Source organism: Eptesicus fuscus, chromosome 16 (assembly GCF_027574615.1).
Source record: "Eptesicus fuscus isolate TK198812 chromosome 16, DD_ASM_mEF_20220401, whole genome shotgun sequence".
NCBI classification, from domain to species: domain Eukaryota; kingdom Metazoa; phylum Chordata; class Mammalia; order Chiroptera; family Vespertilionidae; genus Eptesicus; species Eptesicus fuscus.
The window spans coordinates 11189122-11301136 of record NC_072488.1 but is presented as its reverse complement, the minus strand read 5'-3'; the positions used below and the strand labels follow the sequence as shown (position 1 = coordinate 11301136).

General features: G+C 45.9%; 5 protein-coding genes across 10 annotated transcripts; 3 read left to right on the top strand and 2 right to left on the bottom strand.

Moving 5' to 3' along the window:
• The first annotated feature begins 9491 nt into the window (after positions 1-9491).
• Positions 9492-18905, top strand: ADGRF3 (adhesion G protein-coupled receptor F3). The gene is made up of 14 exons (XM_054728037.1): positions 9492-9578; positions 10515-10575; positions 10967-11107; positions 11547-11720; positions 12202-12203; positions 12329-12575; positions 13353-13562; positions 14333-14476; positions 14641-14837; positions 15252-15431; positions 16318-17700; positions 18118-18159; positions 18247-18309; positions 18846-18905. Exons 1-14 carry the CDS (start codon positions 9492-9494, stop codon positions 18903-18905), a joined length of 2991 nt encoding a protein of 996 aa, XP_054584012.1.
• A 4387-nt stretch (positions 18906-23292) lies between these two features.
• On the bottom strand, positions 23293-49447 carry HADHB (hydroxyacyl-CoA dehydrogenase trifunctional multienzyme complex subunit beta). 6 transcript variants are annotated; one of them, XM_054728140.1, is made up of 17 exons: positions 49365-49417; positions 46671-46765; positions 43291-43362; positions 43137-43181; positions 40274-40373; positions 38543-38587; positions 36596-36695; positions 33411-33498; positions 32862-33049; positions 32360-32540; positions 31624-31745; positions 29468-29547; positions 29342-29389; positions 28330-28417; positions 27909-27983; positions 27173-27337; positions 23293-23845 (listed from the first exon to the last, which is right to left on the bottom strand). In XM_054728140.1, exons 3-17 carry the CDS (start codon positions 43352-43354, stop codon positions 23810-23812), a joined length of 1425 nt encoding a protein of 474 aa, XP_054584115.1. In that variant the 5' UTR covers positions 43355-43362; positions 46671-46765; positions 49365-49417; the 3' UTR covers positions 23293-23809. The 6 variants fall into 6 exon arrangements, with proteins under 6 accessions (XP_054584115.1, XP_008160569.1, XP_054584114.1 ...); XM_008162347.3 differs by lacking the exon at positions 46671-46765 and having other exon boundaries at positions 49365-49447; XM_054728139.1 differs by lacking the exons at positions 46671-46765; positions 49365-49417 and adding an exon at positions 48820-48871.
• Positions 49448-49710: 263 nt separating this feature from the next.
• HADHA (hydroxyacyl-CoA dehydrogenase trifunctional multienzyme complex subunit alpha) lies at positions 49711-79399 on the top strand. Its single transcript, XM_054728021.1, has 20 exons — positions 49711-49844; positions 57025-57066; positions 57160-57230; positions 58722-58855; positions 61096-61234; positions 62367-62486; positions 63354-63456; positions 64081-64203; positions 64663-64781; positions 66778-66834; positions 68535-68644; positions 69075-69209; positions 71556-71727; positions 74344-74430; positions 75859-75999; positions 76421-76489; positions 77193-77388; positions 78059-78173; positions 78692-78837; positions 78925-79399. Exons 1-20 carry the CDS (start codon positions 49775-49777, stop codon positions 79065-79067), a joined length of 2292 nt encoding a protein of 763 aa, XP_054583996.1. The 5' UTR covers positions 49711-49774; the 3' UTR covers positions 79068-79399.
• Positions 79400-82203: 2804 nt separating this feature from the next.
• On the bottom strand, positions 82204-96184 carry GAREM2 (GRB2 associated regulator of MAPK1 subtype 2). The gene is made up of 6 exons (XM_054728292.1): positions 96073-96184; positions 92651-92791; positions 87381-87511; positions 85395-86426; positions 84027-84196; positions 82204-83251 (listed from the first exon to the last, which is right to left on the bottom strand). The coding sequence occupies exons 1-6, from the start codon at positions 96182-96184 to the stop codon at positions 82204-82206; spliced, it is 2634 nt and encodes an 877-aa protein (XP_054584267.1).
• Positions 96185-96187: 3 nt separating this feature from the next.
• Positions 96188-97255, top strand: LOC129151910 (basic salivary proline-rich protein 2-like). The gene has a single exon (XM_054728518.1). The coding sequence runs from the start codon at positions 96188-96190 to the stop codon at positions 97253-97255; it is 1068 nt and encodes a 355-aa protein (XP_054584493.1).
• Positions 97256-112015: the final 14760 nt, after the last annotated feature.

Sequence of the window (112015 nt, the reverse complement as noted above, 5' to 3'; positions counted from 1 at the left end):
AGCGGCATTGCATTTTTCTGAAGACTTCAGGGAAGAATCCATCTCCTTGCCTTTTCCAGCTTCTGCATTCCTTGGCTCATGGTCCCTTCCTCCATCTTCAAAGCCCATCACTCCAATCTCTGTTGTAGATCTCCTTTTTTTGTCTCTCATTCCTGTCTCCCTTTTATAAGAACCTTGTGATTATATTGGGCCCACTAAGATAATCCAGGATAATCTCCCATCTCAAACCCTTAATTAAACATCAGTGTTCACAACAGGGAGAAAAAAGATTGAAAAACCAAACAAAGTCGTGGTGGGGGGTGTCTATGGGAAAATACCAAAAAGCCTAAAATTTGTGTCATTTGAGCCCAAGAAAGAGAAGAGAAGGAATACGTTGCAGGAAAAATATTTGAAAAAATAATGGCTGAAATGCTCAAATTTGAGGGAAAACATAAACCTGTAGAAAAAGCTCAGTGAATCCAAAACAAGATGAGTCTAAAGAATGCCCAGCTTAGACACATCATAACTGCTAAAGATAACAATTTAAAAAAAAAACAATCTTGAAAGCAGCCAAGGAGAAATAATACATTCTTTACAGGAAGGAAATGAATCAAATGACTGTGGGTTTTGCATCAGAAACCAGGAAAGCCAGACACATGTGCCGGAGTGAATCTCAGATTTTCTTTTTCAGACCTGGGCTCTGGATGGTCAAATTACCATCCCTGCCTTCCCACCCAGGACTGGACTTATCAAGACTGATCTCACCCTAGCCAGTTTGGCTCAGTGGATAGAACGTCAGCCTGTGGGCTGAAGGGTCCTGGGTTCAATTCCAGTCAAGGGCACATCAGTGTTTCTCCCCCTCCCTTCTACTCTCTCTAAAATTCAATGGGAAAATATCCTTGGGTGAGGATTAACAATAATAATAACAAAATAAGACTGATCTTACCTGAGAAAGAAACATAGAAGAAGAGAAAAAGGAGCCAGAAACCTAGAAGAGAAACCAAGGGGTGTGGCCATGGAATTCTCTCAGGAGGAGTGGGAATGCCTGGACCCTGCTCAGAGAACCTTGTCCAGAGACATGATGTTGGAGAATTACAGGAACCTTCTCTCCTTGGGTAACTTCCTTCCAGAAATTGCAGGGATTCATCATCTTGCACTCATGGTCACCCTTCATTACTGTATTCTTGACCGTTTCATTGCACCTGCACATGTATGGACAGAGTGAATTCATTCATTCATTCTCCTCTTGATGGTCATTTCCAGAACCATGCTTTTGATGCCTCATAAGAGCATTTTTATACATGTTTCATGGAATATGTATGTAGCACTCTCTTAGGTATATGCCTACAAGGATAGAAATCCAAGGATATTAAATTTGATAAATTTCAGGGGAGATCCTATATAATAAAAGACTAATATGCTAAGTGTCCGGTTGACCAGTCGGCCGTTCACCCAATCAAAGTGTAATATGCTAATGATATGCTAAGGCCTCTCAACTGCTCACTATGACATGCACTGACCACCAGGGGGAAGACTCTCCAACCGGTAGGTTAGCTTGCTGCTGGGGTCCGGTCTCGATCGGGACTGAGCGAGACAGGCCGGACACGCCCTGGAGCCCTCCTGGGGTCCCTCCCCAGCTGGCCAACCTACCGCATCCCTCCCCAGCCCCAATCCATGCACTGTGGGGTCCCTTGGCCTGGCCTGTGCTCTCTCACAATCTGGGACCCCTTGGGGGATGTCGGAAAGCCGGTTTCAGCCTGATCCCGCAGGCCAGGCCTAGGGACCCCACTGGTGCATGAATTCATGCACCCGGCCTCTAGTATTATAATAAAGTTAGACCTATATTCCTTTAAAGAAAAGAAAAGAAACCGTGAATGCCAGAAGGAAGTGAAACAAGTTTTGCAAGGTACTACAAAGGCCATCTAATTTAACTCCTTCATTTTATTGACATGAAACTGAAGTCTAGAAAGATGAAGTGATTATCTTGAATCACATGAGGCCCTTAAATCCCGTATCTTAAATAATGACCACTTTTTGGATAAAAAGCATACACCTATGGATGAGGACAGTGGGGGGAGGGGGGGCGGGTTAAGGGCAGAGGGGGGGTAGGAACCTGGTGGAGGGGAGCTATGGGGGGAAAAAAAGAGGAACAATTGTAATAATCTGAACAATAAATATTAAATTTAAAAAAATAATTAGCATATTATGCTTTTATTATTATAGATATGCAATTATTTTGACACCATTTGTTGGAAACATTTTTCTTTCTGTAATGAATTGCCTTTGCACCTTTGTTCAAAATAAATCAAATATATATTTCTAAACTCTAAAAAAATAAAAATAAAAATAATGACCATTTTTCCACCATCACAGCTTCCTTGGCTTTTCTGAGCATGTGTCAACACACATTCCTTTAGCTGCAAATAACAGAAACATGGTCTCACTCTCTCAAGCAAAAAGGGAAATGATGAAAAGAAGTTGGGCTCTCTGATGGAATTCAAGATCAGGAGGTGCGAATGAGCATCAGGAATAAAATAAAGTTAAAACAGGGGACTCCATGTTTGTTTCTGTTTCTGTCTGCACTTTAGCTTCACTTTTCCTTTGAGCTCAGACCATTTCTCCATCCTCATGACAGAAAACCAATAGCTGCTGAGTTTTACATGTTGCGGGTCCAACTTCAGGCTCTCACTAGGTCCCAGTTACAAAATTGCTGCAGTCAGGGGGGCTGGGTAACCTGTATAAAATGATTTCCACGGTAAACTGTAATTATGGGTAAAGGACAGTTTCTAGGAAGTGAGTCAGAAAATAAGTGGGGGGGGGGGGTGGGGGGGGGGGGAAGAAAGTAAGTGGAACATAAGCAGGAAGAGCAGGTTTCCAGTACACATACCTACTGGTTTTTGCCCTTGACACAGACTTTTGTAGGGCTCTAACAAGGTGTTCAGAAATATTTTCTAGCCCTGACCGGTTTGGCTCAGTGGATAGAGCGTCGGCCTGCGGACTGAAGGGTCCCAGGTTCGATTCCAATCAAGGGCATGTACCTTGGTTGCGGGCACATCCCCAGTGGGAGGTGTGCAGGAGGCAGCTGATGGATGTTTCTCTCTCATCGATGTTTCTAACACTCTATCCCTCTCCCTTCCTCTCTGTAAAAAATCAATAAAATATATTTAAAAAATATATATTTTCTAAAGTATACCTATTTATATATTTTGTCATTAGTTAAATGATGTTTTTTCCGCTTGCTCACTAGAATATTAAGTTTTGTTGTAATCACCACTGCATGGTGTTAGCTAGGAATGCTTATTCCTTTTTCTTTTCCCCCTTCCACAGAGGGGAGGGAACTTCTACTCCCCAGAGCAATAGAGTCTTTATTCCCTCCCCCTTTTCCCCAAGCAAAATGTGACTTATCTGACGGGGAAGACAAGGAGAATGAGCTCTGGGTGCTCCCTCTTTCGAAGGGGCCAATCCTCCAGGCTCATTGTCAGCTCCCCCTTCCCCGAGAGGGAGGCCTGGAGATGGCCCGCTGTGTCAGTGTCTGGGTAAGTAAATTCCCTTCAGGGTGGAATGACTGGGAGGTGCATCTGGCTCAGATTGAAACCACCATCTCCTACCCAGCTTTCCAGTAATGACGCTGATTTTGATCTCCAGCTGGCTGACTCCAGCTTTTCCATTAGTTACCCTTTCTCGAACCTGAACCTGTAGTTCTTTGCTCATAGAGGGGGAAAAAAAATAATTCTTCTTTCATGGAGTAATATTACCATTTTGTAGTCTTTTGTGATTTGTATAAGATATCTCACATTCTTCATACTCAAAGCAGTCATCTTGTCCTATATATTTTCAGGATTTCATTTCATGCTTAGCTAAGCCACCTTACACCTCCAAAATTATAAAAAAATTTTAATAGATGGGTCTACATAGATAGGGGATGTTGCTTAACAGATACTCAAGCTTATTAAGATTTTGATAGCCTGAATTATACATTGAAATCAGATAGGCCCCTGGTTTAGAGGATTTGAAATTGTTTTACCTAGAAGAAAAAATTCTGTTCTAATGTCCTGGTCTTCCCCACATCTTGTAGGACTCAAAGATAGCATCAGAAATTCCATGAGTTTCTTCAACTTCTCTAAGCTGTGCTTTGGGGCAAATACTTGAACATAAATGCTGAGTCAGGGTTTTCTGTACTATTCTGGACAGCAAGTATGGGGTCTCATTCTAGGACCCAGAGTTAGATGCTGAAGTCATATGCGATCAGAAATTCTTACTACTCTATCTGAATCATTTTATACCACTTCTTTAAGTTTTTGGTGGGGTTTTTCTTGAGAGTAGATTTATTAAAACGGACAATAAAACAAGGAAGAGCTTAGGCTAGAAGAAGCAACAGAAGTGCTGAGGTGGGGCTGCTTCGGTTCACTGAAAGGTCAGAGAAAAGGAGGCCCTAGAGACAGGTGCATGGGTTTAGCTGCCGCTGCCCACCGCTCCTCTGGTTGCAAGTCTGGTGGGAACCCTGAGTTGAGGAGCTGCACGGAGCGAAGAAAGGCGCGTGCATGCTTTTGAGAGGCTGAGCACTTTAAATTTTTGATGTCATAAGCGTCGTTTTCTATGAAGAGATACATAGCACCTGGCTTTACGTTGAAGTGCCTCTTGTTGTCACATGTTTCACAGATCACGCATTTCATGGCATCAAACAATTTCTTTTTCTCTTTTTTGCATCAAACAATTTTAAACACGTACTTTCTATATTAGAACTTTCTGTCTCCCCCAGTGACTAGCTCATTAGCTGTTACTGTAATTGGGTAAACAGCTGTGTACTTTCTGTTCCTCTGCACACTGTCAAAATACCATATTTCATAACTGTCATGATCGCTGTGCCCAAATCATATTTTGACAAACGCACCAAGGTACATTCAGTCGTGGGGTCAGTAGTGTGTGTTAAGTGACACGTGTGTGAGAGTTCTCTCTCCTAGCTTCCTGACTCCTTTTTTTAAAAAATTAATCTTTATTGTTGAGATTATTACAGATGTCCCTCTATTTTCCCCCTATAGCTCCCCTCCATCCAGTTCCCACCCCACCCCAGGCTCTCGCCACCCTATTGTCTGTGTCCATAGGTAATGTATACATGCATATAATACCTTTAATCTCTTCCCACACACCCCCACACCCGTTTCCCTCTGAGAATCGTCAGTCTGTTCCATTTCCCTCCTTTTTAAATGAGGTTTTATTTATTAATTTTCACAAATACAATATGATCTTTTACCTATTGCTCATATCCTTGTAACTTTGCTGAACTTTAATTCGTACTAATAGTTTTTTGAGTGGATTCCTTGGGATGTTCTAAATATAAGATCATGTTATCTGTGATTAAAGATAATTTTACTTTTATTTTCCAATCTGGATGCCTTTTAGTTCTTTTTCTTGCTTAATGGATCCAGCTACACCCTTCAATACAATATCTCTATGGCCTTTGGTTCCTTGTAGATCTCAGCTGTGTTCCAAATGGTCCATTTGCTGAAGTAAGGACTTCTAGATAAGTAAGGTATTCATGAGGTGACTTTCCATAAAGCTTTTTTGAAGTACTGCCTTCCTTGAGAATCAGATTCTATCTTATATAATTTTTTAATCCATTTTGTAGCCAGAATTTTCTATTCTATATTTAAATTGCTCTATCTTAATTCCCTCCATCTAGATTCCTTAGACTCAAAGTCAGAAGACCTGGTCTTCAGTCTTTTAGTCCTGCCATTTACTAGCTGTGTGATATTTGATCAGTTTCCCCTCTTGACTACTTTTCCTTTTCTGTAAAGTGTGAGTTGAAGTAGATGATATCTCAGCTAAGGTCCCGTCCCACTCTAACAATCTATCATTTCATATTCTAATAACTTAATGGCCATAAATAAGTTAGGATTCATATGGGATAAAGGTCTAAGCAACTTTTACTAGTTAGTAACCTGTTAATAGTTTACATAGTAAAGGAAGTTTTAAGATAACTTGTTCAGATACAGATAAGAGAAGCCTGGATTGCAAACCTTTGTTATCAAAGACCCAGCTGACATGGCCTGAGGATCAAAGCAGAGAAGAATAGAAAGGGGACTTTCTTTGACCAGGGTGCAACTCAGAGCTCAGAGAAGCTGTCAGCAGAGGGAAAAAAATTATTGGTTTCCAAATATCATTCTATATGTAGAGAGACAAAGGTCAGTAGCCTTACGGTTGACCGTGGACTTGGGAGTAGTTAGGTGGCAGCAATAAGTAGCTGTTTGTCTGAACCCCACCCTAGGCCTAAGCCCTGATTCATCCCTGTGGGTACTTCCTGACCACCGGTGACACCTGGGCATAATTGAAGGACTCTGAACTTGGTCGGTATGAGAAAGAAGTTGAGACTAAAATCTGATATTTTTATTAAGATTTTCCCCATTATGGAACACAAAATTGAAAAATACAGAAAAGTAGAAAAAGATAAATCCTACCATTTCATTACAACCACTGTTAATGTCTTGATGGGTTTCATTCATTTAATACAAATATTACTTAAGGCCTCTTACAGCTACTTCCCCCAATGTTCTCTTTTTGGAAATTCCATATTTACTTAACCTATCCCTTTGAAATGGAGATAACTCATTTGCTTCCACAAACAACTCTGCCTTGAACATCCTTATCCACATTTTTGTGCTTATGTGCAAGTACATTTTTGTCAACACTGAATATAATCAATATCTTGTCTTTTGATAATTGGAAGCTGACAATATTTTCTTATTATTTGCATTTTTATATCTTTTTTATAATATACTAGAGGCCCGTTGCACGATATTCTTGCAAGAATAGGCCTTCCTTCCTGGCTTCACTCCTGGCCGTCCAGGAGCCAGCAAGTCCCCTCTCCCGGCCCGCCCAGGATCGGCAAGTCCTCGCTTCTGTCTGGAGCACCGCTCCTGTAGCTTCCTCCGCCGTCCCCCCTCCACCTCATAGCAGGCGTCCTGCCCCTCCCGGCTGCTCTGCATCTGCATATGCAAATTAACCTGCCATCTTTGTTGGGTTAATTTGTATACTCACTCTGATTGGCTGTGGGCGTAGCAGAGGTTTGGTCAGTTTACATGTTTGTCTGTTATTAGGTAAGATTATTTTTTAAAATATATTTTACTGATTTTTTACAGAGAGGAAAGGGAGAGGGATAGAGAGCTAGAAACATCGATGAGAGAGAAACATTGACCAGCTGCCTCCTGCACACCCCCTACCAGGGATGTGCCTGCAACCAAGGTACATGCCCTTGACCGGAATCGAACCCGGGACCCTTCAGTCCGTAGGCCGACGCTCTATCCACTGAGCCAAACCGGTTTCGGCTAGGTAAGATTTTTATTGATTTCAGAGAGGAAGGGAGAGGGAGAAGTGATAGAAACATCAATGATGATAGAGAATCATTAATTGGCTGCCTCCTACACGCCCCTTACTGGGGATCAATCCCCAACCCGGACATATGCCCTTGACTGGAATCGAATCTGGGACCTTTTAGTCCACAGGCCAATGCTCTATCCACTGAGCCAAACTGGCTAGGGTTACATTTTTGTATCTTAAGTTGGATGTTTTATATGTTTATCAAACTATTTATATTTCTTTTTCAGTAAACTGACTTCCTATTTTTTACTTATTTCCTGTCTTTCTGTGGTGTAAAATAAAAATTACACACCAGGAAGACAGAAGATTAGCCCTTTCAAATGAAACAAGAGAAAAACAAATGAGACTACATCAAACTAAAAAGTTTTTGCACAGCAAAGGAAACCATGAACAAAACAAAAAGACAACCTACTGAATGGGAGAAGATATTCACCAATGATACATCTAATAAGAGGTTAATATCTAAAATATATAAAGAATTTATACAACTTAACACCAAAACAAACAATCCAGTTAAGAAGTGGGCAGAGGAACTGAATAGACACATCTCTGAAGAGGACATATAAATGGCCAACAGACATATTAAAACATTCTCAACATCACTAATCATCAGAGAACTGTAAATTAAAACCACAATGAAATAGTGCCTCATACCTGTCAAAATGCCTACCTTCAATAAATCAACAAACAAGTGTTGGTGAGGATGTGGAGAAAAGGGAGCCCTCATGCACTGTTGGTGGGATTACAAATCGGTAGAGCTACTGACGTAAACATTATAGAGGTTCCTCAAAAACTTAAAAAATAGAACTACCTTATGACTCAGCAATTTCACTTCTGGGTATTTATCAGAAGAATTCCAAAACACTAATTCAAAAAGATATATACATCCCTTTGTTCATCGCAGCATTATTTACAATAGCCAAGATATGGAAGCAACCTAAGTGTCCATCAGTGAACGATTGGGTAAAGAAGAAGTGGTACATATAGTCAAAGGAATATTACTCGGCTATGAAAAAGAATGAAATCTTACCATTGTAACAACATGGATGGACCTAGAGGATTGTTGTGGTAAGTAAAATAAGTCAGACAGAGAAAGACAAATACCATATGATTTATCTTATATGTGGAATCTAAAGAACAAAGTAAACAAACAAAACAGAAACAGACCCATAGATACAGAGAACAGGTTGCCAGGTGGGCTGAGAGGTAGCGGGGCTGGGTAAAAAAGGTGAAGGGATTAAGAAGTACAAATTGGCAATTAAAAGCTAGACACATGGGTGTAAAGTACAGCGTAAGGAATATAGTGTACTATGTATGGTGCCAGGTGTGTACTAAACTTATCAGGGAGATCACTTTGTAAGTTATATAAATGCCTAACCACTCTGCTGTACACCTGAAACTAATATACTATTGAATGTCAACTGTAATTGAAAAATAATAAAATAAGATTCGCCCTTATGTAATCATTATGCTAGAAATCTGATGTCTTTTGCCTTTTCTACCTTACCATCCTTTTCATCCCAAATTGAAATCTTGTTAGACAGTCTAATTTATTTCCATTCTGGCTTCTGGGTTTTGTGTCTTGTTTAGAAAAGGCTTCTTCACCTCAAAATCATTTTGTGAAATTACTTGATACTTTTTCCTAACATTTTTCCAGATTTTTGTTACACTTCAGTTTCTAGTCTATCTGGAAATGATTTGAGGATAACAATCAGCTCTAACGTTTGTCTTTTCTAACCTTGACTCTGTGCTCAATGATCCAGCTTCCTGGGAGTTTCAGAACAACCCAGATTTCCCAGATCCTTGGAGACATGACCGAACTTGACCGATAGATACACTGCTGGTTGTGATCTAGGACCCCTAAGTCCTCTCCTGCTCACCGAGTCCTTGGCCCAGACCCCAGGGGGAATCTGGACAGACTCCTCTCATGGGGGGATGGGGGCTCCAGGTGGCCCCACAGTGACCTGGGCACCCATTTGTCTCAGTCACGGGCCGTAGCACTTCCTCTGCACCGTCAGCCCTGGCTCCCTTCCACTCTTCCCTCCCTTCCCATCTGCGCACTGTCCGGCCAGCTCTTCTCGGAGGGAATTTGCATCATGCAGCAGAGGGAGGGCTCCTGAGGACTGCTTCCCTGAGCCATGGTCTGTTCGGCTGCCCCCGTGCTACTCCTGGCCATGACTCTCCCCCTGGTGGGGCGGCCACCCGTGGCCCGAGCATCCCAACCTGTGAGTAAGACTGGGGTAAGGACCCTGGGGAAGTCTGCAGAGGCAACAGTGGGGACCCCTGGTGTGAGAGGCAGTGAGGTGGGGGCTGAAATGATAGGTGGAGGGGAAAGGGCTGGAGATCTGGCTGGTTATCAGGTCTCCGGGACTTCCGTCTTACACTCTGGGGTGTGGGGATAGCTTTGTTTCTTTATTTGAGTCCCTGTGAACTCCGGCGATGCCTGCCCACTTTGGATAAAGGCTGTTCCAGTCAAGCTTACAATTTTGAAAACGAAAAGAAAAACTTTCCAGATTTGGGACCCGCTGGCATGGAGGACAGGAGAGAATCGGGGAAAGATGGCCGAGTCTAGATTCCTACTTTTTCATCTTTGTTTGCTCTCAGGTGGCTGTCTCTGTCTCTGTCTCTGTCTCCTTGTCTCTATCCATATCTGCTTTTAGGTAGATATCCACATACATATAAAACTTTGAGCAAAGCAGGAGTTGGTGAGGAGTAATTTACAGGAACCAGAGACTGAGGGAAGATGCTGCCTCTGCTCACCCCCGTGGCAATTCCTGTGGAGGGAATGGAAGCCCAAGCCTCTGGGCCCAGCCAGCTCTCCCAGCCCTCCCCCTGCAGCCCAGACCCAGCCATTTCCATTAGCCTAGAGGCCCAGGGGCAGGTAAACTCAGGAAGAAATTAAGCAAAGCATGTTGACGCTCTGGGGTGTGCCTGGTTCCTGGGTTCCGGCCCTGGCAGGTCCCTGGGGCTGCATCCCTGGTACCTCCTGCCAGCAGCCTGCTTTCTCCTCCCAATGTTCCACTTAATTCCAGGAAAAAGAAGCGGACCTCCAGAGGGACTGTATCCTGCCAGGCTGGCCCCTGAGCCGCTTGGAGAAGAAAGTGTCCCTCCGAGAGGTGTCAGCCTCTCCTAGGAAGTCTCCCCTCTTTGCTCTGTCCTAGGGACCCAGTCAGGCCAGAGGGGAATCTGGGCAGCAGCTGGACCAAGCCAGCGGAGCAGGTGGTGAGTGGATAGAGGAGAAGGAGGAGGAGAGGGAGCAGGGAATGAGGCGAGAGAGGCCTGGAAGAGGCCATGAAGGGTCGGCACGTGGGGTCAAAGGGAGAGGACTGGGTCTGAGCTGGCCAGGTAGGTCCCTATGCTGCCTCTCTGTCTGTGAGGCCTGGAGAAAATCATTCATCTTTAAATGGGGGTTGTTGGGAGGGTGACATAAAACAGATGTTTCATAGCTAGATGAGGCGGTAATACCCCCGAGTCCCGACTGTGCCTAGACGGGCTGTGGGAGGTGTGATCTGCTCCGGGTTCTTGGCAGAGACCAGCTCAGTGTGGGGTGCCAAGGGGAGCGGGCCCATGGCCTTGCTGCCTCTCCTCTCCAGCGGCCCCCCTTCTCCTGCAGAATCAGTCCTGCTCTCGGTCTATGTCCAGCTGGTGTTTTCGGATGGGAGCTGGCCAGCAGCACTCTCCAGGCCCCTGCCTCTGCCCCCTGCCTCCGCTTCCCCTTCCCCGAGAACGCTCACTGGCCTCAGCCTCACGACAGGTAGGGGCAGTTCACCGCCTCACGCCTCTCACTGCCTCCACTGCACGGGCAGGGGCTCAGAGTGAAGGGAAGATGGGTGCCCAGCCCTCCCGCAGCCAGCTGGCCTGGATGCTCCCTATTTCCTGGAGGGTCTGCACGGCCCGACGTCTCCCCCACCTCCCACCAGACAGACCCTGCCCCTCCTGCTCCATCTTCTGAATGGGGGGCCCAAGGCACAGACAGTGGTGGGCCTGGACTTCGCCACCCCACCCCTGATGCTTTGAAACCTGGCTGAGGAGGCAGTCCCAGATGGGCGGGTGTGGCTGAGGGGCCTGTGACTTGGGGATTATTCTGGATATCCAGCCCCAGAGCCTCTCAGGCATCAGGCAGTTGTGGATCCTGTCGAGCTGGCTTCCCCAGACAGCCTGCCCCCTTCCCCTCCCCCTTCCCTCTGTTGCAGAGTGTAATGTCAAGCCGGATGGGTTTACCTATTGTGCCTGCCTGTCTGGATACCAGTGGAATGCCAGCATCTGCTCCCGTCACCAGCTTTGCCAGCCCGCCTACAACCACCGGCCCTGTGGCTGTCTGGTCTTCAGCCCTCCTGCAGCTGGGTACTGCCAGGTGCTGCCACCTGGTGAGGAGAGTTGAGAACTTGAAAAGCAATGGGCCCAAGTGAAAGAAACTTGCTCTGTGTTTTTTCCTCTCTGACTCTGCATTTCTGCCAGCGGGCCCAAGCCCAGTGGCCCCTCCGGGTGGGAGAAGGCTCCAGCCATCACAGCAGATCAGAGGCCTGAGCTTGGGTCCTGAGTAGTGAGGCTCATGAACAGCAGGGCTCTGGAGACAAACCATTAAGGAAGAGGGGAAGTCACAGGCCAAGAAGGTTCCCTGTTTGGTTCCCAAAGACAGATGGGGTCTTCCAGGCAGCAGCCACACTCCTCCAGGAACAAAGCAAAATAAAAAATGCTAGGTGGGGAGGGAGTGAGGAGGGATGGGCTTCAGAAGATGGAGAAGCCAGGGGGTCAGGGGATAGGAAGAGCTTAACCAAAGAACATAGATGTATATATGCATCACCCTTGGACATAGACAATAGTATGGGGAAGGCCGGGGCGAGGCAGGGGTTGGGTGGAGGCGGGCAAAAAGGGAGAAAATAGGAGACATCTGTAATACTGTCAACACAACCAATAAAACGATGGAGAAGCGTTACAGCTTAGCTGCACGTAAGCCCGCAAGTTCCCGCCACAGACCCCTGTCTCCTGCCTCCCTGCAGTCCCGGGCAGCCTGAGCCTGAACACCTGGCTGCAGATGCCTGGCCACACGCTGAACCTGACCCTCCTCACGAGCCAGGAGACCACCAACCTGAGCTGGTTCCTGCGGCGGCACACAGGGAGCCCCAGACCCATCCCTCTGCGGCCAGGGCCACAGGTGTCCCTGACGTCTAGCCAGGGCCAGGCTGTCCTCAGCATCCGCAACGTCTCCCATGAGTGGGAAGGTAGCAGCCTGTTCTTCCCTCCTCCTCCTCTCTCTTCCCCTCCACCTCCTCCTCCCTCTCTCCTCCTCCTCCTCCTCTCTCTTCCCCTCCACCTCCTCCTCCCTCTCCCCTCCTCCCTTCTTCTCTTTCCTCCTCCTCTCTCTTCCCCTCCACCTCCTCCTCCCTCTCCCCTCCTCCCTTCTTCTCTTCCCTCCTCCTCCTCTCTCTTCCCCTCCACCTCCTCCTCACTCTCTCCTCCTCCCTTCTTCTCTCTCCTCCTCCTCTTTTCCCTTTCCATCTTTCCATGTATTCATTCTGGGACATAACGGCGAAGAGGCCTGTTGACATGGACATTTATAAAGGAATAAATAGGGTCTCAGTTTTAACTGAGAACAGGTGCGTGCTTTTCTTCCAGCTGTTGAAATGGCAGGGATGGGGCAGGAAGGGCATGTACTGGAGGGAGGGAGGGAGGGAGGGAGGTGCACTTTAGAATTCTTGGCAACCAGCTCATCAAAAGGGTCAGGGGCCTCTTCTCCAGACTTCTTCCCTCCTAGGAATCCCTTTGCCGGCAGGGGTCTTCCTTGCTGACGTTAGCAGAAGCTAGACCAAGATGGTCACCCTAGGTTGTGGCTTGGGAAGCAGCAGAGCTTCTGTGGTGCAGGTGGGGGCCGGAGGAGCCCGGAGCCACAGTACGTGTGTGTGTGTGTGTGTGTGTGTGTGTGTGTGTGTGTGTGTGTGTTGTGTGTGTGTGTGTGTGTGTGTGTGTGTGTGTGAGTGTGTGTGTTTGTCTGTCTGCAGGTGAGTACGTGTGCTGCTTCGAGGCCCAGGGATTCCGGTGGGAGCTGTACCAGGTGGCGCGGGTGCCCCTGCAGGCGACAGATGTGGCTCGGCTTCCAGACCAGCTCTCCATCTCCTGTGCCACCACCCCGGGCTTCCAGCTGAGCTGCTGCATCCCCTACACACCCCTGGGCTACATGGCTTCCTGGAGCCCTGCAGAGGGCAGCGAAGGTACGAAAGGCCCCGGCTGTCGGGGGCAGGGGAGAGGGCAGCTGGTCTCCGCAGGCAGCTGGCTCTCCACCTCAGCAGCAGCAGAGGCTGCAGTTCCACCTGGGAGTTCTGGGTCCAAGTCCAACACTGTGTTTGCCGATAGAGCGGTGATTTTCAACCTTTTCCATCCCATGGCACATAAACCAGTCCCTAAAATTTTATGGCACACCAAAAAATACATGGTATACTTTGCCGGTCTGATTTTTAAAAATAGGTATAATTTTTATTCATTCACACCCGGTGGCTATTGTGTTGGTGGTTGTCATTTTTTTTATTTGACAATCTAAGAGAAAAGAGGTCAGTGCCCCTGGTTAAATAGTCAGGTTTTGCATGTTTTCAAGTCCCCGCGGCACACCCGTTGAGAATCTCTGCTGTAGAGCAACGCCAGTTCTATCAACACTACAGTAACCACCACTGCGAAATGCCCTTTTCCACACAATCTCCTTACACGCTCGCAGTACCCTCTGTGAGGTTCACCTGATGACAGTGCATTTGACAGACGAGGAAACTATGGCTTCAAGTCCCCGGGCGAGTTAGAGATCCCCAGAGTGTCCGTCACCAAAATCCGAGCTCTGTCTTGGGTAATTGGGTGCCCTGGTACTACGCTGCTCTTCCCCGGCTGAATCTACTTCTGAAATCGCTTAGAAAGGCCGAAACGACACACCTGGGCCTGCTGGGTTCTGGGTCTGTTCCTGGCCTGTGACTGCTCCCTTCTCTTGTCTCTCCCTCAGCCTCCTTATTCAGCACACCAGGTGACCGGTGCCTTGTGCTGGCCACTCAGCACTGCCCTGCAGCTGACATCACATACACTTGTGACCTGCAGAGCCCAGGACTGACGCCCCTCAGGGTCCCCGTCTCTGTCACCATCATCCAGGGTATGTGGGGCTTAAGGTCCAGCTGGCCGACCTCTCACCTCCTTGCCCTGGGAGCGGCCCCTTGGCATTTCGGGGCCGGGTTCCAGAGCCTGCATGGGTCTCTGCCCAAGGAGAGCCTTGGGCGAGGCTGCGGTTGCTGAGCTCTCCCTGATAACATTCTTCAGATGGAGACACTACCTGCCCCGAGGACTCCGCCGTTGTTGCCTGGAATGTCACCAAGGCTGGCCATGTGGCCCAGGCCCCCTGTCCCGTGAACAGGACGGGCATGGTGAAGAGGACTTGTGGGCCTGATGGGGCCTGGGGGCCCATCCACAGCAGCTGCACAGACTCAAGGCTCCTGACCTTGCTTCGGAGAGCCCAGGTAAAGCTTCCCTCCCTGCTGCCCACATGCCACAGCCTCCGTGAACCCCCGCTTCCTCACTCAGGACCCAGCTCTAGAATCCCTCCTCCTGAGGCCCAGCCCAGAGGTTGCTCAGCTTCTCTGAACTGGATCCCTAGCAGAGCCAGGAAGTAGGTGCGGGGGCTTAGAGTGGCCAGGACTCTCATGGAGGGAGTGTGCCATTCTCAGACCTTAATCTATGGTTTAAGGTTTGAGACCTAAGGGTCCATCCCACTAACATTGGTGTCAGCCCCTTCCACGTGGCTTACTCCGCTCTCTGCTTCCTGATCCCCTGGGAAGGGGTGTGGCTACCGGGAGGAAGGACTGGCTGGGGGAGGAAGTGTCCCCTTTCTCCTGAGGACTGCCACCCCTCCCCTGCTGTCCTGTCTGGATCAGCTGCTGTGGGCAGGCCAGGGCTGGCCTGCTGAAGAGGTGCCACAGAGCCTGGCACAGCTGCTGGAGCAGACAGAGGTGGTGAGCTCACCCTCTGACTTGTTGGCACTGCTGGGCACCATGACATTGCTGGCCAAGGTGGTGGCAGACACCGGAACTCCGCTTCACCGCAGTGCCCTGGAGGTAAGCTCTCTGAGCCACAGCAGGAGCCAGCTGGGTGGAGGAGGTAGAAGCTCTTCGTTGTTGGCACTCTGTCCCGCTGACATCACCGTGGGCTGTCACACGACAGGCCTTGCTAGAGTACAAGTGTCTGCTCCTGGGGTCCATCTCTCCTCTTTGGACGCCAGTCTCTAAGGCCATGGGATGTGGAGAAGGTTTGATGTTGGGAGCACCTGGGAGGTGGGGAGAGGGTAGGAAGGGATGTGTAGACATGAGTCCAGAGGCGTACATTCCATTCACATGCAGACATGTGGATGTGATGTGAATCCCCCGTACACACATACGTGCACACACAAGTACCTACATGAAGAAACTAACACAGTTGGCTTTGCTGGACTCCCCTACGCCAGCTCGCAATATAGGCATCAATTGGTGACCCGTAGGCCACAGACAAAAGAATAACTAAGAGTTATGACACTATACACTCTTCATGTCTGGGAATATGTGTCACATGTTGGTATACAGACATGCACATGGCTCTGATTCAGAACATTATGCCTCTACCACATTCCTAGCTTACAGACCGGTAGGGGTCAAGAAATTGAAGAGGGGCCCCCTTAGGGCCTTGGTGACCCCAAGGGATGGAGGGGGAAGAAGGGTTGTCAGACGGAGGGATAGAATGTGCTTCAGGAGACCACAATGTTGAAGATGACCCAGTGGTTAGCTCAACAGCCCCCCCTTCTTCCTGTACAGAACCTCCCTCATAGGCCTGTCTTCTCCCCTTTCTCTCCAACCTTGGGTCTTGCAGTGAACAAGGAACTGTAGGTTTGGGGGTCTGTAGTTCCCGGTGCCCCGGCTCAGTGCTGTGGGTGCTATCAGCTAGGCCTCATCTCTCTGTTGGGTGCCACAGGCTCTCCTGAAAACCACAGACAAGGTCCTAGACATGGACACCAGTTCTCTGTGGACCCCGACCCAGGCCCAGAAGCCCTCGGCGGCCTCAGATCTCCTGCTGGCGGTGGAGACCCTGGCACACAGCCTGTGCCCACAGGATCACCCCTTCTCCTTCAGCTTGCCCAATGTGCAGCTGCAGACCCAGCTCCTCACGCCCACACTTCCTGCTGACTACAGAGTCTCCTTCTCCACTCAGCCCCCACTGCGGGCACAGATTCCCAGACGCTCTCTGGCCCCACTGGCTACTAGCAATAGTAACTTCACGATTACTAGCCTGGTGCTGCGAAAACTGGACCACCTCCTACCCTCAAACTATGGACAAGAGCTGGGGGGCTCCATCTACGCCACTCCTGGTCTGGTCCTCTCCATCTCCATCATGGCAGGTGGCCAGGCCTTCAACCAGGGAGAAGTCATCATGGACTTTGGGGACAGAGATGACCCCTTTCACTGCGTCTTCTGGGATCACCATCTTTTCCAGGGCAACGGGGGCTGGTCAGGTGAAGGGTGCCAGGTGCAGGCAGCCAATGCCAGCGCCACCACTCAGTGCCTCTGTCGGCATCTCACCGCCTTCTCCATCCTCATGTCCCGACACACTGTTCCAGGAAACCCCACCCTGGAGCTGCTGAGTCAGGTGGGCTTGGGGGCCTCCATTCTGGCGCTGCTTGTGTGCCTGGGCGTGTACAGGCTGGTGTGGAGAGCCGTGGTACGGAACAAAGTTGCCTACTTGCGCCACGCAGCCCTGCTCAACGTGGTGCTCTGCCTGCTGGCCGCGGACACCTGCTTCCTGGGAGCCCCCCTGCTTCCTCCGGGGCCCCGAAGCCCACTCTGCCTGGCTGCTGCCTTCCTCTGCCATTTCCTCTACCTGGCCACCTTTTTCTGGATGCTGGCTCAGGCCCTGATGTTGGCCCACCAGTTGCTTTTTGTCTTCCATCAGCTGTCCAAGCGCCGAGTCCTCTCCCTGATGGTGGTTCTCGGCTACCTTTGCCCGATGGGGTTTGCAGGCGCTGCCCTGGGCCTCTATCTACCCCGAGGGCAATACCTGGGGGAGGGGGCATGCTGGTTGGATGGGAAGGGAGGGGCGCTCTACACCTTCGTGGGGCCGGTGCTGGTCATCGTGGGCCTGAACGGGCTGGTACTAGCCATGGCCATGCTGAAGCTGTTGAGACCTTCGCTGTCAGAGGGACCCCAGGTGGAGAAGCGCCAAGCCCTTCTGGGGGTGATCAAAGCCCTGCTCGTTCTCACACCCATCTTCGGCCTCACCTGGGGGCTGGGCCTGGCCACTCTGCTCGAGGAAGTCTCCATCGTCCCTCACTACATCTTCACGATTCTCAACACCTCCCAGGTGGGTGGCTGTGCTGGCTGCCGTTTGAGATGCTCTAAGCCACTGCCACTCCCTTCTCAAGGTGGCATCCTGACGGGGCAGAAGAAACAGCTGGGAGTTTTAGAAGGCGGAGGTTTGGATCCCAGCTCCTCCTAGCTGGATAACTTTGGACAAACCTCTCGGGGCTTCGGTTTTCTCATCTGTAAAATAATACCTGGTTTTGCCAGAGAAGTCGGGGATTGTCAGCACCCCGTCCTCTTTGCACCGTGCGCAGTAAGGAAAGCACGGGAAGGTCCTTACACCAGTGATGCTGATGTACAAAACCCGGGGCCGGGCCTCAGCACCGAAATAGACAGGAGGAGGGAGGGGCACGAAGAGGAGAGGAACGGGTAGATTCCTTCCTCCTCGACGCCCTCACCCCCATATCCCTCTTTACAGGGTGTCTTCATTTTGCTGTTTGGTTGCCTGATGGACAAGAAAGTGAGTCTGCCCACCGAATCCCCGCCTGACTCACATCCGGAGGCAGGGACTTTGGCTGCCATAACCAGGCATTTCTCTCTCGTGCAGGTACAAGAGGCTTTACTCAAACGCTTCGGCCGTGCCCACCCCCCCAACTCCACCATCTCCCTGGTGAGTTGCTGCCTTCAAATCCTTAGTTCTCTCCCCCCCACCTCCCTCCAACCCCCCCCCCCCACCCACACACACACACACCACCACCACCACCGCCCCGGAGAGCAGGTCAGAAGCAGGTGTTCTGCAGCCTTCCTAGAGGAGATGGGCACAGCCAGGAGCTGAGAGATCGGGTTGTTTTCTAGAATGAGCATTGTTCCGGGTTCAAGCTCTCCACAAGGCAGATAGCAGCCTGTCAGAAAGTCAGGTTCTTGGGTCCCTGATTACAACCTGGACGCCTGGTGACTCTCTTGTCCCTGGTTTCTCCAGCTGGAAATCTGCCTCCCGTCACTATGAGAAGGGGAAAGCTAGGATCGGTACGCGTGGGCATTAGTGTAGCTGAGAGCGAAGTTCCTAGGATTACCGTGGTCCCGGCGGGAGGGCGGGTGAGGATGTGAGGAGGGTGGTGAGGATGTGAAAATGGACACAACCTTGTTAAAGGAGAGTCAACAATCATAATTATCGCCCTGCAATTGGGCCTTTTCACCCCTTCCTAGGCCACAAATGAAAGCCACATCCTGGAGCCCAGCAAAGGGAGAAGTGAAAATGCCAGGTGAGGATGAGGTGTTCTTGGGAATGGAGTGAGCGGCTTCCTGGCAAAGCTCTGGACAGAAAGCCCCCCTACACCTGCTCCAGCCCAAAGGGTGGAGAACAGACTTGGCCAGGGTAGACATTTCTAGATGAGCTAGGAAGGTGAAGGCCGTAGAGCAGAAATTGTAGCATCTACTATTGCTTTCCCAGAAAGCTGCAGGGAGTTTGACCACCAACAACCCTTGCCTCAGTTCACCCTGAAGATTCCTTTTCACACTATCAAATGTTTAATTATCCTGAAAAATCCTTGTTTTCAAGGAATTGCCATTGGTGAGCTTGGTGTCTAGAAGGGAGGGAAATCTGCAAAGGTGGAGCAAGGTCTCCTCCCACCAGCCCCTGGCGACAGGGCACTATCTCGTGGGGGAAGGCAAGAGCTTTGAGAGACCACACACAGAACCCGTGTTCCGCCAAGGGAGCGCAGGGTGTGTCCTTGAATCCACCAGGATGGGCCTTGGCCCAATGCCCTACGCCCTTCCCCACTCCCAGAATTCAGCCCTCCCAAAAGACAGGCTATGCTTCCATTAGTCACACTCATTTCTCTTGCACTCATCTGTCCCCACCCCTACACTGCCTAAGCAAGAATAGCAAGAAAAACTAGTTGAAGCTATCAAATGAACAAAGCTGCCTTTGCTGTAAAAATAATAAAGATGTCAAAGTTCAAAATAATTGCAAGTAAAACTGTCTCAACCCATTTTTAACTAGTCAACTGTTTATGTTACAGATATTGTTGATAAAAATGGTTTGAACTAGTCAGTGATGTCTGATTATTTCTTCTCTACAGTTATGAAGAAAAGATGACTTAACTGACAGGAACTCTCATCTTCCAAACATTAGAGGTGAAGGGCAGAATTTGGTTTGCTTATTTTCAAAGTTTAGGAAAAGTGAAGGTTAATGAGACCTCCTTCTTTAACTTTCAAAAATATGAATATAAAATTAAGTTTCGTAGACATATGCATGTGTACAAAAAGTCACTGATATGAGCATATTTGTAAGAAAGCACCAGAAATTTTAAAGTCGAGAGAAAGGTATCCTGGACAGCCACAGATTACGAAGACAAGATTGAAACACATTTAAAAGTGGCAGGATCAAGCTAAGACTAGACATAGAGAAGAAAGATTTCAGAAAAGCCTCTGGCAGACACCAAGACATCAAGCTGAATTAATTTATGGAATTCACAAGCGGTAATGACAGGATTCGGAAAAAATGTTAAACTAAGTAAAATGAAAAAATGTTGATAAATGAATGTGTAAATTACAAATTTCATGAATATTTTTATAAAATGGAATAGGGACATTTTCTGTTGAAATAAAAATGAATATCACATGCTGTTGAACACATTTTTTAATAAACATTATTTGTGTGAATTTTTTTGCATGTGTGAATGTTTTGTGTACAAACTGGCCTAAGTAGATTTGATTCTTCTTCCAATAGAAGATACCAACTCACCAGGGCAGTTGCGGTGTTTCTATGCCTCCGTCTTGTTTCAGCCCCCAGGGAGGCAGGCAGCCACTGAAACAGTGAAGACCTTGCCCTGCTGGTTTCCCGGGTAACACGTCTCAATGTCACTATCACTTCATTAGTGTTTACAGTCTTGATTTTTTTTTTAAATAATTCAAATATTACACTTTAAAAGCAGCAGAGACTCCTTTTCTGAGTATGCTTTGTAGAAATGTTTTCATTTTCCTTCTCAAACGATTGCACATACTCAATATATGCTTTGCTGTAAAGTGTAAAAACACTTTAGAATCCATAAAAGAAATTACATGAAGCCTTTGTTCACTTGGCTTGCTCAAAAAAAAAAAAAAAGACTGAAAAGAAGGCTCCAGAAGTAACTATAAGATTTAGCAGCAATTCCATTTCTAGAAAGTTATCTTCTTAGAATAAATGTCTATTCAAATTCCTTGCCCATTTTAAGAGTTGTTTTTCAGGTTGTTAAATTGTAGGTTTTCTTTATATATTCTGGATATTAATCCCTTATTGAATATATGATTTGCAAATATTTTCTCCTATTCCAAAGGTTGCCTTTTTACTCCATCCTTTGATGCAATTTTTAATTTATCTATTTTCTTCCTTTCTTTCCTGTTTTTGGTGTCATATCCAACAATTCTGATGTCATGTAGCTTTTCCCATTTTCTTTTAAGAGTTTTTTATAAGTTTAACTCTTACATTTAAGTCTTTGATCCATTTTGAGCTAATTTTTGGATATGGTGAAAGTTAGGAGTCCAACTTCATTCTTTTGCAGGTGGCTATACAATTTCCCCAACATGACTTCCTGACAACTGTTCTTACCTCGTTAGTTTTTACAGTCTTGTCACAAAATAATTTGACCATACATGTGAGGCTTTTTAAAAAACAACAACTATTAACTAACTCCAGATTTATTCAGATTTCATCAGCTTTTCCATTAATGTCCTTTTTCTAGTTCAGAATACAGCCCAAGACACTTTACATTTAGTTGGCATGTCTCCTTAGCCCCCTGTTGTGTGACCGGTTCTCAGCCTTCTTACTTTTCATGACCTTGGGTCATTCTGAGTAAGGTCAAGATGTTTTCTCATGATTCAACTGGGTTAGAGGTATTTGGAGAGAATACCACTGAGGTGAAGCGGCCCCTTGATTGCATCATACCAGGAGGTATGTGACAGCCATGTGACGGCGATATTAACCCGGGCACTTGGTTAAGCTGGTGCTTGCCATGTTTCTCCACTGTGGGGTAACTTGTTTTCCTTTTCACACTCTAGTCACTGGAATTGAGTGACTGAGTCCAGCCCACATTCAAGTGGGGAGGAACATGCTCCCTACTTGAGCATGGTGTCTACATATATTATTTGGAATTCTTTACGAATTAATCCTAGAAATGTACTTAGTTTTGCTTGTTTTTGAAACTTTCCTGTCCATGAACATTATTTACAATATTTTGCTATTAAAGAGCAATGCTGCTATCTCCTGCTACTAGTCATGTGCAAAGCTCTGTAGGAAATATACCTAAGAGTAGAAATGCTGGGTTATAGGCCGTGTGTTATATTCAAATATACAAGTCAGTGCCACACTGTTTTCCCAAGTGTTGTATCGATTTGCATTCTCACCAGCAGTGTATAAAAGTTCCTATTGTTCCACATCCTCACCAACACTTGGTATTCTTGGTCTTACTCATTTATGCCGGTCTGGTAGGCATAAAATGATATCTTATTATGATCTTAATTTGGTTTTACTAAATTACCAATGAGCATCTTTTCATGTTTATTCTCCATTTATACATTTTCTAAAAAATACCTGTTAATATCTTTTGCCATTTTTTACCGAGTTCTCTTTCTTCTTATTGATTGTAAGAATTCTTTCTAGTGCTTGCTTCACTAAAATTGGAGCAATAGAGATGAGCATGGCCCCTGAGCAAGGATGGCATACATTCATGAAGCGTCCCATAAAATAAATAAATTCTCTATATATCCTGTATCCTTTGTAAGCTACATCTCTATCATATATGATATGTACATATGATAGAGATGTATCTTTCATAAGATACATCCTTCATAAGATACATCATTATCTTTGCCCCACTTCTGGCTTGTCTTTCTATTCTATCATATAAAATACAAAAGTTTTCATTTTGACATTTATAGCTCTTTTATGGTAGCACTTAAATGTCTTAAGAAATCCTCCAGGGGTGGGGTGGGAAGGCCGAGGGGGTCAATGGGGAAAATTGACTAATACTTTTAAGATAAATTTTAAAAATAAAAGAGGTCAAATTGTTTTAAACAGGAAAAAAAAAATCCCAATCTAAGGTCATAATGTTATTTTCTTCTAAATTTTAATAGATTTTTTATAGTTATTTATAGTTGATTTTTGCAATATGTATGTAAATATAAAGGTTTTCAGTAATAAAATTTCACATTATGTTGAAATTACCAATGAAATCATGGAGGGGATGCTGGAACTCTCAAATGCTCTTTTAAGAGGGATTGCCAGTGACTTTCATAGACCTTAGCAACATTCACATAAAGGTTGCAATTTAGACTTTTGCTCCTTCAAAGCACTAGTATACATGTTATTTAGTGTAGTTTGGTTGTCAAAAAACTGAAAGGATTTTTAGGATGTTGATCAAAAATTTAAAATTTCTTTACACTTCATTTAAATCCTGGCAAACAGAAGCATCTCTTAATAGTGAAATAAATTTACTTCAATTCAGCATTGGAGGGGAGGGGTATTATTCTAAAGTAGAATCCTCTTTATGTTCCTAACAGCCTCCTGATTGACTAAAATAGAAGTTACAAATGAGGAATCAAAGGCAAAAATCTGCCCTTAAGCCAAAAAAACAACAACAACAACTTTTTTCTCAATAAAAAATAAGGCAAACAGTTCTCCAATACCTCCCCACTTTATTAAGGTTAACATACATAATATTTAAAGTACCTAAACATTTACTGTAAGTTTCAGTCATGTTTATATTCTGAATTATCTTTCCATAATTAAGTCAATATAGGCACATTGGTAATTTATAGAAAACACTTAGCTTTAGGAATAGGAATGAGTATAATTTGCAAATGTTACAAAAATGATTCCAGATCTCAACTAAACTCTTTTCCAAATTACCACTTGTTTAGTCTTTAATGAAAACACGGCCCAAAAACAAATGCTTACATATATCCCGTGTGAGAGTCTGGTGATTAAGAAATCCCTGAAGGAGTATAAGCCGTATTATTGGAAAGCTCAGAGCACTGGCAAGGCTTAATTGCAAAGCACTTAACAGAAGGCCACAAATTGTGTTTTCCTAAGAGGAGCTAGGAACTATAGGTGTCATTTAGTAATGCATTGAAATGGCATTGCCTCTTGTTGAGTGTTGCACAAAAACTCCAGGTCGCTGCTTCTTGATCTATTATTTTGGATAAGTTTCCACTATCATAGCATGGCCCTGTGAAGGAAGAATAAGTTCAGTTAGAGAAATGAACAATACATCCAGCCAGTACAGAGGCAGCAGAGAACAACGGGAAGAGTACAGGCGTTGGAGTTTGAGGTTGGCTCTGCCATTCAAATGCTGGGTGTCTAGTATAGTCTAATGCCTAGTAGATACTCTGTAAGTGATTGCCATTAAAATGAGAAGCCACAGGGGTCTTTTTTAGCTGTATAAAAATAAACATAATACAACTAGAAGCCTGGTGCATGAAATTCATGCATGGGTAGGGTCCCTAGGCCTGGCCAGCGATCAGGGCCAATCAGGGCCTTCCTTCCCTCAGCTGCTGGCTGTTGGACAGGGCCTTCCTTCATTCTATGCTGCCCCTGGTGGTCAGCGCACATTATAGTGGGCGGTCGAACTCCTGGTCGGTCCAACTCCCAAGGGGATAATTTGCATACCCTTTATTATATAGGATGAATGCCAACAACAGTACATTTCTAGATTAGAAAACTGAGGCTTTGAAAGGTTAAGTTGCTCAACTAGTCTACGATACTGTCCAGCTAGCATGGTCCAGTGGTTGATTGTCAACCTATGAACCAGGAGGTCAGGGTTTGATTCCCGGTCATGGCATATGCCCAGGCTGTGGGCTCGATCCCCAGTGGGGGTGTGTGCAGGAGGCAGCCAATCAATGATTCTCTCTCATCATTGATGTTTCTATCTCTCTCTCTTCCTCTCTGAAATAAAAAAATATATTTTTTTAAAAAATAAATAAACCTATAACAATATTAAATAACAGGGCCAGGATTTGAAACCAGTTCTAGATGGATCCAAAGCCAAAGACTCCTTTTCCCTATCCTACTCAGGTGAAGAGCCCACAAAGGTAAGAAGGTAGAAAATCCCTTCTCCAGCACTATGCATGGTGCTGTGCACTAGTTACCTCCCTAGTTGAAACCATGCATAGAAACTTATACTTTCACGAGTCTAAATCCTATCTGATAATCACAACTAGTCTATTTTTTACACTGGGATCAAACCATTTAATAGCCTACCTACTGCTGGACTACTTGGTTCAATCCCCATCAATATTAAGAAACTCTTGTTTCTAAGCTGCACACTGTGTGGGTACAAAGCTTTGCTACATGATGCCTGTCCTTAATTTATTAACACACTATAATTCAAACCAAACCAAGTACCTTGACAGGCCACCAGAAAAAAAGCAAGGGACAAGGAAACAAAAAGGAACGGGGAGGGAAAGATTTGACTAGTTGGATTAGCCTTGTTGGGCTCATGATAAGGCAGAAATTTCCTTCTCCAGCTTTATTTAAAACTAGAGGCCCAGTGCACGATTGAATCATGCACGTGTAGGGTCCCCTACGCGCTTTCGCTTTTCGCGGTGGAGCTGGGTGCCTGTCCGCTGGTGCACCAGGCCTTTCAGAAGCCTCCAGCTCAGCGGAGGCTTCTGAAAGGCCTGGTGCCGGAGCAGACAGGCACCCAGCTCCCCCACTTTTGATGGTCCGCGGCCACTGTGGGACTCCCGCCCCCTGCGCCTCTCAACGGCCGCTGAGGGGGGGCTGCTGCGGACACCTGGCTACCCTGCCGTTGAGAGGCGCACCTGGGTGTCTGCGGCAGGCCCCCTCAGCGGCCTCGGATCTGGCCATTGAGAGGCACAGGGGGTGGGACAGCAGGGTAGCCCCCCTCAGTGGCAGCGGATCTGTGCCTCTCAATGGCCGGATAGGCCACCCCCGAGTCCCGCCCCCCAGCCTCCCGCCGCCCAATCGCGGGCGTAGCGGAGTGATGGTAATTTACATGTTACTCTATTATTAGATAGGATGCGTTGGTTTCATGTTCCCCATCTTTCAGATTGCTCTAAACCAGTGGTTCTTGACTGGAGGCGTTTTGCTCCTTACCCTCCCCAGAGGACATTTAGCAATGTCTGGAGATGTTTCTGGTTGTCCCAACTGTGTGTGCCTATATGGGGCGGGGGGTGTTGCTACTGGTATCTAGTGGGTAGAGACCATGCGAAACATCCTACAACACATAGCATACTTCCCACAACAAAGAATTATCTGGCCCAAAATGTTTCTACGTACTGCTGAAGCCGAAACCCTGCTCTAGATTCACAATGACGGATTCCTCCTCTGGTCGAATCATGCTTCTCTTACTCATTTGCTCTGGATGAAACAATGCCGAATTTAGTCTAGTTTCTAAGTCATCTTTCTCCTTATTATACTGTAAACTTCTAGAGGGTTTGTTCATCCACAAAAGCATATAGTATTGTGTTATTCATACTCTATGAGTGAGATAAAAGGTTAGGGGACAAATACTGAAAACCAAAGGACATTAACCTACTTGACCATGCACTACACACAGTGCTGTGCACTAGCTATCTTCTTCGTTTAAGCCTGGAACAGAAAGATAAGAGGGAGGGCTCGCTCCTAACCGACTATGGCTTTCTGTAAAAAAGCTACACAGATTATAAAACGCTTTTGATCATAAAGTCTAAAATGTTCCAACCTATAAATAACTGACCCCTTGATTCTTCAAAGTCTCGGAGGGAAAGCCATAAATAAAGGCTTGTAAATGTAAAACGTTTATACTTTTATATATCTTATTTCTTCATCTTGATCAGCTACAGGAAGTTTCTATAATCTGAAGGAAAAGCAAATCTGTTTTGATCATGTTTAAAAAAAAAAAGATTATAGGCAGCCTTCCTTTTGGATTTTATTCCCAGAGCGAAATGGTATAGCAGATAGGAAGTTGCCTCTGTACTACAAGTAAAGCAGATAGAAAAAACCTGTAGAATAATATCATTTCCCCCAGCTAAACAGCATTGTTATCCAGAAGTAAATTAATTCTCCAATTAAGGTATTGTTCAGTTCTCAAGAAAGATAGTTTACCTTTGGAGAAGTTTTATAGATAAGTCTCATATAGAGAAATGACTAGATAAATAAAATTTTATTATTAAAGAAGAAAACATATCAAAGTGTGAATAATGAATGTCTGATGAGGGAATGATAGGTGATCTAATTTTTTCGATATATGTTCTATATTTTCCATAATTATCATAATGAGCACATACTACTTTTATACACAAAAAAATGTAGACATTACTTTAGGGGGAAAATAGCTTCGATTTAAATAGCATCTTCTTTCCAAGGTACTGTCAGAATTAAAGCTGTATCCCCTCCCTGCAAAAACAGCTTGCTTTTTTTCTGGTGGCCTGTCATCAGAAACATTGTTCTAAGAATGTTTCTAAATAAACTCAATCAAACAGTCTTAGATGAGCTTGTTTGGTTTTCAAGAAAAGGACTTTCTAGAAGCTCCTGTCAGGCTGCTGTGATATACCTGTCCTCCAGCTGCACACGCAGCCACCAAACCAAACTGGCCTCCTTCCTTCCGTAATCTGTTGGCAGCTGCCATGACCAACCGACAGCCAGTGGCTCCAAATGGGTGTCCCAGGGACAGTGATCCACCCCAGTTATTAAACTTCTCCAAGGGAGGCGTTCCAACCTGGTCATATAAAAAGACACAAATATAATAAAAATGAGTTTACTTAAGATAAGCATTAGGCCAAACCCTTAGTAATAAGAAGCAACAGAACTAGAGAGAAATAACTAACAAGATGCATCACAAATTATTTTACTGCAAAAGAAAAACTCTAGGTCAATTCTGAAAGCCAAGGGTACATTTCTTTTTATTTATTTTTTTGATGGGATGTCTTCATAGATTTCATCTCAGTACCCCCAAATTTATGTATTTCATTTCTTTTTTCATCTAACATCAGAATGGGAAGAATAAAAAACAACCTAAAATTTTGCTTTTTATTTTTTCTAAAGAATTTCCAGGAATATTTTGCAGCTAAGAAACATTATTTAATAAAGCACTAAATTCTTCATAGGAGAAGCTTTCCACTTCATACTCTTACTGTCAGGTAACTAAGCTCTGAATATTAAAGTGCTTTGGAAATTCAAGCATATTTTTATTTATTTTTTAAGCATATTTTTATTTTTTATTTTTAAAATATTATTGTTGAAAGTATTACATATGTCCCCTTCAAGCATATTTTTAATCAGAAACTTACCTTAGTTTTTCTACCCATGTAGTTTTGTGCAAACCAATCAGAATCCATGGCTTTAAAATTAGCCAAAATCTGACCCTAGAAGGGAAAAGAATTCAATAGGACCTTGTTATTAATGTCTCTAGAGGCTTTCTTTTATGCATGAGTTATCTAACTTTAAAGCTGAGCAAATTTTTAAATCAGTTTTCACTGAAAATGTCCTAAAGAAAAAATCTGGTACTTTTGAAGGTACTTTAAGGGATAGCCTCAAAAGGTAGGTCTTTCTGTACATGTGGCCCTGGATTCTCTCCCCTTGCACCTCTGCCAGCAGTGTAAGTTGGTACTGCAGAGATAAAGCTCCACTTCATTTTATTCATATTATAAACCACGCCACGCTCTCTCCCACAATGACCATTTTATTATTACAGTTCTTTAAATGACTTACTGAGAAAGCTTCATGAAATTCAAAAGCATCAATATCCTTCAGTGTTAATCCTGCCTTTTCTAGAACTTTTGGAGTAGCATATGTTGGTCTGAAAAGAAAAAATAAGAAGTATGTTAAAACTTTAACTTTCCACCTAAGAGCTCCTTCATAGTCCCCAAACTGAGTTTTACATAGGTATGAGAATGTCTCCACTGGTCCATGAATTCTACTGTACAAATATTAATTAAGTGCTGGGGCTATAACAGTGTACTGAATAGACATGCCTCTACCCCATGCAGTTTATATTCCAGTCAGGGAAATGGATAATAAACAAACAATGAAAGAGAAAGAAGAACTAATAATGTGAAGAGCTAGAACAGAGTTCAAAAGGCAAAGCATAGGAAAGGGCATGGCTAGTTTGAAGGACATAATGGAGGCCAATTAGGTAGAGTCTTGTGAGGGAGGGGGTATTCTAAAATGAGGAGGCTTTTCATAAAAGGCTCTTTTGAAGATTGTACAGCACAGTATGTAGCAATATGAAAAAAATACTTATATATATAACAATATATATAGGTGTGTATGTATATATATATATGAAGAAATTATAGGAACAAGTGGAAAAGAATTCAAAACTATAAAGTGATATACCAACATTGCTTCTTGGCTTCTTAAGATCAAGTATAAAATGATATACCAATATAGAGGATTATTATTGTTTTTTAAAATCCAAAACACAGTAGGGGAGGGGGGGTTAGAGAGCAATCAAAGGACTTGTATGCAATCATATTAGCATAACTGATGGACACAGACACTGGGGCAGTGGGGGCTTGCCCGGGGTGGGAATGGCTGCGGGGGGCGGGGGAGTAATTGGGAAAAAAGGAAACATATGTAAAACTTTAGACAATAAAAAAAAAAATCCAACACACAAACCAATTATGAACTCAGCACTTAACATAGTTTAAAATCTGTGTAATAAATATGGGTAATCAAATACTTTTGATTATAGTCCAAAGATTTATACACTGCCACCTACCCAAGTAAAAGTTGATCTTTTGGATCTTGAGACACGTACACAAAATCCCTAGGTAAAAAATAGAGAGGTTAGCTCCAGTAATAACATGAAGAAACCAGAGGTAATTTATTTAAACATTTACTTTACCTCAAATACGCCTTTGGCTTATAACCCATGGCCAGAGCTTTCTCCTCTGCCATAATCAGCATTGCAGATGCACCATCAGTCTAAAATGTTAATCAGAACAATAATGTTAAATTCTTCAGCCTGTCTGGAGGTCTTTCTATAGCTTCTTCTATGTCCTTTTCTGAATCTACCAACTAATTATAGTTATATGGTGATTCTATATAAAAAAACCTTTTATTTTTATTCATCATTAAATCACAATTCAAATACCCACATTACAGTGTTTGACCCATTTTTGGAAGATGTTCAAAAAGTACCATAATTACCAAAGTAGGCAAAGAAAATAGGTATAAATATATACATATTTAGAAAAATGTATTCATAATAAACTTAAACCAAAAATTTTTGCTTTTGACACAGAATATGAGAAATTTTATGCATTAAAACAATCTCTGATTTACTTATTTATTTTCTGGACTGTTTCTAAGCTGCTTCCTGCCTGTAGCTTCTAGGTGATATTCTTCTACTAATAGTTTCCAAAACAAGCAAATCAATAGGAGAACAAAAACAGGCAGGCTGAGAACATCAGAACCACGGTCTTCTCTCAATGAACACACCCCATATGCTTTTTCCCAACTGCTAATTGAGAAGTTGAGGAACAAAGAGTAACCACTGAAAAAAGCCCTTTACCATGACTTCAAAAGAGCTAAAGAACAAAAACACCAAAATTCCAGAGAGAAAAAAAACTACTCTGTAGAGTTTGCGAAATAAAAACAATTTCTACCACATTCTACCATCTGTCTATATATATATATATAAAAGTCTAAGCGATCGTTTAACCAGTAGCTATGACATGCATGGACCACCAGGGGGCAGATGCTCAACGCACAGGCATGGAAACATGGAACAGACTGATGAATCTCAGAGAAAAGGGGGGAGTGGGAAGGGTGGGAAGAGATTAACTGAAGATCATACTAGAGGCCCGGTGCACACATTCATGCACCAGTGGGGTCCCTCAGCCTGGCCTGTGGGGATAGGGTCAAAACTGGCTCTCGGACTTCCCCGAGAGGTCATGGATTGTGAGAGGGCGCAGGCCAGGCCAAGGGACCCCACCAGTGCATGAATGCGTGCACTGGGTCTGTAGTATTGTTATAACTCTGAAGAGACTATGTAGGCAACATCAATAGGGTAGCCACAGAGTCTGGAAATATAGTTTACTATACATATATAGTTTTTGGACATTACATTAACAATATGTTCAATGCACCATTGGGCAAAATTATAATAAATGTATTACATTAACACATTTCCAGAAGCCATCTATGATGTATTATCTCTGATGAATTGTGTTTCTGATTTTCAATAAAGAGACCAGCACACTCCAGAAGTAATCAAGGGGAATCAGATCTGGCAAGAGTGTAGCCCATGCCACACGGCCCTGTCATATCCAATTTGATTTTGGAAATGACCACCTCACCAGCCCTTCACCACTCAGGCTTAACGGGGTGGTGCACCATCCTGTTGGAACTACCCTAGTACCCTTTCCCTAGACCACGCACGTCAAACTCACAGCCCGTAGGCCACATGTGGCCCACAACAAATGTTTTTGCAGCCCAGCCAATATAATGGTATGTAAGAAACGTTTTAATAAAAATCTCGTATCTTAATTTTTACAATCACCTGATCTTTTATCTCCAGTGCCTAGCATAGGCAATCAACACTTTCTGACTGGTTAAGTGTTTGAAGAGAACAGCTTTTTGTATCAGTATGGTGGCCCGATCAGATGACTTCTAAGGCCTAAAAAATTCTGATTCCATTTTAACACAATCTTTTTAATGAATATCTTTTAAGCCTCTATTACTCATACAAGCAGATAGGCCTACTTTCGGCTTTTCTATTGAGAGCACACAAATATAAGCCCTGGCTGGGTAACTCTTGGTTGGATTATCATCCCAATGTGCCACGTTCGATTCCCGGTCAGGACACATATAGGACTCAACCGATGAATGCATAAATGGGTGGAACAACGAATCGATTGTTTGGAGATGATTTCTCTCTCTCCAAAAAGAGAGAGAGAGAGAGAGAGAGAGAGAGAGAGAGAGAGAGAGAGAGAGAGAGAGATACACAAACATAAAAGTCACTGGCAAACACATAAAACACATAGAGCACTCATTTACCAGGAAAGAGGAGTTTGCAGCTGTCACTGTGCCATAGGGCTTGACGAACGCAGGTTTTAGTTTGGCCATCTGCTCCAGGGAGGAAGGTCGAATGCCATTATCTTTGGTAACTGTATCTTTTCCTATAAAAACATAAACTTTTTAACTCTAAGAAACTACAAGCATTAATATCTTCTCTAGAGGAAAATGCTTTAAAAAATTACAAGAACAAATGAAATGCAAACCATACCAATTCACTAAAAAGAAAGCCTTTTACTAGTATAGTTATCAAGATATCAAATTTTAAACTAAATTCTTCAGATATTTGGGGAAAAAGTCTAAATAATTTAACAAAAAGAGACACTCTATTTTCTTAAGATATTCATTCACATTTGGCTATTATGTACAGAAATCATATAAACCAAGAATTTCAAAAATAGGTATGTACATAAGCACTAAAATATATCAGGAAGATGTCGAAGGAAACGCTTATAAAAACTTCTCTTTAAAACATTTACCTACTCTGAAACATAAATTAAAACTTGAGTCCCTGCTTATGCATAGAAGGGTGAGTATTTTGGAAACAGAACCAAAACACTGAAAAGTCACTTGGGTTTTTGGAGTTTTAAAGCAATTCAGACCGCCCTAACAAGTATCTCGAAGCAATCCCCTTTACATGGAGTTTTAGGAGCCGTTCACACCACCCTAACAAGTATAATGAAGCAGTCCCTTTACAAAGTACAGCAAATTGTTTTACCTGGTACTTTGAAGGGTACAACATCAGAAAGGAGTCCTTCATCCTGTGCCTTCTTGGCCAGCCTATGCGAGCGCAGTGCATACTCATCCTGTTCCAGCCGAGAAACAGCAAAGGAAGCAGCCAGTCGGTCTGCAGAGTGGCCCATGGTCTCACTGGTGGAGAACTCGGCCACCGCAGGGAGCTGGGAGAGGAGACACACAGACTCAGGTACACTGTTAACAGGTGTTATTCCACACGGATGGTTATTTGGGAAAGTTAAAATCTTTCAATCAAGACAAAGACAAAAGAAGCTCTATGGTTTCAGAGATCTCTAAAGAGAGCTTACAAATTCAAATTCAAATTTTCCGACCACTATCTTTTCCCCCCACCTTAACCAAACAGTTAACCAGGCCCTGTAACTATTAGAGCATAACTGGAGCCAGGCTGTCATACCTAATTCTAAATCTCTGCAGTGGGATGCTTTGGAAACACAAGTCTTCATGTAAAAGTTCGAAAGTCTTACCTCAGGTGTTAGGAAATTCAATCTGAATTTAGAGATTAAAGATAGTCGTTGACCCAGAGTCTTGGCTTTATTGAGATCAAGCATCATTTTCCTCATTTTCCTTGAATGACGAATAGGGACGTCGGACATTAACTCTACACCACCTGCCACAATCACATCAGACTGGCCAGAAGCAATCAAACCAACACCTACAGGGCACAGGGCAATGTACATGAACATATTTTGCAGAAATTAACAGGCCACTGATAATTTAAGCTTCCAGATTTAAAAGTTGTATGACAGTTAACAGCATTGTACAACATCTGTAATTGAGGTTTTTATCTTTTCAGGGGGATTAAGATGATTTTTTAAAAAAATATTTGTATTGATTTTAGAGAGGAAGGGAGAGGGAGAGAGAGACAGAAATATCGATGAGAGAGTAACATTGATCGACTGCCTCCCACACACCCCCCACCGGGAAATCAAGCCTGCAACCCAGGCATGTGCCCAATGATCAAATAAAAGACAAACCCGAATTACCATGTACCTTCTTCTTTCAGAAAAACATACCTGTGGTCATGGCTTGATTGGCAGAGATGCAAGCCATGGTGACAGTGTGAGCAGGAGTCTTGTCAGAGAAGCCAGCTCCAAGGGCAGCCTTCAGAAAACAGTGAGTGAAATCATGTTACAGGTAAGTGACATTTTGAGTGTTACTTCTCTGTATGGTGAATCGGGAAAGGGTTTGAGTTTAATGTTCTACACAGTAATATTTAAAATAAAATTAAGCCCATCACAGAAATGTTTTACTCATTTTTCATCTAGCTATTAATTGACCATCACTCTGCAAAATTCTTGGTAGTTAATTTCTAGTATGATGTACAAACCTACATCTCACCCAATTTCTTAGCAACGCTTTGCTCAGAGCCCTTAAAGATATCAATACATAATTTGATTTCAATGTATTTACATTTTCAAATAAACAAAGGAAACCTGTTAAAAACATATATCATATGTATCATTGGGTGGGCTCCTCAAACACGAAAATAAGTTCTAAAGAACTGACCACTCATAAACAGTTCTCACTACATCCCTGCCCATTTTACACTCGTCTCCGCTCACTGTCAGCCAGTCCCACTCACTGACTGATACTTCAGACGGCACTCTGTAGATTCAATGCAAACTCAAATGGAAAAACTTGCCAACTATGCAGGAGTTCAAGTCAATTAAAGGAACTCTGAAAAACTGCCTTAGCCACAGTGAGCCTCTGACAAATAAGAGTAGACCAGTTAATAACTGGAAAAGAGAAAACTGGCCAGGATGATGACACAATAGGTGCTTGAAAAGCAATTTGAGAGACCTTACGAAAAACTGAGACCCTCTGTGAATTTCGAAAAAATGGCCTCTGTTATGATGGCACAGTAAAGTTAAACATGAAATGGACACATCTATTATTTTATCATACTATTTATTGGGGATATTAGGCTGCCAATAAACCAACCAATCCACTGTTTATGTAAAGAATTAATGCATACGTACAACAATAAAGTACTTATTTTTATAATTAAAGTTTCATTATAAAAATAACACTCTCAACTCCCCCCGCTCTTCCTACCACCATTTACTATGAAATTCTCGTTTCCATTCAGGAAATTCATTTTTAGTGGTCTTTTTCTGAAACTATTTAACGATCATCAGAATCCAAGCTCTCCTATAATTTGGTAAAATAAACATGTTTTCAAAGTCTAGATTAAAGAGGTTCAATGTTACCTTCCTTTATATTTACACTAGCTGTACAGTATTTACCATAATCTATCAAAACATAAATATGCTACAGTAGTATACATGCAACATGATCTTATTCTGGTCTTTCCAGACAGGCCTGATACTAAGTGCCCAACCTACTTTGCTGGAAACTACTCCCTGCCAACTGCACATCAACCTTGCCATGTAAACCAATCCAAAATGAAGAGAGGCAACTCTTCAGGGGGCAGGGGAGAACGCCCTAGTGGGGCAAGTGTAAAGGGCACTCAGGTCATAACAGCCAATGCTCACGAGGTCCTTCCTAGCATGTGTAATACCCTTGGCCCCAGCTGCCTCTCCGGACAGAAGGAGCTGTAAATAGAAGTGGTTGCTGGTGAGCCTTGTCCACATGCTTCTTCTATTTAAAGTTTACATAGCTCTGACAGCACGCTTAGGCTCTAGAATAGTACACTAAGGAGAAAGGGGAAAGGTGCCTCCTAGTTACGTTGGAGAGCTTCAGTAAAGTCAGGCTCATGTGAACTCAGCACAGAAGCTTTTTAGGATTTCATATTAATTTTGTTAATACAGACAACAGGTCCTAAAGAAATTTCTCTAGCTTGAAGTTATGTTAGCTGTTAGGTTACATATCTCCCCATCTCAATCTTTCCCTGCATCCACGGCAAAGGTTACCCACAGTGCAATGCAACTGTTGTCAGTATAGGGCAGCGAAAGGGAATCTACCTCATGTTAATCAATAGCTGAGATCTGCATATGGATATAAACTCTCCAGAAAAATTTTCAAGGAAAAACATTACGGCTTTAGAGTTAGGACAGAATAGGAATATACAGAAATGGGAACAGTTTTAATATTTATTTTTTAAGTGCTCTTATAGGAGTCACCTTGTTTTTTCAGAATATAAAAGTTGAAATTATGAATAGCTTGTACTAATGAAATTATCATATTCAATACATTTAAAAATGTGAAGGCTGGGAAAAACATAAAAACCAGAGGAGGGGGACAAAACAACACCTCTTAACCTCTTCCTGTTCTTACTTCTTTCCTGACAACAAACAGTTGATTTTTGTGGGCTGCAGTAACGCCAGGCCCTCCATAGTTACAGCTTTACTGACAGGTGAAAAGGCGAGACAGAACAAATACTGCAGTCCTGCCCATTTCCCCTCTCTGGGCTGACAGTGATGGAGTAATCGGCCTTACAACTATACTGAACACAACAGCATAGCAGACAGAGCCTAGAAATAAAGAAAATGGTTAGCACACTGAAATGTGCTTTGGAGCCAATGTTACCCAAATAAGCACTGTCAAATTAGGGAGCTCAAAGACCTGTTAAGACATGTCACACAAATTCCATTATCTTGGTTACTCAATAAACATGGAATCATGCCAACTAGGGTAAAAGCAAACTCCTATGAAATAGGTGTTTTTTTTTAAACACTCCTACGTATCATCTAGTCAATGGAAAAAAGAATGAATAAGCAAGGCTACCTCTAACAAAAACCATGTTATCAGATAAGTTATTTGCAAAATGTTAAAATTTTAAGTTAATTAGAAGCTATGCTCTAACATTATTAAAACTCACATCAGCCACACTCTGCCATAGTATATATTCCCAAACCAGCTCAAATGATTTGATTTTTGTATAGTATAAATACATATTAGTAGACCACAGTGTATATCATTTGATTTATACAATAACTAGAGGCCTGATGCATGAAATTCATGCAAGGGGCTTGGTCCTTGCAGCTGCGGCAGCCCCGGCTTCATCCGGAAGATCATTCAGCTGTCCAGTCTAATTAGCATATTATGCTATTATTATTATAGATTCTTTTGAATATTAAATAACATTCATTATTCAAGTTATAAAATCACATTATAAGTCAAATATAACTTTACTTAATGGACTTGAATAGCTTTTAAAGAGTAAATTTTATTAGTTGAAATGCAAATTGACTCTCGTATCAATCTCTTTAAACAACATAAAGTTTGTTTTACTCACCTCTCTAGCCACATTGCTTGTTTTCACTTCCTGTATAACTGTGCCAAAGATGATGTAATCAACAACTTCCTTTGGGACATTGGTCTGATGCAATAAACTCCTGAGAGCAGAATCAGTCCGAAGCAAAGAAATAGTTAACACATCAAGGTAGAGTGATAGATCACTTAAAACACTGCACTGTTTTCAAAAGATTAACCTTGAATTTAAAAGGGCAGAAACTGTATCTTTTCCTTAATTTGACAAGCATGTGGCTGGCACCTTATCAAAGAAGAAATGAATGAAAGAGCGATTTAAAAAGTCAACATGTGATGCTCAACTGGCAATGAGAAGTTATACAAAGAGAATAAAAAATAATATGGAATAAAACAAAACAGATCAGTAAACATAGTAATGTTGGGAACCAAGTTTTCAGTCAAAAGAGACAAATATAAAATAAAAAAGAAGTAAAATCCAGGTATGTTAAATTTAAATTTGAAATATCAATATAAATGCAGGATTTAAATAATATATAATAATATAGTTCTTTCAATTTTATTGTGTATTTGACATGTTTTAAAATAAAAAGTTGAAGAAAAGCTTACAAATTCCAGCCTGGGACCATAATAGAAATAGGAAAATAAGCTGGAAAAGATCATTTGATCATTTAAAGAAAAGATCATTTTTACTTTTGGTATGTTGAGCCTGAGGTAGCAAAGAAAGGTCAAATTTAGAGATTTGTGAGTCCTCTACATAAAAGAATAAAGATTAAAGAGATGAGATATTTAAGAAAAAACATGTATGCAGAGACATGCAAAGCTCTAAGGACTGAAATTTGCAAAACACTTTTAAAAAGAGAGAGAAAGAATTCTAGATTTAAAAAAAAAAAATAGAGAAGTATCTGTCAGGAGATGGAAAGGAAATCCAAGACATAATATTAAGACGTCAAAGAAAAACAATGTCAAGTGGTAGTGTCAAATGCTGTCCTATATAATTAGAGAGTAATATGCTAATTATCCGTTATGCCATGAAGCATGACCGTGTAACGACTGAATCACGGATCTGCAGGAGGGTGGGGCAGCAAAGTACAAGTGGGCAGCAGAGAGCTACAGGAGGGGGCAGGGGAGCAAGCAAGCGGGAGGCAGAGAGCTACAGGAGGGGGCAGGGCAGCAAGCTATGGGGGGCGGGGGAGCTACAGGAGGGCTGCAGCGACCTATTGGCGCATGGATTCATGCACAGGGCTACTAGTAGAATATAAAGAGAGTGATGCCTCAGAGAAGATTGGTGCATTTCATGATCACAAAGTCATTAGTATTAAGAGAAGTTTCCAAAGTATAATTACTGTAGATTAATGGGAATGGAAATGATTATTATGAGATTAAGGAGAATAAATGGAATAGTAGGAAAAGAGAAATAACTGTTGCTTTCATTCATTCATTTTTTTTAAATATACTTTTATTGATTTCAGAGGGGAAGAAAGAGGGAGAGAAACATCAGTGAGAGGGAACCATTGGTCAGCTGCCTCTTGCATGCCCTACACTGAGGATCAAGCCTGCAACCTGGGCATGTGCCCTGATCAAGAACTGACCCCTGAATTCCTGGTATATAGGTTGATGCTCAACCATTGAGCCACACTGACTGGGCATTTTCATTCATCTGAAAGTCTGGCAGGAAGAAAAGAATCAGAACAGATGGGAAGAAAGGTCAAAAGAAGGGTGGCTGGCTGAAGACCCAAAGGCAAAGCATCAATGGAAAATGAATGAGATAATGCCTTACATCCATCAGCTGCTTGAATTTGTGCAGCACATATGGCTAAAATCAAGAATAAATGAATCTTGTAAAAGCTAGTAAGTGTTTTCTATTATGACCACATGAAAGTCAATATATCCTAGATAAGGAAATTCTCTTAAACATGCTATTTCAAGTGTGAAAACTGGAGAAAGGTGTTTTAATGAAACTGCATTTACTTACGAAAGTGCTGCTCTAGCCAAATCATGTGGCATCAGGTCTTTATATCTGGGGAAAGACAATAAATAATTTAAACCCAAAACCTAGACTTTTACTAATTTATTTTTCATTTTACTTGAAATATCTAAAGAGATTTTCTAACATATGCCACTGCAGATGCATTTAACTTTATTATCTTAGGCAGTCCATGATTTCTAATGAAGAAATAGTGTGATTTTTACTACGTGTCATCCTTAAATATTTGGCAAGCCTTAACTCAGACTGAGCTGGCTAAGAATCTAACAAAATTTCACCCAATATTTTATTGTTTAGCATAACATATGTTAAATATTATTTAAATCCATCTTTTGAGTTCTCCTTTTTAAAAATATAGTATTGATTGGTTGATTGATGCCTAAAGGGACATGAAGGATATATTAGGGCATTTTAAGAAACTTTTTATTTTGAAGTAATTTGAGATTTACAAAAGAAATGGAAAAATAGAACAGAGGTCCTGTATACCCTTTACTCCTCTTCTCCTAATATCCTAAATATATAACCATGAAGCTCTTGTCAAAACTAAAAAATTAACATTGGCACGATACAGTCACTAAGCTACTAACTTTATCTGGATCTCACTAGCACCTTTTTACTGCTCTGTCCCAGAATCTAATCCGTGCATTTTTTTTTCATGCCTCCTTAGTTTCCTCCAATCTATGACAGTTTCTCAATTTTTCCTTATCTTTCATGACATTGACACTTGAAGATTAGGGTTATGGATTTGGGGAAAGAATATCACCGAGGTAATGTGCTCTTCTTATTGCTTCATATCAGGGTGTACATACCATCAATATGACTTATTAACATTGATGTTAACTTGATCACTTGGCTAAAGTGGTCTTTGCCAGTTTCCGGGCTGGTCTAGGGCATTCTGGTTCTATATTCTTGGGGTTGTGCTATGCTGAGGTTTGGACCAGCCCATCGACTCCAATTCTGATAATTTCCAAGAGGCCAAAGCAGTGGATTAAAGGCCCTTCAGAATGCCCGTGGTCCCACATCCTCAGTACTCAAATTTCTGAAGAGGCACAGAAACAATGTACTAATCTCCAGACAGGAAAGGATATCTCTGCTAGAAGCAAGCTATCTGGACCCTAGGTTTTCATAGGGCTAGTTCAATCTAACAATACACTAGGCTTGTTCATGAGAAAGGATGAAAAACAAATTTGCCATATTTTTTCACCAGTGGCTTGACTTATTCTGTATTAATTTATGCAAATGTTATCCCTATATTAAGTAGTCCACTAACAACAATATTACCTACTGGGTTACATTTACAAAGACCACATTTTAAAATACATATTTTTTATTGACTTCAGAGAGGAAGGGAGAGGGAAAGAGGGAGAAACATTGAGGAGAGAATCACTGTTCAGCTGCCTCCTGCATGCCCCACACTGGGGATTGAGCCAACAACCCGGGCATATGCCCTGACTGGGAATTGAACCATGACCTCCTGGTCGACATAGGTTGACACTCAACCACAGAGCCACACTGGCTGGGCAAAGACCACTTTTAAGGAATACATAAACTATGTGGAGTGATAGATGTGTTAATTAACTTGATTGTGGTAATCATTTCACAATGTATATTAAATTATCTCATTGTATACTTTTTTAAAAATCACAACCTAAATTGATACCATTTTTATGTGTCAATAAAGATGGGGGTAGGGGTGACATACAATCATTTCATACTTACGAAGTGCCTGACAGCAAAAATGGAATGCGAACACCATCCACCACCACGATATTTCTCACATTGGGTTTTGCCAAGGTTTTCTTCGAACTAGTCTGAACAGCTTTAAAACAAAGTTCAAAGAACTATTAGTTAATATACTTGAAGTCAGATGACTTTTTACATTTTTAAAGATAGACATTCTAAGAAGAAGTACATCATTCAATGTCATTCACTAAACTGTGTGTGTGTGTGTGTGTGTGTGTGTGTGTGTGTAAAGGCTAAGAAACTAACATTACAATATATTTAAGGTAAATAATATAATTTTTATAATATAAATCCAAATATTTAAGGTAAATACAGAGATTATACCTAATGGTGAGGGTATTTATGCCATTAATAAACTTGTTTCTTTTTATCAAGTGTTTGACAATCTATTACCTGACAGCAACCAATGTGACACATAAGCCTGTCCTTAATATTAGAGGTCAAAATAAATGATGTTGTTTCTCTTTACATATCTTAATATTCTTGCTTTTCTATGTAGAAACAAAGGCCACTTGGTTGACGACTATGGTCACTCTGCAAAAACCTAAATGCTTCCTGATTCTATTTGACTCCAATTGTCTAATTATTTTCTATCATCAAAACAGTAACCTTCCTCTAATTTTTTAATTAAAAAATAAAACATGATTATATGCTTGAGGTAAAAAAAAAGAATAAAAGTGAACCATACTAAAATATGGAAAGTAAAACCTCTTTATGCCCTCCTCCACCATATTATTTCCTTCCCAGAAGTAAATACTATTAACTTGGTGTATATTCTTTCAAACTTTTGTCCTTTTAATTCATATACATGTACACACTTGTGTATTATGTATATTTTTTCTGACTTAATATAACTTGACAATCTTTTTGTGTTGATCTAAAGCTATCTCATTCTTTTGTTGTTATATTGAAATTCACCTGCTATCATCATTTCATTATTAGAGATAGAGAAAATTTCTAAATTACTGGGAATAAAATGTTAGCAATCACCTTAACACACCCATTAATATCACAGAGAACTATTTATGATAAATATGTACAACCAAATTGAAGGAAATAGTAGTCAAAACTAAGAGTCGCAAGAAAATGGGGTAAAGATTCTCCTGACAGCTCTAATGGAGATGTGTTGGTAAGGGAGATAAAGGCAACAGGGAGATGAGTGAGGAGACTATAGGAAACTCAAGCACAGGGTACTAAGGCCAGGATAAAAGCAATACCAATGTGAATGGAAAGGAAGGGGTCAATACAAGAGATTTTATAAAGGAAGTTATCTTAATGACCAATCAGATAAAGAAAGAAAAGAAAACAGGATTGTAAACCTTAGAGACTGAGAAAACCTAGCTATTCTAGACAGAGTAAGAACTAGTTCTGGAAGAAAGATGATTTCATGTTTAAACATGCTACCTTTAAGGTGACGGAGAGACATCCAAGTGGCTATGTCCATTTGACAGGTAGCTAGAGATGCAAAACTAAAGCTTGAAGAAAAGTGAGGTGTAGATGGGATAGCCATGAGATATTTGCAGTGTAGAACACAGAAGCAAGGCAGAGGCATATTTTGAAGTGCCTGCTCACCCAATGCCTTCTCTAAAGGGTGCTGTCTTGCTTACAGTCCCTGCCAGGGATAGCCATGCACACCATGTCCCTAAGTCCAAAGCCAAAGTTGATTAGATTCAGGATGGGTAACGGGCCCATCCACAGAGTAGTCAGCCAGTAACCCATGTCATCTACCTATAAGTGATAAGCTGTGCCAGTCAGGTTCTTTCTCTTAGGAATCTAAGCAAAAAAGCATAGAGAGAAATGCCAATTAGTTGAAGCGGAAAGGATGCCATGAGGAAGAAGCAGGCTCTTTGCTGCCCCATAACTGCAGCTTACAGTTTACCAGTCTGTTCAAAAGCTGATGATGGACTTCAGCAACTGCATTCAAACTTGAATGAAACATTAGCCCTGTTTTTCCGTTCACGTATTGAACAAGCAGTCACTAACTTAAAGACATGCTGGGGAATGTTAGATATCAGCTAAAATAACGGGACTCAGTCAGACTGACAAAAGTAAAATTATTGTTTTTTTTGGACAATGAAACTAAAGCACAAGGAAGTAAAGTGACCAGTTCAAGGCCACACTGCCAGAAAGAGGTAGAACTGAAAGAGAGTAGAGGTCTCTTGAATTCTGGTAAGGAGCTTTTTCTATTAAGCTATCATCCAAGTAGAAATACCATACTAAAACCAAAATCAGAAGTCATAGGTTGATACAGAACCTGGCAAGGAGAATAATAGTATGAATCTGTCAGGATGTTTTTTAGCATTGGGTTTACCAAGGGTCTAAATGACCATGTTTAATCAACAAATTTTCTTACTTCTTCATTTGATATTGACCAAACAATCTTCTTTTATTAACTAGTTTCCCAGTTACCCCTATTCCAAGAATGGTTCCTCTTGCATATGGGACAAGAAGATATCCACTAATAGAGAAGCCTGTCACTAATTGCAGATTTAAAATGTTAGCTTTTAGCTCTACAACAGTCTCAAGGGTGTTAGCTAATCATCTCTAGGACGGACAGCCAGTAGGTGAATAAACTGACCAGCAAGGTTCATGGAATCTCCATGACTCCATTAGGCTCGAACCCTAGAAAGCCTCCTGTCAACAACCTTGAGCCCAACCCTACACCATGTAATAGCATTATTGATTGGCCTTACATTATCTGAATTGAAAGGCAATGGTGATAGTCATGTTGCTCATAAAAGAGGGAAATCTAGGAAATTAATTTTGGTTTTTATTAAGAATTCACAAATCACGAATCTAATATTTAAATCAGAAATGTTTATTTTACAAATTACTATACCTGGGGCAGCTCGTAGCTGGGAGGAGGAGCTCAAAGGTCTTAGAGCTGGAAGACAAAATATAGTGTTAACAAAAAGCAATACAATCCGATGTCTGTGTAAGATGCTTATAAATCCAAATCTAATGCTAAAAAAGAAACAACAAATTAAACTTACAAAATCTGAGGGCCCATGTTGAACTGGGAAGGTTTTTAAAAGTGTAAGTCAAGATGGAAGTCATTTTGAAATCTGAAAAAAAGGACAAAAATATATCCAGGGTTATTTGTATCTGAATAAAACATCCCTAGAAGTAGAAATAAGATGTTAAAATAAAGGATGGCTGGAAGGAAGGAAACTGAGTAACTAGGGGATCAGGTGTAAGAAAGACTTGCCATCGTATACTTCTCAATTTTGAAACATGTTTTAACCTAAAAAAAGAAAAGAATAAACTAGCAAGTTTTGCCTATGAAGGCTGTGGGAGCCAGCCTCTAAGAGAGCATGCCCCATAAAACAATCTCCACATTTTATAATTCAACCCTTGTACAGTCACCTCCCACCCAGTGCCACAATTGGTCTGTGTAAACAAAAGAATATGTCAGAGGGGATGGTATGCCACTTCTGAGATTAGGCTATAGGAAATACTGCAGCTTCAGTCTCGGTCACTCTCTCAGATCACTGGCTTGGGGGAAGCCAGCTGGCATGTCTCCCCTTGCACCAGCCCCATGAAGAGGCTCACGTGGTGAGGAACTGCTGCCTCCTGCCAACAGCCATGTGAGTGCGCTTGGAAGTGGATCCTCTAGCACAGGCAAGCTTTCAGGTGACAACAGCCTTGGCCACCATGCTGACTACAACCTCATGAGAAGCTCTACATTAGAACAATGCAGTTAGCTTTCTACCAGAAACTGAATGAGATGATACTTTTTTTTGTTTGTTTTAAGCTGCTAAATTATGGGGTAATTTGTACCCCATAATTACCCCAAATATAATCCTATCTAATAAAATGGTAATATGCAAATTAACCATCACTCCATCACAAAATATGGTGGCACCCAGTCCTCTCAGCCCTGCCAGAGTCCCCCAGTCCTGGGTGGGAGGAGAGTGGGTTGAGAGCGGGCAGCGTGAGCAGCTTGGTGGAATGCTTGCTTCGTCGCCGCGGTGACGAGGCAAGCATTCCTCGCCCAGCCGCAGATGGGCCTCTGGGCACGGAGAGCCTCTGGGTAGCGGGCGCGGAGCGGCCAGGCCCTGCAGAGAGCTACTGGCCCACGGATTCGTGCGCAGGGCTACTAGTAGATAACATAAAAGCCTTGTTTAACTTCCCTTGGTTAGACTAAAAAGAGGATACCCTATGGCTTCAAAAAAGAAAAAATATATATTTTTCCAAATATGTGGGTTGGAAAGAGATGAAGGAATCCAAGCTGTAGGCTCATCAGCCTAGGGATGGATATTCAAGGGACTCTGGCCAGGGAGATACGAATTGGCACCACTGTTTCCAGGAGCTACATATGATGCCACATGAGTCCGATACACAAATTTCCTTAAATAAAGTTCATCATGAAAAAAATTCATAAAAAGTCAAGAACATGTCGATAAAGAAAAAGGGGGACTTGGCACTAATAGATATCAAAACTTTCTGTAAAACACCAGTAATCCAGCAGTGCAATTCTGGCACAGGAATAAATAAAACGAGTCAACAGAATAGGATGTAGCAAGTTCAAAAGCATACTCATGTGCATAAGAATTTAGTTTCTAATAGGGATAACATTTCAATAAGTGGAAGATGAATTATTCAATATATTTGTTGGGGAAATGGCTAACCATTTGGGAAAAAATTTAGATCCATAAATCACACCTTAAGTATAAATAAATTCCAGATGGACTAATCTAAATATCTATCTACTTTAAACTACAAAAGTGCTCAAAGCTATTAGAGAATATTCTTTATTATCTTAGATGGGGAAAGGCTTCCAACATACAGCATAAAACCCAGAAACCATCATAGAGAAGACTAAACTACTGGATCGATTAGATACACATTTACAATATCTACACAGCAAGACACTAAAAGTTCAAAGCAGAACAACAGATTCAGAGAAAATATTTGTAACATGTAAAACACACAAGGGTTAATACTCATATTCATAATGAATTTTATAAGTTATAGGAGAAACACTCAAAATAAAATCTCTGATTTTTCACCCCAATATCCACTTCACCCCATTATACTAGTATAGTTGCCATATGTGGTTTACATGGGATTGAATCCAGCCCAACTCCAGGGTTTAAACCAATCAGAATAATTTAATTATCTTTGCCAAGGTCGCTGGTTCAGGTAATGAAGGTCTAAAACAATCCTGCATGTTCTATATATCTCTCTCTCTGTCCCTTGCTCTCTGAAATCAATAAAAATTTTAAAAATATGTTAAAACAACCCTGCATGATTGCCTTGATCACTGGTATTGATTTAGGAATAGTTAACCCGACATTCAAATCTTCCACCTGGAAACTGGAACACAAATCTTTCCTTCTGAGGCATCCAGCTATAGCAGTAAGAAAACATGAAAAAAAGCTATCCTAAGGACAGAAGTGACCACAAAAGAAAACAGAGCCAAGAATCTCAGAAAAAGAAACTAGGGCGCTGACGGCGTCATATCTGAAACTCACCCTCCCACTGTGTCAATAAATTCCCTTTAATAAGTCAGTTTGAATAGAATTTACTCTTATTTACATGTGAAAACTCCTTCCTGATATATGACCAAAAGGAAAATGAGCAACTCACAGAAGAAATAAAAATGTCAAGTAAACAAAATTTTAAATGTCCAACCTCACTAACAATAAAAAAAATTAATTAAAACAAGGCATCATTTTGAGTTTATCAGATTAGCAAAAATTTTAAATATGGTTAATATACAATTCTAGTAAGAATGGATCTATTTAGGCACTTCTAAATTCAGCTGATAGAAGTGTAAACTGCTAAGGCCGTTTTGGAAGGCAATTTTTAGTTGTCTATCAAAATTTGAATTATGATTTTCTGAGCCCAGTAATTTCTCTTATGATCTTTAACTTATAGAAATATTCAAGATGTATGTGTAGCATACATGGATCTCTAACCATAGAAATACTTAAGATACTCATTGTAACATTGTTTACATTTGTGGAAAACTGAAACTAATCTAAATGCACATCAGTAGGAAATGGTTAAATAAATTATAGTACTTAAACTAATACAAAATAATATTGAATGTAAACTGTAACAGAAAAATAAAATTTAGAAAATTATAGTATAAACATAATATGAAATACTGTGCAGCAGTTTGGAAAGAAAATTGAAACTTAATGATATACATGTATGTACTGACATGGAAAGATAGCCACAATATATATTAAATGAAAAAGCAAGCTGCAAAGTAGTATGTACAGTAAGACTGGATATGACACAGAGAGAGAGAGAGAAAAGAAAGCCCATAAAGCTGAGTCTAGCCCGACAGGCATGGCTCAGTGGTTGAGCATCAACCTGTGAACCAGGAGATCACGGTTCGGTTTGCAGCCAGGGCACATACCCAGTTTGCAGTTTGTGGGCTCGATCCCCAGTGTGGGGTGTGCAGGAGGCAGCAGATCAATGGTTCTCTTTCATCATTGATGTTTCTACCTGTCTCTGAAATCAATAAAAATGTATTTTTTTTAAAAAAAGCTGAGTCTATACATGGAGGGGAAAAAGCGGGGCTTCCATTTTTATATTCTTCTGCTTTCTTAAAGTTTTTTATAATGAGAATTTTATTTTTATGTACAGTATAATTTTTATTTAAAATCTATGTATATTAATATTTATCTAGATATGTAAAAATATAGAAATGCATAAAAATGTTCAAAAAAGACATTTCAAAATGTTACTGTTATCTCTGAGTGGTGGAATTATAAGTGTATTTTCTTTAGACTTTTCTGTAGTTTCTGAAAAAAATTATATAAGATATATATTCCATCAATAATTAACAAATAAGGAGATGTTTTAAAAGAAAGGAACTAAGCAAACTACTCTATGGGAGGACCGACTCTTACTGTCACTTGCTCTAAGGTTTAGGAAATAAACATTTCGACCTAAGGATAAAGTAGGCTCTACTGAATGTGGAACTATGGAAAGATGCATGAAGTTGCAGGGACCTGGGAACAAGGCAAAGAAGGGGCCTGGCAAGTAATGAAAACAAGATAAATTGGCTCCAACAGCTCATGATTACAATATCATTAAGACACAATGTTCCTGGCCTGTGGGGCTCAATTGGTTGAGCGTCCTTCCATGCACCAAAAGGTCACCAGTTCAATTCCCAGTCAAGGCACATGCCCTGGTTTGGGGCTTGAGCCCCAGGAGTGCAGGTGGCAGCAGATGGATGTTTCTCTCTCCCTCTCCCTTTCTCTCTCTCTCTCAAATCAATAAAAGTATATTTAATAATAATAATAACAATAATAATAAAGACACACTGTAGTGCCCTGACCTTAAGCAAGTTACTTAACCTTTCCTCTGCTTTAGAATTAAGATACAGAGCCCTAGCCGGTTTGGCTCAGTGGAGCCCCTGTAGGAGGCAACCAATCCATGTTTCTCTTCTCTGTCACTCTCCCCTCTTTCTAGAAATCAATGGGAAAATATCCTCAGATGAGGAGTAACAAACACACACACACACACACACACACACACACACACACAAAATCTGAAAATGAATCTGTAAGATGTAGATAATTCCAGTACTTACCTCAGAGGATTGTTAAGAAATAACTAAATTAATGTATATAAAGCACTTAGAACAGTACCTGACACATAGTAAGGGGCATCCATGTATTTGCTACTAAAATCAGTGGGTGGTGTAGTTTCCCTCTAAGTACCCCACAGTGAGAAACATAACATTTCTGCCTTACTATTTTGTTGCAAATACAGGTAACAAAAAGGTCATGAGCCAAACTACAACCCATGGGCCTCTAGCTAATAATAGTTGCTACATTTTTTAAAGAGATGCAGAACAAAACAAAAATATATACGTATGACAAGAGATCACCCTGGGTTTGCAAAACTACTCACTATTTGGCCCTTTACAGAAAAAGTTTGCCAGTCCTGATGTAAGCAATAGGTGCTACAAAAATCTTCTGAGTCGGAGGGCCTTGGAGGTCATCAAGAATCCTTTCTGAAAATTAAATGATCACTGGTCATCCGGTTGCTGCTTCAAGGGTTCAGAGGGATGGAGGACCGTTTTGACCTGAGCTTTTAAAAAACAAACAAACAAAAAAAAAACCTCTCTTCTTTTCTTTCCACGCGCATTTCAGTCTCAACTTCCTTGCCCTTTTCAAAACCCTGCTCCTTCTGGCTTCCGCTGTGAGCCTCCGATTTACGTCTTAATCCTGGCCCTGCCGCCTACCAGAAAATGTACCTAAACTCTGAGCCTCCCAAACTTAATCTAGAAAACGCAAATAACAGTTTGGGGATTGTGAGGATTAAAGGAGATGGCGTGGAAGCGCCTAGAGGGCCCTCAATGTTACTTGCTTTGAGAACCGATCAGCTACTTTGAGGACTTAAGCCCATCTTTCCGGAACAATAAAAAACAGCTATTATCCAATGCAGAGCTCTTGGCTAGAAGTCAGTGAGACATAAGCTCTGGTCCTGTTTCTGCCACCTGCGGCCGTGAGCAAAAACTACTCAGGATGTGATTCATGGGCTTGTTTTCTCACCGAATAAAGGGAAGGGGATGGATGACCAGAGATACATGGCCAGGTCCCTTCTGGGTTAGAAAATCCTCTGAAACTCTGGATTTCCGGAACAGGAGGGAGGAATGTCTCCTTCCACACTCGAGTCCCGAAGCTCAAAGGACCGAGTCTCACCCATGGTGGCAGGATGCGGGCTATCCCGTGGGCCCGTTGTGGCTACCGGCAAAGTAGGTGAAACCGTAACAAATACTGCACCACAGCCCAGCGCTTTAAGCGCGCGCACACACACACACACACGCACACACACACACACACACACACACACACACACCACCCCCGAACAGTTCGCTCACGCGCGGTGATAAATTAACCAGCCCAGGTTACTGCACTAGTAATTGCTTTCGCAGAGGAGACCTCGTCCGGGAGCTTCCTTCCGCCGGCTGAGCTCCACTCCCCCAGGGAGGGGGGCCGCCGCAGGCCCTGGCGCTGCCGCGGGTGGGAAAGAAGTGCGGATCTCGCCGAGGGGGAAAAGGCCGCGGCCGAAGAGCCCGGCGCGCCCTCCGTCTCACCTGCGTTCGCGTCCGCTAAGGCTCCCGCAGTTGGCAAGGTTCGCACCCTAATGACAGAACTCGGACGGGCCGAGGGGCGGGTCCAGCCTGGGGAAGGACCCCTCGCGTCAGCCGGCGGTTCCGCGGGCTTCGCTGGTCTCGCGGCTGCCCGCTGCCCGCCTGACTGGAAAACCCGGCACTGTTCCCTCTTCTCGACGGGCCACCTTCCTTCCAGCCAGGAAAGGGTCCTTTTCGTCCCATTATCCGGGAGCGAAGGGTAAGGTTAAAGGGCCCACGGCAATTTAGCGTCGGGATTTTAGTCAGGCAATGCGACGGGCGCCTGCCCGGGGCCGGGCTCCGGGAAAGAAAAGTCTTGGGCCTGGCCCCCCAGCACTTGAAGCTCTTTCCACTTTCGTCCTCTTCTGCTCAAGATGGTGGCCTCCCGCGCAATCGGTTGCCTCAGACGCTTCGCAAATGCCTCCAGGACGCTCCACTGCTCAGGTGAGGCCTGGCTGAGGGTGCCCGGACCCCCGGGTATAACGCCTTGCGGAGATTAGGGCGGCCTCGGACCCGCGTCTCCCACTCGCTGCCCCCTCCCTGACCCCGCCCGGGGCCCCAGCCCTGGATTAGGGGGGGGGCAGGGGAGATGCTGCCCTGCGACCCGGTCTTGTGTGTCCTTGGGAAAGGACTGTCACTTCCTCTCTCATGACCCCGAGTCGTGTATGGATTTCAGGCTTCATAACCTCTAACGTTTCTGAGTCCTGGGCACCGGTCTGGCACCTGCCGCGCGTCTCCCCGTCGCACTGCCGGGCTCACGCCCCTCTGATCTTCTTGAACGTAACGATGGCCTTGAACCTGTCCCTCCTAGACCGGGAGTTCCAGGACTGGGACACTCCGGGAGGTCACAGCTTTATGCCTCCACGACAACTTGCCCATACCAAGAGCTATCTGAAAAGCTTCTTGGATGGAATTCACCAGCCTTTTATTTATGTTTTTAACCACTTTTTTAATAGGGAGCTCAACTGTTGCAGTTCAGTAATCCCAGTGTGTTGCATTTCAAGGGGAGGTTCTGCAACTTGCTATAAGAAACATTTTAAAAAGACGCCAACACGTGTGTCTTATGGAATAAAAATGTGATGCCCCGTTAGCTTTCGTTAGCTTTATCTTTTTCTCTTCAAACTGGCCATGAAAAAGAGTGAAAGTGGGTAACTGTGGAAAGTCAAGCATCTTCCTTTCAATATCAGATCTGTAAGCTGCAATGTGACCGACTTTTTTCGTTGTTTTACTAAATGCCGATGATTTAACTAGAGATTTTATTTGTCATGTGCCTTCCTCCCTCATCACAGGGGTAGAATGCTGATTTTAGACAGGTAGCAGGAGTTTCCCTTTACTTTAAGGGATTAATTTTGAATGATTGAACCTTTTCTTTTTTCCTATTTTCTCATTTCAACCACCGTTTTTAGTCTGCACAGGACAGCTGTGTGTGTGTGTGTGTGTGTGTGTGTGCGCGCGCGCGCGTGTGTGTGCATGTGTGTGCACACGCCTGTGTGGGTGCACACCAATCACAATAACAAAATTGAAATATAAAGATTGGGGAAAGGGATTAAGAAAAAAGAACCCATTCTCTTACTATTCACATAGCTACTGTTAACATTTGGCCATGTTACCTCACAGTTTTGTTTCCTGTTTTCCACATTTATGGCTTAACACTTTAGAAAAATTGAATGTATATTTTTTAACCTGCACTTGCATTGGTTTTAAGGTACTTCTTATGGATTAACAGTGGGTATAACACTGAGCTGATAATCAAGTCATGTGTTTTCTAAGTCACTAGCTGTGTGACTGGCCCAATGCCTTCAGGTAATGGGTTTTCTTTTCTTCAATTGTAAAATGAATGATTGAGACTATGGATTTACTGTGGAAGGAGAAAGTATGACACAGGAGTTTGGATTTCAATCTGGCTCTGCCTTTTACGCTCTGATGACCTTGGGCAGTTTCTATCGGTAAAGCAGAGAATAATCTCACCTTGTGAGTTTTAAAGGTGTTATTCTAGATGTAAAGCAGTTTTTTATGAAGTACTCAGTAAATGTTAGCTATTAACCAACTTCTGCCCTGAGAAACTATGATTCTGTATATCTGAGAATTTTTAAAATAATTTTTACATTTTACATGTGCAATTGAAAGTTACAAGCTTAGTTTTTTCTATTTTAACCTTTTGCACTCGGATGTCGAGTGTGACTCGACACGGTTAGCATTAGAATAAAGGAACCGAGAAAAAAGCAAGTGAGTGCAAAGGGTTAATATAGAAATATATATATACACATATAAATATTTACATGTTTTTACCAGTAAGAAACTATGTCTCATCCTATATAATAAAAGCCTAATATGCAAATTGACTGAACAGTGGATCAACTGGTGGAACGACCGGTCGCTATGACATGCACTGACCACCAGGGGGCAGACGCTCAATGCAGGAGCTGCCCGCAGGCCCCAGGCCAGCCAAGGCGAGTGCCAGCAGGGTCCCGATGGTCGCCCCACAGATCAGCCCTGATCACTGGCCAGGCCTAGGGACCCTACCCATGCATAAATTTTGTGCACAGGGCCTCTAGTTATAGATAATTCCCCTTTTAACAGCAATTTATAAACTTGGAAAAAATTGTCTAGAAAGTGAATTTAAATTTACCTACACAACGGATTGCCATTTAGACTCTGTTGAGTCCTTCATCCTACAAGTCTGTGCAAGTTGTAATGAGATTATGACATTTACTGGTAGGTGATTAAAATCTCTTGAAACTGATTTATAATTCTTGAAGGTTTTTTTTTTTTAAAATACATATTTTTATTGATTTCAGAGAGAAAGGGAGGGAGAGATAAAAACACCAATAATGAGAGAGATTCATTCATTGGCTGCCCTGCATGCCCCCTACTGGGGAGCAAGCCTGCAACCTGGGCATGTGTCCCGACCAGAAATTGAACCTGTGACCTTCTGGTTCATAGGTCAATGCTCCATCACTGAGCCACGCCAGCTGCACTAATTCTTGGAGTTTTAAACCATTCCCTCTCTACAAGTGCTATAATCCTATATAATAAAAGCCTAATATACAAATTGACTGGTCGGCGGGGGGTGGAGCCAATGAGTGGGCGACACCAGGCCAGCCAAGGCTGGTGCCAGTGGGCAGAGGGAGGGGACAGCGATTGGGGGGGGGGTGATTGGGGGGCGTGGCCAGCCGCTCGCAGAGGGAGGCCACAGGTGGTGGTGGCCCAATGGGGAGCAGGGCTGGCCGCTCACTGGCCAGCGCCATCCCCTGATCAGCCTGCCAGTCGCCTCCCGAAGAGGGAGGCCAGACTGCAGCTGAGGCCTGATCTCCTCGGGAAGCATCAGTGGGACATCTTGAGGGCTCCCAGACTGCAAGAGGGCACAGGCCCAGCTGAGTGACAACCACCTCCCCCGCCCCCAACTGCTGCTGTAGAGCCTAAGACCATCAGAAAACACAGATATTTACATTACAATTCATTAACAGTAGCAAAATTACAGTTATGAAGTAGCCACGAAAATAATTTTATGGTTGGGGGTCACCACAACATGAGGCACTGTATGAAAGGGTCTCGGTATTAGAAAGGCTGAGAACCACTGCTTTAGAAGATAGTGTATATTTAAATTTGACTCTCACTTAGTTCTATCCCTTTCTTTTTTTTTTCTTTTTTTTCCTATCCCTTTCTTGACCCTATCCCTTTGAATATTGAGAAAACCTGTTGTTACAACCAGTGTAACATTTTTATATTTGAAATTTGTGTTAGCATAATCCAACTTTCTCCACTGGTATAGTTTCAGATCTTGTAGTTACCTTTTTTGTGTTACATTATTAAAATGGTTAAAAAGTAGGACAAAGGTTTCTCTCTCTTTTGCTGGCTTAGTAAATATAGGCTAAAGTTCACCCAGTGGCTCTGACATAAGCTCTGCTGATTAGGTAGTAGGTAAGGCTAGATTCCAAAAGCAAAGCTGCCTTGTACTCCAAGTTGATTTAGTTGACTGTGGTTTGGAATTCTTTTCCAGATTTTTTTTTTTTTTTAACATGTACTGATTTTTCTCTTTGCTTTTTGTCTGGGTTGATTTAGAGGAGGTTTTATGTATATGCTTATAGGTGTGTGTGCAGCAAAGGTAGATTAGTGGGTAAGAGTTTAAAATGTTTTAATCTATAAGCTAATGAGCACAACCTGTCTTTATTTACGTGTGTGTGTGTGTGTGTGTGTGTGTGTGTGTGTGTGTGTGTGTGTGCCTGTCTGTATTTACCCCTCCCACTGTGCGTTCCGAATCAGTTCGTTCCCCACTCTTATCCACTTTACCCTATTTAGCTAGACCTGCCTATTCCTTGGGTCCCCTCCCACTGGAATTTGTACTTTATAGGCAAACTCCTTTTTATGCCAGCCTTATTCTCATCTCTTACTTATCTCTACTGAGTAGGAATGAATTCTCCCTAGATACTGTTCCCCCTGCTGCCATAGAATGTAAAATCCACAAAGACAGGGCTTTTTGTCTTTGTTTACTCCAAGGGCCTAGAATGTGTGGCGTTTGGGAGGCCACAATAAATATTTTGCTGAATGAAAAATGACGGTGAGCTGATGGTGGAAGAGATTACGGTTTAGTTGGGGAAGCACCTGCTACAGATGCAATGATTAGAGAACAAAACAAAGTTAATAAAGATAAAACATTTTAGCAGAGAAGAGAAAGATCGTTGTAGATGGAATCTCAAAATAAGGCGTTGTGGAAAAGGTTGGAGCCATGTTACAAATATAAAGAAGGAAGAGTGATAAACACAGATGATACAGATTTCAAATGATGGAAAAGCAAAGAAGGGAAGTGTATCATTAGTGAAGTAGAAGCACAAGGAATTGAGGAGATAGCTGGCTTCTCTTAATTTACTTGGTGTAGCACTTTGACTTACAGGTACTTTTATAATCATTACATCATTTTTACTTCTATCTGTAAGAACACTGAAATGCACTGAAAGAGTTGTTCATGGCCATTCAACTAGTAAATTATAAACCTGATGATTCAGCCCAAGTCTTTTGACTCTCAGGTCCTTTGTCTTTAGGGCTGACTTGGATTGCTTAAAGAAGCAATGCAAATGAAACCAGAGATCACCCCATTGTGATTCTGGTACCATCTACACTGTTTTCGTTTCTTTTTAAGTAATATATTGCTTTGCCTTGCAAACCAGCAAGATCCTTGGCCACAATTTATGGTCCTCTCCTAATCCACTCCACCACCAGTGGGTTCAAATCAGTGGTTCCCATGTGCCCATATGTTTGCTGTACTGGTATACTTCGGTTACCTTTTTAAAAAATGCAGATGCTGAGGCTCAGCCCCTTTAAATTCTGATGCCATGATTCCAGGTGGTCTGTCACTCGGGAATTTGTGAGTATACCTGATTCTAACACCCACATAGCTCTGGAATCACTTTTCAGTACTGCCAGGTGAATCCCACTTCAGCTGGATATGTGAATAGTCGTACGTATAATAGTTCACTCCAGAGGGGTCGCTACCTTCTGGTCAAATTTCTTACTTGGAAACTGGGTATGGTTCTAAAGTTTGTTTCTAAACCATGTAGAAAATATTTTATTTTTAAACCCAGAGAAAACTTTTTCCTAAGATTATCAGACAGAACTTGGAAGGTGTAGATAGGGAGAAGGAGTTAGGTGCATAGGAGATATGGTTGGTCATGAATATGAAACAAGGGAACAAAGAGCAGAGTGTTGTTTTTTTACATTGAAAGTTGTGCCCTAGCTGGTTTGGCTCAGTGGATAGAGCCTCGGCCTGCAGACCGAAGGGTCCCAGGTTCAATTCCAGTCAAGGGCACGTACTTTGGTTGCAGGCTCCTCCCGGGCCCAGGCCCTGGTCCAGGCGCGTGCAGGAGGCGGCCAATCAGTGTGTTTCTCTCACATTGATATTTCTGTCTTTCCCTCTCTCTTCACTCTCTCTAAAAAATCAGTGGAAAGATAAATTCAGGTGAGGATTTAAAAGAATAAATAAATTGGAAGTTATAATTAAGGGATGTTGACCCTGTGCCAGCCTCCAGAACAGCTTGGTTACAACCGATAGCAAAGTGTTGGGATGAGAGCAGGGCAAAGGTGATTGTTTAATGCTAGATTGCCTAGAATTCCCCCAACGTTCCTTATTTCTATCCAGAGTCCCAACTGAAAGACCCTCTGTTGGAACTTTTGTTGTGATGGCTGTTGCTCAAAAGATCATCTCATCATCATGCTAGAGAGCCTCAAGTAGTGAAGTGGTTGGGAAGGAGGATTTGTTATCCCCAGAGAAGGGGTATTCTTGGTGGAGTGCACTATAGACTTTTTCTGTTAGAAAGGCTTAAAATAACATGATGTGGATTGTTTTATTTATAACTAGAGGCCCAATGCACGAAAATTTGTGCAAGAGTAGGCCTTTCTCCCCATCCCCACCCACCCCTGGCTGCTGGTACCAGCTTCTTTCCGGGACCTGGGCTGCCAGCACCAGCTTCCCTTTGGCACCCGGGACCCGGGCTGGCTTCCTTCTGGCCCCAGCTTCGACAGGAAGGATGTCCAGAAGACATCCGGTCTAATTAGCACATTACCCTTTTTTTAAAAAAATATATTTTATTGATTTTTCACAGAGAGAAAGGGAGAGGGACAGAGAGCTAGAAACATCGATGAGAGAGATACATCGACCAGCTACCTCCTCTCCTGCACACCCCGCACCAGGGATGTGCCCGCAACCAATGTACATGCCCTTGACCGAATCGAACCTGGGACCTTTCAGTCCGCAGACCGACGCTCTATCCACTGAGCCAAACCGGTTTCGGCTACATTACCCTTTTATTATTATAGATATTCACTAGTGCCCCTTGATTTGATAACATTGGAAACTCCATCTCTCCATAAAAATGTAAGCAGATGTGGCTGAGGAACATGGTTGAAATATATTTGGAATACATTTGGAACTGACATTACGGATTGTTTTGTAGATAACTTATTTCTTAGTGTATGCATTTTCTATTGCTGCCATAATAAATTTCCACAAACTTAGTGTCTTAAACAATGCAAACACTAATTTATTGTCTCTCAGTTATGTCAGAAATGAGTCTCACTGGGCTAAAATCAATGGTGTTGGCAAGGCTGTGTTCATTCTGGATGCTGTAAGGGAGAATCTATTTCTTTGCCTTTTCTAGAGGCTGCCTGCATTTCTCGACTTCTTCAAAACCAGCAAAATGGGACCAAGTTCTTTTCATGCTGCCATCTCTCTGGTTTTCTTTGCCTCTCTCTTCCCTTTTGTGATTACATTGGGCCCAACTGGATAACCCAGGATAATCTTCCTCTATTAAGGTCAGCTAATTAGCAACCTTAATTCCATTTGCAGCCTTTATTCCCCTTTGCCATGTAACCTAACATATTCACAGTTACTAGGGATGTGGGCTTTTTGAGGAGCTATTCTTCTACCTCCCACATTTAGTATCCAGATAATCATATGACCTGGTGATTGAAACAAACAAAAGATATGGTAGTGGTCACAATAATAGGCTAGAACACATTGTTCTAATTTTGTTTTTTTGTTGTTATAAAATCCAGCTTTGTTATATATAACAAGTACTACAGAAATACTGTTTTGTAAAATAATTAATTTTGAAATCCCTTTTTCTTATAGGTTATATTTGCCGCAACTTTACAGGGTCCTCTGCTTTGCTGGGTAAGTTTAATTTCTTGTTAACATGTTTAGATCACTTTTCAGATTTATTTTGCAATAAAAATGTTTACAAATAAATTTTTCTTCTCTTTTTAGCCAGAGCCCATATTAACTATGGAATCAAAGATGATGTGGCAGTTATTCGAATTAACTCACCCAACTCAAAGGTACCTACTTTAACTTGCTGCAGTTTATTTCTACTAACTGCATTCATGAATCCAGTCTGGAATGGGAAAGAAATAAATCCACCAATCTGGCAGTAATCTTATCATATAAACTTATACTTTTGATAGTTAAATTAGTTAGTTTGACAAGTTGCCCAAGGAATAGAATTTTCTGAAGCAGAGGTCCTTAATCAAGAATTCCTTCTAGTTGCCCTAGCTGGTTTGGCTCAGTGGATAGAGCAGCCTGTGAACTAAAGGGTCCTAGGTTCGATTCCGGTCGAGGCACAAGCCCAGGTTTCGGGCTCAATCCCCAGTAGGGGGCATGCAGGAGGCAGCCAATCAATGATTCTAATAATTGATGTTTCTCTCTCTCTACCTCTCTCCCCTTTTCTCTCTGAAATCAATAAAAATATATATATTTTTTTTAAAAAGAATTCTTTCTAGTTGACCTTAGGTGTCAGATTATAATCAAGGATTAATAAAACTAGCCTTCTGTCATAGTAGAATGATGACTTATTAGATAAGAACCAAAATATAAGCTTTGTTTATAAGAATCAAACTACCCATCTTAACTATGAGGTTACTGAATCTGGTTTCTTCATTACCTGCTTGACATTAGTTATTATCTATAAGTTAGGTGAGTTAAAAGTGGTTGTTAAGCTTCCTGAGGGACATGAATGACTTGGTACTGTTCACATATTGGAGGTCAAGTTCTGTTCAAAGTGGAGCTTTATTTGTTTTGGGCAGCTTCAACAAAGCAGATAGCATTAATCCAGTCTTTTGCCAAGAGGAGCTTTATTGCAGGAGCTCATGGTTTTCCCCCATCTAAAATTGGTGTAAAGGTTTTACATTCAGAAATCTTGTTACCGGAAGCCCAGATGAACTAGGAAGACCTAGATGGAAGCAATGAACAACTATCACAAATTAAGGAAAACATGAGATAGTTCCCATTTCTAGAGTAAATCTTGGCACTCACTGACCAGTGATTCAAACTTAAGATATTTTTTCAGAGTTTTCTAAGTTGAACATTTGTCATGAACACAAAAAAGTAACAGATGGCTATTGTAGGGAAATTTAAAACTATAAAGAAAAAATAATTGTTTATATTCCAAACCCAAAAATAACTACTTTTTAACATTTCATCCAGTTTCAACAGTGTTTATGAAATTAAGATCATACTGTATAGTATCTAATTTTGATTCTTTTTTTCCTTAATGTTATATAATTTTTTTCCGTGTCAGTAAATGTTTGTAGACTTATCAGCCAGGCTGAGTAGACCTGTTTTTAAAGGGTGGTATGCTTATAGTTGACTGAATAGAAAGCTACCAGGTATTAGTTGGTCTTTTTTTCTCCCTGACTCCCTTTCTTGCTTCTAACAGTATGTTTCTGGTGGATAAACAAATTTTCCACCATCAAAATAGCATCTGATAGTGACTTGCACATCTGGTTCTCCAAATTTACACCCTTAGATTTATACGTATTTCTCTTTGACAGGTAAATACACTGAATCAAGAACTACAGTCAGAGTTCATGGAAGTAATGAATGAAATCTGGGCCAGTGATCAAGTCAGAAGTGCTGTCCTTATCTCATCAAAGCCAGGTTGCTTTATTGCAGGTGCTGACATCAAGTAAGTTTTACTAAAGTTGATGTAAAAAGAGGGGCTTCTTGCCTAAGCCATGTAAGACTAAAAATAGCCTTTTCTTAAAGCAGTTCAAATTCCTATCTCAGTAGAATAAAAATATTATAAAATTAAGCTAACAATGAGATGCCATTTAAAAGTTTGAAAATTATCATGTTAGCAAGCCCTTGGAGAAATGAGAAAGTTAATATATTACTAATTGGAATGCCAATTGTACCGCCACTTTGGAGAGCAATTGGCAGCATTTAGTAAAATTGAAAATACATGTACCATAAAATCCAGTGATGCCTCTTCTAGTTATATATGCTAGACAAATCCCACCCTTCTGTTTAAGGACCCATGCACAAGGATGTTCAGTTCTGTGTAGTTTAAAATAGAATTTGAAATAAGCTAAATGTCAGTCATTTGGGAAATGGATAATTAAAATGTGAAATATTCACATGATAAAATACTACAAAACAGTTCAAAGGAATTAACTAGATCCACAACATAATATTAGAGCTCAAAAACATAATGTTCAGTTAGAAATAAAAGGCAAGTTATAGAATGTTTCCTACAGCATATAGTTTATGTAAAGGTTTTTAAACCATACATGAAATATTCTTTTTTCTTTTTAAAAAATATATTTTATTGATTTTTTTACAGAGAGGAAGGGAGAGTGATAGAGAGTTAGAAACATCGATGAGAGAGAAACATCGATCAGCTGCCTCCTGCACACACCCCCTACTGGGTATGTGCCCGCAACCAAGGTACATGCCCTTGACCGGAATCAACCTAGGAGGACCCTTGAGTCCGCAGGCCGATGCTCTATCCACTGAACCAAACTAGTTAGAGCTGAAATATTCTTTTTTTTTTTTTCTTTTTTTAAAATATATTTTATTGATTTTTCACAGAGAGGAAGGGAGAGGGATAGAGAGCTAGAAACATCGATGAGAGAGATACATCGACCAGCTGCCTCCTGCACACCCCCCACCGGGGATGTGCCCACAACCAATGTACATGCCCTTGACCGGAATTGAACCTGGGACCTTTCAGTCCACAGGCCAACGCTCTATCCACTGAGCCAAACCGGTTTCAGCTGAAATATTCTTTATATTTTTTTTGGACACAAATAAGTAGTTGCTCTGAAAGGATACAATACAAACATGAAAATGGTTGTTTCAGGGTAAATGAAGTGGCTGGTACGACTTGAGGTTGTCAAAGGGAACTTTACTGATGCAACTAATACTTTCTTTTTTTAAGTGGTAGACTGTATACCTGTAAAACTTGTTTACAATTCTTTAAGACATATATAAGGAGAAGAAATGATTTCTTAGTGTTAGTTTAATGGGTTAAAATGTTAACAGTTAATTCTGACAGAATAGGGGTATTTGTTATTCTTTGTACTTTGGGCAATGTTGGCCAACATTATAGGCTTAATAATTTGCACTTAAGGTGTTTGTATATTTTTAAACCTTGCTGTAACACTGTGTACCCATTTTTGTTTGTATAAGTAAAAATTTATAAATACTCTGTTTAATATTTTTTAGAAAAAGATTATGTGTATTGAGTGCTTTGTTTTCTAGTTCAGTTATTTGGGACTACTGAGACACTAGTATACCTGGCAGTAGCTAGCTACATCCATAAGAAAATGCTTTTAGCTTCCATAAGGCTAGTTGAGCAATTTCCAGCATATAAAATGACAGAAAAATAGTTGTCTTTGGTCAAAAGTACAAAATTCACAACTTAAATGTGATCAGGAGCAAAGTAAGTAGGAAATGAAGCAAACTGAAATTAAAGGGCATGGTTTACGTTATTGCAGTAGACCTTTTTTGATCATTAGGGGATCTATTTAAGATTTTAGATCCCTCTAAACAACTTGAAAGCTTTTTTCCCCCTGCCATTTTGATTGCTATTTAATCTGAAAGCTACCTCATAGTGGAAATATTTACTAGAAGATGGTATTCTCATGTTCAGAGCTTTATAATCTAATGATTTGTTATAGAAGCGAAAATAAATTGTTTCATGTTCTCTGGATCCAAAAACTTAACACTCTTTATTGAAAGATGTCACTGATATTAGCGCTATCTGAGGCAGATCCATACTTAAACTTGTGAGTACTTGAAGATTCACCACCACGTATTGATATGTGATAGGGGTTGAGAATATAGTAGATGAAGCATTTAACAAAGTAGGCTACAGTTTCATCTTTGTTTTGTTTCTGTTCTCGGCTTTCCTGTTTACTGCAGCATGATAGCCTCTTGCAAGACCCCTCAAGAGGTAACACGGCTTTCACAAGAAGGACAGAAAATGTTTGAGAAACTTGAGAAGTCTCCGAAGCCTATTGTGGCTGCCATCAGTGGATCCTGCTTAGGAGGAGGACTCGAGGTATGGGTTTCTTACAGAGTCACCGTTTAGCTCAGTGTTAGGCGTCACCCACTGTAAACGTTTAGGCTACTGTTTTGCCTGTGAAAAGTTCTCAGAGAATCAGCTTTCTTTTTAGTTATCAAACTTCTGGATCTGTTTTAATCCTTATTCTCAAGGCACATAGCATGTGAACCAAGTGTGATGTTTCCATTTTAAATTGAGAAGATTTCAGCTAGATCTCTTAGATGCCTTTCAATTCTAAAAACCTGGTTAAAGTTTGCAGGGCAAAGATTCAGAAGTGTAATGCATGCTCATGAGCTAAAGTCTAGTTGAGACACACAAAGCATAATACATGCTTCAGTGCTTTGTGAGTAGAAAAGGTGGTAAATTCTAAAAGATTTGAGAGAAGAGATGCTTATTAGACTAGAGCATGTAGGGAAGAAGAAAAGGAAAAGAAAATATTTATCAAGCATTTCTCACATGCTGGGTTCTATGCTAGCCACTTTCACAACAATTAATTAAGGAAAGCTTTGCCTGGTCCTAAAAGATAGGCAAAATTTGATTAACCAGAGCTGGGGGTGCGGGGGGCAGGCATTCCACATATGGAGAGGTGTGAATAAGGGATAAGAAGCCTATGAGGACATCACAAGTAGAACTGCTTGATTGAAAAGGAGAGTCTGTAGGGCAGGGGTCCTCAAACTTTTTAAACAGGGGGCCAGTTCACTGTCCCTCAGACGGTTGGAGGGCCAGACTATAGTTTAAAAAAAACTATGAACAAATTCCTATGCACACTGCACATATCTTATTTTGAAGTAAAAAAACAAAACGGCAAAAACACCCGCATGTGGCCCGTGGGCCGTAGTTTGAGGACGCCTGCTGTAGGGTAACGGGCTTCTTAACCTGGGCTGCATATACAATTGTGTGTACATTTTTCTATTGAGAGCTTCCATAGCTTTCAGCAGATTTTTAAGGACATCTTCAGCCCAAAAATTAGGGGAAAGTATGAAATAAGGCTGGAAAGGTAAATTGTAGAAAGCATTAATTCTGTGGGCACATTCCTGGTCTAAAGAAGTAATCTTTAGACCCTTACAGATCCTAAGGTGTTATAAGATTACATTTTCTAACATTCCAATTTCTTTTCATTTGTTTGAAGCTTGCCATTTCATGCCAATACAGAATAGCAACAAAAGATAAAAAAACAGTATTAGGTACCCCTGAAGTCTTGCTGGGGATCTTACCAGGAGCAGGAGGCACACAAAGGCTACCCCAAATGGTGAGTTTTAAGACTCTCCCCCACCCCCCCTATGAACTTCAGAACGTTGGTACTTTGGTAATACAAAAGGCATGATATTGAATATTCATTGTAGGATTTAGAAACCAAATAAAATATGAATATTTAGGATCAGTAGCAAATTTTTATTCCTGGTATTTATTTTTTCTATTTATTTTTTAATTTATTTTTTCAGTTTCTTGGATTAAAATTATTAATCAAGGTTCTTTGTTAGTCCCCGAGGAAGGATAAAGATAAATATGAGCCCTAACTGGTTTGGCTCAGTGGATAGAGCATCAGCCTGCGGACTGAAGGGTCCCAGGTTTGATTCCAGTCAAGGGCATGTACCTTGGTTGTGGGCACATCCCCAGTAGGGGGTGTGCAGGAGGCAGCTGATTGATGTTTCTCTCTCATTGATGTTTCTAACTCTCTATCCCTCTCCCTTTCTCTCTGTAAAGAATCAATAAAATATATTTTTTTAAAAGATAAATAAGATACATGTCTTGCCTCTTTGAAGCTTATAGTTTAATCAGCTCCTTCTCTGCACAGTAACATCTTAATCAGTTTTGCAAATTCATGGGTCATATTTCATGATAAATATAAGAGGCAGACCTTTCCCCTGATTTGGATGATCTCATTGTTGTATTCTATAGAATCAAAAGAGGCCGATTGCAGAAGTTACCTAAATGTGTATTAGTATTAAAAATTAGTATTAGTATGTAAAATATAACTGATTGATAAATAACAGTGGTTTGCCTTTCCTCACTTTAGTATTTATTTTGCTCAGTTGAAGGATTTGTAAACTTGACAATTTGTAATTGTCCGTCTGATGTTTTTTGCCCTATGTTCTGATCCTTGCTTGCATGTTAGGTGGGCGTACCTGCTGCTTTTGACATGATGCTGACTGGTAGAAACATTCGTGCAGACAGAGCAAAGAAAATGGGATTGGTTGACCAATTGGTGGAACCGCTGGGTAAGCATTAGCATGCCTCAAAGTTGGGCCTTATGAAATTATTTATTTTCTTAAAGAGTTAATATCTTGCATATTGGTTAGAGTGGACTCATACTCTTAGGAATGAGTCATCATTCTGAAGAGTGAAGTTTTCTAAAAATTATAATACTGCCCAGCCAGCAAAGCTCTGTGGTTGAGTGTTGACCTATGAACCAGAAGGTCACAGTTCAATCCCGTTTAGGGCATATGTCTGGGTTGCAGGCTCGATCCCCAGTAAAAAAGCGTGCAGGAGGCAGCCGATCAATGATCCTCTCTCATCACTGATGTTTCTATCTCTCCTCCTTTTTTCTCTGAAATTAATAAAAATATACTTAAAGTAATAATAATAAATAAACAGCTATCCTCCTGTTGTTGATTTCTAGTTTCATTTTGTTGTGGTGAGAGTACAATTAGTCTTTATTTGCAGTTTCCCCATCTGTCAGTGCATAGTTCATGATGCCTCCACCCACCAGTCTCTGATCTGACGTGGAAAGCTGTGCTGAAAGTGGGTGCTAGAGCCTTTGGCTTTGGCATGCCTAGGTTTTGCCTACCTGGGACTGATCTAAACCTGATTTGCCTTCCAGTCTCTTGTGTTCATTTTTGCAGGACCAGGAGTAAAACCTCCAGAGGAACGGACAATTGAATACCTAGAAGAAATTGCAGTTACTTTTGCCAAAGGACTAGCTGATAAGAAAATATCTTTAAAGAGAAGCAAGGGATTGATGGAAAGTGAGTGTGTTATTAAAAAATAAAGGCAAAGCTTCTTTCCTTTATTTTAATTTTATTTGCTGTAAATTTTAAGTGAGGATAAGGTAAATGCATTATTTTCTGGAAGCATAAAGTTAACCTTGAGGGATATAACAACTCTGCTCTAGGGTCAAGTTCTGAACCTTATACTCATAAGTTAAAACCATTTTTTTAAACTTTTTATTTTGGAACATTTTAAACATTAATACAAAAGAATTCTGTAACAGTGTATATTAGACTATTACAACGCCCAGCTGTAGCACTTATCACATAATGAAGCTGTTTGAAGATGTGCTTAGGTGGAAATGTAGATTTTGCATGTCAGAGTAAAGAGCAGTTCTTTCAGGTAGCTAGAACTATTGAATTTTTATGGAGTTTATAGAACAAACTAGCGAGAAATGCTTATTGCCAATAAGTATCTAAAAGCTTTTTACCTTACAGAATTGACATCGTACGCCATGGGTATTCCATTTGTCAGGCAACAGGTTTACAAAAAGGTGGAAGAACAAGTACGAAAGCAGACCAAAGGCCTCTATCCTGCACCTCTGAAAATAATTGACGTGAGTCTTTTCCCCACTCGGATTTCTTATGTTTTCCTCCTTCGTATCGCACAGTACTCTTTAATAGCACAATACTCTTTATGGCCATTCTGGACTATGTATGCCAGTACAGAAGTTCTTAATTCTGCTATGAAAGTACTTACCAAAAACAAGGGAAGAAAATAGCAAGCTGTAAGGATTCATATAAATTGGAATACTTGGGGATAATTAGTGCCAGGCATATTTATTAGTTGATGAGTTTAAAACTGTCAATTATAAACCAGGATGGAACCTATGTCATATCAATATATCAAGGCCAGTAAAATATTGAGCATTTATAAAGAATTGAAACAAAACTAATGGCTGTATTCTATCCTTAGTCAAAACCAGTACCTACAGTGTCCCATTGACTTTCCCATTGCCATAATTATAAAAGCGATGTAATGATATAGAGAAGTTCTGAAAAGAACAAAGAATAGGTGAAATGATCGTAGGGTTGAAGAAACTTCTATCTAAAGATAGACTTTAGCCAAAACCGGTTTGACTCAGTGGATAGAGCGTCGGCCTGCGGACTGAGAGGTCCCAGGTTCGATTCCGGTCAAGGGCATGTACGTTGGTTGCGGGCATATCCCCGGTGGGGGGAGTGCAGGAGGCAGCTGATCAATGTTTCTCTCTCATCGATGTTTCTAACTATCTCTCTCCCTTCCTCTCTGAAAAAAAAAAGCAATAAAATATATATTTGTTTTAAAAAATAAATAAATAAAGATAGACTTTAAAACAGAGCACTCCGATTTGGAAAGTCTTAAGATTAAGAGAGCATGTAATTAAAGACCTCAAAATTGGAGAATGGATTAGCCAACAGATATATTTTGAACAGAAGACACCAAAGAACATAAAATATGAAACATGATCCCCTACCTCCATTCATCTCACAGTCTGGGCTGGGGAGATTAGACATATATATGTGGTAGGCAGATAACAGTGTGAGGGACATTATAAAGCAGCATAGGCTTACTGCCAGATACATGGGACGGAGGAAAAATGCTAAGTACACAGAGGAGGGAATGATCACTGTGAACCAAAGAGGTCAGGAAGAGCAGGGTTTGACCTGAGCCCTGAAAAACGGGTAGAGAGTAGGTGAAGGGAAAGTGGTGCCGGGTTAGGTGGGCATTTTGAGCAAAGTTTCAGAAGGTGGGAAGCACCATGCTCTTCAAGGAACTTGGTTGAGATTAGGTTTTGTAGGAGGACAGTGACATGTCTGCTGAAAGGCAGATCAAAGCTAGATTTCAGAAGGTTGGTCAGTAATGAATAAGAAATTTGTTCTGGCCCTGGCCAGTTGCTCAATGGTTAGAGTGTCAGCCTGCACGCTGGAGGGCCGGGTTTGATTCCTGGTTAATGGCACATACCTGGGTTATGGGTTCGCTCCAATCTAGTCTTTAAAAACTAAGGACACTAGCCCTGGCCAGTGTGGCTCAATTGGTTGTGTGTCATCCTGGTCACTGAAAGGTTGCCCGTTCAATTCCTGGTTGGGGCACATGCCCGGGTTATGGGCTTGATCCCTGGTAGGGGTTGTGCAGGAGCAGCCGATAGATGTTTTGGTCTCACATCAATGTTTCTCCCTCTCTGTCACTCTCCCTTAAAAATCAAATAAACCTTTCTTTAAAATGAGTAAAGAAAGAAGCTAAAAATAAAAATTAACAACAGTAGGCCCGGCTGGCTTGGCTCAGTGGTTGAGCGTTGACCTGTGAACCAGGAGGTCATAGTTCGATTCCCGGTCAGGACACATGCCTGGGTTGCTGGCGCAATCCCCAGTGAGTGGTGTGCAGGAGGCGGCCGATCAATGATTCTCACCATTGGTGTTTCTATCTCTCTCTCCCTCTCCCTTTCTCTCTGAAAGCAATTTAAAAATTATATATGTTTAAACAAAAACTAAAAACACTAGCAATTTTATACAGCATTCTCGTACATCTCACCGATCCACTCCCAACAGTGAACAAGTATTTTGTATGTTTTTTAGGTGGTAAAGACTGGACTTGAGGAAGGGAAAGACGCTGGCTATGTCTCTGAATCTCAGGTAAAGTTTTTTCTTTTGATTTTTGATTATTAGATATAAGAAAACCAAAGATCTAAGGATGTACAAAACTGAAAAAAGAAAAAGTATACAAAGCCTAGTAAAACATTTCGTCCAGCGGCTACCATTTTTTTCTGATTAATCTCAGTAGGCAAGTAGATGCAAGAAAACCTGATGGTCCCCAACTATTTGAACTTGCTCTCAATAACGAAGGTATAGCAAGGAAGAGCAGGGGCAGAGTTTCAATCCTTTCAGATGAATAGTTTGGACATTTTGTTCTGTGGTCGGTCTGACTTTATTGTGATAAAATGAATACATTGATAGAAAAGTATAGTCCTTGTTAGGGCCTAGTGATAAAACTTGGAATTAGAAAATGAAAGGAAGTGGGTTTTTTTGCACCCACTAAAAAAAGAGAAAGAAAAAAATAAATTAATTTTAAAAATAAATAAATGAAAGAAGAGAAGGGATACAGGAACCAGCCTTGCCCCTTTTACTTTCTGAGTTGGTGATACGGCAAATTTAAGTGGTTTGGGTTGTTTGTAAGTTCTAAGCAATCATTGAAGAATGATTGCTCTTTGATAATAGGACAAAAGGTATGGGAAGAGCTTAGGACAAGTTCCAGAGAAAACATGTCTGTACTTATTGCTTGCTGCAGTGCACTTCTGATTTATTCTTTTCCATCAGTAAAATTGAAGCACATTTTATGCATCAATAATTGTCCACCCTGCATGTATTGTACTCAGTATTTCCTGTCTATTCTACTTAGCACAACCCACTAAATTCATGAACACTGATGGATTCCTACCCACACTTTGAAAATCGCTGGTTTATTGAATCACTGCTAAATCAATATTAGTAAAGCATTGATTCTCTAGAACAGTGCTTCGTGTTTTATGAGGACATGATAGCAACTTTATTAGAGGGATTCCTTCTTTGGAATACTATTTGAAACCTTATAATTATAACAATAAATTCTAGTAATATTGGTGACGACAATAGCTAACATTGAGACCCTAGTCATTTTACTAGTGTTCTCATTTAATCCCCACAATACTGTTAAAATAGGCATTGTTTTCCCATTTTAAGGATGAAGAAAGCTTCACAACTGGGAAATGGGAGAGCCAGGATTCAAACCCAGTTTTGTCAAACGCAGACTCTAAAGCTCATGCCCCTCACCACTAAGTTGAGACTTGTTCTCCATAAGTGGTAATATGCTTTTTAAAGAGGTAGGTCCCGTGTGGGCCACCGGCTACAGTGGAAAGGGAACTGGAGTTGAAAGCCATACTGCTTGGGTTTAGGTTCCATTTCTGCCACTCTGAGACAGTGTGACTTGGAGCAAGTTCATTTCATTTTTCTGGGCCTCCTCTTCCCTATCTTTAAACTGAGAGCGTTGCTTGAAATGATCATGAAGATCCATTTTGGCTCTGACATTCTAATGCCATGAAAAAGGTTACCATGACTCTAATAATGTAGAGAATAAGCTCAGTTATATTTCAAAGCCGTAGTCAGAAAGTGTTGCAGATGAGAAGAGTAAAGAGAAGACACATCCATAGGAGACAGATGCCAGTACCGGCACCGCTGGGACCCCGAGGACCTGTGGCTTTGCTTGTGTTACCTCTGTTCCCCAGAGAAACCAAACTGAAGGAATCCATATCACCGGGACTGTGGAGTTCTACTTTGTCTTGTTCTTTTGTACATTTCAGAAATTTGGAGAGCTTGCGATGACCAGAGAATCAAAGGCCTTGATAGGGCTGTATCATGGTCAGGTCCTGTGCAAGAAGAATAAATTCGGAACGCCACAGAGGGAGGTTAAGTAAGTTAAACTCTACCTAGGAAGCCCTTGTGGATTTCCCCACATGCTAAGCTTGTAGACGTCTTTGATGAAGATCTACAGAGCTTGATTTATGTCTTCAATCTTGCCATAAACTACCTCTGTCCTGAGCACATTAGATCCCTATTCCTACCAAGAACTTTTTGGCTTTCTTTTCAGTGATCTCGGCATGATTGAAGATCAGTATGATTCGATCTTCTTGGGTAGACCAATTCTGTAGACCTAATGGATTTTTTGAATTTAACTTTGAAAATCAGTCATTTATTAAAGGTGTATGTTTATAGATTATTATTTGAAATACCTTATTGTGTCTGCTTTAGTTGGTTTATGGATGATAACTTGGACATCCTCCTACTTTTACGGAAATGATTAAAAGTTGTTTACCTGAAGTCATTTTCTCCTTGCCTTCCAGGAACATCGCTGTTCTTGGTGCAGGGCTGATGGGAGCTGGCATTGCCCAAGTCTCTGTGGATAAGGGCCTAAAGACTATACTTAAAGATGCCACACTAACCGGGCTGAGCCGAGGACAGCAACAAGTGTTCAAAGGGTAAGCCTGCTTTCTGCCATTGCCAGGAGTTAGAATGGTTTTTGTGGTTTTTTGCCATCATAGATTCCTTTTTGCTGAACATGATGAGTACTAGATGCTCCATAGTTGAGCTATGTTTCCTTTGATCTTGTTGTTGTAGTTGTTAATCCTCACCCGAGGATATTTTTTTTCCATTGATTTTTAGAGAGAGTGGAAGGGAGGGGGAGAGACAGACAGAGAGAAACATCAATGTGAGAGAGACACATTGATTGGTTGCCTCCCGCAGGGATGGAGCCTGCAACCGAGGTACGTGCCCTTGACTGGGATTGAGCCTGTGACCCTTCAGTCCAACTGTGGAGGCTCTATGCACTGAGCCAAACCGGCAAGGGCTGATTTTTTGAAATGCTAATTCCTTCCTTTACTTCATGTTGTCACAGATATTATAAACCATTAGTATTAGCAGACTGTAGTCTTTGAGTGCAAAAGAAAAATCTTGATCAGATATTTTTAAATGACATTTATTTTGTGCTTTGGCATCAGACTGAAAATTGTGAATTTGGTAGCTTCCATGTAGTAGCTTATTGTTATGGACTGTCTTTGTGGAGAGGACTGAGGTTAGGGATGAGGAAAGGCGCAGTAACTGCACATTGAAGGCAGCACTGGGACCAGAACTCCTGAGCCTTGTTGACTGGCGTGACCGTGGAGAAGCAGTTAGTTGATTTGGTTCCGCAGTGTCTGAGGCTTTATAGGACCGTCTCCATCTTACCTCTGAATTAATAAAGAGTAAATATTACTCTCCCTCTGCTCACCTGACCCTCTCCCCACACACACTTGCTGCCTGTTTTGCAGAGGGGAATAGTGGAGCAGCAGCTTCTCCGGATGGGAATGGGTTTCAGCTCAGTTCTCTGCTCCACTGTAACGGACAAGCTGGCTGCACTTAGCTGTCCTGCCTGTGACTTTTAGCTGAGTGAGCATTTTTTTGTTTCTCAAGTAGATTATATAGCTGAAAGCATGTTTTTACCCCTTTTCTGCAGAGACGCTCATATATTGCTACCAGGGACCTGGCAGCTTTAATCATTTTGGCAGAGTATTTTAAAATAGCGAGGAGTTGGAGCAAAAGAAAGGACGTGTGCTACACATCAGCATCGCTCTGAGACTAGCCTGCAAGCGCCCCACAGCACTTCATAGTCACCCAATGAGAAACTGCCACTCTGGAACAGCTTCCTCCCCTGGATCTCTTTTGGGTCCAGGTGTCCTGGTTTCCCTTTTGCCTTAGAAACACCAGGCTCCGGTGCATGCCCCTCACCATACTGCTGATTTGGGACCTACATGGATCCTGCCCTCCCTCAAACCTGCTAGGGCATTTTAATATGCCCTTTCATAGGCTTTGGAATTAGAGCAACTAATAATATTTTGAACTCTGACAAGTGTATTATTTGCTGACATGGTTGTCAGAAACCAGGAGGTTTGAACCCATACTTTTAAGACTTGCATACTTTTTTGAACTTGTGGTTTTAATTTTTCTTTTTGGTTAAGGAAATTAGTGAAGGGGCTTTAGCTTCATTCCTCATTCAGAGGAAAACTCTAGGTAGTTTATTCTGAAAATGTGGTCAGATGAAACCCTAAGAGAGCCTGTTTTCCTTGGCAATCTATAATAATAAAAGCGTAATATGCTAATTAGACCGCACAGCCCAGCGACCTTCCGGATGACCTTCCCGATGAAGATGGGGCTGCAAGGGCCGAATCCCTTGCATGAATTGCGTGCATCAGCCTCTAGTAAAAAATAATCAGATAAATGTTTGAGTAGCAGAAATCCTTTTAGCTCTCAGTGGGAAAGAAGAAACCTTGAGTTAATATTTTATGTGATCAATACAATATGCTACTAGGTATTGACTAGAAAGTGGGTTAAGAATATAAGAAATAATTCTTGGTCTCTGTCCTCTAGAAGATTATAAACACAGAATAACCAAGTGATATATAAGCAAGTATGAATCCATATGGTCTAGGACATGGGTTGGCTGAGAGCTGCTCTTAGTTTTGCCGTTCTAGTATTTGTGTTTACTCCTCATGGCAAAACTGTCTTATGAATGATACAGTTTATGTAAGTTGGGCACAGGGAGGCATCTTGTAAGAGAAAGAATGTGGATTTGGGGGTTACCTGTCTTTGAATCCTTGTGCCCTAGGTACCCTAGTACCTAGTTCTTTGACCACAAGTCGCTCTGAGTCTTTTTGAGCAAGTCAGCTCCCTCAAAATGGGAGTAAGACCTCACAGTGTTGGTGGAAAACATAATATACTCTCTGGCCCATGGACAGTCGATAAATGTGTTTCCTACTCTTCCCTTTTGACTAGAATTTTTTTTTTTCTAGATTGAATGATAAAGTGAAGAAGAAAGCTCTGACGTCATTTGAAAGAGACTTCATTTTCAACAACTTGACTGGGCAGCTTGATTACCAGGGTTTTGAAAAGGCCGACATGGTGATTGAAGCTGTTTTTGAGGACATTAATCTTAAGCACAAAGTACTGAAAGAAGTAGAAGCGGTAAGTAAGGGACCTGTCATACTTGAATCCTAGTATAGTGAGTGGAGGACACAGATATGGGGTTTAAAGGAACTACAGGAAACTCATTGTTCTTTTTATAGGGCTCTTCATTTCCAAACCTAAGTTTTTATGTGCGCTTATGCACACTGTATGTTGTAAATGTCAAATCTAATTCCTATGGGAAGAAAATCAAGTAGCTTATTATCCTAAACACGGGGTTTGTTAGCCGTATGTGGGAGTTCAGTCATCCAAGCATACAAATAACCTCATGGAGTAGAGGCAGATTTCTCACCATTTTGGGTTGACCGTAAGCCATAACAAAAGTTCTTCAGGTCTAGACAGCAAAGGAAATAGGGAGAAACAATTTCAACAGGCAGGATTCAAATGCCCGCTTTGTGGAAATACTGCTTAAAAAAATTATATATATTGATTTCAGAGAGGAAGGGAGAGGGAGAGAGAAATAGAAACATCAATGATGAGAGAATCATTGGTCAGCATGCCCCACACAGGGGATTGAGCCCGCAACCCGGGCATGTGCCCTGACCAGGAATTGAACCGCGACCTCCTGGTTCATAGGTCAATGCTCAAGCACTGAGCCATGCCAGCTGGGCTGCTTTGGTCTTTATCCCAAATGCTCTATGTCACCAGTTCTTGAGATGGGATGACATAAACAAAACAAGTACTTGTAGTATAAAGAAAGAGCCCAGAAAAGAAGAAATGGCAGTAATCCGGGCACGAGATAGAGCCGAGACCTAGACTAGCCTACAGTTAGACAAACAGAATGTAGGCTAATAAATGATGTCAATAAAATGGCGCTAACTTGACAACACTCTAGGTGTTTGGAGTAGTGGGCAGTGCTCTTAGATGGCCGTCTAAACCCACCCCTTTGACATGCTTCACAGTCCTTCTCTCCAGACGTCTCACTGTCTTGGTTGTCCCCTTTAGTATCTTCGTCATGTCTCAGTGCTCTGTTGCCATATGACAAACCACAGAAAAACAATTCACAGTTCTGCAGTTTGGATAGGGAATCCTAGAGGCGGCTGGTCCTTAATCATGTGGTTTCACTCAGCCTCACTCACATGACTGCATTCAGCGGAAAGCTTGGTTGGAGCGCCTCCACGTGGCCTGCCTCTGCTGGTGGCCTCCCTCACGTAGCAGTCCAGCCAGAACTTCTCTACAGCATGGCTGCTGCCTTCCAAGAGAGCAAAAGCAGAAGCTACTGGGCTTAAGGCTAGACCTGGAACAGGCAGACACAGGTCTGCTGCATTTCATTGGTCAAAGCAAGTCACAGGCCAGCTCAGATTCGGGGGAGGGGAAATAGACTCTCCTCTGGATGGGAGGACCAGCGGGCATGTACCAGAGGGGAAGAGTTCTTGCCAGCCATCTCTGGAGACATTGGTTTGTTCTTCATGGAGAACTTTGCCACCAGCATTAGACACTGTACCACCGTATTGTAACTGGAGACTGCGGTAGCTTTCTTAGAGTTGTGCTCTGCTGTCAACTCACAGTATACTTTTGATGAACTAAAATCATGGGATCTTTATCACAGGATCACTGCCAATTCAGGTCTTGTTCATCAGGTGCCTATTTAGTTCTTTTTTCCCTCTTTAAAAAATCTTAATGCAATACTTTATCTTCATCCCCATTATAATTTATCTTATCTTATACTCAGCTTTCAGTGTGTTGAATATATCTTGAACCTCGATTTTCATCTTTGATGTTAGGCTTCTGCCTGTCCCAGATTTGCACAAATGCGACAGGTGTGCTTTTCATGTTTTCATCCAGGCATCTGATACAAACATGAATAATTGGGGATCATGGGCAGAATGCTGAGAAGGGTCTACATTATAGACTATTCTGCAGGTTGATAAAGCTGATAGTTAATAGTATTCATGTACTGTAGATATAATTTTAGTGGTGTGTCTTTTTAGTAGCACAGTGTATAAAATGAGGTGGGCATGCACTTTATGGCTTATTCTGATAAAGGTGAAGGGTGGGGGTGTCATAAGCTTTCAGACTTGAGGGAGGATCCAAACAAGAAGAGGACTGATACCCATGCTGGATATTGAAATGAGTGAGGCTTGATTCAAGGTCATCTTTTTTCAGTGTTTATCTGAAGTGTCTTATTTGCCTGACTGTTGGGGTGTAGTCTCCAGGTTAGGATTAGGTGACCTTAGATGGGCCATAACCGGAAGGCTGAATGGAAAAGAGAACAAGGCCAACACATTCCTCAACACGTGTCCTAGGTCCGTGGTCGGCAAACCGGCTCACGAGCCACATGCGGCTCTTTGGCCCCTTGAGTGTGGCTCTTCCACAAAATACCACGGCCTGGGCGAGTCTATTTTGAAGAAGTGGCGTTAGAAGAAGTTTAAGTTTAAAAAATTTGGCTCTCAAAAGAACTTTCAATCGTTGTACTGTTGATATTTGGCTCTGTTGACTAATGAGTTTGCCGACCGCTGCCCTAGGTAATCGTAAATGTCAGGCCAGTTTGTCTACCGTCTGCGCTGTTCTTTGTGAGAGAATGGGCTGGGCCTGAGTGTCACTCATTAGCTTTACTTTGGACTCTACTCACCTCCCAGGCCCACGTGACACATTCTTAAATGCTTTTCCCTGCAGGTGATTCCAGCTCATTGTGTTTTTGCCAGTAACACATCGGCTCTCCCAATCAATGAAATTGCTTCTGTCAGCAAAAGGCCTGAGAAGGTAAATTTTGAAGAGAGAAAAACCCTGAAATGTCTTACAACCTCAGACTGATTGAGAAGGGACTGGTGTGGATTATGAAGTGGGTGGGGTGACAAAGTATTCCCCAAAACTGGGCACTAAAAAGCTAGTACCATGACCAGTGTGTGATGCAGGAACAAGTGAAGTACAACTAAAAATGCTTCTATAGGTGATTTGCATCCTCATGGGAATAATTATTCAGGTTCAGACTATGAAACCCACCTTTATTGCAATTAGATATTGAAAGGCCCTAACGAGGGATGCTCCCAAATACCACTTCATCTACATAGCAGACTCTGGTGACTGCCCAGAACAGGTTCGGTTCCAGCTCCAGACTCAGGAATGAGGATCAGGGGGTGTGGTAGGATGTCTCTATCTGTGGGGGTTACTTAGACCTTCGACCCAGGACATGAAAGGGGTGGGTGTGGAAGCACTTTCAGCGATTTGAAATGAGGCCTGCAGATTTATCTTTGGGCTTCTGCTATCCACCAGAGTCAAGTGAAGGGAAAGTGAAAACACTCAAGGATAAATGAAACACCTCACCTCTTAGGAGGACCCAGTTAGCCTCATCCAACCAGAACCAGCCAAAGGTAGGCAGGAGGTAGAAAAGACTTGAAGGATTTGAAAGGTTAACACACTATCCATGTACTAAAACCACAAAAGCCTCTTTCTTCCTATTCTAATAGTTGGCTAATTTCCTAACACACAGCAGATTAGGGCCGGATAGAGGCAGGCCCAGTGATGGCAGGAAAAGGTCGCAGGGAGAAGTGGCAGCTGACAGTGACACTGAGGGATGACACACACAGTGTAAAGGCAGGTGGACAGTCTGGCATCGTCACAACACTCAGAGCACGTCCGCAGCATTTCACGTCAGCAGAGGAGATCTCTCGTACTTTGATGCCACCTCTCCTTCTCCCCAGTGGAGTGGAACAAGCATCGCGCTCTGCAGTCTGGCCTGCAGGTATCTCAGATAACTCTGATCACTAATGTCATTCACATACAAGTCAGGCCAAAGGGACCAGCCATCTCAGTTTGCCCAGAACTGACTGCGTTCTGTCTGTCCCTCCTCCCCCCACAAAAAGTAGACCCTCTCCCCCAAACCATCAGCACCATTAAGACAGGTGGAGCCTCCATTCTTCCCTGATAAATCTCATTTGGCCTTGAGCTATGATTTTGGTACCAGTTGTTGGTAGGACCAGTTGCCCTCAGTGAAAAGCCCTAGAAGCAGATGGAAGAGGATCCAGTGAGCTCTCTCTGAACATACTGAACTTTGGATCAAAGAACCATGGACCAGACCACCTGACTCTGCCAAGCAGTGCTCCTGGATCACAACCGCTGTTCTTCCCGGTGCTCCCCAGCTACGTTTCCTCCTCAGCGTGAAACCTGTTGGCTTCTTGTTCTCCCTGCCAGGTGATTGGCATGCACTACTTCTCTCCTGTGGACAAGATGCAGCTGCTGGAGATTATCACAACCGAGAAAACGTCTAAGGACACGACGGCGTCCGCGGTAGCAGTTGGTCTCAAGCAGGGCAAGGTCATCATTGTGGTTAAGGTAAGGAGCTGTGGAACAGAGCGGCAGAGTTGGATAAGTTTTATTAAGACTCCTCATACCTCCAGGCTTATTTATTACTCATCTAGGGCAAATATACCAACTTTTGATAGGACGTCCCCTTGACTGTGTACAGTATGGATAGTGGTGTTGGTTGAACCAGAGTCAGGGTTGGAGTGGGGAGAGTCTGGGACGTGGCAGGGTCCCAGCCTTTCGGGTGACCACGAAACCACATGCTGTGCTCTTGGATTCAAGCCCTGCTGCTCCTGGCGGTGGCTTCCCTTGCAATTTCATTTTAAGGATTCTGATTGAGGTTGTAATCACCTTGAACTCTGAAATGATATCTGGGAAAGGGAGACTGCTTTCAGACTCGGGTAGTATCTGCAACAGAGGGGCCCCGAGTTCATGTTCTCCCCCTTGGCAGGATGGACCTGGCTTCTATACCACGAGGTGTCTCGCACCCATGATGTCTGAAGTCATCAGGATTCTCCAGGTTGGTATGGCTCTCGGAATGCTTGAGGCCTCTTGCACTCCTGAAACCAGTCCCCGAACTGCCGAAGTCAGGATGGGGAACAAGCTTCCTTCTGATCCACTAACTCTGGACCTTCTCCAAGAAGGCCCTTTCGTGGCATCCCTTTCTGCACGGGGGTGGGAGCCATAGGCGGCAGAATCTTAGCTCTGCTCCCTTAGCCTCCTCTCGGCTCCGTTAGTCCACAGGCCTCCCAACATGCTCTTCTGCGCTGTTCTGCATCCCTTTAGAGGCAGGGGCCATCCAGAACAGAGCCCACGTGGTCTGATTGGTGCTGTGTCTGCTTCTGTGCAAGCCGATCCCCCCCGGTGGCCATACAGGTCATTCAGAGGCACTTAGACACAGGATCCGGGGCTCTGCAGCACTGCTTCTTGGACTCTCCTCTCAGTCCTGGAAACCAGCCCTGTCTGCCATGGGATCTTCTGCTTATTGAGATTCAGAATCGCAGACAAGGAAATGAATACCTCTTCATCTTCCTTAAAGGTTAGGGAAGGCTCAGACCTTGCCTGTGTGACTCCCAGACCTCTTATGTTTCCCTAAGTGAAACAGTCCCAGTCCTGGGCCTGGCCCGGTGGCAGCCAGAAGAGAAGTGGGTGTTGCACAGGGAGCCCTTGTGGGGGACCAGGGATGGCCTTCCCCTGAGGTCCCTGCTTTCCTTCCCATTCAGGAAGGAGTTGGCCCTAAGAAGCTGGATTCCCTGACCACAGGCTTTGGCTTCCCTGTGGGCGCTGCCACACTGGTGGATGAAGTGGGTGTGGACGTAGCAAAACACGTAGCAGAAGACCTAGGCAAAGCCTTTGGGGAGAGGTTTGCAGGTGGAAGCCTGGAGCTGCTGAAACAGATGGTGTCCAAGGGCTTCCTGGGTGAGTTTCCCCAAAGAAACATCACGAGCTCCATCAGTCCCAAAGGTCCGAGCAGCTTCTGGACACCAAGGAGTTACAGAAGGCCCGTGTGTGCTTCCTGATATCGTAGGGAATTTCAGAGATGACTTCATGACAACCCTCCTTAGTCGGGGCCTGTGGGTTATAGACAGAAGGTAAAGCCCTGGCCTTCTGAAGCTCTGCCACTACCTGGCCCCAGTGATGCCAGACCGACGGGCATTTTCATCCTGCCCCAGGCCTCGTACATCTGTGACCTGCATTACCATGCTGCGGCCACCTGTGTGGAGAAAGTGAAACCTCTGCCTACAGAGTACCATTGAGGCCCACCAGAGAGGCGGCTCTCTTTTGAACGTACCAGCAAAATCAGTGCCAGGACCTGGGCATCCTGTCCTGGTGGTGCACATCTGGGCATGAAAACTCACCCAGCTGGCCTTTCCCATCAGATACTGATTTCCAAACCTAAGACCTTCCTTCCTTCTCTGTGAGCTCGCTGACAAACACCAGATGTCTAGGGTTGGTTAGTTCCGAAACTCAGGAACACAGGCGCGAGGCAGGAGCGGCGGGAACTTCACCGCAGACCAGCAGGGCGGGAAGTGATTTCTCAGGCCCGGGCTCTAAGAATTTTAACTCTCCCTTTTCCTGCTTCTTCTAGGTCGCAAGTCTGGGAAGGGCTTTTACGTCTACAAGGAGGGTGTGAAGAGTAAGGACTTGAATTCTGAAATGGATAGTGTTTTGGCAGGTCTACAGGTGTCTCCTAAGCCTGAAGTGTAAGTCGGTTTGAGTGGCTTATGGCATGGAAACATTCCTCCTCAGCCAAAGCTTCTCACCCCTCCTCCGTCTCTGTTATGGTCGCCATGCCTGACCGAGAACACCCCGATGTGGCACAGTGCTTTGTACTTTTGCCTTCTGCACGCACCTCATTCTCTGCGTGGATTAGGGGAGAACTGCCTTGGTAGACCCCTGCTCCAGCCTTCCCTCTGTAGGTCCCAGAGAGCAGCTAGGAAGACCATTTTCCCAGGCCCCTTCCGGCTCCAAGCCCGTTAGTTTCATTTGTAATTGACCATTGCTGATACCTAGAGGTACTTACCTAGTCTGTTGCAGACCCTGTTCTAGGTGCTGTTTCTGGTTAATCAGGGCAAGTAGTTCTACCCAGTCTTTTTCCCGGGAAAGGCCGGCTCCTGACAGCACCTTCTCTAGAGTTGGAGGCGGGCTGTCATCCCTGTGTGGCTCCTGCAACCCTCCCCTCCTAGTCTTCCTCTGCCTGAATGTCCCTCCCTGTTGGCAGCTCCTCTGACGAAGATATCCAGTACCGCCTGGTGTCGAGGTTCGTGAATGAGGCCGCCATGTGCCTGCAGGAAGAGATCTTGGCCACACCTGCAGAGGGAGACATCGGAGCGGTCTTTGGACTCGGCTTCCCCCCCTGTCTTGGAGGTGGGCCTTGGAGGTTGGGCAGGTAGCTTGCTTTGTCCTAGAGCTCACATGGCTGTCTCCTTCAACAAAGTCCTGCTTCCCCCGCAGGGCCCTTCCGCTTCGTGGATCTGTATGGTGCTCAGAAGATAGTGGACCGGCTCAGGAGGTACGAGTCTGCCTACGGGAAACAGTTCACCCCATGCCAGCTGCTGATTGACCACGCTAGCGCTGGCAAGAAGTTTTACCAGTGAGCAGCTCACACCCTGCTCGCTCCCCACTAACCCACCTGCCGCAGTGCTGGTCTCCAACAGAGTGGCACCTAGACTTATCCGTAACCAGAGGGAAGACAACACTGGCATTGGGGGTGTGCCTTGATTAAAGTGCCTTCGGCTAAGACTGTCTCTTCCTCCGGGTGAAGTCTGGCTGTGTTTGCACTTCCTGTTGGAAGGTGGAACCCACTGTGCTCGTGAATCTATGAGCCCCAAGACCCTCTCCCAGGAAGCCAGTGGTGGCCAGTGGTGGCGAGGGCAATCACACACTCAGCCAAACACAGGATAATAAAAGCCAAACTTATTTATCAGCCTCCCTGCCTGCTTGTTCCTTTTTCTACTGTCTTTGCCCTTCTGGTTTAAACCCCTCCTTCAAGGAGTGGGCTGGGAGGCAGCCCTGTGCTTTGGGGTGAGAATGTTGAGAGTTCTGAGCGGCACCTGAAGAGAGAGACTGTGATGATAGAGGGTGGGACTTCCTGAGGCTAAAGCCTTTTAAACCTGACTATTTAAATGCTTTGGCAGGGCTTCTGCTTACACTGGGAAGTGGCCCTGGCTAACCAGGTATGGAGGACCAGGATAAAAACAAACTCTTTCCCTAGACTGCATTTCCTCGTGGCAGAGCTTTACCCAGGTTTTTTCTTGGTGTGACACATTCACACATGCTTCTCGGGGTGTTGGTGGGAAGGTTGGCATTAATCAGAGATCACATTTTCCTGGTCACGGATTCCTGAACCTCTCAGTGCCCCACAGCATGGGACATGCCTGCACAATGAGCAGAGGCAGCACGCGTGAGTAGTACAAGGGATGCTGAGGCAGCCCACCACCCTCCACTCTGCGAGACCCTCCTCTCCTCCCTGCGCCCTGCCCTCTGCTGTGGAAAGTTCCTACGCTCATGTCCTGGCAGAGCGGGGTCCAGGCTCTTAGCTCGTTCTGGCAGAAGGATCCATGCCGAGTGTGTGCGGAATCATAATTCATGTCCCATCACTCTGCCTTCTCCACTTGGAGAAGTTACCAGTTCCTCCTGCCTCTGCACCAGTTTGAGTGCACAGGTACTTCCAACATGGCCGGGACCCGTTCTGTTGCTGGGACTGCCAGGCAAGGACCTTAACTCTGGCTCTACCAAACACTGGCAGTTGGTTGCTAGGAAGCCAGGCTCTAAAACCAAGTCGTCAGAGTTGGGGTTTTCAGATGACCAGTCGGCAGGTAGAGAACTGGTCCTCGCACCACATTGCTGGTTTGGCTCAATGGATAGAGCGTCAGCTTGCAGACTGAAGGGTCCTGGGTTCAATTCTGGTCAAGGGCACATGCCCGGGTTGCGGACTCGATCCCCAGTAGGGGGTGTGCAGGAGGCAGCCAATCAGTGATTCTCTCTCTTCATTGATGTTTCTATCTTCCTCTCCCTTCCTCTCTGATATCAATAAAACATCTTTAAAAAAAAAACAGGCTTTAGAACGTGGGGCTCTGAGCGCCTCAAGGCAGGCAGTCTGCCAGCGCAGGAAGTGGAACCTGGGCCCTGGCTGGTGGCATGGAGCTTTGAAGTCTGGTCCGTCCACTGAACAGCACTAGGTGGGTGTGAATTCCGTTGGAACAGTAGTGGGACCTGAAAAGCTCTTAGGGCAGGGGCTGGTGAGGGGCTTTCAGCAGGGAATCGGGGCGGCACTACCAGCTGTTTCTGGGGACACATGGATGGGCTGTGGGCACACACCATCCCAAAGCCCTCTCCTGCTGGGCATGCCCACTGTCCTGCACAGGAAGAAAGCAGCTGACGGCCGGAGTTGCGCTGGCACTGTCCTCAGCGTCTAGCGTTTATTTCACGAGTCCTTTACCTGATCAGCAAGGAAACCAAATGTCTCTGCGTCCGTTTCTGTGCTGTTTCCTGACTCCCTTCCCTCAGAGCTGAGGAAGCCTGCTTGGGGCACCAGCACCAACATGGCTTTGCTCTTCTCAAGACAGGAAATAAATATCTAGGTCGGCTGGGTAAGGCAGAAGGCTGGTACCTCTGGGGCCTGGCACTAGTGAGCACGAGAGTTAATGTGGTCCGGGTAGGTGAGACGGGAAGAGCATGGGGGACGGGTAGTTGTACACGACGACCGACCTGCCCTGGGTGCCACAGACCAGCATGCTCGAGATCCAGGGCCCAGAGACGGGCCCTAAAGCACGTGAGCAAGGGCAGGTCTTCCCAAGCCACTGTGCTTCCAGCCATCCCACCTGCGCACTATTGACGGAACCAGGGAAGGACAGCAGGTGTCTGCCAGAGTCAAGTGATGGGGGCAGGAGACCAGTGCAAGTGGGAGTGATTGAAAGCCACTTGTCAGAATCAAGGAGCAGCCGGTCAATCAGCCTGCTCGTCCGTGGAGTCAGAGCCTTTGCAGATTGGACCCACCCTGGCAGGGTGAGAGCCAGCTGCACTGAGCTCAGGGGAGCCCAGGGCGTCAGGAGGCATCCGCCTCCCTAACGAGCCACGTACATCAAAGGGCAGCGCTGTGCTCCTCCAAAGCCAACGCCCACAAACCAGACCCGGAGTGGGGCTCCGAGGTGAACGGCACGGGCGTGTACTGGATACACCTGTGCTCAGGGCCAGGGACCTACTCGTGGTGCAGCAGCGGGGGAGGGAAGGGCATCGCAGAGGTCCTGAAATTGGCACCCCGACCCTGGGGCAGCTGAGGCCAAAAGTCCCCAGAGCACAGAGGAGAGAGGGCACCTGGGGGATTTGTGCTTAAATTACAGACTCCCTTCCTGCTAACCGGCACCCACAGGAGAAGTGCGAGTCGTCTGTGAAGATCTTCAGAGTGTGGGGCAGTGTTAGGTCACCATGAAGGCCAGCTTTTGCCCCCCACCATGGGAGTCACAGCCAGTGCCTCACCAGGTGCAGGTGCGGCCTGGGGCCTCTGCTCCTCTCCCCACGTCCTCTGCACACTCAAAGGCAAGCCGTCCCCATGCAGGGGGGTCTGGTCCCAGAGGACCCCGTTTCCAAGAGTGGCTCCCCTGGATTCACAGAGTGGCTACCTAGCATCCTCCCAGGCAGCACCTGCCTCTGGGAGCGCTGTCCCCTGCCGAGCACGGCTGGCCTCAGGCCTCTGTGCCAGCCTCCCGGTTGCGCAGCTACCAGCCGGGAAGGTCAGATCTTGGGCCGCCAGCCTTTGATGAACTGCATGATCTTCTTGACCTGAAGCTTGGTGAGGTGGAAGTCGTCAGCCAGGATGTCCTCACTGAGCTGCACAAAGATACTGCCATCGATACGTTCTCGGGCGAAGAAGCTCACCACGTCCTCGGAGAGCCCGATGAAACGCAGGCTGCGAGAGACCTCCTCCAGAGAGAGCGCAGACAGGTCGGCGGGGGGCTGCCAGGAGGCCTCCCGGCCCCCCCAGCCCGTGGCGCCCTCCCGGGGACTGGCAGGAGGCCCTTCCAGGCGCCCTTGGGTGAGGAGGAGGCGTGCTCCACCTGCCTTGGGCCCCTTGGGGGCCGCTGGTGACAGTGGAGCGGGGACCTGCCGTAGCACTAAACCTTCAGGCTCAAAGGCCTTGGGGGGTCCAAGAGGCGAAAGGCGGGGTCCAGGCCCAGGTACCCCCACAGCTCTGGGCTCCTGACAGCGCAGCAACTCAGGCTCTGGAGAACCACCCTGCCCCAGCTCAAAGGGGTCAAAGGGCTCCAGGGCCGATTCCTGCCACTCAGAGGAAGAGGAGGAGGAGGTGGGGCAGGAGGAGGTGGGGCAGGAGGAGGTGGGTGCAGCCGAAAAGGCCGGGCCCGGAGAGCCCGGGCCTGGGGAATAGGCAGGGCTGGAGGTAGCCAGGGCAGCCGAGACGGTCGTGGGCCCCGAAGAGGAGCCTGCGGAAGGGCCTGAGGAGTAGGCAGGCCCGGAAAAGGGGTTGAGGGCGCCAAACGGAGCAAAGCGTTTCTGGGGGTGAGAGGGCTTGAGAAGTGGCGGCGGGCAGCCGTGGTAGGTCTTGGCAGGCGTGTCAGCCCCCAAGAGGGAGGCCGCTCGGCTGCTCAGGGGCTCTGCGAGGGCCCGCGGGGCCTGGCTGGGCTGCGTGGTGGAGGGCAGGGGTCCCGGCGGCGGGGGGCGGCTAGAGGACTCGCCCGCTTTGCAGTCTCCCCAGGTGCACGGGTAGCAATAGAGGGAGTAGGCATCCGGTGACGGGGAGCCACTGCCACTGCGGGAACCCGTGCTGTGGGCAGAGAGACAGACACACACACACACACACACACACACACACACACGCACAGAGGGTAAGACAGAGCAAGAGGCAACACGGCAGGTCACACACATGGCACTGCAAACCGCCCCTCCGCTGGCCACGGAGGCTGCCACGCTGGTCTCAGCAGCACAGGCCCGGACCCCAGCCCTCAGGGCCCGGGGCCTCTGGGGTTGCTCTATTCTTTCCTCAGGCACCCCCAACCCCAGGGAAAAGTCAATGAAACGGAATCACGTAAAAAAAGTTAAATAGCAGAAACTGGTTTGGCTCAGTGGATAGAGCGTCGGCCTGCGGACTGAAGGGTCCCCGGTTTGATTACGGTCAAGGGCATGTACCTTGGTTGCGGGCACATACCCAGTGGGGGGTGTGCAGGAGGCAGCTGATCGATGTTTCTCTCTCATCGATGTTTCTAATTCTCTATCCCTCTCTCTTCCTCTCTGTAAAAAATCAATAAAATATATTAAAAAAGAAAAGAAAAAAAGTTAAATAGCAAGGAACACCATCCTGGGGCAGAGTCCCCGCCTGGAAGGAACCAGCGCCATGCTCCCGTCCAATCCTCACGTTTAGGAAAGGAGCAGACGGAAGCAGGGCCGTGGAGAGCCGTGCCCGCTCCCAGGTACAGCTCAAGGACTTGCACCCTTTGAACCCCCAGCCTGCAGTCTCCTCTTCCTCAGCCCGGCCTCCCTTCCCCTTCCCCCTGCCTTGACCCACCACAGGAGACCCCAGGGCCGAGAGGAAAGGGGCTCACCCGTCCTGGAGGCCAGAGGAGTAGTAGGAGAGGCTGGAGCTGGGCGAGTGCACAGGCTGCAGCTTGGGGAAGCGCGGGGGCACCGGGGGGCTGCCAGGGAGCCAGCCGCTGCCGCTGCCACCCCGGGGAGGCACAGGCGGGGCGTTGAGAAGGCGGCACTCCTCCTTCACCTGCAAGCAGAGGGCATGGCTCCACCCTCTGTCCCCAGGCAGCGGACGCTCCTTCTTTCTCTTCCCAAACAACAACGGACTCCACACTGACACTTTGCCCCACTTTGCCAAGAGGCTGCCTCGCCTGACCCCCCACCTCCTCCACCAGCCGCCTCCCCTGCCCACCCCATCCCCCCTCCTCTCTCCAGCCTGCTTCACTTCTCAAGAGCCCACAGCATACACAGTCTTCTACTGCCCTGGAAACCTATAAACAATGTCAGGAAAAGAATGTAGAAAAGTAGATTAAAAAACAATCAGAAAGCCCTCGCTGGTTTGGCTCAATGGATGGAGCGTCAGCCTGCCGACTGAAGGGTCCCAGGTTCGATTCCGTCAAGGGCGCATGCCTGGGTTGTCGGCTCAATTTCCAGTGTGGGGTGTGCAGGAGGCAGCCGATCAATGGTTCTCTCTCATTACTGATGTTTCTCTCTTTCTCTCTCTCTCTCCCTTCCTCTTCCTCTCTGAAATCAATAAAAAAAAATTTTTTTAAATAGAGCCCTGTCTTACTCTTTAAAATAAAATTTTAAAAAATCAGAAAAATAGACATTCCCTCCACACACAAAAAGGAAAGAAGAGGGGAGAGGCATGGTGGGGTGGGAGGGGACTGAAGTATCTGTCACCTGCATCTCTTACTTATCGGTCAGATCCTCAAAGTGGACTCCATGGGATGTTAATGGGCATATTCTGTGCACAAGTAAGTGGGGAAATTGTGAGATAAGCAGGTTTCCTTAGCGCGGGCCTTCCCAGAGCCTTAATACTCCAGTCGCTGTAACTCCGAAGTGGAGAAGAGTGGAAGGCTGGAGGTCCTGCACACATTTCCTAAACTTATTTCACCATGGAACCTGCTTTTCACCGGACAACGTACAAGACTGTGGGCGAAACCTGCTGGGTAGCGCTGTCTAGACGCATGGCAAGTGGTCTGTGGCTGGAGACCTCCTGGCATCTTTGTCCCACGGCTCCCAGCCTCCGTCCCTGCTGTCCCCAAGTACAAATGCTCCTGCCACCCTTTCCCCTGTGCCTCCCCTTTCCCTCCGCATGGGCCACCCTCTGTCACACCCTCCGAGAGCTGGGCACCCACAGGGAGCCCCCCCCCCCCGGCCGGCCCCTCCCTGGAGGACCGAGCGACCGAGCGACCGAGCTCAGCGCCGCGCCTTCCACTCACAGCTTCGGACTTGGGAGGGACCGGAGGCGGCGGCGCCTCGGGCTCCAGGCGAGGCGGTCCCGTCCCGAAGTTGATGAGGTCGGGCCCCGGGGGCGGCCGGGCGCGGCCCTCCGCCAGGCCCTCGGCCGCCTGGTGCGCCCACAGCTCCTCGTAGGGGATCTCGGCGGGCGAGGCGGCGGGCTCGGGCGCGCCGGCCCAGTCGGGGCTCACGTACTCCTGGTCGCCGTCGCCGCCGGGCGGGCTGGGGGCGCGGGCGGGCGCGGGCGCGGGGCCCCGCGGGGGCGCGGGCAGGCAGAGGCGCGCGCGGCGCGGGCTGGCGCAGTCCTCGGCCAGCTCGGCGGGCGCCTCGCGCACGGCGGTGGAGTACTCGTCGGGGTCGAAGCGCTCGCGGCAGTAGGAGGCGCTGTCGCGCACCAGGCGCTCCACGCGCGGGTCCCCCGCCAGCAGGCCCTGCGGCAGCGCGAAGCGCGGCGTGTCGGTGAGCAGCAGGAAGTGCAGCGGCGCGGGGCCCTCGCGGCGCAGCGCCAGCCCCAGCACCACGGTCTTGGAGATGATGCTGACCAGCTTGTAGCGGTGGCCCTCGCGCACCGGGTGCAGGTCGTAGGGGTTGCGCGGCGGCCGGCTGGGCACCAGCACGTTCACCGGCAGCCGCACGCGCTCGATGATGGCGCGCACCGTGTGCTCGCCCTCCTGCATCTGCAGCTCCAGCGGGCTGCGCGTGCTGAAGCGGCCCTGGCACTGGAAGGGCAGGCTCAGGCTCTCGTTGGTGCGGTGGTTCATGCAGATGAGGCAGGGCATCTTGCCCTTGACGGGCCTGGCGCCCCCGCCCGCGGCCCCGGCGCCTCCCGGCCCGCCCACCCCGGCCAGGGCCCCCGCGCGGCCCAGCTTGCGCAGCAGCGTGGTGAAGCGCGAGCGCTCCTTGGTGGTCTTGGCGCACAGGATCTCCGCCTGGCCCATGAGCGTGAGCTCGTCGCCCGCGTGCAGCGTGAAGTTGTACACCTCGCTGTCCTCGCTGAACTCTCCCGACACCACCTGGGGGTCCCGGAAACGGGGAGGCCTCAGCCAGGGCCCCGGGGAAAGCCAGCCCTGGGAGGCTCTCCAGGACCCAGGACGGCAGCCCCAGGGTTGAGACCAGATCAAGAGCACTTGACTGGGGGGGGGAGAGGAGTATCAGGGACCCACATTCCACCCTAGAGAGGCCACATGGTTATCTCATCTAATAACTTCCTTGGGAAAGTTGCTCTAAGGATTAAATAGACTATATGTATAGTGACGTACTTGGAAAATATTCAATATGTGACCACTTTTATCATTATTATCTTTATAATTTGGGTCATAGTGCTCCACCCATTCAACAAGGCTACTGAGAAGAATTAATGGATAAGAAAAGGGCTTATAAAGAGCTATCTAGCCGAAACCGGTTTGGCTCAGTGGATAGAGTGTCGGCCTGCAGACCGAAAGGTCCCAGGTTCGATTCCAGTCAAGGGCATGTACCTTGGTTACGGGCACATCCCCAGTGTGGGGGGGGTGCAGGAGGCAGCTGATCGATGTTTCTCTCTCATCGGTGTTGCTAACTCTCTATCCCTCTCCCTTCCTCTCTGTAAAAAATCAATAAAATATATTTTAAAAAGAGCTATCTGTACACAAGTGGAGGACTGTTTGCACTCTGTCCCCACCCCCACCACCACCCCTACCAGTGGATGCAAGGATAGACTTCCAAAAAGGTCTCCAAGTCAGGGCACGACCCTCCACACACTTCCTCCTGCTTCCTATCTTTTGCAGGAAGTTCTTCAGCCCAGAAGGTCATACATCCAGCTCATGGGTCATGGCCCTTTTGTGCCAATGGCCCTCACGAGGCAGTCAGAAGTCACACTGGGACACCTTCTACCTGCTGGACCCTAAGGCAACCCTCCAACCAGGGTCAGAGTTGCTCTGAAGGGAAGGGGACAGCATGGGGGCACCATGCCTGGGACCAGAAGGCCTGACCTTGACACTGAAGGTGATGGCTTCCATCACAAAGATGCGGTCGGGAAAGACGCTGGCCACCTCCTCCACGCTGCTGAAGTACCTCACTGGCTCCCGCACGTCCCGGGCCTGCTCCAGGAGCTTGAACTTCCCTGCACAGGAGGAGATGCAGCGGCTAGGGTGGGCCCACCTGCTGGGAGCCTGGCAAGAGACCTCGTGGTCCCCACTTCCTGCTCCCCTCAGCTCAGCCAGCCCCTCTGGAACTCCGGTGGGCAGAAGGGCAGGTTTGGAGCAGCATGGGCCAACTGGCTCAAACCGCATGGGGAGTGAGCACAGATCGCTAGCTGCTAGAGCCCAGCCCTCGCCCCACGCGGAGCTGTGGGTGCGTGATGAGGCCAGCAGCTGCCTTCCCAGAGAAACCCAAGTGCAAACTAGAACGCAAATACTCGGACACAGCGTTGGCCTCTGACCAAACATCACTGTGGCATGGGGGATGCTGGCTTCTAGCTTGATCCCAACCCCACTCTGTCTTGATATGACCACGGACAAGTCCCTTCTCCTCGCTGGGTCTCCAAGTCCTCCTCTGAGGAGGTTGGGGCAGATGATATTGGGCCCTGCCTGGACCTGCTGATCCACGGGACAGACCAGGGGCCCAGCCCCAGGTCGTGGAGGCCCAGGAAGAGCCACTCTGACCCCAGCTCTGTTCCCAGACCCTGCCCCTGTCCAACATTCAGCTCGACTGTCCCAGAGGCCTCTCATGGGAGCCCAGCAAAGCCATCCCCCCCGCCCCGCTTTACCCCCATGAGGCCTTCCCGACTCGCAGTCTAGAGCAGTGCATGTTGGCTGGCTCAGCAGATGTCCCCAGTGGACTCGGGCTTTAAAGAACGGCGATCATCCATACAGCGACACTCGGTGGCGCACTCTCACCTCACCGGCCCCACAGGTCTGACGTGCCCACGACATGAGCACAGGGATAGGCTGTGGACCGCCCTGACACCTGGGCAGGTGGCTTCTTCTCAGGCCTCTCACAGAGGAGTGTTGTACAGGGGAGAGGACAACCGGCTGAGAGAAGACAAGGTGACTCTTCCGCTTCTGTAGTCTTCCTGGTGGTTGCCTCGTTCACAGCCCATTCATTTGTTCATTCCACGAACACTTACGGCGCACCCACTGTGCGCCAGGCCCTGGGCTAGGCCCAGCAGAGGCTGCACATCGGGGTAACATACAGTCTGCTTCCCAAGATTCCCGGATAGAGTGGATGTGACCGTGAGCACCCCGTGACGGCAGGCTATGACAAGTGCTACAACAGACTCGTGACAAAAGAGCTAGAGGACCGCTGAGCTGGGGGAAGGGTGCCTGGCAGTTGGAAGGGATCTTAGGAATGAGAAGAGTTTTGCAGAATGGACCTGCCACGTGGAGGAAAGAGAATGAGCCAACACAGAGCCACCAGAGCAGACTGCCCGCCCCCCACGGTGAGTGCCTGGAGGGTGGGACTTGAGAGAGTGATGGCAGGAGGTGAAATAGCATCTCGCTGAAAAGGCTCTGGATGCCAGAGGCCTGCGGAAGGAGACTCCTCAGGCTGGAGGGACTGAGGAGGGTCCGGTGGGAAGGAAGGGACTCGGCCCACCAGCCTGGTCAGCAATGGAGCCAGCAGAGCTGTTAGGCAAAACGAAGCCCAGGGGGCCGGGGACAGGAGGGTGTGTGGGGGGGTAAATGGTGATGGATGGAGACCTGACTGGGGGGTGGACACACAACACCGTGTACATACAGATGGCGTGTTGTGGAATGGTGCACCTGAACTCTGTGCATCTTTGTGATGGAAGTCAACCAGTGTCACCCCGATAAATTCAATAAAAAGAGAAAAGAAAGAAAAAAAGCAACTGGACACCTGGAAGAAGCAGGGTGTGGGGCAGGAGCTTGGGGAGCTGGTCAGAAGTACAGACTGAAGGTCACCAGCCTACAGGAGGGGGTGGGGGGGGCAGGTAAAATGGCTCAGAGAAATGGCCGCAGTGCACTCCCAGCACGAATACATACCACTCGGTATACAGTGCCAGGGGTTCCTGGGGCCCCTAAATCCAGAGACAGCCCTCCCCCCACCCCCCAGTGCAGGGTATGAAGAGCAGAGGGTCAAGGGCGGAGCCTACAGCACCCACACCTAGGCGCAGGAAGAGAAATGAGCCAAGGAAAGGAGGGGACGATGCCCAGGAGGAAGCTGGGACAAGACCCCCGAGGTCCTGCCCTTCCCAGTCTGAGACCCTGGTGGGAAGAGGCCCGGAATGGGCCCCAGCCCTAGAGGGCAGAGGGATACACTGGGGAGGGGACCTGGCCAGGAGCGGTGACCTGGGGTCGGGAAGCAGCAATCAGGGTCTGCTACCACCCAACAGTGGGTGGCCCCCCTCCATCACCCCATCTCCTCCCCCATATCCACACCTCCCCCCGCCCCCATCACAAGCAGCCAGGCATGGAGAAATGCCCGCTGCCCCCTGTGGGGAGAGCTGGAGCCAAGTCAGGGCTGGAGCCAGGGGAGGATGTGGCAGGGAAGATCGATGTAACCATGGCAGCCAACGCCACCCCCGCCTCCCCCTCGGCTGCAGCCTGGAGCCCAGCACCGGTCATCGCTGGCTGCCGGGAGGAAGGAAGGGCGACCTCCCTCCCAGGAGTGCTGCTCCGGCCCTGGGAGCCTCTTCCTCCCCCTGCAGCCCCTCCAGGGGCGCTTCCTCTCCTGCCTCCCTCTACGTGAGGTCCCCGCGACTCTGACTCTGGGGACCTGCTGAACCCCGCCTGCCCCTCCTCCTGGCCGCCCAGAACAGGATGCCCCTCCCAGCGAGAAGGAGTCTTGCCTACCACCCTCCTCCCAGACCTGACCCAGGCAGAGGCTCCCTAAAGAAGGGCAGGTAAACGCAGAGCGTGGCGTCAGGCCAGGCCAGGCCGAATCCCAGCTCTGCCACCACCCCGCTGTGTGACCCGGGCGAACTGTTTAACCTCTCTGGGCTCCGTTTTCCCATCTGTAAAATGAAAGATGCCACTTGGCTCCCAGGGCTCATCTGCCGCTGCTCCACAGGCCCCCGGCCAACGCTGGGGAAGCAGCCTGGCCCCAGGCAGGGCCGTGGGGGGCTGCCTCAGAGGTGCCAGGTACCCCTATTCCCTGGGCAGTGGGCCCCGGGCAGCGTCCCAAGCCCCGCAGCCCAACTCCCCTCCCCCGCCATCGTGGCGGTCCGAAGCCGGCTGCTCCCGCCCGCCCGCCCTATTATTAATTCATTAAGAGGAACCAGCGAGCTGTGCACTCAGCTTCCTCATTAACCCACCAGCCGGGCAGGCCCCTCTCCCTCCTAGAGGCCTCGACCTCCCTTCCCCCAGCCGGGCAGGCCGGAGCCGCCCACCAGAAAGATGGAGTTGGGGCTGGCTGTGACATCCCTGCAGCCAGCTGTCACCCGGGCCAACCCCCCCCCCCCAACAACCCCCACACACACACACACACAGGGAGCACCGAAAAGCATGAGGGAAAGGGCTGGAGCCCCATAGTTCCCTAGAAGGCTCTAGGCCTTGGGTTCCCAAATTTTTAATGACACAAACTGAAATGGCACAGTCCCCTTACGTCACATGTCAGTCCATGAGGACTATTTCTAATCTTGGCTTTTTATCCCAAGAAGACCCGGGACCTCTCCTCGGCTGGAAAGCTTCTGGCTGCAGCGAACCCCCTCCCGGGCTCCAGGCCCAGGCCCAGGTCCCAAAGACACTGGAGAGTTTCCTAATCTCTTAAATGGGGTGTGGGATTACGGGGGCACCAACCTCACAGGGTTGTTGTAAAGAGCTGAGTCCTGTCCCACTGGCTCCGGGGAGACCCAGGCAGGGCCAGAGGGGGAACAGTGGTAGCCGTGAGGAAGGGGCTGTGAGCCTTCCCAGCCCAAAGGGTCCCCAGCATTTGTTGGGGGTGGAGAGGAGGAGGTAGCAGTTACATCACAGAACTGGGCAAGCTCCTGGCCCTCCGGGGCCTGTCTTTCTTGTGAGTTAAATGGAGCCGATAGGACTTTGTCTCAGGTTTGCTGTGAGAATGAAATGATGCAAGTGCTCAGCCCGGTGTCTGGAATGCTGTGGGATCCTGGGTTCCCATGGGGGCACCTCTGGATCAGACCCCCAGACCCCCATCCCTCCCACACAGGGCACAACAGCCCTGCATTCCTGGTGTGGTGCAAAATCTTATGTAAGACGTCAGCCTCATGTAGAGCACAAATCAAAGTGGGAGTTCATTAGCACGATCTTATCCAAAAGCCTAACATGTTAACATTCACTTGTAAAGTCAATCAATGAAAAACAACGAGTTTAACACTAAAAGTGGGGAAATCGAGATTAAAGTTGACAGGTGCCAGTCAGATTATCAGCCTGAGCATCTCTTTGTTTCTGACGATTTTTAAAAATATGTTTTTATTGATTTGAGAGAGAGGAAAAAAAGAGAGAAACATTGATGTGAGAGAGACATATCAACTGGTTGCCTCCTGCACCCACCCCGGTCTGGGGTGGGGTGTGAACCTGAAACCCAGGTAGGTGCCCTTGACCAGGAATCAAACCCAAGACCCTTCAGTGCCAGGGGGCTATGCTCTAATTGCTTAGCCACATCAGCCGGGCCATTTCTGAAGTTTTTTGGTTGCACAGTACGGAGAAGATGGTGGCAGGAAATATTCTGAGGATCTATGCAAAAAAGGGTTAATGAGCCTGAGCCAGTTTGGCTCAGTGGATAGAGCGTCAGCCTGCAGACTGAAGGGTCCCGGGTTCAATTCTGGCCAAGGGCACATGCCCGGGTTGCGGGCTTGGTCCCCAGTGGGGGGGGGTGCAGGAGGCAGCTGATCAATGATTCCCCCTCATCACTGATGTTTCTATCTCTCTCTCTCCCTCTTCCTTCCTCTCTGAAATCAATAAAGAAATTTTTTTAAAAAAGGGTTAATGAGGCAGCTGGAGGTACATACCAAAGGTCTCTAGTTAGGGTTAAGGTTAGATTTGTAGCATTTTAAGAGTGTGGATATTTTAAAAACTTGTTTACAATCTATTTTAAAATAAAACGTGAATCAGCGGTTTGTAACCAGAGATCCAGGACCCTACACAAGAGTATAAAAACCACTGGGCCCTAACTCCAACCCTAACCCTAATCACCACCCTGCCAGCCCTGTCCTCACTCATCCCTGGCGCTCTAAGGAAAGGCTAGTCACCAGCAGCATCCCCCAAGCCTTCCCTACCCAATACAATACCCTGCAGCCTCCCGCCCCCACCGGCTCTACCCCACCTGCCCCTGGCTGGCACACCTGGGTACTGCAGGGGGATGTCAATCTTGGGCCCGATGACATAGTGGCCTTCCTCCAGGGTGTGGGCCGTCACTGTTGTCCACTGGCGGCAGGAGTGAATGAGCAGGATGTCTCGCTCACTGACGCCCTCAGCATACTCCCCTGGGAAGGGAAAGGAGGAGAGAAGAGGAAGGAAAGAAAGAGAGAACATTAGGAGGGCCAGAGAGAATAGGCAAGATGCCCTCCTTACCTTCACCCTAAGACCCTTCCCCAGGACAGCTCCCCATGGGTCCCTGTCCAGGTCAGCGAGGCTCTAGGGACAGACGGACGGCCAGCTGTGGCCTCACCGCTGAGTCAAGGCCCTCTCTCAGGGCTCAGGCTCCTGACGTGGCCTCAGCCACCAGCCCGGAGGCTGTTCTTCATTCATCACCTGATGGGACTGCCTGCTGTCCCAGGCCCTCCCAGCAGATGGGCCCAGTCCCTGCCCTGCAGGACCCCGTAGGCCTGGGGGCGGGGGAAGTGGAAAGAGATGTGAACAGAGAATACAGGCCAAGTGCGAGGCGCTGAGCGGAGGCCGTCTGGGCTCACAGAAGGGAGCCGCACACTAGCTGAGGATGGAGTGAGGAGGGGAGAGTACTGAGCAGCTGACACTTCAGCTGGGCCTCAGAACCACCTGAACTCACAGCAGCAGAATCCTCAGCCCCCATGTCAGTGCCCAGGCCAGGCAAGGAGGGTCAGGTTGGAGAATGGAGAGAGTCCAGATGGGGCTGCCCGTTGTAGGTCCCAGCTGTGAGGGCTCCCCAGAGCCCCGAGCCACTCAGGCCAGGAGGACGGCAGGGCTTAGAGGAGCTGGTTCCTGGGTCTTTTATGGGGGCAGCCCCTTTTCCGCCACCGCCACAGGCAGCCTCCCCCACTCAGGGGACCTCAGAGAAGCGGGGAGCACGTCTCAGACCCCTACGAACCCATCTCAGAGAAGCTGCTTCTTGGCTCTCCCTCTGTCGGCCCTCCGTGCTCCCAGCCTTCGGAGCACAGTGGTGGTGGCTGGAGAAGGGGGTGGACTAGAAGCTGGAGGGGCTCGTCCTGGGGAAGCGGCACTGGGGCAGGGGTGCTGAGCGGGGCCTGGGCCCCGGAGGCTCCAACCCCAGCAACGGTTTCCAGGGGAGCGGAGGGCCGGCCCAGCTTCCAGGAGGCGGGTGAGCTGTCTCCTGGCTGCAGCTGGCGGGCAGGGCGGGGGGAGGATGCCTCCTTCCCAGCCCCCTCAGACACAACTTACTAACTGTCCAACCGAATGGGAAATGATTTACTCTGATGGCTGGTGCTCCATGAAGTCTGTGGATTTGTTGAAAGCGGGGGAGGGGGTTGAATGTGTTCAGGACTGTGGGGAGACCTGGCTTTCCCACTGTGTGTGGGTGTGGCCAGGATGGGGGGGGGCGGTCTGAGCCTTCCTTCTGGGCAGAGGAAGCTCTGCTGCTCTGCAGCCCCCGCTTAAAGCTCCCCTAAGCCCCAGCCCATCCTTCTGAACACCCCCTGCCATGGTCATGGCCACCAACAGTTGAGCCAGCGCAGCCACCTGGCCCACACCCCAGTGACACTCCTCAATCCCACGGCCCCACTCAGGGGCCCCTTCCAAATGCATAAGGCACATGGGGACCTTCAAGACTTCAGGACTGCCTAAACCGGTTTGGCTCAGTGGATAGAGCATCAGCCTGCGGGCTGAAAGGTCCCAGGTTCAATTCCGGTCAAGGGCATGTGCCTTGGTTGCGGGCACATCCCCAGTAGGGGGTGTGTGCAGGAGGCAGCTGATCCGTCTTTCTCTCTCATCGATGTTTCTAACTCTCTATCCCTCTCCCTTCCTCTCTGTAAAAATTCAATAAAACATATTTTTTTAAAAAAAGAATGAATCCTAAGTTTAAAAAAAAAAAAAAGACTTCAGGACACACTTTTGATCACATATTCACACTCACGGTGACCACAGCCACAGCCACCGCGGTCACAGACAAGCCGGGCCATCACATCAGCTGCTCATTCACTCATTCACTCATTCACTCATTCATTCATTCATTCACTCATTCATTCACTCATTCATTCACTCATTCACTTATTCATTCACTCATTCACTTATTCATTCACTCATTCACTCACTCATTCACTCACTCATTCATTCACTCATTCATTCACTCACTCATTCCCTCACTCATTCACTCACTCATTCATTCACTCACTCATTCACTCATTCATCCAGCGGGTGGGTCAGTCCCTCCACGACCTTTGTTAGGCAGGATGTCCCCCTCAAGGAGCCTGCAGGTCAGCGCGAACACAATGCACTAACCCTGACGTTGGGCGTGCGCAGTGGGAGACACGCCAGGGGTGCGAGCAGCATCAACGGGGCGCAGAGGCGGCCTGAGCACACGGCGGGGCTCAGCAAGGGCCCCCGCCCCGGGAGCGGGCGGTGCCAGCGGACGGGTGGGCAGCGGCCGGCATACTCCATCCGCACGCGGACACACACAGCCGCTGCCCACAGGGGCTGCCTCGGGGTCACCAGCTGAGGATCCGGAGGACGAGGCGCTGGGCTGCGGGGCACCCCTGTCCGACGATTCGGTCCGGTCGCCGCCGGGCAGAGGAGCGGCTGCGGCCCGCGCAGGGGAGAGGGGGGAGCCCGCGGCCGCGGCCCCATTAGCATTCAGGGAAGCGAGTGTGCCAACGCGGGCCAAACCCTATTCTTCTCGCACACAAAACCCCGGCCTGGCCGCCAGCCCCGGCTCCCGCCCCTCCCCCAGCCGAGCCGCCTCCGTCCCCAAACAGTCCGCTCGCCCCGCGCACGGTCCCCGCAGCGGAGCAGCCCCGGCCCCGGGCCCAGGAGCCGCGGGGCCAGCTGTGGAGGGAGGGCCGGGGGTCGGGGCACGCCCCGAGGGCGGACTGCTCACCCAGGGACCCCAGGGGCTCCCGGGGCGCGACGGGAGGCGGCGAGAAGGGCCCCGGGAGGGACCGGGAGGGGCTGGGGGGCGGCGGAGGGAAGACGGAGCCCGAGGCCCCGGGGTGCGGGCGGACGGAGGGGAGGGGAGGGGAGGGGTGGGAGACAAAGGGACGGTGGGGGCGCGGCCAGGCGGGGGTCGGAGGGCGACGGGGAAGGGACCGCACCGACGGGGCGGGCGCGGCGGCTGGCCGTGCGCTGGGTCCCAGCCGGGCCAGAAGCCTCGGTCCCGGGCCCGGCCCGCCCCGTCCCGGTCCAGGTTTCTGTCTCAGCCCGTCTGCAGGGCCAGGACGAGGCGGACCCCCGGCTAGGGCCCCCCCCCCACCCCCGGTCCCCGCGAAGGTGCGCCAGGAGCTGCGCGGGGCCCCCGGGGAGGCGGAGGGCAGGGCCGCTCCTCCGGCCCCGCTGCACCTGCTGGGGAGCGAGCCCCCGTTCCCTGCGGACCCCGGCGTCCTCCCCGGCACCCCCATACCTGGCCCGAGGCAGGCGAGCGTGGGCAGGCGGCAGCGGCTGACGATGAGGTCCAGCGGGAAGGCGCCCATGCTCCAGCGCAGGCCGGCCAGCCCGGCCGCCAGCTTCTCCATGGCATGCGCGCCCCGACGGCCGGTCCCGCGCGGCCCGGGCTGCGCGCCCGCCGCCACCTCCGGGGGCCGCCGCGCTCCCCGCCTGGCCGCCCGGCCGGGCCGCGAGCATCACGTGGCCGGGCTCCCCGCGGGGCGCCGGCCCCCGCCCCTCGCCCCACCCCCCGGCCGGCTCCCGAGCCTCCGCCAAGGCCCGCCTCCCCGCCGGGGCCCGCGGCCCGCCCCGCCGCGAGCGCGCAGGTGACAGCCGGGGACCGGGCGTCTGGAGAGAAAAGCGCGCTGCCAAGCGGCCTCCGCGGGGTCGGGGAGTGGGGATCGGCCTCCCCGACCCGCCGGGGGGGTCTGGACCCCCGTACCCGCCGGGAGCGGCGCCCCTCTTCACCCCCGGGTGCCAGGGCCTCCGGGGGTCGCCGCCCACCCGCTCACGGTCCCGCTTCGCTGCCCAAGGCTCCTGCCCCGAACTCACCCGCTGCGGACCCAGCGGTGGCCGCCGCCTCTGGGACATGGACCCTCTCCAGCCTCACGCAGCCCGGCGGGGCCACCTCACCAACCCCGTTTACTGATGGGCAAACTGAGGCTCCACACACGTCGAGTGGCAGCCGGGACTTGAACCCCAGGTCCGACTGCAAATCCTCCCGCGTTCCCTGCCGTGCCGCCGCCTCGGCCCCCGCCGTGGAACGCTTCCCACGTGTGCAGCGCGCCCTGGCCGACTTCCCCGGTCCTGCGGGCCAGCGAGCTGCGGCACGCACCCCAGGGTGTGCCCTCGTCCCCAACGGGGAACCGGAGTGCAGGTGCAACCCCGGTGCGGTCCCTCAGGCGGCCCCTCTCTTAACGGGCTCCTCCTTTTCTGTTCTCCTCCTTCCAAGCCCTGTTTCCTGGGCTCCCTCCTCTCCGAAAGCCCATCCCACAAGCTGCGGCGGCGGGGCCTTCCACCTGGACAGGGGACTCCCTTCCTCCTCGGTGTGTCTGCAGCGCCTCCTGCAGGCGATCGGGGGCTGGTGCAGGCCTGTCGCGGGGCCAGCCAACAGCGATGGCTGTGTGTCCCGCAAGAAGCTGAAAGGCTCCATGGACTAGTCCTCAGCCTCGGTACCCGAGGGACACACACACACACACACACACATACACACACAGACACACACAGAGAGACACACACACACACACACATACACACACATACACACACACACAGACACACACATACACACACAGAGACACACACACACACACACAGACACACACAGAGACACACACATATATACACACACAGATACACACACACACACATACACACACAGACACACACACATACACACACATACACACACATACACACACATACACACACACACATACATATACACACATACACACAGAGACACACACACATACACACACAGATAGACACACACATACACACACACACACACACACACACACCAGACAAGATGAACACAGCTTCTCAGCAAGAGGAGACGCCGTTCAGGTCATTGTTCAGTCTCCATCTTTCGCGGAGGAAAGAAACCAAGACTCCCAAGAGCAGACAGGCTTTGCTCGAAGGTCACACGAAAGGAAGCAGCAGAGCCGAGACTGGATGCCTCCCAGTCAGTGCTAACTCCAAACCTGGTACTGAACCAGAACCCCCAGGCTGTCTCCTCCTTCACCCCCCAGAGGTGTGACTGTGGGGTACCTGGATGGACAACAGACCTAAGCTCGCCTGGGTCTGTGTGGGGTGGACATGGGTTCTTCCCTAGGGAGATGGCCAAAATCAAGACTTTATCCTGTCCTGACCGGTTTGGCTCAGTGGATAGAGCGTGGGCCCTCGGACTGAAGGGTCAGGGGCACTTACCTGGGTTGCAGGCTCCTCCCCGTCAGGGGCTCCTGCACGAGGCAACCAATCTGTGTTTCTCTGACATCCATGTTTCTCTCTCTCTAAAAATAAATAAATAAATAAATAAATAAATAAATAAAAAAAAATAAAATCAGTGGTAAAATATCCTCAGGCGAGGATTTAAAATAATAATAATAATTAAAAAAGGGAAAAACAAACTACTTTAAAAAAAGAACAGTTCTTTTGAGATTTTTCTTTCTTATTTCTGTGATGTGAATTACAAAATGTCTTAAAATGCTGCAAAGTAGGAAAGAACCACAATTTGACTGACCTTTGTAACCTACCTAATGTAGTCATTATGCAAGAAAATGTAGAAAGGAGTCTATTCAAGAGGATTCTTTTTGTATGTTTATATTTTATCATAAAAAAGATAATGTTATGGGGATAAAGAGGAATTGAAGCCCAATCCTTAACCTACAGATTATTCCTGAAATGCACCTTCCTAAAAATAATTCATGAAATATTTATTCAGGAAGCTAGAATTTTAAGTTTTGGTCAGTAGCACTGAACAGTAAATCAAACTATGCCTCTTATAAGTTAGGTATTTTTTCATAAATATGCTTATTTTCAAGTAAATAACACATATTTATATAAACAACACATTTGACTCTAAGTAGTACTTTAAGCTTAAGAAAAAAGTAAATGACCAACATGTTTCATTATTTTAATTATTCCATATTTTAAATTTTGTAAAATTTCTTTTAATTAAGCTTCCACCCACTAAGACATTTTTAAAATTAGAGCTTCATTATTCTTTTCATCTCTTGCTTTTATCTATTTTATTTTTTAAATATATTTTTATTGATTTCAGAGAGGAAGGGAGAGAGAGATAGAAACATCAAGGATGAGAATCATTGATTGGCTGCCTCCTGCACGTCCCCTACTGGGGATGGAGCCCGCAACCCCAGGCATGCGCCCTTGACCAGAATCGAACCTGGGACCCTTTGCTCCGCAGGCCAACGCTCTACCCACTGAGCCAAACCAGCTAGGGCTCATCTCTTGCTTTTAAATGGTGTTGTTTATTTTTATAACATGGCAAGTTTCATAATCCTTTAAAAATCCTTTAAAAAACAATTCAAATTGTTTTATAAGACAGAGATTATATATATAATTGATTTCAGAGAGGAAGGAAGAGGGGGAGAGAGATAGAAACATCCATTATGAGAGAGAACCATGGATTGCCTGCCTCCTGCAAGTCCCCCTCTGGGGATCGAGCCCACAACCTGGGCATGTGCCCTTGACCGGAATCGAACCTGTGACCCTTCAGTTTGCAGGCCGACACTCTATCCACTGAGCCAAACCAGCCAGGGCAAGACAGAGACTTTTGTGCTGTTTCATACCATGCAGAACCACACTTGCTTGAATAAACATTTCAGATGGACTTGGTGTCATCTGGGCCCAAGTGACAGCAAATGATGAAGCAAAACTGTAAAAATTGTCAATGAATTAACTGAGGATCTAACAGATTTGCCTTGTTTGCCAAGACAGATTGTCCAATAATTTCAATCTGAGCAATAAAGCAATGGAAGAGAATAGAGAACTGAGAAATAGACACACACACAAATACAATCAGGTGATCTTTTTAAATTTTTATTTTTCAGTTATAGTTACATTCAATATTATTTTGTATTAGTAGTTTCAGGTAATCAACTGATCTTTGACAAAGGAGCAAAGGCAATTCAATGGTGAAAGACGAAGTCTTTCCAACAAATAGTGCTGGAATAACAGGACATCCACATGCAACAAAAAAGAATCCTAGACACAGACTTAACATTCTTCACAAAAACTATTTCAGATTGGATCATAGATATAAATATAAAATACAAAACTATAGAACTTGTAGAAGATAACGTAAGAGAAAATCTAAATGAACGTGAGCTGGGCAATGACTTTTTAGATACATCAAAAGCACAATCCGTAAAAGAAATTGACAAGTTGGACTTCATTAAAATTAAAAATGTCTGCTTTTCCAATTTGACCAATAGATATAGCTTGGACAATATTCATGGATCTGAGTGTTAGCTTCCTCCCCCAGATTTAAGATCTGAAGTAGAGCATGGCCTGTTCGAGGTCAGAATGGGAATGGGGGCAATAAGGAACATTCTGAGGGCTTTAGTTTTCATTCTGAGTGAGATAGGAAGCCTTCGACGTATTTTCAGAAGAACATCGACCTGATCTAAATGTTTTCAGGATCATTCTGTCTGCTGCGTTGTGAAGAGGCTGTGGGTGAGGGCTCTTTGGTTGTTACTTGCTGGAAATGATGGACATGGACTTGGTAGAGCTGTGGCGGTGAGGAGATGTGGCGGGTTTGGGTATGTCCTGAAGGTAGAACCAATGGGATCTGTTGATGAATTGGATGTGAGGAATGGGGGAAAGAGATTTGAAGGTGGGTAGAGCAGTTGGAAGGATGGCACTGCCATTTTTCTGAGGTGGAGAAGGCCGTGGGGAAGCGTTGGGTGGGGAAGTCAGGGGTTTGTTTTAGGCCAGTTGAACCAGTGGGGCGTCATCAGGACATACATGGCTTCTACAGACCAGAACTTGGATGAAGTTCCCTGGGGCCTGAGTGCAGACAAAAGGGAGAAGTGGGGGGTCTCAGAACTGAGCTCTGAGACACTGCAACTCTTAGTGGCCAAGAAGGTGAAGAAGGCTCCAGCAAGGCTGAGGAGGACCAGTGAGGTAGGTGGAAAGCCATGTCCTGGAAGGCAGGTGAAGGCAGTGTTTTAGGACGGAGAGAGATTCAGTGAGCCAGCGTCTCCCATTTAGCGCCACTCTGACCTTGGCAAGAGCTACCCTGATGCGGTGGTGGGGTGAAGCCCTAATTTGAACCAATGGAAGAGGGAATGCAGGAGAAGGATTGCAGGTGCGCATATAGACAGCTCTTTCAGGGAGTTTGCTGTAAAAGGGAGCAGAGAAATGGGTGGGAGCTGGCGGGGGGGGGCGGGGATCTGGTATCAAGGGAGAGTGTTTTTATTTTTGGTAACAAAGGGATTTCAGCCTGTTTCAAGTCATTGTTTCTCCTACTCGTGTGTGAAATACTGTGCCCTTAAAAAGATGTTTCCCCAGTGATATATGAGAGAGAGAGAGAGAGAGAGAGAGAGAGAGAGAGAGAGAGAGAGAGAGAGAGAGAGATTCTAAATGGGGTTTGGAACAACTTCTGTAGAAAGCATTTTCTTTCAGAATTACCCAGTCTTGTCAACACTAAAAATTTACCTACAGAAACAACTTCCTCTTTAATTGCTGTAGCCAGTTTAAAAAAGAAAAAAATCCAGGGGCTTTCGCCCTGCTTTCTGCATCTCATCGAGTGTGAGGATGTACTAGGGCCCCGAAGCAAAGGTTTTCATATCACACGAGGTCTGCACCTCATTTGCTGGTTCTGCAGCAAGTGCAGAGGCCCGCGGGGAAGGGGAAGCAGCCTTGGCTGGGCGGAGAGCGGCTGGGCTGCCCGGCTCCGTTACTATCCGCTGCGGATCCTCAGCAGGTCCTGTTGCATGGCTGGGTGTCTGTACATTAAAGCACTGAAGTATGGTTTCTAAGTGACCTGTTTGTCCTTGCTTTCTTGAGAACTTGGCTATGCATTTTAATTTATACGTATGCTGTATTTTTCGATGTCTGCAGTGGGGATGGGAAGCTGGTCGGCCTTATTGTTGGACTTAAAGCACATGTGAAGCTTGATCAACCGCCACTCACTCGCTCACTTAACATTATTTATTGGGCACCTGCTCTGTGCCAGGAACAGTCAGGCCGAGGGACCCAGAGGTAAACGAGGCAGGTTTTATCCCTGCTCTCAGAGAGCCTTCTCCCTACTGGTAAAAAAGCTTCCTCCTTATTTGCACACGGTCCATCAGCTGTAACAGGCATCAGTACCACCTCCCCCACTTGTTTTCCTGGAGACCACGGCTTCCAGTTCCTCTCCAGATTGGTTACTTCCTAAGCCAGCTGCACGCTCTCCAGGGCTGGTTTCCTGGGGCCTGGGTCTCCCTCTTCCTCAGAGTCCTTTTCCCTGTTGTGGGAGAATGTCCGCTGATAGATTCCTGCGCAGGGGAGCAAGGGAAGGCAGCATTTATCTGGACACGTCATTTCCTATTTGACAAGTAGTTTGAATGAGAACAGAATTTTACAGGGAAAAGTCTTTTCACTCACAATTTTGAAGCTATTTCCCCATTGTTTTCTAGCTCTCTGTATTACTTTAAGAAAATTTATACCATTTAGGCTCATGATTCTTTGTATGTGACCTATTTTTGTCCCTCTGGGTGCCTTTAAAAAAATTTTTTTTAATCTCTTCTTTTATCCTTGGCGTTCTGAGATGCCATGATAGCATTTCTTGGTGCAGGAGCTCTGTGTGTGTGTGTGTGTGTGTGTGTGTGTGTGTGTGTGTGTGTGTGTTAGCGCAGGCCAGGCCCCTTCAATCTGGAGACCAGTATTCCTCAGATCTGGGAGGTTTCCTTTTTTTTTTTTAATTTCTTTATTGATTAAGGTATCACATATTTGTCCTCATCCCCCATTCCCATCCCACACCCCTCCCCACGCATGCCCCCACCCCCCTGTTGTCCTTAACCACTGGTTAGGCTCATATGCATGCACACAAGTCCTTTGGTTGATCTCTCCCCTTTATCCCCACCCTCCTCTACCCTCCCTCTGAGGTCCAACAGTCTGATCCATGCCTCCTTGTCTCTGGGTCAGTTCTTGTTCATCAGTCTATGTTGTTCATCATTTCCCCTAGATGAGTGAGATCATGTCCTACTAGAAATACACTTACAGTGTGAGGTTTCCTTATATTCTCTCTCCGATCATCACGTTCCTTCCCGCTTTCTTCTCTGTTTTCTTTTCCTGGACCTCTAGTGAATCAAAACACTTTGACCTTTGGATTGGCCCTCTGCATTTCGTATCAATTCCTCCTCTTTTCCATCTATTTTTGTTGGTCTGTGTGTTTTACTTTCTGGGACATTTCCTTGACTTTTATCTTCTAATTCTTCTCTTACATCTTTTATTTCCATTGGAAGTTCTTATTTTAGTGAATTCTATCTCATTCTGTGTGTGTGTGTGTGTGTGTGTGTGTGTGTGTGTGTGTGTGTTTGTACTAAATCCATTAAATATTAAATCCATCCTATTTTTGCCTTATGGATTTAATGTTATAGCATATCCAAGAATATTAATTAAACTGAGTTCAGAGGTTTTCACTGGTTTTCTGCATTTTTTTGTTTCCTTTTTTGTTAGTTGTTTTATTCTCTCTCTCTTTTTTTAAAAAAAAATTTTTTTTATTGATTTCAGAGAGGAAGGGAGAGAGAGAGAGAAATAGAAACATCAATGATGTAAGAGAATCATTGGTTGGCTGCCTCCTGCACACCCCCTACTGGGGATTGAGCCCACAACCCAGGCATGTGCCCTTGACCGGAATCAATCCCAGGACCCTTCCATCCGAAGGCCGATGCTCTATCCACTGAGCCAAACCGGCTAGGGCTTTATTCTCTCTTTTATGTTAAGGTGAAAGCACACGGCCCATCAGCTGTAACACACAGCTGTAAGGTGAAGAACTGAAGGTCTGACTGAATGCATCTGCTAAATCCGGGTGTCAGGTGTGTGGATTTTTCTTAGTTTTTCTATACTTTTCTACATGTTTTAGGGAGAGTGGAAGCTTTATGCGTGTTCATCTGCCTTGATGACTGAAGACCTTCTACACAGAATACTCTGCAACGACCTGGCCTTTTAGTTGGTAAAGCTCCAGCCAATGGTATTGTGGGTCTTTCCTCTTAGGCCAGGTTCTCCAGAGGAGACATTCCTAATCCTTTACCTGGTACGTATGCCTGGCTGCCAAAACTCTGGGGAAGGGAGAAGGAGCGAATCTGAGGAGGCCATCCCTCGAGATGCCATTGTGCTCTGAACTCCATGTTATGGCCCCTTGCCTTTCCCCATGCCTGGCGTCCTTGAGCCGGGAGGCTCTGTCATTCCATTTCTGCAGATAACAAGCTCCTGGCTGCAAGGGGGAGGAAGGGACATATGGGGATCCCATCATTTTATACAAACTTCCTACCCAACCCCATTTTTAACCCACTGCCTGCCACGTGTCTGACCTCCCCATGATAACCGGTGCCTCTGAATCCAGGAACTCTGGGAATTCGGGGCAAATCTGCTCACTTTTTATAGGCATTCTCCTTTGAGACATGTAGGCTGTAACTTCTGTCCTACAACAGTCAGCTAGCTCTGTTTTCCATTTCCCATTTTAAGAAGATTTAGTTCAATAGTTGCTAATTCTCTCAAAAAAGTCTCTTGCCTTCTTTGTCTTCATAGTCTTATGCTTTTTAAATTCCTTTTCTTCATTTTAGTGGGGGTCTGGAAAGAGAATTTAATTTTTTTGTGGCTATGTTTACCATAAATTCTTTTAAAAAATATTTTTATTGATTTCAGAGAGGAAGGGAGAGGGAGAGAGAGAGAGAAACATCAATGATGAGAAAGAATCATTGATCAGCTGCCTCCTGCATGCACCCCACTGGGGACCGAACATGCAACCCGGGCATGTGCCCTTGACTGGAATCAAACCTGGGACCCTTCAGTCCACAGGCCGACACTCTACCCCCTGAGCCAAACTAGCTAGGGCTATCATAAATTCTGGATGGATCTCAGATGGATGGGCTCTCAGGAAGTTTGTGGTGACACACAGGAGACATGCAGTTCCCAGGAATGGTCACAAGGCGGCTCAATGACTCCATATTTAATTCATAGCTGCTCCATACCCACCCCTGCCAACCCCACAACAGTTAGGAGCCTTATGAGTGTTGGTTAATCCAGCAGAGGGGAACCCCGGAGTCGCCGAATTTTTACACGGACTGAGTCTCCCAGGGCTTTCTGGCCCACCTCCTAGCAACAGAGAGCCACAGGAGACACCACTGGATCCTGGACCTGGAGGTCGTTGGTCGGAATAGACTTGGACTTGAATGTTAAGGTCCTTTTCAAGTTGTAGTAGAAGTTGCTTTTAAATTGGAATACAGATGCGAGTGCATGAAAGTGAGGGCGGGAACAAGGAGGCCGGTGCCACCTCTGCTGAATCTGCTGGACAGAAGGGAGCAGAGAGTCACTGGTTCACTTACCACATGCGCTCCTGCCGCGGGGGCAGCCGTGCAGGGTGCTGTGCCGACACGGTGCAGACAAGACAGGGTCTCTGCCCACCAGCATATACAACCTGGTAAGCAGACGAGCCAACACGGACAACCACCAGGAAGGGACGCTGCCTTCAGTGCCCACCACAGATGTAGGTCCCAGTGCCCCTCTCAGTATGGAGGAGGGAGAGGGGTCGCTTCTCTGCTCAGGACGGGGGAACATCCTTGCTGGTGGGTCTTGAACTGGCCTTGGAAAAAGGGTGTGTAACCGCCCTTGTCAAGTTTAAATGTAGATTCTGATTCAGCAGGGCTGTGTGTGTGTGTGTGTGTCCTGAGATTGTGTAGTCTTAACAAGCTCCCAGTTGATTCCAATGTGGCTAATCTGAAGACCACACTTTGCATGGCAAGGGTGCAGCAATCCATATATATAAAAGGCTAAGCGACCATCTGACTGTCCGACCGTCCGGTAGGTATGATGCGCACTGACCACCAGGGGGCAGATGCTCAACGCAGGAGCTGTCGAGCTGCCATGATTTGGCAGCGGTGGTTCTCGGGTGACGCACCCCGGAACCAGAGAGGAGGGAGCTCTTGCATCCAGGACCCCTCAGGGGATGTCAGAGAGCCAGTTTCTGCCTGATCCTCTGCCCGAGGGATCCCACTCACTCCGCAGACGCCCTTTGAGCTGTGGTGCCGCCGGCCGGGGAGGGACCACGAGAGGTTGGCTCCAGGGCGTGTTCGGCTGTCTTGCCCGGTCCTGCCACCTTCTAATTAATTTCCTTTCAATGTGCACGAATCTGTGCACCAGGTCACGAACTGGGTTAACTTGGCTGCACATGGGAATCACACGGGAAGTGAAAAAACAAAAAAACCACCAAACAGTCCAGTCTCATCCTAGAGATTCTGTGTTCATTGGGCCAGGGTACAACCGTGGCACTGCTATTTTTTAAAGCCCTTCCCCGGGGACTCTTATACGCAGTTACATTTGAGCATCAAGGGTGCAGGGGACATTTGTCATTCTTTTTGTCCACCTGAATCCCACTACTGAATCTCTCTCCCCCCCACTTCCCTGGCATAGGGAACATGGGCACCTCCCTTGGGCTTCACCAACCCAACCACCCCAGACTTTGCCGCAGAAACCACTGAGACAAAGAAGCAGAGACCACACCGTATCAGCCTCATCGGCCAGGAGTTGGCCTTGGTGGCAGCTCTATTGTTTCCAGAGGCGACAGTGACAACTCGTGGGGCATGGTGTTCAGCAGCAGGGACGGCAGGACCTCGGCGGACCTCGCCAAGCCTGATTCTGAGCATTGGTCTTGGCCGCACAGACTCTGAAACTCTTTCTGTGGTCCTGGAGATGGAGAACCACCCCATATAATTTTAAACACGCAGAGCCTTTCATATAGTGTACATGTAATACGAAATTTAAAACCCAGATAAAGCAAATGTGTAGATTAATGACTTGTTATAAGGCAAACACTTTCGTAAACAACATCCATGCCAGAAGATAGGATTAGGTATCCCAGAAACTCCATTTATAACTCTCTGGCCATTTATAGCTCCTCCCTCCCTGCTAAAAATATCCCTATCCTGACTTGGAGGTTAATCATTTTCTTAATTTTCTTTATAGCACATTACCTCTGTATTTCTCTAAACACCGTATGCTTTAGTTTTGCCTGGTCATTTTTTTCCTTTCAGTCTTTTGTTAATTTATAATCTCTTTCACTCCCCATTGAAACTTAATTATGGAAAACACTGAATCAATTGTCCTGCAAAATTGATCAGTCTGGGTTTTTTAATTGATGCAGTTTAATATGTCCCTCCGTCTTCAGGTTTGCTATAAATTGGTAGTTGGATCTAGAACAGAGGTTTGATCTGAGGTTTGATATGTTTTGGCATTGCCTCACCATAGGAAGGACTGCGCTCGAGACACTAAGGTACATGAATGTGTGGATGTCTCTATCTTGTTGGATCTCTCTCTTTGTGAGTTAGTAGCCATTGATCATGCCTAGATCCATCAATTCATTCGAGGTTGCAAAATACTAAAATTCTAACTATAATTTCTTCATAGGGAATTCTATGGAGAAACGATACCTTGTTCACTATTGTTGGGGAGAAAAACCTTCCTGCCCTCTTAGGTGCAGTGTTTGGAGGTTTGCAAATTAAACTGACAAAAGACAGATTAGCAAAAGGAAAGCAGGTTTTTATTAACTGTGTATCTGGGAGCTCACAGAAGAATGTGCCTCCTAGAATGGGGGGCTGATGTACCACCTTCACAGGGGGTGGGGAAGAACAGATGACTTCTTATCAGGACCCGGGGCACAAAGGGCACTTAAAATAAAGGACTTTTGGGAGAGAGAAATGGACCCCGAGGAGAACAGATGAGGTAAGGACTTGGAGACCATGTTTTTGGGTGTGGTACACCTCTCTCCAAGAAGAGCTCAGAGCTGCTCCCTAGAGGGTGTTTTATGACAAATGAGTTCTTTTGGGAAGTTACGCTTTTAGGCAGAAAGGGATTTGGGGAACTCCAATGCCTCAGCTCACAATCATTCATATACACAATAGCTTATTCCAGTCCCCTCCACTGTTTAGTTACTAGTCGTGTAGTCTGTTTAGGAGTGTGGATGAAAAGGGGGTTCTATGGAGAGTAACCTCAAAGGGTTATCTGATCATAAATTCCTAACTGGGCAGGTCATGGCGGAGAGTCACTCCCCAGGGATATAACTTTTTTTAGTAAAAGTCTTATCTTTGCCTTTAAGTAAGCCCTGTCCATTGTTTCTGTGCTTCTAAGTGAACAACTTGGAAATCTCTCTTTGGGGACCCCTCAAGCAAAACCACCCTCAAGAAAGCACATACTCTAATCCAGTGGTTCTCAACCTTTCTAATGCCGCGACCCTTTAATACAGTTGCTCATGTTGTGGTGACTCCCAACCATAAAATTATTTTCGTTGCTACTTCATAACTGTAATTTTGCTACTCATAATGTAAATATCTGTGTTTTCCGATGGTCTTAGGCTCTACAGCAGCAGTTCTCAACCTGTGGGTCGCGACCATCGGAAAACACAGATATCATCTACATTACGATTCATTAACAGTAGCAACATTACAGTTATGAAGTAGCAACGAAAATAATTTTATGGTTGGGGGTCACCACAACATGAGGAACTGTATTAAAGGGTCGTGGCATTAGAAAGGCTGAGAACCACTGCTCTAATCCAATCCCCACCTTGCCGGACCTGTTTGGAGGCCTACGAACAGCTGAGTGGGTTTGGGTAGCGCTTGGGCTGGAAGTTAAGGCTGTACCAATTCCTCAACTTTTGGGTCAGGTTCATGCATGGCTTTACACTTCTCTGGATGCTTGAAGTGACCAACTACGATGGGGCCGTAGCAGACCCTTGCTACAGATTCTTCAAAGTGGGTATTCGGAGGACTGACACTCTGATCTGTGCAAGACAGACTGGAGCGTGTGAGGGAGACCGCCAGCTGATCACTTAGGAAATTAACGTGGTGGTGCAGAGGAGAGGGACTAGTACCAAGACGAGGCAGTGGGAATGCCAAGGGGAAGACAGTGTAAGAAAACTGACGGGACTAGGTGACAGTGAGGGAAGGGTCATCAGTGGCTGAGGTCTGAAAGCTCAGCGATTAGAAAACAAGTTTAAAAATTTCAATGTAATCTCCTACATGAGTGACCTAGAACTTAAACTGGAAAAGCCATCCCTACCTATCCTAGGATCTTTAAACAGTGTCCTTCAAACATTTATTTCCTGGGTAACACTCAAGGCCCGTTAGAAGGAAAAACAGAGCTGAGCCTGTGCTAAGAGGACGAGTAGCTCACAGCACCCAGCAACTGGGTCGTGTTCTCACAGCTGCAGGAACGTGGACCATCGAGAAGGGCACAGAACAGCAGCCCGTGCCCCATAGATTACCTCAGATCTCTCTCATGCTCGGGTAGCATCTTCATCCCGGTAGTTTCACTCCAACGTCTGTCTTCGAAATCTCCCAGGCCCAAATTGTTTCTGTGATTGATGACGTGAAACTTAAAGAGCTTTCATGGAATCCTTCCGGCGCTTCAGAAGAGGCACAGGTGTTTGAAAAGGCCTCTCCTGTGAGTCCTCTCATTTCCATGGTCATAGCCACTCTGCTGCCTGCACTTCTGGGGTCTAAAGCAAATAGACCCTCCTTTTCATTTAGCACTGAAACCCTGCACTGCAAGCGCTCACTGGAGAGCTTAATCTTGGATTGACTAGTCCAGTGGTCGGCAAACTCATTAGTCAGCAGAGCCAAATATCAACAGTACAACGATTGAAATTTCTTTTGAGAGCCAAATTTTTTAAACTTAAACTTCTTCTAACGCCACTTCTTCAAAATAGACTCGCCCAGGCCGTGGTATTTTGTGGAAGAGCCACACTCAAGAGGCCAAAGAGCCGCATGTGGCTCGCAAGCCACAGTTTGCCGACCCCGGGACTAGTCTCTAGCTCCAGTCAAAAGAACCACTGAGACCATTTCACAATCTAATGAGAATGTGAATTACCCTTTCTTTCAGAAGCAATAAACTGTGTGTATATCAAGTCTAATCACCATAAAGTTACAAACCTAGACTTTATTTAAGCTCCCTGTAGCAATGTCACCACTGATTTACAACCTACTCTTGCATTTTTACTCAAGTTCAAAAAATGATAGAGGCATTCAAGCAAATGTGTGCATTTTAATGAACTTGCATTGGAGACAATTTCACGTTGTAAATAACCCTTAATGGTAGCAACTTGTGTGTTTTGTGCTAGAGATTTCCTTTCCTTATCAGCTGTTATGCTCTCTTTAACTGGCTGCCATAGGAATACACCACCTCTCCTTCTATCTTGAGGCTGGAAATCTCAGACCTAAATTCAGTGTCCCAGAAAAGCCGGGGGCCCTCATCTCCCCTCCACAGCTCTTCGTATTCAATTGAGTCAGACTATACCCCTGGTCATTTAGTTAAACTGTCACAAACCCATCTGGGAAGCTGGCATACACTATACCCAGTTGCTTTACCCCCTATATTTTGAGTTATTTCACTGCTATTACTCATTCAACAAAGACCCACTCCAAGTTTCACCTCAAAACACCAATTAAGACAATTGTGGAAAGCAACCGCCTTTATTACTTTTGGCCAAAAGATGGTTTGGGGTAGGAGGAAACAGAATCAGCAAGGTGGAGGGATTATAAGGTTTAAAGCAAAAACAGTAGTAAACTGAGCCTAGTACTTTGCAAGGGCATTACTCTAAGGCACCCGTCAGGCTAAATGGTTACATTAGGTAAGACGACACTCTGCCACTCTGCTTGCTGTTGGCTCTGGCACATGTTTATTACCCCGTTATAATCATTATGACCAACCTTAGGACCTTACCCTGAGAAACTGAGGGAGTGGCCACTGGTGTCAGGCTTGGTTTCAAAACCCAACTCCAGCACCAACTGACTGTGCAACCTTAAACTATTCTGAGTTAATCATGTAAATCGGGTACTACGTCACCAGGTTGTTGACGACATAACCCAAAAAACCTGAGTGCCACAGCACCTAGCAAGCTTCTAGCAGAACAGTCTTCTCCCTTCACATACTCCCTTGAACTTGAACCCTGCATTGCCCTCTGCCATCATTTTAGATGGGTCCTACTTAAATATGTGTAACTTCGTATGTGATCTCTAGAACCCTTCAGCTTCTCTCCCAGCCTATCTAGGCTTTTCCTCAAACATGCTGCTCTTGCCCCCCCGAAGGATTCACAGGTCTCCCGCCCCATCACTGTCCAGTTGGACTTCTGCTTTCTCACATACCCTTGTGACTGATTTGCCTCCTTACCCTTAGCCAACCAACATCTAGATCCAAGAACCAATTCATGTCCCTCCTCCCTCAAAAGCCATCCCAACTAGTCTTGCTCTTTATTCTTTCAACTGCTCTTGCCCAACTGAACTTGCTCTTCCTTAATAGAGTACTTAAGAGCTGGATCATAACTATTTGGCTCTTGTATATGCTTAGCTGATAAATTGCTTTTGCTTTCTAAAAAGTAGATCATACATTTAAGGGTAGAGCCCTAGCCAGTTTGCTCAGTGGATAGAGCGTTGGCCTGTGGGCTGAAGGGTCCAGGGTTTGTTTCAGTTAAAGGCACATGCCCTGGTTGCAGGCTGGATCCCCAATTGGGGGACGTGCAGGAGGCAGCCAATCAATGATTTTTTTTCATCATTGATGTTTCTCTCTGAAATATATATATATATATATATATATATATATATATATAGAGAGAGAGAGAGAGAGAGAGAGAGAGAGAGAGAGACTATGTTCTATATTCCTATACCAATCTCAAAAGCAGAATCATGGGCCCCACCCTAGACACACAAAACGTAAGTATGTTGGAGGGAACTGAAATGGTGAAGCTTTTAAAACATTCTAGGTGCTTCTTATAAACACTGCAGTATGAGAAAACTACATATCACCCATCCAGCACAGACAATCCTGTCAACAAATATTTCTCTTTGCTTATGGACTAATAATGCCTTAATATAGGATTAAACATTTCCTTCCACACTATATATAAATGTTCCGCCCTGAAAGGGTGGCTCAGTTGATTAGAGCATTATTTCAAAAGGTTGTGGGTTTGATTCCCAGTCAGCCCACTTACCTGGGTTTTGGGTTCTATCCTGGTTGGGGCGCACACGGGAGGTAACCAATTCTTGTTTCTCTTTAAAAAAAAAATCAGTGGATCCCTAACCCGTGTGCTCAATGGTTAGAGCCTCAGCCCACACACCAGTGTTTTGGGTTTGATTCCTGGTCACGGGCACATACCTGGGTTGTGGGTTCGCTTCCAGCCCCGTTGGGATGCATACGGGAGG

Excerpts from the sequence above, each read along its gene's own strand:
- ADGRF3 (XM_054728037.1), top strand. The coding sequence starts at position 9,492 with ATGGTCTGTTCGGCTGCCCCCGTGCTACTCCTGGCCATGACTCTCCCC. Across the intron at positions 9,579-10,514 it reads TGGCCCGAGCATCCCAACCT|GGACCCAGTCAGGCCAGAGG; the intron begins GTGAGTAAGACT and ends GCTCTGTCCTAG. Across the intron at positions 13,563-14,332 it reads CCCTGCAGAGGGCAGCGAAG|CCTCCTTATTCAGCACACCA; the intron begins GTACGAAAGGCC and ends TCTCTCCCTCAG.
- HADHB (XM_054728139.1), bottom strand. The coding sequence starts at position 48,856 with ATGTATCTCTGGTCATCCATCCCCTTCCCTTTATTCG. Across the intron at positions 40,374-43,136 it reads CCAGCTACGAGCTGCCCCAG|CTGTTCAGACTAGTTCGAAG; the intron begins GTATAGTAATTT and ends TTTGTTTTAAAG. Across the intron at positions 28,418-29,341 it reads AAAGATCAACTTTTACTTGG|ACCAACATATGCTACTCCAA; the intron begins GTAGGTGGCAGT and ends TTTTCTTTTCAG.
- GAREM2 (XM_054728292.1), bottom strand. The coding sequence starts at position 96,184 with ATGGAGAAGCTGGCGGCCGGGCTGGCCGGCCTGCGCTGGAGCATGGGC. Across the intron at positions 84,197-85,394 it reads TCCCTCCCAAGTCCGAAGCT|GTGAAGGAGGAGTGCCGCCT; the intron begins GTGAGTGGAAGG and ends CTCTGCTTGCAG. Across the intron at positions 83,252-84,026 it reads TCCTCTGGCCTCCAGGACGG|CACGGGTTCCCGCAGTGGCA; the intron begins GTGAGCCCCTTT and ends CTCTGCCCACAG.
- LOC129151910 (XM_054728518.1), top strand. The coding sequence starts at position 96,188 with ATGCGCGCCCCGACGGCCGGTCCCGCGCGGCCCGGGCTGCGCGCCCGC.
- HADHA (XM_054728021.1), top strand. The coding sequence starts at position 49,775 with ATGGTGGCCTCCCGCGCAATCGGTTGCCTCAGACGCTTCGCAAATGCC. Across the intron at positions 49,845-57,024 it reads CAGGACGCTCCACTGCTCAG|GTTATATTTGCCGCAACTTT; the intron begins GTGAGGCCTGGC and ends TTTTTCTTATAG. Across the intron at positions 68,645-69,074 it reads ACGCCACAGAGGGAGGTTAA|GAACATCGCTGTTCTTGGTG; the intron begins GTAAGTTAAACT and ends CTTGCCTTCCAG.